Here is a 127734-nt window from a genome sequence, read left to right on the forward strand (position 1 = left end):
TTTATTTTGAGCACTCGTTTTGAGAAAATAATAATAAATAGTTAAAATCGAAAGAGATTAAATTAAAAGAAAGAATAATATAAACAAGAGTTATCTCTAAGTTTATCAATACATTTTTTAAAATAAATTTATGTCTTTGTGTTTATATTTTTAATAAATAGAGTTAAGATAACTCTTAGTTATGTATTAGAAATTAGTTAGCATCATAACGTGATCCTCGTGTAATAAATTTATCGTTAGATTTTAAATAGTCAAATACTATATGGAATAAATTTTCAACCATTAAATTTAATCAAAAACAAATACTGTAACCATTTTTGTATAGTATAATACTACTATAACTTAATTGTAATTTTTTTTAATATAGTTGTTTACTCCTATTTCTTATCGAGCTCTGTGTGATTATGGGATACTTATAATTATTATATTACAATTACTTTTATTATTTCTTTTTAACTGGTCTCAGATATTTGAGTACACTTGTATTAATGCTTATTAGATCAACTCATTTCCTCACACTATATGTATTTTTTCTTGTTGTTCTACAAAATTTATGTAGTTTATAATTCCAAAGCTCAATTTCTCAAGAAACAAAACCTAAAAAATTAAAATAATTTAAAAAATAAAATCAATGTTTAATAATTGTATATTATTTGTTTATATTCGAATCAGCACGAAATAAGAATGGAAATAAATAGCAATTTTATTTTAATAAATGGAAAAAAGTATTAAATGATTATGGTCTTTTTAATTTACGCTTATCATTACGTTAGTACAAAAATAACGTTGATTATACAAAAAGTTAATTTATGTAATTGTAATTTGTCCCAAAAGTATCACATGTTGGATTGTAATTTAAAACTAATTAAACGAGACACATGTGATTGACTTCGCTCTACTATCGACAATATGAAACAATGGAACTATCAAAATAGCAATATTAATTAATTCAATAAAAAATATAATCCATCCATCCACCATTAGGAGTCTCATTTCTATATACACAATTTCTAATTGTTCAGGAGTTAAATGCACGTGTGCATGACTATATTTGTAATTTCGCAGTTTATTTGTTCTTTATCCATAGTTTTTATTTTTTATTTTCTCACTTTCTTTACTACATAGCCCACGTCACACAAGCCAGAATTGTGATCGGGAAGTGGCACATGCAGACTTTGTTGTGATTGGATGTTCTTGTAATATAGACGTGATAAAAAAAAATTATTTTCAATTTTGAACTAAGTACTATCTCAATTATGTATATTAAAAATATTAACACAATCACATAAGTTTATCAATGTAATTTTTTTATTAATCTTATGTATTTGTGATGATATTTTTAATAAACAAGAGTTGAGATAGTCCTTAATTATGTATTACTACAAATTTGTTAGCATTATAACATGACTCTCGTGTAATAAATTTATCATTAGATTTTAGATAGTCAAATACTATATGGAATACATTTTCAACCATTAAATTCAAACAAAAATAAATATTGTAACCATATTTGTATAGTAGTAGTAAATTATACTACTATATCTTAACTGTAAATTTTTTTATAGTTATTTATTTCTACTTTCTTATGGAGGTTTGTGTGAATGTAAGTGATAATTATTTAATCACAGTTACTTTTATTATTTCTTTTTACTGGTCTCAATATTTGAGTACCCTTTTATTAATGCGTGGAAATCAATTCATTCCCTCACTCCACAAATATTATTTCTTCTTGTTGTACCAAATTTAGGTAGTTTATAATTCCAAAGTTCAATTTCTTACGAAACAAAAACTAAAAATTAAAATTATTTGAAAAATAAAATCAGTGTTTAATAGTGTATATTATCTATTTAGACTCGAATCAACACGAAATAAGAACAGAAGTCAATAGCGGTCTTATTTTAATATGTGGAAAAAAGTATTAAATGATTATATTCATTTTGTGTTTATGTGTATCATTACGTTAGTACAAAAACAACGGTGATTATGCAAAAAAGTTAATTTATATAACCGTAATTGGTCCCAAAAGTAGTATAGGTTGGATTGTAATTTGAAATTCATTAGACGAGACACATGTGACTGACCTCGCTCTATTATCAACAATATGAAATAAATTGGAACTATCAAAATAGCAACATTAGTTCACTAAAAATATACCCCCTGTTCACCATTAGGAATCTCATTTCCTAGTAGCACAATTTCTAATTGTTCAAGAGTTGAAATGTGTGTGTGCATGAATATATTTGTAATTTCGTAGTTTGTTTGTTCTTTCTCCTTATACTTTATTTTTAATTTATATTTTTCACTTTTTTTTCTTACCATAGAACTCATGTACGTGGCACATGCATACTTTCTTGTGATGGGAAGTTCTTGTAATTGGAATGTGAAAAAATTTAAAATTTCAATATAAAACTAACAACTATCTCAACTTTGATATTAAAAATATAACTTTGATATTAAAAATATTAACATAATGATATAAGTTTATTAACATAATTTTTTATTGATAAATTTATATTTTTATGTTGAGATAATTCTTAGTTATGTAATAGAAATTAGTTAGCATTATAACGGAACTTTTCATAATAAATTTACGTTAGATTTCAATTAGTAAAATACTATATGGAATATATTTTCAACCATTAAACTCAAACAAAAATAAATATTATAACCATTTTTATATAGTATTGAATTATAGTACTACTGTAACTTAACGGTAATTTTTTTTATAGTTATTTACTTCTATTTCTTTTCGAGGTTGGTGTGACTATGAATTATAATTATTAGATTACAATTAATTTCTCTTTATGTGATACTTGTCTCGAACATATCATAAATCCACTAAACAGCACTCTTATTTGTGTTTTATCTTTCACATATAAAAAATATATATAATATCATGAATTCACTAAAAGTACTTTCTCAGGTCTCATTTTATTATTCTGAGTCATTTACTGTTGCTACTCATTTCACTTTTACTAACCATTTCACTTTTACTAATATAAATAGGCTTTTTGTTTTATTAACTCATTTCAATCACATTTCCTTATAAATTACCCTATTCATCCCTTAAATATAATCATATTAAATATAAAAAAATAAAGATAAAATCTGAACATGGTTTATTAAAATTATACTCAATATAAATACGAATATGAATATGAATATGACATATGATTTCAATTATGTTGACAATAAACCCTACTTAAAAAACAAATTGACAATAAATGAACAATAGTAATATATATGAATATATTTGTGTTATGCAAATTCAGTACGAATACAGTACAAAATCAACATGAATACCATACAACGATATTAAAATAGAAATACGATATAGTAGTCGTAGATACTAATCTACATCGGAATTGTACTCAGTTAGTATATTACATAAAAGTCACATAAAAAATAAAAACAAAAGGAAAAATAAAGAGAAAAGAAGAATCACAAATGGTGGGCTTACACGTGCCCACATGTGAGTGGAGGTTTCACTGTAGTATCTCGACAAAAATTGGTAGCGTAGTGTATTTCATAGATATAGAAATAGACGATGATGCTACTACTATATATTCGCACTCTTTTTCGTTTGGACCCCCAAATCACACATCTCATAATACTGGCATCCAATGCATTCATTTTGCCTTGTTGGATTTTAAAAAATTCTATTTTGTTCTTCAATCAATAAGATTACACCACCTTTCATAATTCAGGACAAAAAATCATATAAACCTTAGAGCATCTACAGTGGTGCGGATGTCCCGGCGGATATTCGGCGGACTTCCCAAAAACACCTCCTGCCACGTCATAAGTAGGGATGTCAATCGGGCCGGTCCACCGAATTTCGGGCCAACCCTACTCGGGTTGCGGGTTAACCGGATTGTAATTTTTCGGGTTATAAAAGTTTAACCATAACCCTAAAAGCTTGGGTTTCGGACTAGCCCAACGGGTTAATCGGGTTGCTACCGATAAAATTAACATATTATCAACCAAATAAATAATAATGAAACTTAGTTATATTTATAAAATATAAATATTTAATTATGATAAATTTGAGATATATACTTAAATTCAAACACAAACATGATCAAATACTAATATTTGAGATTTGTGCAAAAGAAGACATATATTTAAATATTTTAAAGCATGTTTTAAAACACGCATTAAAAATTTAAATATTTTTAATGAATTAGAAGTTTCTAATTTATTTGTTTTTTATTATATTAATAAAATTTTAATATATAATTTGTATATTTAATATAAAATTGAAAATTATTTTTTTTAGTTATCTACTCCCTCTGTTCCATAGTATAGAGTCATTTTGCCATTTTGGTACGTTCCTTAGTAATACAGTCATTTCCCTTTTTAGTAAAAGCCAACACATTTTTCCATACCTACTTTACTCTCTCTTACTTTTTTCTCTCTTCAACTCTCTACCTTTTTCATTTTCCACTTTATTTTCTCTTTACTTAACTCACCTAACACAATTTTTCTTAGTCTCCGTGCCGAAAAGAAACGCTTCAATTACTATGGAACGAATGGAGTATATTATAAAAATAATTAATGAAAGTGTCCAATTCGGGTTTTCGGGCCAGCCCATCGGGTTTTCGGGTCTGACCCTAACGGGTTGCGGGTTAATCGGGTGCAGGATAATCGGGTTGTAGTTTTATCGGGCTAGAAATTTTCAACCCTAACCTTATAAATTTGGTGGGCTATTCGGGCCAACCCACGGGTTGCGGGCTGCATTGACATCCCCAAAGACATCCCGGCGGATATCCACAATAATAAAAATTCACAAATTCACCAAATTAAACAATTGACGGAAATAAACAATTTATGGAATTAAAATTTCGACACGAATACGGACGCAGAAAGTGCAATGATAATTTCATTAAATAAAAACAATAAAAAAAAGTACATTTCAACAAAAAAAAAATTAAACAAATTACATTATAAATATCAACGTGCACCCCTCCGCGCCCATAGCTCTTCAATTATATCGTTCTGGAGTCGAATATGAGTTTATCGTTGGCGCATGTCGGCAAATTCACGGACCCGATCGGCCTCTTCATGGGGTATCCCCATACGTACATTGGCGGTGGCCACGTCGTGGCTTGGACCGACAACATCAATATCATCATTGGTCCAATCAGTCAGCGCTGGACCTTCCTATTTGACAATCATGTTGTGCTGATAATACATGTATACATGACAACAATGATGTTGTCAATACATGTTGTGATTTTTAGAGTGCAATTTAAGTACACAAAACAAGTAATAATTCCCTAAAAATACTACTTATACAAGTATACAGACGTGCAATGCAGTATAAAAGGTGTCGAACCCACAAGGAGGAGATTAATTGCTAAAATTAGTAAACCTAACTAAAAAGCAGTAAAATAGTTTAATTTTGAGTTTTTGATCAAGAGGCGAGTGAATGACGAAACGAGAAGAAAAAATACAAAAGAATCACGATAAAGAGGGAAGACTACTCCTAGCTTGTTTTGCGTTGATTGTTCACATGAATCCTAAAGTCTAATTACTTTCCATTAATTATCGGGATCGTGGTGATTTTACGCTCTCACACAGCTGATCACTGATCATGGAATTTTTACACCTAGGATAAGCCGATCACGTCTCCTAGGCTTTACTCACCAACCCCGCACTCCTACAGTCGCATAGTAAGCTCGGGATTGGCTTCTAAGAACGTTCAACATACAAGATCAACCCCGGACTATCCACTGATCAATTTTAGCCTAGGGTTCCTTATCTATGTTAGCTCCCTACTCCAAGTTAAAGAGACATTGAAGTTAGGGCCATTACCGGATTAAGTTTCCAAGAAAAACCTAACACGGATTGAAAATAAAGACATAGATAAGAACCAAAACATGAAAATATATCAAAACACAATCATGGATTCATATTTACAAGCTTCCCTAACTAACTAGAAGTAATCTCTAAAATCTAGCCACTCATAGTATGCAACAATACAAGAAAACAAGTAAATTCTACCATATGGGCAAGATTAGGGAAGAATTAGCCTCAAGCTGCTTCTTCTTCTTCCTCCCAAAAATGGACTTCAAGTCTCTTTCTCTCTTTAAAAATTGCCTCCAGCCGTCAAAGGATGCATTGGAAGTCATGCCCTAGCTATTTAAATAGTTAGGGATGAAAAAACAGGACTAGTAACAAGCGCCCGGTCGGGTGATCTGCGTAATGCAAAACGCCGGTCGCGCGTTTTATCTGATTCTCGACACAGTCGCGCGTTTAAACGCTGGGTCGCACGTTTTCCACTTCATTACGCAGTCTTCGTAAAACAGTCGTATCTTCTTCTACCGGGCTCCGATTGAGGCGTGTGAGATATCCACGCGAAGCTCTTTCGAAGGTGAATGCAATGGTGGACTTGTAGAAGCATTTTAATTAATTTTGAAGGGCTGATTACTGATCAGATTCGGATCTTTGTTTTCTTCCTCCTCTCTCTCTTATGGATTGGTATTTTGTCATACAATATATCAAAATGAGTTCATTTTTCACCTAAAAATGTGTGTTAAAACAATACAATAAAGGACCACAATTTGATTCACATCAAATACCCCCAAACTTAAGTCTTGCTCGTCCCGAGCAAGTTAAACAAATTAGCACTTTGTAGACATAGATAAGTTTTCTTATCATATCACACATTGACCCACACAAGTCCTCAAAACTTATTGGATGGACCCCACATTCACTCGCAAGTAGGATTTTGGAACACGCAATGTGTACCAATCGGACCAACCAAACCGTCATAACTAGATCATCAAAAGGAGTTCTTTCGGCTATTCTATTTTTTAAGGTACTTAAGGTGTTTCCCCCAAAATTAAACAAAACTTACCACAAACAAATCATTGTGATGCACATATCAAAGGACTTTGATCATTGGTTGTAATGGGGCTTTTGGTCTAGGTGGGATCGTATTTGGCTAAGTGACTCACCACCAAGTTTATAGCACTAGCACATCCATCACACATCTCACATCTGAAATACAAAAAAAATACACACCCCCAAACTTGAGATTTTTCATTATCTCAAAACTAACAAACGAACACATTTATTCTATTTTTATTTATTTTTACTTCACTTTTCTTTTCTTTTTTTTAGCCTTGGCTTTTTTCAGTAATAAAAGGCTGCCTTGTATTCTTATTCACAATTTTTTTTCTTTTTCTTTTTTAATTTACAACATCATAATTTACCAGCTAATGGCTCAAACACAAGCCTTTTCTTGTCACACAACAAACCCTCCCAAGATGTGCTAGCACTTTAACCCTGGTGTCTGGGACCGAGAATTAAGGGCTAACAAAGGATAAATAACATTATGGCTCATTTAGTGACTTAAAATTTTCAACAAATAATAAGGCCTCAAAGCTCAAAATTGGCTTACTAGGGGTTTATGAAGGGTAAGGCATGTGATAATATCGATGTGATGTTTAACGTCCTATTGCCTAATCATTTTCATGCGTCAAGAATAACAAGTTCACAATTCATCAAGTTTAAGTCTAGAAGATCAACCTTAAAACCATTTTTTCATCATTTTTCAAAACCGGAATTATCCTTTCTCCTTAGCTCAAGAAATCGGACTACTAAGGACACTACATTCACTTGATTGAAATAAGGAAGTTATAGCTCCCAAGCGGTTAATAAATGAAAGAAAGGTTCCGCGGCGCAACTCTTAAGAGAAACTAAGTCCACACCAACAAATCCTAAAGGAAACGATGTGCCTAGTGACATTCGAAGGAAGAAAATCAAGCATACTTATACACAAATATAAGAAGAATCTAAGCAAAAGTCAACACTAATCAAGCAAGCATGCGAGCACCCCCCTAAACTTAAATCATTCATTGTCCTCAATGTGCATACTCATGAAACGCAAAGGACAAAAAATAGTAAAGAAATGGGTACGAAGTGTCCCTCAAATCATGTTAAGTCGGGGTGGGCGGGTCGGGTAATTCTTTCCTTCGGCTCGGCTCCTCATAAGTAGCTCGTCCTTATTCCTACAAAACAAAACTAGAAAAAGAACTATTTACAATACCCGGTTCAAGATAAAAAACGAGAGAAAGAACCGAGTTAAGAAAACCCTCGCGATCAAGATAAAAACTAAACAAAACAAACCTAAAACAATCTCACCACAAACCATTGGTTGTCTCTCAACAAGCGCCTTTCTTTAACGTCTTTGCTAGACATTCTTACCAACTTTATGAGTTTTCACCCGTGGGATTACCAAACTTCCCAGATCCCTCCTTCTAAGAAGTTGAATCCCCATCATAGACACAAAGAAGGGATTCGAGACCACCAACCCCCAATGTTGGAATTTTATCTTCAGTTTCTTCTTCTTGCGAGTTGGGGGTGGTGTGGATGGCCGGTGATCTTGGATGCTATGGAATGTCAACAAGTCAAGTTCTTGGCAAGACTCATGCTCAACAAATGGAGGCTCTATACTCTCTGCAGCTCACGTCCCATCCTCCTTTACTGCTTTCACAATCGATGTGACTCCTCTTATTTTTCTTCACAAACTTGTTGAATAGGTGGATCATCTAGCGTCTCGATGCACTTAGTAGGGTAGACTGCATCTTCAGTCGGGAGAGAGGTCGCTACAGGATGCTTGAGAGTCTCTTCTATCAACTCCTCTATTTTAACACATAATTCGGCACATGTGAGATCCTGATCATCTTTAAATGCCTTATCTTTAAGAATCGTAAATCTCTCACTTCTTGCATTTTGAATCGCTCAAGGCTTTTTTTTTATTACAAGTTCTTCTCCAAATGTGAAATCGGGATCATTTCGCCTTTTCTCGAGAACAGATATCCTCCTCTGGAGCAGATCAATTGGATTAAATGAGAACTCCTCATCTTCTTCTTGGCCATAACCGAAGTGTGAGCTCGAATGGGCTTGTTGCACTCCACAGACATCACATTCAGATGTCTCTCACATCTCACACTTTCATATATAGATGCCTACAAAAATAGAACATCTCTGCAAACTAGAACACAATCCAGACAGAAAATATCAAGCACAACACAATAATATTATCAAAGCAAGTAAGGGGTTAAGTTGGCACGATGTCACCCCTCTATCGGAAGCGAGAACCTCGACAACTCCGGGATTAGTCCTAATAATCATGTGTGTGGTAAAGAAGTGTTCTAGCATAAAATCCTAAGAGTGGGAGTCAAGCCATCCGTTGAGAAACGCTCAACCTCTTCAGAACTTGATGACCACTAACCACTCGCTTTGCATAAAAGCTCCGTCCTCCTTCCACAATATAATATCTGCACAAGAAACACACGGATTACGGGCACCCTAAGTAAAACTAGAAAAATTAACTACGCTAACTACCTATAAAACTAAGAAAAATAAAAAGTAAAACACACAAAGTTCAAACAACTAATGCCTCCCCGGCAACGACGCCAAAAACTTGTTGTGATGTTTAGGGTGCAATTTAAGTACACAAAACAAATAATAATTCCCTAAATATACAACTTCTGCAAGTATACAGACGTACAATGCAGTATAAAAGGTGTCGAACCCACAGGAGGAGATTAATTGCTAAAACTAGTAAACCTAACTTAAATACAGTAAAATAGTTTAATTTTGAGTTTTGATCAAGAGGCGAATGAAGGACGAAACGAGAAGGAAAAATACAAGGGAATCACGATAAAGAGGGAAGACTACTCCTAGCTTGTTTCATGTTGCTTGTTCACATGAATCCTAAAATCTAATTACTTTCCATTATTTATCGGGATCGTGTTGATTTTACGCTCTCACGCAGCTGATCACTGATCGTGGAATTTTACACCTAGGATAAGCTGATCACTTCTCCTAGGCTCTACTCACCAACCCATCACTCCTACAGTCGCATAGTAAGCTCAAGATTGGATTCTAAGAACGTTCAACACACAAGATCCACCCCGGACTATCCTCTGATCAGTTTTAGCCTAGGGTTCCTTATCTATGTTAGCTCCCTACTCCTAGTTAAAGAGACAATGAAGTTAAGGCCATTACCGGTTTAGGTTTCCTAGAAAAACCCAACACGGATTGAAAATAAAGACATAGATAAGAACCAAAACATGGACTCCAAGCCTCTTTCTCTTTCTAAAAATCGCCTCCAGCAGCCAAAAGATGCATTGGAACTCGTGCCCTAGCTATTTAAATAGTTACTGAAGAAAAAAAGGCCTTGTGACAAACGTCCGGTCGGGCGATTTGCGCAGTGCAAAACGCCCGGTCGTGCATTTTGTCTGATTCTCGACACAGTCGCGCGTTTTGCACTGCATTGCGCAGTCTTCGTAAAACAGCCGTATCATCTTCTACCGGGCTCCGATTGAGGCGTGTGAGGTATCAACGCGAAACTCTTTCGAAGGTGAATGCAATGGTGGACTTGTAGAAGAATTTTGAATTAATCTTAAAGGGCTGATTACTGACCAGATTCAGACCTTTGTTTTCTTCATCCTCTCTCTCTCTTATGGATTGGTATTTTGTCCTACAATATATCAAAATGAGTTTATTTTTCACCTAAAGATGTTTGTTAAAACAATACAATAAAGGACTAAAATTTGATTCACATTAATATACCACAACTGGGATGGACCCTTCACTGCCACCCATCGAGCCTGGAGCACACCAAATGCTCGCTCCATATCCTTGCGCGCTGGCTCTAACGTCCCACAAAATGTATCTTCTTTTTGTTTGTTGCGCACTGATCGTCTTCACAAAGACGAGCCATATAAGGTATATCCCATTCGCCAAATAATAGCCCATATTGTGCTAGTTGCCGTTGGCGACAAAACTGACGGCCAGACCAACGCCCATGCACTGCTCGTTGAAAATGGACGACGACTGGAGGACGTTGATGTCGTTATTCGAGCTGGCTACTCAAAAATATGCATGCCAAATCCACAGCCGGTAATCAGCTACCGCTTCAAGGTCATCGTGGGATTCTTGCCTTTGAAACCGGTAGTGTACACCACTTTTCAGGCGACGGGGCAGTTCTTCCACTCCCAATGCGCATCCATCAGAGCCTAGCAATCTTCGGGGGTAGGCTTCCGAAGATACCTATCCCCGAATATCTCCCTAACGCTCTCAAAAAAATACCGCAGACATTCGCGGGCAGTCGTCTCACCGATGTGGAGGTACTCATCGAACATGTCGGCCGCGCCTCCGTGCCAGCTGTCTATTTGCGGTAGTGCACTTCTGTATGGGCGTGTGGCCAGGTTTACCAACCGCATCCTTCCTGATCCTGAAATACTCGTATCGACGCTCTAAAGTGCCCACGATACGCAGAAATATCATATGATGCATCCTAAAAGGTCGCCGGAACATGTTCTCCTCAAACCGCGGCTCCGGAGCGAAGTAGTCCTCATACAACCGTCTGTGTGCAGCGATGTGGTCCCGGGGTACTATAGGCACTTCTAAGAATGACACTTCTTCACTTAAAGCACATTTGGGTAAATGCAATAAAGTTTCAACTACAGGTCCTAGGCAACACAGTTGGTGTTACAATCTGGCCAAAGCTCATCCCTTAGTAATTGGAATTTTGAGCAAGAAGAGGTTAGGAAAGCTTTAGCTTATATGATCATTGTGGATGAGTTGCCTTTTAAGTTTGTTGAAGGGGAGGATTTTAAATACTGTTGTTTGAAGTCATGTCCTCAGTCTAAGATTCCATCTAGATGGTCAGTTTCACGTGATTGTTTTAAGTTCTATGAAGATGAAAAGAAATTGCTCATGACATTGCTTAAATCGGCCAACCAAAGAGTGTGTCTTACCACAGATACATGGACTTCTTGACAAAAAGTGAACTACATGTGTTTGACTGCTTACTATATTGATAATGATTGGAAATTGAACAAAAAAATTATTATTTTTTGTCCAATTTCTAGTTATAAAGGTATAGATATTGGTTTGGAAATTGAGAAATGCTTGCATGATTGGGGAATCAATAGGGTGTTCACCATTACTTTTGATAATGTTTCTTCGAATAATGTTGCATTGTTTTATTTAAGAACTTTTAGGCAATAAGGAGGGGGGGAAGTGTTGGAAATTGTGACTATATTCATATGAGGTGCATTGCTCATATATTCAATTTAGTGGTGTAAAAAGGCTTGAAAGAGATTGGGCCTTCGGTGAAGAAAATCAGAAATGTTGTTCGGTTTATTAGGCACTCATCTACTAGGCTAGCAAAATTTAAGGAGTGTTGTGAACTAGAAAAAAATATCTAGTAAGACCATGTTGTGCTTAGATGTTGCTACTTGATGGAACTCAACATTCTTCATGTTGGAAGCTGCAACAACATTTGAGCAAGCTTTCTATAGGTACGAGTTGATATACTCTACATATAAAAAAAGATCTTGAAGTTAACACAAGGACCTTGAAGTTGATAATGATGAGGATGAGGATGATGATGAGGATGTGGATGGAGATAGAGTTCAGGGGGTGCCAAAAGAGGAAGATTGGAGAAAAGCAAAATTAATGTTGAATTTCTTGAGGATTTTTTATGAGGCAACTAGTAAGATTTTCGGATCTTTATATGTTACCACTAATTTATTTCTTCATGAGATTTACAAAGTGCATCCATTGTTGAAGGCTTTCATAAAGGGTGATGATTTTGAATTGAATATCATGGCAAAGAAAATGAAAGAAAAATTTGACAAATATTGGGGGAATCCTAGGAAGCTGAATAAGCTCATTTTCATGGCTGTTGTTGTTGATCCTCGATACAAGTTGAAGTTGATGAAACTTGTGTTGGCACATATGTACGATGATGAGTTGGCTAACTCATTTGGAAATGAAGTTGAGGTTGAATTAGTTAAACATGTGTGATGATTACAAACAACCAATCTCCAACAAAATGTAGGACATGCAGAATTGAATTTGTCAAATGCTACACGGGATGATAATGATGTATTGAAGAATGCTATGAAAATGGTGGGTTCCGTGTATGAGACTTTTCACCAAAGGCATGATGATGTCAATGATGTATAGAAATATCTCAAGGAGGATATTGAGAGTGGTGGGCCAAATTTTGACCTTTTGGATTGGTGGAAAAATAATGAATATAAATATCTTGTACTCTCCCAAGCTACCTGTGATATTCTAGCAGTTCCTATCTCCATTGTAGCATCTAAGCCATCTTTTAGCACCGGAGGCCGAGTTCTTGATCCATTTAGGAGCTCTTTAAGTCCTAAAGTTATCGAGTATCTTGTTTGTGGTCAAAATTGGTTTCACAAGTCTTCCAAATTTAGTGTTGAAGAAATTTTTGAAGATGTCCAAAAGATAGAAGAAGGTAGTTTTATGCATTTTAGTTTTTTGTTATTGATTATTTCATTTATAGTAGTACTTATATAACTCTTTTTGTGTAGGTATTGCATTGATGTGTACTCAAGATTCAACAAATTAATCAATCTCCATTATTTGTTGAAACTTGGACAATATTGAAGACTTGTCATGGAACTTCATTTTGGATTTATTTTGGTATAATATGCTACTGAAGACATTTTGGTTGATGGTTTTTTTTTTATTTTTTTATTGTGGAATGTGGAATGTGGATTGCATTTTGTATTTGTTGGTTGATGCCTTGATGGATTATGGATATTATCAAGTTGTTATGGTTTGTAATGGCTGAAATTTTCTGTGCTATGCTATTTTTTAAAGTTGTAATGGTTTGTATCAAGTTGTTATGGATATTTATGTGTTGTGTTATGGTTTGTAATGGTTTGTATCAAGTTATGGACATTTCTGTGCTGTTTTTTTTTTCTCCAGATTTTCGGTTTTATTATTCGGTTTTTTCGGTTTTATGATTTTCGGTTTTTAGGTTTTTTATGTAATTTCAATTTTTCGGTTTAATTCAGTTTTTTAAGTTCGGTTTTTGGTTTGTCGGTTTCGGTTCGATTTTAGTTTTTGCCTGAATTCGGTTTTTCAGGGTCAGTTCGGTTTGGGCGAAAAAATTAACCAAAACCCGAATGCACACCCCTAATTACAAATTTGCATTTTGAGTTGAGAGCCATTAAACTGAATTATGACGTTAAGTGTTTTTGTATCTTTGGTTATACTATTGAATTGGACCTAAAATATCATCAATATCGTAAATAGGATTGAATTCGATGATTAGATCATCCACATCCATGCTCTCATGGATGTGAGCCGGGACCCACTTTTATTCATTTTTTACTCCTTGCTCTTCCGCAAGAGCACAACACCCACATCCATGCTCTTCTGCAAGAGCATGCTCAATGGTCCAACATTTCTATTATTCAATTTAAATATTTCAATTACTAAAAACATTTTCACAATATTAAAATGCATTAAAAATATCCGAACTACTATTACAAATTGCAAAAAAATAAAAATTACATACTTATAATCCTAAAAATAAAAAATTACATACTTAAAATCCTAAAAATAAAAAATTACATAACTAAAAATTTAAAATCCTACAAATTAAAAATTAATCCCTTCGTCCCAAAATATTAGACTCATTTCTTTTGGCACAAGAATTTAGGTGGTGGTGTTTAGTGGTGTAAGTGGAGTTGGTAATAGAGTAGATTTTTACCATAAATAGAAATGACTCAAGTATGTTGGACACCCCAAAGTGGTATACGAGTCTAATATCTTGGGACAGAGGGAGTACATAATTAAATCCTAAAAAATACATCCGTGGAAATTTATAGAAGACTAATCCGATAGCGATATATTCCCAATTGTTGTCGGAGAGCTCGTATCATTGCAATATGTGAATCAAGTTGATCGGGTCTCATCCGAGATGTATCGGCCATATTGGCTTGAGCCAAAATGGCCCACAACGAGTTGGTGGGGGCGGGAGGTGGCACAAAGGGAGCAAGAGCGGGAGCTTGTGTTGCGGCTGGGGTCGCGGCGTGACGGCGGTTGGTCGTAGCCTGTTTCCTTGCTGGCGGCCGGCTTTGGGAATTGCTCGGGCCGACGTCGGGATTATCCAAGTGAGCTCCGGCAAGTTGGCTAGCCACCTCATCCTCACGGGCGTCAGATAGGGATACCGACCTCGACTGTTTGCTGGAGGGGCTGGAGGAGGATGCGACGCCTCCCTTATACTTCGGATGATTATGCACCTATAGCCAAGCGTTGAGATGCATGAATGGTTTGTACTGAATTGATTGGTAGGTCGACATGGCGGCCGTGATGATGTCGACCTCGCTCGTGCCGCTCCCTACTGACCGTTGTTCCCGGAGGTAATACCCCTGAAACTTTTGAATTTCATCGTTGGCTCTTCTGATGACATTGCGCACCATATGCTCATTGCGCTCGATGGTTCCATCCAGTCGGTCGGCATTGTATCGGCAAGAGACGCGCCACCAAAACCCGTCCCCGGTTTGGTTCGTGCCAGTTTCCGCATCTTCGGAGATTACCAAATAGACTTTGAATAACTTCTCCATCTCCCCCAAAGTGTACGGGTGCGAACGTTGGGGTCACCGGTACTGCCACGAGTACGAACACGGACACTACGAGGAGGAGCGTCGGAACTGCCCTCCGGTGGGGTGCTCCCTCCCGTACCAGTTTCGGGAGCCCAACCGTATTGCCTTTCGACATCTTGCTCGTCCACCGGGTAAGGCCGGTAGCCACCCGGAATATGTGAACCTTGGGTTTGAGGAGGGGGCGAGAGATCTATATCCGGATTAGCGAATGGCAATGAGCCGAACCATTCGTGGTTCCTCCGTGGGAGTCGGAGGTGTGATCGTCGGAGCCGAATATTTTTTGCAAGAGTGAAAGAGTGAGAATTTAGATGAGAATTGATGAGAAAATTTAGAGAGAATTGTTTTGTGTAGTGTGGTGTAAAAAATATTGTGTGGAAATAAGGGTATTTATAGATGAAAATGTGAATTTTGGGATAAAAATAATGAAAATTAAATTAGAAAGTGGAGAAAAAACGGATACTCCCTCCGTCCACAAAAATAGATCACTTTTGCCATTTTGGGACGTCCACAAAAAATAGATCACTTTCTAAAAATGGAAAGTTTATCTCTCATACTTTTTTCACTTTTTCTTCCTTCTCTCTTATTTTACCTACTTTTTCTCTCTATCTCTCTTACTTTATCTACTTTTTCTCCTCCTCTCTCTTACTTTACCATTTCTACATTAAAACTAATGCCGAACAACAATAGATCTATTGTTTGTGGACGGAAGGAGTATATTTTATTGGGAAGTGGGAAAATAATTTTTTTTTTTTTAAAACCAATTTTTTTAATATATTTCAAAAAAAATTTAAAAGTAAAAGAAAAAATGTCAATGGCAAGAGCACACTGGCTAGCACAGCACGACGCCTACTCGATGCAAAGAGCACCGATGCAGGTGCTCTTAAAATAGAATTTTGAGATTTCTGCAAACTTTAAAACATTGTACAATACCTAAACAATTCATTACAGAGCATCATTGCTACAGTTATTCCCAACCAAGAAGTTTAGCTCTTCGTTCCCACAAGGCTGTTATCTTCTTCTCCCGAGTAAGTAGCAGGGCAGCTAGTTCGCGGGCTCCCACAAACGCAGAGCGATAACACCACAGCAAGAATCACCAAAGTCCATTTCACTGTTCTCCCTCCACAGCAGCACTACCAGTGGTGAGTTACTGCTCTTTACGCTTTCTTTAATATTGCGAATTTGCGATGCAGTCGGGTAGTTGATTATAGGTGCTCTTAACTAAATATATAAAGCTCAACTTATGCATAAATGCGAAACTGATTCAAAACAAATAATTCTCGAATTGGATGACCAAGTAGTTTAGTCCAAAAAAGCACAACAAAATTAACAAATCAATGTCTCAATAAACAAAATCATGAGAAAAACACACAAGGAAACAAGGCTCAAAATGACTAATTCATGTGGTTGCCGAAAGAATCATAGCTATTAGAAGGCTCGAACTCGTGGCGTGGTCCGTCGCCTGGCCGAGCCAACCCTTGGCCCATGCTGTAAGGATTACTGGCAGGGTGAGGGGGCATCATCTCATGGAGAGAGTGATCACCTCTGAAATCCCAGGAAGGGTATCGACCGATCGGGTCCACCTCGGCTGCACCATTGGTGGCAAGAAAGCTGCTAACTCCATGATCCAAGGCTTGGCTTCTCGAGCCCCATGGCTCGTTTGACAGAAGAGAGAGAGCACTGGTGGAGTCGGAGATCCCGCTGAAACAGTCCTCTGCGGATGCGTAACTAGACCTTGTTGTGGAGCCTTGAAGGAGAGAAGCTGCTTGTGAGCTCATCTGCCACGGAAGCTGGAAGTTTCCTATGCTCGTGGATGAGTCCGGCCACGGATCTCTCCCACCGAATGCTGAGTAGGTGCCCAAGTCCGTCTCCAGACCTCCGGTTAACACTGAAGGAGAGAGGCTTGCATAGTGCGACGATAGTAAAGGGCCCGGAGGTGGCTTCCTCCTGCGTTCGTTGTGGCCAGCAAGGCGCCTCCGGCAACTCCTTTTCCCTTGGTCGAATTCGGGCAGTTGATGGAACCTGAGAAAGCACAAAAAAAATGTTTAGTATAGGGTGTTTAATATCTACTCAATGTAAGGCCAGAGACTAGTTCACATTGAAGCTTATAACTAACACTAACAACAAATCCAAACCAAAATAGTTATACATAGAACTACATAATTTCCATTTCAAGATTCCATTTTTTTTAGTCCTCCTATGAATCCACATAATAAAAACCAAAGTCCCACAAAATCATAGCCAATAATGCCCAGACAAAGAAAATGAAGATGGAGAGCCACATCACAACAAAAATAACATGAGTCCTAAAGCAAATGATGCACAATCACAATCACAATCACATCCCCAACTCCTTCAAAAGCAGCAAACAGAATCAATTATTAGAACAGACCACATAATCTTATCTCTGACAAAAGCAAGATTATGCATTACATGTGTCTCTCACACACCACATAATCAAAAAAATTGAATCTTGAAAAAAAGACAAAACATCTGAAACCTGCTGCACTGCTGGCAAAACCTTTGCTCAAGGCCAGCAACAATCACCATTGGCGACTTTGAGTGCATACCACAAACTTTATGCCTGCAATAATAAGCCTTAGAACCACTCAGATCTACTAAACACCCCTCCACCTGGCACCTAGGCGGCTGCACCACCGCAGTCCTCCCCTTCTTGGCCGGGGAGCCATTGATGGAAGAAGAAGAAGAGGAAGATGAACCCTTTTCCATTTTCTTGAAGGCTACACCTCTATCATCATATATCATGCATCAAGATGAATAAAGATTGGATTTTTATTTATTGGGAAAACAGTTGAGGAGGAATTGGAAAAGGGGTCAGGAAAACAGTAGTTTTCTTGGAAATATTAAAAACAGAACTTTTGATTTTTCTTGAAATGGGAGTGTGTGTGTGGAGTCATGTAGGTGGTGGCAGCTTGGAGAGTGTGAAACAGAGAAGCAGTGTTTCTGTTTCTCTTTCTCTCTCAGCCTCTGCAGAAAATAATTGAGAAGAAAAGAACTAAGAGAGTTTCATGGGGTTTTTGATTGGTTTTTAGACTTCTCTTTTATGAACAATTACTCATCTGTCGTTTTTTCCTTGTAGGCTTTATTCTGCTATCCCTCTCTCTCTATTTAAAGACTACATTCAACCAGCTCTTTCTTCTCTGTAATCTGTTGTATCTGAGGTATACCTTAAAGCTTCATTTATTGTTATGGGTGAGTTCTTACTCATTTCAGTAGTGGGGGCACTGAGCAAACCAGGATGATATATCTCTCTCTCTGTGCGTTTGAATCCCTGACATCTATAGTATATATACAGGCACTTTCCTATAACTAATTAATTAAGCTCTTCATATTTGAACCAGCACAAATTTTAAGAAATATAACTGAATGAGAATTAAAAAAGTTAATGACATTTGAGTTCTACATTTATATATTAGTTTTATAGTAATAAAATATGAGTGAGCATGGATTATGGAATGTGAGGCCCACTACTAAAAATAATAATAGTGAAAGGTGGTAAATTTTTAGGGACGGATGAAAATAAAAATAAGTGATAAATTTTCACGGACGGAGAGAGTATTTGATTATATGTGCATACATGTTTGGCTTGTGTTTGTTAAGTAGATTTGAATTTAGAATAAAGTAGACATAAAAGTGTTTTTATTTGTAATAGTTGGTCATTTTAACTGGGACAAACTAAAAAAGAAGAAAAGTGTATCATCTTTGATGAGACGGAGGTAGTAAGTAAAAATGGTTACAATACGGAGGTAGTTAGTAAAAATGGTTACAATATTTATATTTGTTTGAATTTTAATGGTTGAATATATTTCATATAGTATTTGACTAGTATTTAAAATCTAACGATAAATTTATTACACGGCGGTTGCGTTATAATGCTAACTAATTTTTAATACATAATTAAGAAATATCAGCACAAAGATATATGTTTATCGATAAAAAAACTGCATTGATAAACTTATATCATTGTGTTAATATTTTTAATACAGTTTAAATACTTTTTAGTTCTATATTGAAAATTAGTTATTTTTTTATCCCATCCCTATTACAAGAACATCCAACCACAACAAAGTCCGCATGTGCCACATCCCGACCACAGTTCGGCTCGTGTGATGTGGGCTCTATAGTAAAAAAAGTGAAAAATAAAAAATAAAAACTAAGGAGAAAGGTCAAACAAACTACGAAATTACAAATATACTCATACGCACACACATTTCAACTGCTGAACAATTAGAAATTGTGTCAGAGTGAAATGAGACTCCTAATGGTGGACAAAGGGAGTAAGTATATTTTTATTGAATTAATATTGCTATTTTAATATTTCCAATTTATTTCCTATTGCTGATAATAGAGCAAAGTCAGTCACATGTGTCTCATCTAATAAACTTGAAATTACGATCCAACCTGTAATACTCTAAGAATCAATTACGGTTACATAACTTAACTTTTTTCATAATCACCGTTATTTTTTGTACTTACGTAATGATACACATAAATACAAAGCGAGCATAAATACTCCCTTCGTCAAAAGATTATGCACTTTGTGTTTGGCACAGATTTTAATGCAAAATTGGTAAAGTAAGAGAGAGGTAGGGAGAAAAATAATTAAAGTATTGTTAGAAGAGAATGAATCCCACGTTATTAGAGAGAAAAAAGTTTCCAAAATTAGAAAGTGCATATTTTTGTGGAACGGACTAAAATGGAAAGAATGCATATTCTTGTGGGACGGAGGGAGTATTTAATATTTTTTCCACTTATTAAAATAAGATCGCTAATGACTTCCATTCTTAATTCGTGCTGATTCGAATCCAAATATATAATACTCCCTCTACCCTATAAAAATAATGAAACTTTACTTTTTCGTTAGTCTCATATAATTAGTACTATCACATTTTCATTTATAGAAAGTTCTCCCGAACTCATTACTTATATGCATCAATATATTTACAACTTATAACACTATGGGCCCACAATTAAACACTAATAATAATGTGGGTCCCACCGACCAATAAGTAATACTATTAGGACCAATTACGGTTCCATAAGTCAACTTTTTGCATAATCACCGCTATTTTTTGTACTAACGTAATGATATGCGTAAATACGAAAACAAACATAAACATTTAATACTTCTTTTCACTTATTAAAATAAGATCGCTAATGACTTCCATTCTTATTCCGTGTTGGTTCGAATCTAAACATATAATACTCCCTCCGTCCTATAAAAACAAGGACACTTTCCTTTTTCGTCAGTCTCATAAAAATAGCACTATCACATTTTCATTTATAGAAAGTTCTCCCAAACTCATTACTCGTATGTATCAATTTATTTAAAACTTATAACACTAGGGCCCACAATTAAACACTAATAATAATGTGGGTCCCACAATACATGTAATACTTTTAAGACCAATTACGGTTACAACTTTTTGCATAATCACCGTTATTTTTTGTACTAACGTAATGATATGCGTAAATACAAAAACGAACATAAACATTTAATACTTCTTTCCACTTATTAAAATAAGATCGCTAATGACTTCCATTCTTATTTCGTGTTGATTTGAATTTAAACATATAATACTCCCTCCATCCAATAAAACTAAGGGCACTTTTTATTTTCGTCATTCCCATAAAAATACACCACATTTCCATTTATAGAAAGTTCTCCCAAACTCATTTACTCATATACATCAATCTATTTACAACTTATACTACTAGAGCCAACAATTAAACAATAATAATAATAATAATGTGGATCTCACCATCCACTAAGACTATTTTAACTATTCTTTTTTTCTTCTCTCTTACCTTACTAATTATACATTAATTTCCATACCATTGTATATGTCCTTATTTTTTAAGATAAAAAAAGTACTCCTAGTAAAAATAAAAACAAAAAAGGACAGTTGAGATGACAAAAGTGAACACTTGATGAGATGCATATTTTCATTAGTTTGAATTATGGTTTTATAAACTCTACTCGAACGCTCTTTATTATTGCATGGTGATAACTAATTCATTTTGCAATTATCAAATGGAATACTAAGAAATGGAATCATTTCACAGCAAAATATGTGTATTATATGTATATAAATTTATTTATTCATATATGGGGGGACAATTGGGCCTTCTAAACATGGCAAGTTGAAAGAAGATTTAAAAATCTAAGTTGCACTCTATTGGAGTTGGTCATGTAGCAATCATTAATCAAGATCCTTCTTTATATTTCTTGGGTACAAATCCCTTTTGAAGTCTCAAAATGTTGCCCATATTAGAAAAGAAATTTCTTATACTAATAGTTAAGCTGATTGATAAAGTAAGCAATGGGAGAATTTATTTGGTCTGCAGCATTTGGATACCTTAAAAGAAGAGAAAGTAATTTATTATTCTTAAAAACTTTTTTTCTTAGATAATCTGTGGTTTCAGATTCTAGATGCCGGAAAGATCAGAATGTGGCAAATTCAGCCTTGCTAAATTAAAGGAGCTAAAAAGAGAAACAAATTATTACTGTACATAGTAAATAATTTGCATAGACTGTAGGAAAAAATATTAATTACTGTCAGATATAATTGATGTGGCCTTTAATGTTAAAAAATTATACTGAAACCTCACTAGAACAACTGAGCTTCTCAAATATAATTATAGTCAATAATTTAATAATATAGAGCTAAGAAATAATACTAATATATTTTTCCATCGTAAATTAGATAATAATATTCCACGAAATTATACTTTAAATAGTATCCATGTTTTCGAACTTACACGACTAAATTTGCATTTGACCATGTAACTAGACCAAAATGTACCTAAAATAGCAAACATTGTAGAAATAATTGTTAAATATAAATTCCTGCGGTCTCACAAGAGTATGCATTCTTTCATTTTTAATCCGTTCCACAAGAATATGCATTTTCTAATTTTAGAATTTTTAAGTGAAACTCAATCTCTACTAACAATACATAAATTACTTTTTCTTTTTATCTCTCTCTTACTTTATTAATTGTGCATTAAAATGTCCAACTAAAAATGCATATTCTTGTTGGTCGACGGAGGAGTATGTATTATGTTTATGTTATTAAAAAGTAATTTTCCACTTATATTATTGTCTGAGATTGGAGAGATATTGGATTCTTGTTTGATGCTACTCGTTTAAAGATTTTCTAGCATTTTAGGAGAAAGCAAAGCGCTCAGTTTCAATTTAAAATAAAGAAATTGAGGAATACTTATCCATTTATTATTTGCATATTTTTGGCCTATAGAGATGTGGCATCAAGTGTCATTGTTGAAGGCTGTCTGGACAGATGTGTTATTTTTTCATGACTGTGAATTTGTATTAGTTTGTTGTTAATGATAGTATATGGAAAATATTTGACATATGATTGTCCATCTAAATGTAGCATAGCACAATCTTAGGAGGCATGATGGATTTTCAAGCAATTAATAACCTAGGAAAATAGGGTCCCTCAATTATTAAATTTTCTTGTTATAAAGATGTGAGTCATGTGACCATATGACAGAGAGAGCTCCAAGTCCAAAGATGCCAAGTATTTATATCAATGTTCTAAAACATACAACATTGATGTTCTTGAACATGTATTTTCATTCAAATTCTATTAATTCTACAACATATAATATTGATGGGTTTGAAGATATATTTTTATTCAAATTCTCAAGATCCATACTTCCAAAATGAATGTATAGGTTGAGTATAAAAAATTTAAAAAGTGAGTATGAAAAAATTGTAGAAAACTTATTAGGGATTGCCATTTAATTTTACACCATAAACAATATTATGTTATCATTGAGCCTTTTCCACCATAATAATCATACCAATCAAAATCAATTCCCATCTTTGACAATTCTATTATTGTTAGAAGAGGAAAAAATTATTAAAATATTGTTAATTTTAATGTGGAAGAATAAGAGAAGGAAAAAAATAGAAAAGAGAGTGGAGAAAAAAAATAAAAAATGGTGAGTTATACTATAAAAATAGAAAAAAGTATTGGTAAGTAACTCCATCTATCTAATAAAAATATTTATTAAAGCATTTAAAATATAAATATATTTTAAAAGTATTGTGACGTCCAAGATTGGGAGCTGAGTCCATAGAGAATTTCAGGCCATAATAAGATCTTAAGTAGCTGAAATGTTTTGGATTGAGTTGAAATTTGAATTCAAATGCACTCACAATATTTCATCTCATATCTCAACAATGCAAACCTCCCAAACCAATTAATCTTTCACAAATCCAAGAATCAGAAAACTATCTTTACAACTTGATAAATTAGTCAATCTCCCTAGATGCAACCCTAGACTTATTTAGTTTACCAATAGATTTCAAATTCTAACAATTCATGACAAAATAAATAAAAAATAAAACATCTTTAGAAACTGCCCTAAAAATGAGTTATTCAAGTGCATATTAAAGCTTCACTATATCCATCACCAAGCATCAGCTCTGCTCATATGTCTAAACCAGCAAACAAACAAGCATAGAACGTGGCAAACTGAGCGACGAATTTCGAATTTTACCTCAATCGTGATCCTCTCGTCCACTTGTTCTTCGTTGTCTGAAAACACAAGCCATCTCCTGTGTCTCCATCACATACCTGACTGATATTTAAGCTGAAACCGCGGATATAATAGTATCATGAGAGCAAGATTAAATCAAAATGGGATCAAATATAAACACAAAAATTGTTATCTCTTTTGCATTAACAAAAACAATTAATTCCAAGGCATTAGCAAAACACATGAACTCAAAAACAGATATTGGGAAGGCCCTGTGATCCGAGAAAGAAGGCTTCATTCCACCTCTCGATATGCCAATACAAAATTTATTTGCATTCGACACCAACTTCAGCAGCCCGTCTAGGCTTGTTCTTCCTTCTGCTCCCGTGTTGTCTATAGCCAACGGGCTTGATTAGGACAGTAGCATTACTTTTGGCTTCCTCCTCCTTTACTAATTCGTCGCTTTCTTTAGTCTGTGAGGGCCTCTTCCTCTTCCTGCCATTCTCTACAGCAGCTTGGTTCTTGCTGCTTTTGCTCAACGCAAAATTTTTCGCCTCCTCACCATCTTCGTCTTCTTCCTCAATCTTCTCAACTTCGTCCACCTCCTCAAAGTCGTCTTTCATTGGTTTTTGCGGCCTCCCTCTTCTCCTCACAGGCAGCTTCTCATCCTCACCGCTGCCAGTGTCATCACGAGCAGCAAGCGCGGATTGTTTCTTCCCTTTTCCTCTCCCTCTACCCATTCTTGAAATCAGCAATTCGAGCAAAATTACGATAGTTCTGCAATGGATAAATTGGATACACATGACTTCAAAAGCACACCTTTTCAAAGAAAACTAGATAAAGCAATCCAAGAAACAATCAAGAAAGTAAACAATTTTGCAGAGAAGTAAAGCAACAAAACAAATCTAGAGCTAGGTAAATTCAAATTAAATCTTTTCTATATTATCCACTGAGAAATTCAAGAAACCAGACCCATTAAACTTGTTTACAGATTTAGCATACATCACATATATCTACTAAGCACAAAATACAGCAAACAACAAAATGAGCTTCAAATCCCAGAAAAGTTTAAGCTTGCAAATAACCTTAGTAATCCAATAAAAGCAAATCTAATTCATTTATATAGTATAACTTGGAAGCTCAAGAAACCACTTTTTTCTTGAAAACTAAAGAGCAAAAATAGACACTGGATCATTGTATACAGAAGCAACAGACTATGATCAAAATCAGTACTTTACATTAAAAATAAAGAGACTTACATACCAAATGAAGCTGTCTCAATAAGCAAGAATACCCATCTGCAACCTAAATAAACGAAACCTTTTTCAAGAAAAACAAACTGCACCAATTAGAAACCCAATAAAAAGACAAGATTTTGAACCTGCATGAATAGTTTCAACGGTAAAAGGGAAACAAAAAGATGAAGTCTTGGTATGCTGTGAGTGAGAATTAGATGAAAAACTGATCTGAAACAGGGAGAGAGAGAAAGCCCAGATCAAATAAACAGCAGAAACCGATTAGAGATTCACAAAATGGACTCAGATTTGGAAAAAAGATTGGATTTTTTTTATCCAGATTTCAAAGGCTGAAGGTAGCAGCCAACAAGCTAAGGGAGGCCAAGACTCAGCTGAGAGAGAGAGAAAGGAAGTGAAGAAAATTAAGTGGGAAGTAGGGAAAACATCAAAAGATATTTATTTAATTTGATGGGCTGTTTGGGAGGTTTTGGTAAATTATAATTGAAGGTCAAATAACTATTGCAGACAAAAAATTTGAAAAAACTACATATCTACCCTCTCTTATATCCAAAAAGAGAAAATTTCAGAGAAAAAAATTACTGTATAATGACTTAGTAGTGTAAAAGATTGCGCAATTTTTTAAAAATGAGAAAATTGAATGGCCATTATTTGTTATATCTCCTCTCCTGTACCACAAAATGTAAACATAGTCCACTTGTTATCTATACAGTTTTTAATTTAGAGACAGATCTATTAAAATATGTAGTACAATATTCTATTCAAAAAAACCTAAAGCATGTAAATATTTCACAAGTTGGGAATTCTCTCCCTCAAAAAAATTATACATATACATAAAAATTATAGCACTTAAAATTCTAATGAATACTTATTAAATGAACCCATTTATTTTGGTTTAAACTTTAAAGTGCTGAATTGTTGAATAAACATTTGAATTTGCCCTTAGTTTTCGTCTGATTTTATGTTTTTTTAGAATTTGTTAGAACTAGAAGAGGGCATATACATGTGTGATCAATGTTTTAAAAACCGGATCGGCCAGTGAACCGGAGAGGCTACTGGTTCACGGTTCAATCGGTCCAACCGGTTCAATCACTGGTCGAACCGTTTTACTGTTACAAATTATATATAATATATAAAATATATTCAATTTCAATGAATGATAAAATTTATTAAATTTTTTATCCATAATTATTAAATGTACAAATTACAAGTTATTATGGATAAAATTTTTAATATTTTAGATATAAAAAAAAAATAATTCATAATAATTCAAAAAAATTATATGACAAAATATATAAATAAATATGAATGTTTAATTAGTTTTGATGAAAATATACTATATAGTAAATAATTTATTATAAACCTTAGGTATAACTACTTATATTTACATAAGTATCTATATTATACAAATAATAGTTAATTTTAGTAAAAAAGAGTGAATTTTAGATGATAAATATATTATCATATTAATACCTATTCACTATAATATAAATTTAAACTTGAATGATTAGTTTGAGTAAATAAAAAAATGTTTTAATATAATAATAACTAATGTTCATGTTATTAACAAGAAATGCTTGTGGTGGAGTGGTAATGGACTTATTTTACAAGAGATCATGAGTTCGATCCCCACCAAAAGCACTTATTTTACAAAAATTTTAAACAATGAAGAAAACCGGTTTCCGGTTCCCGGTTCGACTGGCCGGTTCCGGCGGTTCGCGGCGGCTCAACATGCTGGCGGTTTTATAGAGAGAACCAGACCGGACCACTCACCGGTTCGCGGCCGAACCGATCGAACCGGCCGGTCCGGTCCGGTTTTTAAAACACTGTGTGTGATAGATGTTTAATACTTTCACAAGTTAGGTAAACATGTAAATAGTAGAGTATTTAATACGTGTGACGTGTGGGTGCAACCGTGTCTGTGATTATGTGAGTGGCGTGTGTTTTAATTTGTGATTCTGATTTCTGCATGTGACAGTAATCAAATTGCTAATTAGAGAAAGATTTGAAATTTGGAAAAATATTCGTGGTTTCACATCAATAGCAAATATTGACCAGATTTGAACGTTGATTCCGAATCCACTCGCCATATAATGAATAAATAGTGGAGTATAAATAACTCCAAACCTACTATTATATCATAAAAACTCATACTCCCTCCCTCCGTCCACTATCTAAAGAGTGACTAACCTAAGGAGTATAATCGAGTGCCATAAGACTTGTCTATCTTTAACTAATTGGTCGTGGGACCGATTTCTGCATTTTAGTATAGAACAACTTTAAATCGTTGGGTAGTTGTCACACCCTTCAATGTGATTATAAATGAGCACAGAGAATAATTATGGAGTGGGTGTAACCGTGTCTGTGATTAATAACGAAAAGAATATGCAGAGTAACTAATACTCCCTCCGTCACAAGTAGGGGTGGCCAATCGTGCGTGTTGTGTCGTTATCGTGTCGACACGATAACAACAAACACGAACACGACCCATTAAGAAAACTCTAAACACGAACACGAACACGACCTGCTACCCTCAGACACGAACACGACACGAATCCATTAAACGAACCACTGCGGGTCAACACGACACGATAACAACACATATATGACACGGCACAATAACGACACTGTAATAATAATAATATTATAATATATTAATATTATTTCTAATATTAAATTTTAATTTTAAAATTTTAAATTTTAAAATAAATAAAATAATAAAATACTACAATATATTAATGTTATTTCTTAACATGTAACACGAACACGACACGAAGTTTAATTGTCGTTATCGTGTCGACACGATAAGGACACGAACCCAATAAGCTTTGACACATACCCATTAATTTCGTGCGGGTTCGTGTCGTGTTATCGTGTCGTGCCAACAATTGTCAGTTTTTGGCCACGTAATTTAAGAAATTGATGTATTAAATTTTAAAATGGAGAGGATAAAGTAAGAAGGAGAATAAAATAAGAGAGATGAAGAGAACAGATAAAGTTTTTGCCTAAAAAAGAGACTGAATTGCCTTGAAATAAACAAAATAAATAAATAAATAAATACAACTAGACTTACTTGGTACGGAGGAATTTTAATATAAAATTAATAAAATATTACTACTTAAAGAGGAACTCATCATAAATAAAATGTGATTAATTTTTTTTACAATAAAAAATGAAAAAAATGAATTATCGAGTGTGGCTGAAGGAAACACTATAAAATTGTTTTATTAACATAAATTTATAGGTATTTATCTCGCCTCACATTCCCGCAGCCTCACGCAAGAATCTCCTATTATTTCAAAATAAAGAATCAACAAAATCTTAGCATGTAATAGTAGTAGTAAATTGGTAGGATCACAAGATTAAGAGGGGCACGGCCACAATAAACATAGTAATACAAAATAATTTAAAATATTGTAGCATTAAAGTAGAATTTAATAATTCTTTTTGTTTTTATTTGGGTAGTACCCATATTTTTCTATCAAATGGAAATAATCTATGACCATCACAGCTGACAGATATATTCCTTACTTGGTAGCTGATTTTTTAGATATCTTAAAGAAGGCTGTTTCTAGGTTAGAATTTACTTTCGATATTTAAACTCATTATGTGTGCATCCACACTGGATGTCATAACAGATTACTGAGCCCATTCATAAAATTGAGTTTTCAGCCCAAACTAATTGATGGGCCAATTATTTATTAGTGTTGAGCCGATTTGTTATGAAATATTGGAAGACATTTGCAAACTTTTCCTTCTCTTTTGGTGCTGTTGTTTTAAACAATGTTGATACAAGATATTTACATGCAAAAAAAGTTGAACCCATCCAATATCTAAATAGTCTGATAAAAAAAATATCGTTACGATTCAACCCATAGAGTATGCATTACTTTCTCTTTCCTAACTCCCAATCTACTAAAATCTACTCCATCATCCGTCCTCAAAAAAAGACTAATTTACCATTTTGGACTGCCTCCAAATTAAATCAAATCGGAATATAAATTTTTTTAACCAATTATACACCATTGATAATAATACGAACCTCATAATCCACTGACACTACTTCCTCACCATTAATAATATGGACTCCACTATCCACTAACACTCATATCAATATTTTTTTCCTCTCTCTTTCTTACTTTTTTTCATCTCTCTTACTTTAACAACTAGTGTTATCACCCGTGCTATACACATGATATAAGATTTTCAAATAGAAGATAAATTGTAAGCCAAGCGATTACAAAGAAATGATACTCTTTCCGTCTCATAAAAATATGGGCAATGAATATGGCACGAAAGTTAAGATAAAATTGGTAAAGTAAGAGACATGAGGAGAATGATATGGTAAAGTAAGAGAGATGAGGAGAATGATAGTTAAAGTAGTGTCAATGGATGGTGAGACTTACATTATTAAATTGATATAACTTTCCAAAAAAAGAATGCACATATTTTTATGGGACGAACAAAAATAAAAAGTGCACATATATTTATGAGACGGAAGGAGTATAAAATAATATAATTATAAAATCGTTAAGGGTTTCTAAGTTTTTAATAAAAAAAACATAAATATTAATAAATTGAAAGTCCAATTAGATAGTAAGAACAATTAGTCATACATAAATTTTGAAAAAATTCTTTGTAAACAACATTAATAGTAGAATAACAACCGCTATCAACACCATCTCTACAAACTAAAATCTTCACGCCTTCACGACTTGTAAGTTTTCATACAACAACATACAATTATCCATGACTGAAGACAGACTTCTTTAGAAACAATACAACATGTGAAACTGATTCACCTTGACTTTTATTAATGGTCATTTTATAAGACACGCCCAAAGGAAATTGTCGTCATCCGAATTTGAATGATAACTTTGAACCAGATAGTATTAAAGTCATTCGGGGAATCAACACTTTATGACCATCCAATATTAAAATCAATAATTTAAATGATAATGACCAAAAAATTGACAATAAATACAATAACAAAATATTTATTTTTTACTATATTAACACAAATTAATTTAAATCAAATTATTGATAAAAGAGTATTTAATAAATACGTAAGATATACTACCTATGTCCCATAATAAGAGTCACATTTTGCCATTTTTATTCATTCCACAATAAAAGTCAAATTTAACTTTTACCATAAATAGTAAATAGGCCCCACATTCCACCAACTTGTGCAATTTCGTCACAATTACTACTATTATATTTTTTTTCTAAAATTTTGTATAACCATAATTTTTCAAATGTCAATTATCATATTTGTTAAATTAGGAAAATAAAATGTTAAATGTGATCCGTTAAACAATAGAGAAAATACGAAGCAAATATGTTAAATATCAAAGTCGAAAGATCAGGAGTAAGTAATATTGCTTCTATTCCACTAAGTTGATCATTCTTTTTTAATAAAAAACAAAATGTTATGTCCATTTACCTACTTTACTTAAAGTCAAGAATCATTTTTTTATCCCTAAATATACTCTTACTTATTTATTTATCTACTTTACTTAAAAGTCAAAAACCATTTTTATCTAAATATAAACGAAAAGTAGCATTCCCTCGTTCCTCTATTGTAGAGGCGTTTCTTTTCGGCACATGATTTAAAAAAAGTTGTATCGTGTTAAGTAAATGACGAATAAAGTAGAAAAGGAAAAATGTAGAGTGATGAAGAGAGAATAAAGTAAAAGAGAGTAAAATAAGAAAAAAGCAAAATTGTTGCGTTTTGCCAAAAAAGAAACGACTCAGTTACAGTGAAACAATCGTAAGAAAATACTCCTTCCGTTCCACAGTAATAGAGTCATTTTGCCATTTTGGTACATTCTATAGTAATATGACTGGGCTCGGTATCTTGCCTTCGGGCATGTCCAATCTCGTAGGGTCTCGTACCCTGTGTCTTATCCAGCGTCCTTCGGGGCGTTGAAGAGTGGAAACGAGGCTCCAAAAAAATCCTACGACACGGGCTTCCTTAGTGGGATGTACCGATTAGGGTTTCTGGAGTAAGGGGCCGTTTGCGGTGGGCCCGTGCCACTATAAATATTGTTTACCCATACTTTAGTTTAAGGAGGCACCTTGGTCTAATGGCAAAGGGTGCCGCCTTACCCGTCCATGAGGTCAGTGGTTCGAGCCTCAATGGAGAAAACTTGTGGAAATTTATTTCCATGAGGCTCCGCCTCTTGTGCTTGCGCATGGACATGTTTATCGCGGGCCTTTGGGCTCGTGTCTCTCGGACCTTCGGGCTTGTGTGCGGCCTCGTGTCGCCTCCTTGGACCTTCGGGCTCATTGTGTCTTTCACCGGGCCTTCGGGCCCCTGGTGTCCTTCCTTAGGGCCTTCGTGCCCTTCGGTGCTATCCCTTAGGGCCTCCATGCCTTTCAGTGTCTAATCCCTTAGGCCCCGTGTCCTTTGGTGTCTCTCTCGGCCTTGTGCCGTGGATATGGCTTGAACAGGGGTGCCCTTCAGGGTATCTCTCGAGCATCCCTCTCCAAAGGGGTCCTTAAACGTGTAGGGACAAGCGGTACCCATCCCGTAGGTCCAGGCCGGAATTGATCCCTGGAATGCAACGAGCCTCGGCTCGGAATCGTGCCTTCGAGCATGTCGTATCCCGTAGGGTCTCGTGCCCTACGGTGTCTTATCCAGTGTCCTCCGGGGCGTTGAAGAGTGGAAACGAGGCTCGCCAAAAAATCCTACGACACGGGCTTCCTTAGTGGGCCTGTACCAATTAGGGTTTCTGGAGTAAGGGGCCGTTTATGGTGGGCCCGTGCCACTATAAATATTGTTTACCCATACTACAGTTTTGAGGAGGTACCTTGGTCTGATGGCAAAGGGCGCTGACTCACCCGTCCATGAGGTCAGTGGTTCGATCCTCAATGGAGACAACTTGTGGAAATTAATTCCTATGAGGCTTCTCTCGAAAAGTATTTAGTGCCCATTTCGGCCAACTCTCCATCATCTTTCTTTGGCTGAGTGGCATGTATTTCCACGGTGCTCGTTTTTCCAATTATGAAGCGTGGCTGAGTGATCCAACCCACATTGGGCCGAGTGCTCAGGTGGTTTGGCCAATAGTGGGCCAAGAAATATTGAATGGTGATGTGGGCGGGGGTTTCCGAGGAATACAAATAACCTCTGGTTTTTTTTCAGATTTGGCGAGCATCTGGAATAACTAGTGAATTACAACTCTATTGTACCGCAATCGGTGCATTGGTCTTTGCAGCGTTAATGCTTTTTGCTGGTTGGTTTCATTATCATAAAGCGGCCCCAAAATTGGCTTGGTTTCAAGATGTAGAATCTATGTTGAATCACCATTTAGTGGGGCTACTAGGACTTGGGTCTCTTTCTTGGGCGGGGCATCAAAAAACCATGAATTCGATTTATCTCAAATTTCTCCATGAGATTTTCTATTAAAGTATTGTTTAATGTTGAAAGAGAAAGGTTTTTGTAGATTGTTTTACGATATGATCCATTTAAGAAGGGATCATATACTCTTGATAAGTATTCGTTTGTAGAATCCTCATTACATAATCGAGTTCTTGTTTCCAGTACCCTCAAAGAAAAAGCTTCGCCTCTTGCGCTTGCCCAGGGGCGTGCGTCGCAGGCCCTCGGGCTCGTGTCTCGGCCTTGCGCCCCTCCTCCTGAGCCTTCGGGCTCGTGGCGATGTCCCAGGCCTTCGGGCTTTCGGGTTGGCCTCGTGCCGTCTCCTTGGGCCCATGGTGTCTCTCACCGGGCCTTCGGGCCCCTGGTGTCTCTCGGCCTTGTGTCGTCCTCCCTTAGGGCCCCATGCCCTTCGGAGCAATCCCCTAAGGCCTCCGTGCCCTTCGGTGTCTCTCTGGGCACTTCGGTGCCGTGTCTGTCCCGTGGATACTTGCTCGCACCCTCATGGTGCAGCCATGTGCCGAGCCCTTGCGGCTCGTCTTCGGCCTTGTGCTGAGCATTCCGATTCCTCGCTCGTGCCCTTGTGGTGCGAGAGTCAGGCCCTTGTGTTCTAGGCCCGAGCTTAATCCAGCAAAAATTCCTCAAATGAGTAGAGACAAGCCGGAGGGGTAAAACTTCCCAAACGAGTGTGGCATGTGGTGGGCGACCCCGTATGTCCAAGCCGGAGGGGGTTTCTGGAGCATGCCCGTCGATAATTCGACGATGTATCAGTTCACCTTCGGCCTTTTGCCGAGCATTCCGATTCCTTGCTCGTGCCCTTGTGGTGCGAGAGCCAGGCCCTTGTGGTCTAGGCCCGAGCATAATCCAGCAAAAATACCTCAAATGCGTAGGTCCAAGCCGGAGGGGAAGAACTTGTAATTAGAGTAAGGGCACGCGGCGGTTAATACCCCGTAGAATGATGCCGAAGAGGGTTCCGGGAGTGTGTGCGTGTGTTGTGTGTCCCGACGACGAGCCTCGGCTCGGTATCTTGCCTTCGGGCATGTCCAATCCCGTAGGGTCTCGTACCCTACGGTGTCTTATCCAGCGTCCTTTGGGGCGTTGAAGAGTGGAAACGAGGCTCCCAAAAAATCCTACGACACGGGCTTCCTTAGTAGGCCTGTACCGATTAGGGTTTCTGGAGTAAGGGGCCGTTCGCGGTGGGCCCATGACACTATAAATATTGTTTACCCATACTTTAGTTTAGAGGAGGTACCTTGGTCTGATGGCAAAGGGCGCTGACTCACTCGTCCATGAGGTCAGTGGTTTGGTCCTCAATGGAGACAAATGGTGAAAATTAATTTCCATGAGGCTTTGCCTCTTGCGCTTGCGCATGGGCATGCATCGCGGGCCCTCGGGCTCGTGTCTCAGCCTTGCGCCCCTCCGCCTGAGCCTTCGGGCTCGTGGCGATGTCCCAGGCCTTCGGGCTTGCGGGTTGGCCTCGTGCCGTCTCCCTGGGCCTTCGGGCCCATGGTGTCTCTCACTGGGCCTTCTAGCCCATGGTGTCTCTCGACCTTGTGTCGTCCTCCCTTAGGGCCCCGTGCCCTTCGGTGCTATCCCTTTGGGCCTTTGTGCCCTTCGGTGTCTCTCTCGGCACTTTGGTGCCGTGTCTGTCCCATGGATACTTGCTCGCACCCTCGTGGTGCAGCCATGTGCCGAGCCCTTGCGGCTCGTCTTCGGCCTTGTGCCGAGCATTCAGATTCCTCGCTCGTGCCCTTGTGGTGCGAGAGCCAGGCCCTTGTGGTCTAGAACCGAGCTTAATCCAAAGTACTGTGAAAAATAAAAAGAATATGAAATTTGTAAAAGAAAAATGAAATTGGCGGTGACACACTATTCAAAGATTGTCATTATCATGCACATTGCTCAAGGATCCTATCACATCAGCAAGTCAATTTATTAAGTCCATTCCAAAATCATGTTGTAGTAGTACTACTTAGTTATTATTTAACTATAATATTTATTACATACTCCTAAAAAATAAATTTTGTAAACTATGAGTAAAACCTTTTTAGTTTGATAGTTTAAAATTTCATTAAAATTGTAGGAAAAAATAATTCATTCATTACTCCGACTATGTGTAAATATAAATATTATTGTAGTATTATGATAATATTCTCAAACTCCATATTATTAATTTTTAAAAATATTTCACACTTTTAAATACTACTCCCTCCACTTTTTTAAGTATTTATTTTTGGTACGGAGATTAAGAATAGTGTATTCAATAAGTGGTGAATAAAGTGAGGAAGAATAAAGTAAAACAGGTAAATATAGAAAATAAGAATCGAAAATAAGAGAAAAACTGAAATAACTCAATTAATTTAAAAAATTTTAAAATAAAAAATTGACTCTATTATAATTAATATTATGGGACGAATGGTGGAGGACTACATCACATTTGGTTGATTCACATATAATCATTAGTAAAGTGGCTTGTAATTCAATATTTAAATAGTACTGAGTTTTTCAATTATTGAATATTGATACTTAAAGTTTGCACATTTAAAAAATATTGCATTTTCAATTACCAAACTTTGTGAATATTGATATATACAAGTCTGTCTATTTTTTTTGAGAATGATGGAATAATATTTACTTATTCTTCTAAGTATAAATTTGTCCTTCACCAAAACAAGGAGTGTCGCACCACTTGTGCGAACGCGGCCTCCCTTTTCATGCCATCCCCGATGATGAATCCATGTTTTTCTTCAGTCTCTCCCAAACTAAAGTCCCTCCGGGATGAGGATTCACATAGCACCTCACAAACCTCTCCTCCGAGTATTTCAAGAAACTCCTTAAACTCGACTCCGCCTTCACTGACCCTTCATCTTTCAACCATTTATGCATCAAAAGCCTAAGCTTCAACCTCTTAGTAGTATAAGTCAAGAGTATGGGATGAGCAAGCACAACACTCACCGGATAGCCCAATTCTCGTACAATAACATCGATCTTCCTCTCTATTACATCCTTAGACATGTTGAGAACTCTAGGATCTGATCTCAGCATTGCTAATGCATTCTCTTCACTCAATCCACTATTCACTATACAATCAAACCTCTCTTGTAGCTCTTCTCCCTTCCCCATCAACAACCTAAGAATCCTCTCCATTTCACACGATTTCTCAACAAAGCCGAGTGTTTCAAGAAACCTAGCCTTCACCCCTCTCCCTCTGGCAGCCCGGCTTGGCTGCTGCAGCCGTTCAACTCTCACTCCACGTATCCATTTCCTTAAGACATAAGGGTCCTCCTCCACCATCTTGCAAATCCGGCTTACTCCACAGTTCAATAGATGGACTAAGCTACCGACCTTTTTGAGCTGGCACGTGCCTAGAAGTAGCGGATACAGACTAAACATCCTAACTATATCACGAAAAGGCATGTTTATCCCAACTAGAAACTGATAGCTCCGAAGCAAGTTTCTAGTGAAGCCCACGACTGATACTTTTGGGAAGTGATGGAAAACTGCTTGTGCACCACTCGGTGTCGTTCCAAACTTCAACAAGAGAGCAAATAAGCACAAGCTACAACGGCCAGAGCACTCGAGCAGAAGACCAGGATGGTTCTTGATCACTTGCCCTATCTGCTCATCTCTCAACCCCAACTCACCTAATAAACACATCACCTCAACCATACATTTCCAATCACAATAATCACATCCCCTTACATGCTTCTCAAGCCAGCCCAAATCAAGCCCTAATTTCTTTACTTTTTCCAAGAAATCATGAAATTCTTGATTATCACTACCAATTAAGAGATGGGGGCTGCAAGAAATAATCTCAACAACAAGAGAATGTCTCAACCCCCAATTCTCAAAAGATGTGATTTTTGACTGCAAAACCCCATCATCATAACTGAAAACTTCCTTGGCCTCCATGTAAATCTTCCCAATCCTACTCTTCTCAATTCCATAGTTACACAGCACATAATAGTTATGCAACAACAATTCATCATCACTCAGAGAAACTGACACACGAGGAAGAAACGATGCATAATCACTAGGGCACAAACCAATGCTTTCAAAGAAGGCCTCAAATTCATTAACGGGATGGTACCTGAGATATCGTGTGACCAAACGGCGAAAATCGCAGTCGTTTTCACCATCGCCATTGATGAGCACTGCTTTCAATAACCTATCGAGAAAATTGGGGGAATTTCTGCTCAAATTCTCGGCATCCAAAAAGGGAAGATTCCTAGTTTCGTAGAAGTAGTCTAGCAAAGCAGCCTGAGCTTCTCTCCTCGCTTGAAGATGTCTCTTTTCGTGAAAATCGACTTGTAATGTGGAAAACCGAGGGAATTGGGATATGGGGCGATGTCCATTTGCGTAAAGACTGGATTTTGATGATGTGGGGCTGCTTCCAATGCACAGACGAGAAACGAGGGTGAAGATATGAAGCTTTTCGAGTCTCTGCAGACTGATCATTGAGGAGTGAAAGAAGAGAGAGAGACGAGCGCATGATAATTGATAGCTTTGGAGAGAATTCAGAAAAAAGGAAGGTACTTTCTCCCCAAGTAAGGTTTAAGAAAGGGTAAGCACATTGCAAGAAACCAAGAAGATCATTTTCAATATTTCCCATAAATTTGTATCCGCTCAATAATAAGCCAAGATCATTTTAATTAGGGATATTGACCCTTAATATTGCTTAATTTTTAAAAAGATAGATTTTCCCCGAAGTTTATAAATTGGCAAATAATATGATGAAAAAAAAAATATATATGATGAATTTTTATCTGAGTTTATTATTTCTTATGAGTAAAAAAATTTCGGCTATATTAATGGATTGAAGAACAATTTTGGATAGTGTGCTTCAACAAAATTATCCTCAACGATTGAAGAATTTAAAGCTTTTGAAGTTGTTTTCGAGAAATTACAAAAAAAAATCTTTATCATAATACTATTTGTTGGTGGAAAATAACAAATTCAAGTAAAGTTCGCAATATTATTTGTCAAGTTGAAAGTTGACGGGAATAATCCAAATTTTAAAAAGTTTACGGGCCAATATCTCTTTTAAATATTGTGTGACACAAAAATAATGTATACTCAAGTCCACAATTTCTTTAATTATAAGCACCAAATTAGAATTAGCCTAATACAAAATGAGAATTATTTTGAGACTAAAAGATATAAAAGGCTCAGTCATTGACCAATTTTATGGAAGAGCACAACTTATACAAATGTTACTTGACCATAACAAGCCTCCATAATCCAAGACTTTTTCTAGTAAATCATCTCAAGTCGACCAGCTCCTCAAAATATCAATTCACTACTCAAACTTGTTATTTGCAATGGATTTAACACTGGTAAATTTTTTGAAGCTTTCAACTTAATGAAAGTTTCTTGAAAAGAGATTTATTCAACTATGTAACAAGTGAGCTACGTTTAAATAAAACAAAAACAAAACATTTGATTCCATAGTAAGAAACTGATATGTTGTTAAGGCTAGTTTATCTTGATTGGGAAACCATTGTCAATTTCAGACCCTTCTGAAACCTCTGGATCTTCTACTAGTGTTGTAGATGATTTGCTGTTGGATTTTTCGATGAGGCTTTCCGCAGTCTTCTGCTGTTGATCGAGCATCATCTTCAGCTTCTTGCCTTGCTCTTCAATGCTATGCTGCAAATTTCTTTGAATCTGCATTTGCAACAAAATCACATCATATCATCAGCTCAATGCATTATGTGTATGCCGAGAGAGAGACAGCGAGCTACCTCTAGTTGCTCGTGTAGGCGCATCTGGACGTCAAGCTGCAGCTGCAGCGCCTCTTTGATTTGCATCCCACTGTGACCAAAGTTTTTAGTATATAATGCAGAGGCGGTCGTAGAAAAAAAATTGATTTACGGATAATTTTTTAAATTATGAGTTTGAGATTTTAAAAGGACAGTGGTTCGTTGGCTATTCACTATTGTACGATTATTCACACAAAATATGTCGGCAATTGAGATGTAACTAATCTTACGTCTCAATGTCGATTTGAGCTACGTTGTTTGCAATATTAGTCCTTTTGTCTGGTCTTCCTGTACCATCCGATGATTCTGGCACGTATTTCACATTCCGATATTTCTAGAATTGGAAAGAAAAATAAGAGAAAAGGAAGCTTATAATGTTAGAAAAAAATGAGACATGAATGAAATTAAGAAAAAGATATAAGTGCACCTGCAGATGGCTTTTGACATGAAAAATGGTGAGCCCCTCTGTGTCCATAAGCTGCAGTATAGCCTTCGGCCTCGCCTCTAAAGAGATGTCACAAAATCAGCATGTGTTACGATTCTTGTCTTATCAAAACCCACAATCGAGTTAAGAATATGAAGTGATCTCAGATCAGACAAGAGATGGGGAGGGTTGAAAGAGACTAACTGTCAGCACCACCAAGTCGATTTACACAATCAACGAATCGTTCATGTAGATCTTGACTCCACCTAATCCTCATCTTGCTCGATGCCACAGCGTTAGGAGTTGCTGCAGGTTGCTGTCCGAACGGATTCATGTTGGCAAAGTGAGACATGGCAACATTCTCTGAGGCCTAGAGAGGTCGGGCCGGGGGTGAATAAATGATCATCATCAAGTGGCAAAAAATGATGTTGAATCTTGAAAAACTTACATGAACACGATGAATTGGGTTGAAAGGGGGAGACTGCCTTATCGTGTTCGTGTCATCAACCTCGCCTAGTAGCTTCTCCTCAATGAACAAGAGGTGTTCATTTTGGGAAAGGTCGTTAGCCCTAAAAACTGTTGGCATTTGAGTTTGTGGAATGATGCTCCTCCCAAATTGATCGTAGTTGGCTGCGTTTTCTTGAAGATCGTACCGTGATAAGCCCATGTGGGCCTCGGTCGCGTAGAAAGCAGCAGCAGTTGAACCTATCCTGCTGATCATGGCATCAACAGGCCACAAATTGGCTTGCTGCTGCTGAGAGAACTCTGGCACCTCAGAAGCAAAAGCAGTGGCGAATCCAGAATTTTGATTCAATCTTTCCATCTGAGCATGGAAACTGTTTGATCTTTTCACACAAGACTTAGTGAAGAGAATATGCTTCGCTTGTTATTCTTCGATTCCCTCGAAGCTATAGTGCCCGGCCGATCAAGAAGAAGCAATGCTTCTTTTCTTTACCACATAGTATCTCTCAATATATATATGCATGTATTTCTTTCCTTTTGTGTTTTGGAATCTTTCGTTGTTTCCTCTTTTTCTTGTTTGAAATGTAGTGTTTGTTAGTTGATGTGAATGTTTCAACAGCTGAATTTTGAGGGTTTTAAAATTCATAACAATAGGATAGGATTGGAACAATAAGTTTTTGACAATAACTAAGACAAGGAAAAGTGTAAAACAAACAGATATCATCTTGTTCACAAATAAACTAATACCAAAATTGTCCCTTTCTATCAAGACATGTTAGCATTCCTCATCCACACCCTACAAACAAAAATTATATATAGATTCTGAAAATTTAATAAATGGAGATAGTTGAACCAGTTCAAGAATCTGCAACAAATATTGCTAATTATATCACACAATTTATTTCTACGGGAAATGAATCAATGATATGCTATATACATAGCTTATATGAGCATCATCATTGTTGGACGAACTTTTAATTTAATTTTATTTGTTTAGTTTGTGTCAATTACATTAAAAATTGTTCTTGAAAATTTTAATTTTATAAAATTCATAATTAAAATCAAAGCTCGATTTTTCATTTTATTTATTTATTTGAAGTTGTAAAGAAAACAAATAAATTGATTTTATGTATTTTGTAAAATTAAAAAATTGAATAACATATTTTAATAATAACATTAAACTAAATACTATATGAAATAAAATAAATAATGTTAAACGGTGAAGGTACTCAAGTAATGTATGTAGCATATTACTTTCCTATTTCTACATATTAAATATTTAGAAGTTTGATATTTATCTTTTAAATTTCTAGTTTAATATTTTGCCAATGTCTGTATAATTAACGCGGCGCAAATATATAGCTAGACGGTTTCAATATTGTATGTGGAGATTCGAGCAACAAATCTTAATTAGCTGTCTTAATCAAGATTAGGATAATTACAAAATGTAAGAACAATTAAAATGTCCACAAATAAACCGTGTACACGATAGCACATAACGTATATTTCAATGTAATGGTCGACTGTTAACAGCCTATACAATTATGACAAATGACAATTACGTTTTATTTGATTTTTATGATGGTTAAAAAATTGCCATAAGATATTATAGTTTAGGTGGGGTGCGGCGAATGGACTTTTAGATAGTGTGAATAAAATAGAAAACAATATTGTGGTATTTCCGTATAAATCAACCACTTGATCATAACTATAAATACTTAAAAATATAAAAATCTGGACCTGATATTTAATTGTCAACCAAAGTTCATAACGTGCTAGATGAAACATGTTGCCAAAAAAATATAAAAGTATTGTTGGAATTAAACAAATGTCTTTTAGGCTTTCCCAAAGGGCATGGTATATTATACTAGTATACACAAAGACAATAAAAAAATTGATACTGGCAATGAGATTTTATTTTTTCTTTTTTTCTTCTTGAGATAATATTGGCATTGAGAAAGAAATACAAGAATAAAAAAAATACAACTATTTTTCACCGATTATGACTTCAAGAAATTAATGGATAATAATTAATACTAGTACTACCATCACCAAGTCTGCATCGTATATTGTCCTTACTATTCGATCATGAATACACATCTATCTATATAAATATATAAAAATAAAATAAGTTTATTGCTAGATTGTCCCTAAACTACAAGGAAAAGATTATTTGATAACCGATTTCCTATGAATATACTCCATGTAGATATATTTAACAAGGGGTGAGTCGATACGATATATCGTATCGAAAACGTTGTATCGTGTATCGTATCGAAAATATCGATATGAAAGAATTTCATATCGTTATCGTATCGAAAGTTTCGATATATCAAATTTTGATATATCGAACTTTCGATATAAAAAAATTTCATATCGTTATCGTATCGATATTTCGATATATCGTACCGAAATTCGATATATCGTTAAATATCGATATATATCGAAAATAAAATATCGATATATCGAAAATTTTCAATATATATCGTATTTTCGATATAAAACGATATATCGCGATAGGGTCCTATTCTAATGCTTATAGCACCCTAATCCAAAATCAAGACTAAATCTCCACCCTTGGATTTTAAAATGAGTGGATGAGATTAAAGCTCACAAAATCTCAATAAATAGTAGACAAAATATCAACAAAAGGGTAATATCGTCATTATGTTATCATATGATAATTTTCGTGAGTGTTTTTTTATATCAACAACAAATATCAACAATATGACATTAGAATATCAACACAAGGACAAGAAAATATCAACACATTTTTATTGAGATTGGACATGCATAATATTGAGATTTTGCCTACAATATATTGAGATTTTTTGTTGTATTTGTTGAAAATAGCTGCTTATCAACATGTACGAAAATTGAAATATAATTTATCAAATTTCATCACCCGAACATCGTCGGAACATATGCAATTGAGATCTCGTTGGAATCCTTATTAAATTATCTTTAATTTGATATATTTTTTGCTTAAAAATAATTTAAATTGAGAGAGTTACGTAAATTTAAAGATTTGAGATGGTTTTGAGGAGAGAGAAAGTAGTTAGTTATAATTACTACATATAGGATTTGACATTAATACCCTTTTAATTTAATTAATAATTATTTAAATTTAAAATATATTACCCTTGACATTATATTAACCACGAGATCTTCTAATCTAATGGTTGAAAATTGGTCTCAATTTGGGATTGGTAATTAGTTAGCAATTGATTACATCTCTATCGCGATATAAGGAAATTCATGTCGTTATCGTATCGAAAACTTACGATACAATATCGTATCGTATCGTATCGAAAATTACGATATATCGAAAATTCGATAATTTTTTGATATCTTTCAATACGATACGAGCGATATATCATTTTTTCGATATTTTTCCCCAGCCCTAGTTGTGAATATGATTTACATTTTGATACAATAAAGGATGGAAGAAAGTGCAAAAAACATTCTTACTTTTTTTTATTTCTAACAAAAGGAACCAAATGGTATGGCCGAATTAGATACTCTTATTCTAATTATAGAAGTTATTGGAGTATTACTTTTATTCTACTAATTGGATTTCTTATCTGTTAACTCAATGAGAAAGATTCAATGCAATAGTATCAATTATTATTAATTTTTTATCGACCCACTTGGAAAAAGAACTTATAAATAAGGCAACTTGCTCATCTTTAATTTTTAGCCGAGATATAATGATAGATGTTAAGGTGTCACCACCTTTTAAAATAATATTATACCATCATTCTTAACTAATCATTTATGTATGTGGACGAATAATAAGCTGGTACATGGCAAAGAAAAAAAAAACCTAAAAATGACAGCCAGCAATATGGTATACACTATACAATAATTTTTCTTGGCCAGCAATATCCGACACACTATACAGTGCAGCATTTATAATATTGACGTGTAGCGTTTATAATATTGTTGTATATGTGGTGTCACAGTGTCACTTTAAGAGGTGTTGTCATTTTAACACAAATCTATAATAATATGTTGATATGTGATGCGAAATTAGTTACAAATTTAAATAAAAAGTATTTCCTTAGATTTAACGTGTAAATCCTGATAAAATGACAGCCATTAAAGATTTTATGTACAATGTGGTTTTTCTCTACGTTCGATTTATATATTCCTATTTGTCATGGTGTATTTAATTTTGGTGGATATTAAATTTGTTAGAAAAATGCTATAACAATTAACTTAATATAATTTTTGTTCATATTAGTTAAAATTTGTGAAAAAACTAAAATACAACAAATTGGTGTTGTCAAAGCACAATAACCGTATGTGTAGATCTTAAAATTATTTTATAGTTTTCTCTTATCATGGTAGCAACTAAGTAAGCTTCAGGTGGTGGAACTTTGGTACACGCCAAAATTTAAATGATTTACCCAAAATACCACTAAATACAGAAGTCCAAGGACTCCAGATTCAACTAATTGAAATAAACATATTTGTTTCTCAAAAGAACCAAAAATTGCAAAGTGAATGACTAGTACAAAAAATAAAGTAATTTATGATGTGTGTAAAATAAGAATTTGATGAATAATACTCTCACCGTACTTTTGTAGTAGAGATATTTTTTTTAGCACGAGTATGAAAATTGTGTTGAGTGGGTTAAAGAAAGAGAGGTTAAAATAGAGAGATGAAGAGAGGATAAAGTAAGAGTGTGATGTCTTTCTTTTTAATATTTAAAAGAGAATTGACTTAATGGGACAACTAAAAAGGAAATACTCACGATTCAGCTACCTAAAAATAGAGATAGTAATAAATAATAGTAGTAAAAAATGAGAGTTTTTTTGGGCCGCAAAGTGTGTGTTAAATAAAAATAAAGTGTACAAGTAAAAATTCAAAAACCACGTAAAATAGAAAAAGAAATTGTAAAATGTAGAACAAATATATAAGACAACATTTAGAGCACTAACAAGTCAAAGGCCATTCCAACTATGGAAATCAGACTCAAACCCAAAATAATACTCCCTCCATCTAAAAAAAATCGAATTATTGGTGTATGACACGAGTTTTAATGTAGAATTGGTAAAGTAAGAGAGAAGGGAAAAAAATAAGAGAGAATGAGAAAAAGTGAGAAGTAGTATTAGTGGAATGATGTTTAGGTAGTGGCGGATCCATAAATTTATATTCGGAGGTACGAGTAGTCGAATAGGAGTAGTCGAATAGGAATAGGGGTACATTTATACATAATAGTACTAAATAAATTTTTTTTTTGGAGGGGGGGGGGGGTTTCATTTGAACCCCCTGGTTACCACCTCCCTCCGCCGCTGTGTATAGAGTTATTATTTATTGAAAACTTTCCATAAATGAATGTGCTCTATTTTTTTGGACGGTCAAAAATAATAAATATGCTCTATTTTTTATAGACGGATGGAGTATTTCATATTCACGTACTTTTTGCACTACTTTTTGATCTTATCTACATATGTATTTAAATTACATATTAATACCACGACACTTTATCAATAATTCATAGTACTATAAAGTAAATGAATTTATATATAATGAACTTGATTGAATTTTTAACAAATTATATATAAAATAAATAACTAATAAAAAAAATTTATAACATAAAATTAATTTTAATATATTTATCATTTCGTTTTCATTTACAATTAATGACTTTTGAACTAGATAAATTTTAATTGACTTTTAAATAAAATTTCAGCCCAGCCCCTTAAAATTTGAATATTATTTAGAAAGGACACTAGAAATTAGGGACAAAAAGTATAGTTAACCCAAAAATGAATTACCAAAACCAAAAGGCATAAACCCCTTTTCGTACTCATCTTTCGAAAATACTTCGAATGTGGTAACAACTATATTGAAACCATGCACATGGTCTCAAATAAAGACGATGTAATCCATGTGAATCGTTCTTTACAAAATCTTTCTAACACGAACACGAAAATTACAGCTTTTAATTAGTGTCAAAATACCTAATACATCCACGTCATATCTTCATCGAATTACTCAATAAATTTCCTCACAATCAATGATTGATCATACTATGAGTAATTTAGGGTTTCCTAAATTCCCATGATTGCCACACTTACCCGAAAAGTAACATTAAACCCTAGGCCAACAAAAGAGTTGGCAGCTCATTCCATAAAAAAGTTGAATATTTTGATTTCTCACATTCTTGATTTTTAATTTGCGTAAATTCTTGGAAATCATTAACTTGTTCATTATAAGCTGCATGATCATGCATGTGGGTGATTTATTATATGAAACTGTTTAGACATACCAGATTATTGTGCATCGGGATAATTAATTGTTGGTAGATATATATTTCAAATTCGAAATAGACATTTGTTTTTTCTATTTAATGTAATAAATCAAACTACCAAAAGCAGGTTAGAGGAAACTTGATCTAAATAATCTTTTATTTTTTTTTATATAGAAGTAAAATGCTCAAAATAACGAGGAGTGAGCAAAAGTTCAGCATATTGACTAACAAAGCTCTGCAATAAAACAAATACACACACAAGAGCCAAAGCCAAAACACCCCACAAGCTCCCAATATCTTCTTAGACCGAGGGCACCCCGACAAACTAAAAGCACAGAGGAAGAGGAGGAAAAAAATAAAGCAACCAAGCGACAGCAGGAGGAAAAAACAAATGATCTTTATATTAATATACCATACTACTCTGACCCACAGAAATAGGTCATTTGGAGATGTCACAAGTTTTATACGTAATTAGTAAAGTAACAGAGAATGAGAAAAAAATAGCTAAAATAGTGTAGTGGAGGGTGAAATCCATAAGTGATAAAGTAAAAGCAAAGGAGAAAAATTCCCATAAATGTATATAACTATTTCTATAAGACAGGAGAAAAAAATGAAAAAAATGAGTCTATATCTATAGAATGGAAGGAGTATTAATTTACGAAATAATCAAACTCAAATACTCAAATATAAAATCAATCATTAGTTTTAAATTGCAAATTAAATGTTACTATAATTATCTCAAACCATATTTGAATCTAGTGAACCATGACTAGTATTTATAAAATCACACTAAGCACAAAAACAAAAATTAATAATGGAACACAAAAAAGTGAGATAGAAAATAATAATTGTCATAAAAAACTACATAGGCCAATCTTTTCTTGAAATAAAAAGCATCAATAATCTTTTGACAGCTGTTTAGATGAAAAACACAATCAAGATTTTGGTACATGCATAAGTAATTCATAGAACCATCACATTAAAACTCAAGAACTAGAGCCATGGACCTAGTAGAACTATATATATAGTAGACTTGCCAAATAATTGGGCAGAATTTTAATTCCTATATCGAAAATTTTAAACATTTTGTTAGTTAACTATTTTATATGGCATAGATGAATATTAGTTTGGTATAGTTTTTTATGTGTATAGTTTGGTATAGTTTTTTATGTGTATATACAAATAATATTTTGTCCACGAAATATTCATGTTGCAGTATTCCTGCATAATTACACAAAATAAAAACATGATGCATTCAAATCTTCTGCTCCTCACCTACTGTTTACCACTTCTTTTCATTTCTTTTTAAAATTCCAAATCGTAAGCAAATTATTTTCACCTAATGAGGGTTCGCCTTCGGCTCCTTGTTTTGAAATCTTGCTTAAAATGTGATAAAACTAAAAAAAAAAAGTTATCAGAACATAAAATTGAAAATAAGGATCCAAACTATCATTAGGTAGACAAAAACTATAAGATTAGAGACGACTTTTTAAAGCAGACAGAAACTACAAGATTAAAGTCAGATTTTAAAAATATAAATGATATATTTAGTAACACAAGTTAACGTTCTTAATTGCAGTGCAGTTTTATGTAATGCGTACGCTAGTGAAATCTGATTGTTTTTTCACCTCCACGTTGCAAATCAACCTTTTTTGCAAGCTTTGGAAAATTTAAATACTTTGAAGATTTTGTTTGTATGATTAATATCAAAATTAGATGCAATTATATGATTTGTTACTCGAATAAACGTAAAAAATTACGAAAACAGAATGCTCTCCCCGTTTCCAAAAATTTGTTATTTATTTCCATTTTCGTCCATCCCAAAAATTTGTCACCTTTCACTTTTATTATTTTTTGGTAGTTTACCTCACATTCTACTTATTCGTTATCACTCACATTTTTCATAAAATTAATTTATGAAAATAAGACTCACATTACATTAACCTTTTCAACTCATTTTGTTACATTTTTTAAAATTAATATCAAGTCAAATAGTGAAAAATTATTATATTTCGACAGGTGATACAAACCGCTCCAACAACCACTAAATCAAGAAGCAATACACAAAGAATAAGTCACGCTTCACAATGTGCAAAAATTGTTGCAAACTTTATTCAAATGACCTACTAACTAGTAACAATTGGGATCAAGACTCCTTTATAAAATCCACCACATCAAAACACAAGAGAAACAAAACCACTAACAAAATGGCTGCCTTCTCCACCTTAAAAAATTCAAACCCCCTTCATATTTTCTCCATGAAACCATCATCACCACCACCAATATCAAAGCTCAAAACCCTCTTCCAAACCTTCATCTTCTCCCACATGTACCGCGCCGCACATGCCCTTTCAAAGGCAAAATCGCTTCTCCTTGAGCACGTGCGGGACATGCAATTCCTACACCTTGCGGATCAGTTCAGGAGGAGTAGGAATTGCAAGAAAAAGCTATTTTTCGGCTCGTTTAGGCTCCATTATAATTGGTGCCCGTCACACGTGATGCCACTAGTTCAAGAAGGCTACCGCAACTCCCAAATCTACTATGATGCTAGTTGTAACGTCGTGGTGCCAACTAGCACCACCATGACCAAGGCGACGTTGGCCATCCCTGATGGGACTACGTCGTCTTTGTACTATCGAGAGCCAGAAGGGCTCTCGAGGTACTTGGAGTGGCTTGAGGAGGAGAAGGGGAATCAAGAATCAGGCTTTAATGAGATTGATAAACTTGCTGATTTGTTCATTGCGGATTGTCATGAGAAATTCAGGCTTGAGAAACAAGAATCTTATAGAATATTTCAGGAGATGATGGCTAGAAGTGTATGAAAATAATTATGTTTATTTAAATTTTAATTGATGTCCCATAAAATTTACCTTTTACTTGTTTTACTCCTTTCTCTTTGGATTCTTTTGTTTATTGTAAGGCTTAGTTGGCCATTTTTTTCTTCTCTTCTCTTAGGTTTCTGCAAATTCAGGGAAGAACCTTGATTTATTATAAAGTTTGCGTGTTAAGAAATAAAAAATTATGAATAATAAGATGAAATATATTGAAAGAATACAATATAGTGCTAGAGTATAGTAGATGATAATAGTAGAATAAAGGATGAACATACATAATTGTATCAACGTTTTTAACTTAAAAGGTAAACATTTAATTTCGTCTCATCATTTTATCGTTTTTTGCGAAAATACTTAACCCAAGATATGATTGCAAAAAATACCAAATGTTTCAATTTTGAATATCTCCGGTCTAGTTTTTTGTTGGTTAAAATGTTGTTGTTTTGTTTCAGTGAGTTATAACTTTTATCATGTTTTGCTACTGTTCAGTCTTTTATTAAAGCATTTCACTTTATTGTAAAAACATATATTATGTATGAAAATGAAAAAAAAGTTAGTATATATAGATTTTGCATTATTTGAAAATCCACACTAATTCCGTAGTATAATTGTGCACTGATATATCACATACTATAATTGTGTTGGACTTCGAGCATATAATATTGAGATTATAAATTATGAATTGAACATCCCATGATTGACCATGCTACAATGTTTGGTAGCAAACAAACAAAAATGAAGATGAAGTTATGATAGTGAAGTCATGCGTGCAAAACTTTCTCAATTTTAATCCTTTTCAATTATTGTTTATTTCAAAATCTATTCATGGAGATATTCAAGCAGTACTTGAAATCCATATATATGTATGTGTTAGGCTGAGATTCATGTCTCAACTAAAAAATAATAATATTTCACCAATACAGATGGATCGACATGTGATCTTATGAAATTATGTGGTTTTATTTGTTTTCTCTTTATCATTATATAATATAATATGACCTTATTTCGATCAATATCCATTTATACACCATTATACATTATTTAATATTCCAAAAAAAAGAATTCATAGGGTTGAACACAATGAAGAAGCATGTTAATCAAATTGTCATATACGAAATTTCTGTCAGTGAGGCCGAAGGTCACACCAAGGGTGAGGGACCTATGGAAAATAGAGGGGATGATGTCGAAGATGGCGCAACATGCGACCTATGTCCCGATAGAGAAGATAATCATGGTCGTGACATATGTAACCCCACTGCTTAAAATGAAAATCTTCCCACTAAATATGCCTATAATCATACAAATCAACTAAGATACACTCATACATAAACATACCACACGATGACATCAAAGATTGTGGATTTAAGCATTTAAGAGATCATAATCGGAGAGACTATTGTAGGGTTTGAAGCCAAGGTGGGGCCCAAATGTAATAGAGTTTTATGGCCCAACTGTACATATTAACGGCGGGCCAATCGGTCTACCCCGCCGGACCCCCTACATTCGTTTCTTATAATACCACATAACAGTCTTATCAATGTTCATGTGTGAACATATGTAAAGTATATCACACAGACTAAGTTCAATGGTTTTTCATCAAATAATGCTTGCCCTTTCCCCTCAAATCACATGGAGTAGTTAGCCATGATCTTAATAAAGAAATATTCTATAAATATAGCCATACACTAAAAACAAATTCAAACACGATCACATTAGTAAACAAGTACTACGTAGTAAAGAACAAGAGAACTAAATCACATGTTGAGTAAAATAAACAAGTTTAGGCAAATACATATACTAGACTTTTTTCCAATTGTATACTATTTGTATGCATCAGCATCATGGCTTCATATGATATGATCATCCTAGCTTGGGAGACTTTAATTCTGAGTGGGATTTGGAAGGCTTGGCGGCTTGGCCTTCAAGCTTTGCTCCATAGCTTGATTGGACTTGTGTTTTGGACAAAGTGATGAAGGCATTGCTTTTCTTGCCTTTGTATTTATCACTACAAATGTAGTAGGAGATGTAATCATATCTTCAGTATCTGTAGGTTGATGGAATGTAGGAGAGAAAACTAACCAAAATAGGAGCAAAGCCAGAAACAGAGAGAGGGATGATGACTTCAGTTTCATCTTCGTATGTAATATATGGACTCTACAAACTTATATATAGAGGGAGAGTGGTGTATGCTTGCTTGTAGTGGCAGATTTTGTAATAAAATGGAAATGGTTAGTTGTGCCACTTATACATGTCCAACATAAAATTAATAGACTGAACAACATCTCTAAAATCGCATGCCTTCAAATAAGTGTGACATTTATTACGGAACAGAGTTTTCAAATTTCAATCTAATTTTTGAAATAACATAAATCCAAAATCCAAAATTTTACTACCAAAAACAGCATGGAATTGAAATTTTTTTTAAAAAAAAAAAAAAAAAGGTTAACTCAAAATTATAATATTGAGCTACTAAATAAAGTTTTGTAGCCCAAATACTATTTAATAGAGTGGTCATGAATTAGGACCAATTATTTTTTGTTAACTCATCAACAGTGGCAATGAACAGTTCCATCCTTCCACCAATTCAATTCAACATTCAATTTCCGATTGCATTCCCTCTCGTGAGAGAGGTTTACGTTCGACAAAATCTGTCTCGTAGAAGACGTTCCTCAATCTCCCAAGGCAATCTCTCGCCCCAATCTGGGCAATTTCCAGTTTCATTGACTTGGATTTTCTATGGAATATGGACTCATAGACAGCAGCGGTGACTCTAATCCCTCCCTTTTCCCTTTTCAATTACTTCCTGCGTTGTCCCTCACATCAAATTTTCTGTTATATTGGTCGAATTGCGTTTCTTCGAGGATTGGACGTGTTTTTTTTTGTTTTTTTTTTCTCTCTTAGGTGTTTTTTGTTGAACTTGTAGGGATTGCAAAGGAATGTATGTGAATAATTTAGGGATTTTGTGGTTTTAGAGGTGGGCTCGTGAAATTGGGGTTGGAAATTTGCTGAATTTTGTTTCTTAACCTCTATATGAAGTTATGTTATGCGGATTGTGATTCTTTTCCGTATTTCAGTTTCCATGAATTGAGATTTCTCCATTTTAATCTGTTTCAAAATTCAAAATTCAGTTTAACTGCTTGAGTAGCCTGTCAATATAATTATTTCATATTTGAGACTGTTGCTATTTGCTTGCTTGAACTTTGTCCAAGTACTTTCAAGATCATGAGTTTGGGTTGATTATTTGCACGATTCCTGGATTACCTATAATTAAATAAAGTTAGTTAAAACTAATGTAGGGGGTCGTGTGGCAGGGAACGGAAGATCATTTCTACCATCAGCCCCATTTCAAAGCATTCAAATGGATATGGAATACGAAATACATAATCTGGAACAGATTGCATACGATGCTGTTTTACGAGCTTTCAAAGCACAATCTGATGCACTAACATGGGTATATTCTGCTACTACATGTTTATCTATTACTATAAGTTATGTCTTTCCTATGTTTGAAAAAACTGTCTCATCTGATTGGATTTGGCTGTTTCTTGATATGTTTGTTGCTCAGGAGAAAGAGGGTCTTATAACAGAATTGAGGAAGGAACTCAGGGTGTCAGATGATGAGCATCGAGAACTTCTTAGTCAGGTCAATGGTGATGACCTCATTTGCAGGATCAGAGAGTGGAGGGAGGCAGGTGGTAGCCGAAATATAGCCCCCAATGTCGCCCAGCATATAAACAACCAGTTACCGAGTCCTACAATTTCAGCTTCTCGTAAAAGGCAAAAAACTTCCAATTTTCATGCACATTCTCAGTCTTTACTTTCTCAGCCAGTGGCTGGTAGCACCCTGCCTTTAAATTCAGTTGTGAAACGGGGACCTTCTTCAGGGATTGGTGGGAGAAGGACAAATGCTGTATGTTAGCCTTTAAAATAAGGATTAGTTAGGTTACATTTATTTAAAATTCTCTATTAATTTTACGTATCTTTTCCATAGGGTCAGCTAGCTTTAACTTCAAGAAAACCCATGCAATATCAGTATGGTGATCATGTTGCTTCTGGGGCTCCTATGGATGATCCTTCTGAAAGCATCCAGGAGTCCTTAATCGGTAGGCGGGTGATGATAAGATGGCCTGCAGACAGTAACTTTTATGAGGCTGTCATATCTGAATACAATCCTGTAGATGTATGTTCAGTTCCTCTTTGTCCCTCTTCTTGGCCTATTGGAGTGGAAAATCTCTTTTTGTCTTCTTTTGGTGTACATAGGGATTTTCTATAGTTGGAAACACACCAGAGCAAATTTCCAAGTGTATCCTCCATGTCACGCATGAGAAGTACCAAAGCGAGGGTGGGGAGTTTGGCCAAATCCTTAAATATATTTTCACAAAAGAGGGTTGAGAACCGATACGGAAACAACATAGAACATCTAGCCCTCAAAAATTTCTAATGTCATTGGTGCAAATTGATTTTTATAGCCCCTCCTTTTCATCTCCTTAATTTTTGGAATTTTCTACCTCTTAAATGCAATAACCTACATTTGTTGGAATCTAGTATGCTATATAATGAATTTTTTCATGTGAAAGGAAAACCAATTTCAATATTTGAGAGTCTTTATTGACAGTGCTTGCTTTCCTCTATTGGCAAGGAATATGAATCACCTTAGAAACTGCTGGGTTGAAAATAGTGTCAAGATTAGTCTTATCTTGTGGGCTTATATGTAATTTTCCCCTCCAATTGTTTTGATGCCTTCCTGTAATATGCTATATTGTGCATTTATGTCATATGTCCGTGTTGTTGGTATTTTAGGAAAAACTGTGCTTCACATTTTATGATATCGGGCCATTCCTTTAACCTCCAAAGAAACCATAAATCTTATGATAAGATACATATCAATTATCCTGACAAAGTAATTCTAACTTCCTGATGTTTTCAGGGCCGTCATTCTCTGGTGTATGATAGCAATCTGCCCAGTGAGACAGTGGAATGGGTTAACATAAAAGAGGTAGCTCTCTCTTGCTTCTGGTAGCCCAAATATGATGATAGTTATGTCAAGACATTATTTTGATACTTCGTCCACAAATAATCACACGGGTGGACACCACGGGTTTTAATGAGAAAATTGGTAAAATAAGAGAGAATGAGAAAATGTGGGGTATTGGGTAAAGTAGAAGCGAGAATGTGAAAAAATGAGTGAAGTAGGAGAGAGAAGAAGAAAAGGTGAACAAAATAGGGGAGAGGAAAAAAGAAAAGGTGGATATATGGTAGGTATAAGTTGTAAATAAGTAGGCATATAATGGTAAAAATTTGAGAGAAACTTCCCAGTTTCGGATGGGACTATTTTTTTGTGGACGGACCGAAATGGAAAGATGGGACTATTTTTCTTGGACGGAGGGAGTATCTTTTATTTGCTTCTACTCTTGAAATCCTTCCATGAGTGCCTAATAGCTTGTTATATGGATCAGAGAGTGGGAAAATAAAAGGTTCTCGTGTTGCCTGAGATATGTTTTTGTTATATTTATAAATGCTTCCTGATACTCAACTCAGCCGGAATCCATGTCTTTGGTCCTGGATTCCTGGAAACACAAACTTTTAAGGACAGATAAGATTAGACGGTTGAGGGCCTAACTTAGCACGTACGAGCACCTTTGATTCTAGTTCCCTGCCTGATTGTTTGTGGCTAATTGTGCTCTTTTCTTACTAGTTTGGACCTACCTGAACCTGACTAAATTAACATAAACGCAGGTTCCCCCTGAGGATATTTGGTGGGTGGGCGAGGATCCTGTAGTATCTCGACTAGGCGAGGCAGGTGGACCTATCTCTGGAAGAGGGAGAACATCCTCAATGAACCCCCATGCCAATGAAATGCAGCCTTCACGAAATGGGGTTTTGAAAGACGATTCTGAGGAAATTGAGATATTGCATACTGATACATTAATTAAAAAGGTATTCCATATAATGATGACCCTTTGGGAATCATGTCGGCCTTTGCAAGTCTACGGAACTGTTAGCTGTTGTTATGGCAGGTGGAGATGGTGCTTGAAGCAAGTCATCCAGATGCATTAGAGATTGACAAGGCTAAGAAAATGCTCAAGGTTTACATTGATTTGATTAAAGAATTATCAAGTTACCGTGTCAATTCTTTCGCAGTAACACTCCTGTTATAAAATTGGTGATGCAGGAGCATGAACAAACGTTGGTTCAAGTAATACAAAAACTTGTTGATGCCTGTGATAGTGGTAAGAAGATCATTTTTAAGCTAGTTTTTTAGTGTTTTGTTTACTATGCATTTCTGCTTTTGGCCGGCTACGACTTAGCCTCTGAGGGGGACATGAAAATAACATCCTTGTTTACATTCTTACTAGCTAGCCCGTCTAAATTCTTCATTGCGTTTCAATTTTGATCAGATGAAGAGCAACAGCAACAGACTAACAATTATCGTGACCCTGGCAATGATCTCGAGATTGCAGGAAGGGCTGGAAGTTAGGATTTGGCTAGAGGTTCAAAGTGGTGCAGAATTCCTACAAAGGATGCTAATGGAGTAATGGTTGTCTATAGTTTAACCCTAAACTGCCTTGTGTTTTGTAGCCTTTTTAGATACATGTGATTAATTTAACTTGGTGCTGTGATTAGTTTGCCTGATGGGTAAATAAATTTAGGGTATATTAGCAATTGTTTTAGTGTTCACAATCCATTTCTGCATTTTTCATTGATTTGGATGTTGTAAGTTAGATTCTTTATTCATGTAGTACATCAAAAAATTGTGATTGACAAATATGTCTGTTGCAATTTATGATTAGTTCATTTTTATGTTTTACTATACAGGTTCATTTTGTATACTAGTATAATAGCAGTTTGTATTCTTACAAAATTTGTTAATTCTTCTTATCTTTTTTGTTTGATTATTTAGGAAAGTATAACGATATAATAAAGGTGTGTGGCTTACATATTGATTGCCGTGATGCCAAAAGAAATATCACCGGCCAAGTCCAATGGGATAGCTTAATAAAGAAATGTGGTCAAATCTAGCATGATTGGGGAATAGTATTTTTTTTGCTTTAGTTATTTTACTTTTTAGAGCATCCTTAACCCCGTCCCGGATTTGGGCCGCAAGTCCCCTCCACGTCATCATTTTCTCAAATTAGGAGTTCTAGGCCATAACTCCATTAACCCCGCAGGCCACAACTCGGGCCACAACTATTCATTTGCACTATTCACAACTACAACATATTTTAATCGTAAAATAAAATACGTTGAACAATTAAAACCCGGAAAATTCATTGTTCAGTCGAAAAATAGGAAATTAAAAATCCGAGGAAAAAATTTTACAAATCCTAGAAAAAAAAAATTATTAAGACCTAGAAAATAAAAATTACATCCTATAAAAAATATTAAAATAATTTAGAGGATAGAAATGGAGAAATTGGTGGAAGAATGTTGAAGAAATAGATATAATAAAATGGCAAAAATATCAATAAAAGAAAAAAAAATTTGGGGGTTTGCAGCCCGTCCCGATGCATATAACCCTGAGCCGGGACGACCCCGGGAGCGGCCCAGGGACGAAACTGCGGCCCCGGGACCGTCCCGGGCCGTGACTCTCCCCTCTCCAACGCTGAAATCAGGCCAGGACTCGCGAGTTGCGGCCCAGCCCAGTAGCATTAAGGATGCTCTTAGAGATAACTTTAGTTGGGAGTGTATTTTCTAAATTTTGTACTATTCAATTGTTAAAAAAGGAATTTATCTGCCATATATTTTGATATAATAGTTTTTGCACAATAATTCATACAAAAATATTAAAATACTATACTAACTTACTAATGAAATAAGAACAAAAAAGGAAAAAAAATTATTATGGTAAAGACTTGAGTGAGCATTATCTATAGTCACCTTTCTACTTCAATCCACGTTCGCTTTAGTTTTTTATTTTATTTATTTCGTTTTAATTTTAATACCTTTTAAACATTTATTGGTATTTTGGTAGCGGCAGAAGTTACGACTTGTTTTCCTCGAGTTACAAAAATTGAATATTACTTACTTCCTCTGTCCCATATTTATAGTCACATTTTGTCATAAAAGTTCATCTCACATTTATAGTCACATTTAGAATTGTTCATATTTGGACATAAAATTTTACCCCATTATTCACTAAAATTACACTCAAATGTCATTATCTACATTAAAATAAATCAAAACAAAAATAAAAAACCAAATAGTCAAAGAGGGATCCACCTTCAACCAACTCACTTCATTTATTACACACTCCATCATCTCATTCCACCATCTTATTTCATTTATTACACACTCCACCTCTCACTTCATTAATTACACACTCCACTAATTCCTTAAAATCATTTTTTACACTTCACCTCTCACTTCATTAATTACACACTCCACTAATTTCTTAAAATCCTTCCTATAACTAAATGTACTATAAATCTGGGACAGGGAGTATTTGATATGCGACAAAAGGTGAGGGACAAATGAGCGCCTAATGTATTTTCTCTCTCTGTTTCCACATCTCCCCTCTCCACGTATTTATCTGTTAATTCCTTCCCTCTTCCACCATTTTTCCATCTCTCCACGCATCTCCTCTCCCCACGTATTTCTCTGTTAATTCCTCCCTCTTCTACCATTTTTGCATCTCTCCGCGCTTTTTTACCATCATATGACTGAATGAGTAAAATCAATAATTTTAATATTTTGATAAAGCACAGTCCGTCGTCCTACAAGAATTTATTGATTTTGTACACTGTATCCTCTTCTGATTTGCAAATCAAAGGCCTATGCAAACAAATTGTAAATCAGAAGTTAACCTTTTTATCTCAACCCCAAATCCAACTTTGCATATTGAATCTAGACTCAATTTCTCCACCAAAAATCCAATCTTGCATATCAAATCAACTTTCATTCTCATCAAAAGCTCCATCAAGAAAGCAATTTTTTCACAACAAAAGCTAGAATTCTACCATTTCTGCTTCCTTGGGGATAAATATATGTTGGGTCTAATTTCCCCAAGAAATTATGTACTTAGAAACCGACGAGTAATATATGTTGGGTTTAATTTCCCCTTGAAATTGCGGCTCCAACAATCAAATTATATCTCTTAGTCGACGAGGTAAGTTGAATGTTTAAATTAAGAATGGGGTAAGAGGCTGTGAATCTGCTTCATATTGAATTTGAGAAACCAAAAATTAGTGTAAAAGAAAGGGCCTGAGGATAGCGTGATTGGAGAAAATTAAGAATCGGCAAGAGGGGGTTGTTGTAATCTGTTGATATTAAATTTTAGAAACCAAAAAATGGTGAAAGAGAGAGGGATTAACAATGAAATACGTGGAGATGAGAGAGAGATTATGAAGTTGAGTTTATCAATTGAGAAAAAGATTAATGGAGTAAACGGATGAAGAGAGATTAATGAATGGAGCAGACGGATAGGTGATGTATAGGTGAGGAAAAAGAAATTTCGCAAGGACCGTAAAAAAAATAGTGAGAGTAGAAGCGCTCATTTGTCCCTCACATTTTGTCCCTCGGCATATCAAATTAAATCTCTATAACTTAGAAAGAGTTTTGTTATGACAGAATAGAGCAATTGTGATTCTATCCCAATTAGGAAACCTAATCATATACAGATTCAAGACATACTAACAAGTTTTATGTTCGGATTGTCGACTGCAACAGAAGTAGACATATTAACAAGTTTTATGTTCGGATTGTCGACTGCAACAGAAGTTTGATATTGTCCGCTTTTGAGTCAAGTCCGCGACGAATTTGTTTTTGGGTCATTCCCTAAAGGCCTCAAATAAATTGGTGTTGGATAGGAATTAAATACACCTTCCAACTTCTCTCAAACTTCCGATATTGGATGAGTTTATACTAAACAAATTTCCCTTTCAAACCAGATCACATCGGGAATAGACAGATCAGACGCAGTCGACACGTCGAGACATTACGGGCCCGACTGGAACTTGAGTCATCATGGGCTCAACCCGACCAATCTAGAAGTATGAAACTATGGATTCAAAATAGATATAAAACGCAGTTGTGTATTGGTCTTGGAAAGATTTCACTTAAACCATCACTAACTTTGCCCTACTTTTCCATTTCACTAAATACAAACGCACTAATTAAACAACCAAGAATCCTTACGCTACCTACCAATATCGTGCATCTTCCTTCATTTCCTTCCACATTACTATAACTTCCTCGACCTTTTCTTGGGCTGTTTCGAAGCCGCCTCTGGCTCAGTCTCCCGACTGCGTTTCCCGCCAGCCGAAGGTGGTGGCACAGCCCCTCTCTTCGGTGGCCGTCCCACATTCCTCTTTCCCGGGCTGCCCTTCTCCTTCTCCTTCTCCCTCGTCTCCGTAACTCTCCTAGTGCCCGCCGGCTCCTTCTTTTCACCTCTCTTTGCACTCTCATTTTTCTTGCCAGTCACACTCTCGCTAGTCAACGGCGTGTTCTTCAATGCATCAACCAACACGCCTTTTTTTGGCGACGAGCCTTGCTTCATCCTACTCAAGAAGTTGGCTGCACCGCGTTTCTTCGAGTCCGACATCGAGTGGCTCTTCTTGCTGTCGCCCTTTACCTCCAATTGCGAGGACGACGAACCTCCTCCTTTCCCCTGCTGCTGCTTCACTGACTCAGCCGGGGAGGTTTTGCTGGCTTGATTCTTGCCATTCTTCTTAGAGTTGGCTGACGACGCTGCAGGAAATCGATCCCTTGTTCGTTTCTTGGTGATTTTAGGCTCCTCAGCATCACCAGACCATTGCTGTTCGGTGTCCTCCTCAGTCGGCTGTTTCTTCTTGTCCGTCCCTGAAGATGACGCGGTTGCCTTGGTAATCGAGCTGCGTTTCCGGCAGACGATCAAGGAGCCGGATATTCTTGGCTTCAACGTCAACGAGGGAGGAGGCGAGGCCTTGGCATCTTCTTTCTTGGGCATTGAGAGAGACTGCAAAGAAACCTGCTTCACAGATGAAGAATCAGACTTAGCGTGTTTGTGAGAGATCTCATTGGAGATGAGACGTCGGATCTCTATGGCTGCGCTCGACTCTGATGAGTTCTTGCTGAAGAACACAAGGGCGTTGTTAACGAGCAGCAAGAGATCGCGGTAGAACTTGGTGGCGGAAGCAGTGTACAAGCCTTCCGTCAATCTGGTTTCAATTGTTTCTAGATCCATGTGCTGGAGAATCAGCTTCTCATATTTTGATGTTTCCTGCCACAATGGGAAACAAGTCAGTTCCAAAAGAAGCAACTAAAATATTGTTTAACTGATGGTGGACTATATAAGCTTTAATTAGCATTGAAAGTTAAGTTAAGTGGAGAAAAGTACTCTCTTCTTCATCCTAATATGTGTCCCACTCTGACTCGACATGTGTTTCAAAAAATATAAAAAAAAGGTGAATGAAAAAATAGTGGTACGTGGATCCTCTTTTTATATAATGTGACTAGAATTGAGTTAAATGAAATATGAGAGCCTTGCCGAAAGTAATAAAAATGAAGTGAGATAATTAATAATGGACATACTAAAATGGAGTAGAAAACTGGAACACATAATGGGAGACGAAGAGTATAACTAAAATAATTTTTAATTAAAAGTAGGAGTAATAAATATTACAATCTGTCCAAATTTTACTATCAACTAAAATTAGTCTCGTTATCTACTTTCTTTTTATCTATTTTTAAAAAATTATTTTAATAAATTTCTCTAACGAGATGAGACACTAATCAAGTAATCATATTATAATTACTGTACATTTTTTTCCTCTAAAAGAGAAAAAAGAGTGAGTAATACTAATATAAGAGTAAAAATACTCATTTTTATAAATAAAATAAAGGTAGCAATGATTTGTCGGACTTGAAAATTGACTGGTCAGCCAGAAAGCAGATATAGATAATGATATATTTAGATTTATTTACGTATTCATATTTGAATAAAAAGAATAAAAATCAAATGCATGAGATTGTAGTAGTAGGCTAGGAGTATATAGTTACTCTCTTTAAGAAAAAAGAACCAATATTTAAGAAAAACGAATCCTTAAATTACGTAAAGAATTAAGCGACCAATAAATCAAATGAGGATAATTAAAATTGAATAAATTAAAATAAATAATGACCTGGCTCCGGAGGCGGCGGTCGAAGATGGAGCCGATCTTGGGCGCGCGAATCGCTTGTAGAAAGTCAAGCAACGGCTGCGATTCGGCGGCCAATTCTTTGACGCCACCAGATTGATCCTCGTGTTCACGCTCATCGCCACTGCTGCTCCCGCGCCGCACCTTATCACTCCCCTCCTCCTCCTCCTTCCTCGATCTACTTGCCGAGCTCTGCACGTCCGAGTTCTCCTTCATCGCCTCCGACTCAGCCGATCTAGCCACCGCTTCGGTCTTCACCTTCCGGTCTGGCTCCTCTATACTGTTCGAGCTCCCGTTGCACGAATCCTCCCTCACAGATTTGTCTGGTTTCATCCCCGCCGGTTCGCCGCTCGTCTCTCCGGTTCGATCGTTCCTCGCCTCCTCTCCTCCGGCTCCAGCCGGTTCCGAAGCCGACTCGCCGGCTATTAATTTCTCCGCTCCCGGATCTGTCGAGTTCGATTCATTCACCGACAGCTGATCCTTCTCCAATTCTCCGCCGGCCGCCTCCGCTTCACAATCTCTCTTCTCCTCGACATTATTTTCTAGATCCGCCTCGCGCTTCTCACTCCTGACGCGTTTTCCCCTCTCCTCCTCCATCCTTTTCATCTTCAACTCGAGTGACCTGCATAAATCTGATCAGATCAGGAAACACGAAAATCGCCTCGCCTCGTCGAAACAAAAAATTTGCCGCGACGTTGAGATCTCTCAACAATTGATTCAATCGTGTATGCGGAAATCGTAAAGGAGTACTCGATGTTGAGATCGTAACGTTGCACTTCTCGGCGGAGCTCGGCGACGCGCAATTTCCTGAGCTCGTCCAGCAACGGCGCGGATTCGTCGGCGTTGGATTTGTCATTGGTGATGACGAACCGGCGCTTTAGGTCGAGATACTTTGACCTGCAGCCGTGCGCGGTGAGGCAGAGGTTAGGGTCCGATGTCCTCTTCTGAAGTTCGGAAGATATGGAATCCCAGGCGGCGGTGCCGTGGCGGTTGACAGCGAACGCGAGGAGGAGCTCCTCCCAAGTTCCCCAGGCGGCGGGGGAAACGTGGTCGTTTGTGTCAGGCGCGAGGCCGTCCGGTTTGGTCATGAGAGATAGTGGGGTTGGTTGGGTGTGGTAGGCTACTGTGCGGTGCGTAACACAGAGTTTCAATGTCGTGTTTCTCGTACTTATATAAATTTATTTCATCATTGGAATTATGGAAAATATAGATATTTCGATTTTTTAGATAAAATAGTGTCAAAACATAATTTAAAATTGAGTTATAATATTATTTTAATTAGATAGGATTAGTTATGATTAATTATAACTCATTTAGAATTGAATTATGAGATTGAATCTAAAAAACTAAATACACTATATATTTAATCACTTAATCACTGTACACATTATGAAACATTTTATTTGGCTATCACATCTTAAGTCCATCAGTCATTTACTTGACCTCTAGCTTCAATTTTAAAAAATAGAAAAAATAGATAGAAAAAAAAATTTATACTGTAGAATATAAGTTTATGTAATTTTATAATTTTTAATTAAATATTAATGGATTGAGGTAATAAAATACTAGATTCATTACTAAAAATAACATATGAAAAGTATGGATAAACTAGTGACTATTATTGGGGACAAATGGACTATGCGCCGAATATATAGTGTTTCAACTTTCTCTCTCGTTCTGGGTATATTAATAATAATCTTGGATGTAACACTGTCAGCCTCTTTCCGCTCAATGGATTTTATCTTTTAATTTTTAGTTTTGGAGGTATGGTTGGATTTGTTTAGGGGTTGTTAATTGGGCCTTTCCATGTTCAATTTCGTGTTATTGGATTCGTCGATAATTCTAATGTTTGGGTGTTATTAATTAGTACACGGTATGTTTTAATTATTTTTTAATACGCGAATTGTCTGTGGGTTTATTATGGAGTAATAAAGATAAGATATGGCAAGATAAAAGAGAAAAATATTAAGATAAGCTTTTATATTTTGTGTTTGAATATAATTTAAAATAGAATATAAACAAGTAAGTGTGATTAAATAAATGACTTTGTCATTTTAGTTTTGTCCTATGAACTTAATCTATTTTTTATTTTTAAAAATCTTTTCACCAAAACTCCAAAAATAAAGTCACACATTGAATCAATCAAATTAAAATTGTAAAAAAAGGAATCAAAAATATTACTCCCTCTGTTTCACAGTAATAGAGGCGTTTTGTTTTGAGCTCTCGTTTTGAAAAATTGATAATAAATAATTAAAGTGGAGAAAGAATAAAGTAAGAGAGAAAATAATATAGTGAAGAGTCTTATCTATAATATTCTCTATTTTACTTTACTCTTTCTCCACTTTAACTATTCATTATTATTTTTTCAAAATGAGTGCTCAAAACGAAACGCCTCTTACTATAGAATGGAGGAAGTATTAAATTTGTCGAATCTAAATGGGTCAGGCTCAAAATTCATTACGTTTATGACCTCGATTCACAAAGACGTCGCACACACAATTGTACAAACTACAGAAGCCCAACTAATAGATATTGCAAACCCACAAAAACTGCAAATTTATGGAAACAAATGATTACAGAGATGGAACAAACTCAACATAAAAAAGTACTCCCTCCATCCCCTAAAATTCGTCACTATTTGACCCGGCATGGATTTTAAGAAATGTAATTGAAAGTGGATTGAAAAAGTTAGTGGCATGTAGGTCCTATTTTTATATATTAATTTTAAAATAAAATGTGAGGGAGAACGAGTTAGTGAAATATGGGATCTACTACCACAAATAATAAAAGTAAAAGGTGACAAATTTTTAGAGACAGACGAAAAAAGAAATAGGTGACCAATTTTCATGGAGGGAGGGAGTACTTCATATTTTCAAATGAAAGTTTAGGGACCAAACAAAAAAAGTGGAAGTATAGAATGTTCAAATAGTAAGGATATTTTATTAGACTAAACTAAAAGGTGTTAAAATAACTCCACAGCCCTACTTGTTGAATCATACACTACTGTCTCATTTTCTTCGTTCCTCAACAGGGAGCAATTATACTAAATCAAGTACTTTTGTATGTACACGTGTTTAGTTTACCTGCGTGATTGCAACCTAACTGGATAAAGACAATGATAAATTTCACTACAATGACATATCAAACTTCATCACCCATATATAAACATCTGAGCAATAAACATTGAATCCACTACAAAGTGGTACAGATACAAGAGTACAATTAACCACACTCCTGAGCAACTGATAGAAAAATGGAGAAGATTAAACCATCTAAAGCTTGGAGCATAAATGATACAAATACCAATTTCCATAGCTCCAATCAACCATCAATCTTCACTACCAGAGCTGGCGTCATCACTGCTAAAATCTTCACCGCTGTCATCTTCAATATCAAGCTGCACGTGCCGTACCTGAATAGGCTCCGGAGCTTTCACCAGACCAGGAGGAGGGCCAGGCCTCGGCTGTTCCTCGACTCTTGGTGGAAGAGGGAGAGCATCCAATTGGGGCAATGGGTCACCAGGCTTCCACCCGGGGGGTGGAGGAGGTAGCGCTGATAGATCAATAGGCAATTCCACAGGCATACCAGGTTTCCATCCCGGTGGCACAACTAGAGTAGAAGGGTTCAAGCCTTGGATTGCTGATAAGCTTGCCAGTGGGTTGCTTTCCGCAGGTGGTGCAGCAGAGGTTTCAATGAGTGCTTCGATGATTTTCTCTTTACCTTCTTCTGCTTTGGGCAACCCAATGTCCAGATCAGCGAAGTTATATAACTGTGATGCGCGCATCTGCTCATCTTGTGGCGCGGGAGGGAGTGCTCCACGGAGAGGACCTTGCCCAGCACCGAATTCTGGAGGTGCAAAGGTAGTGTAGCTAATTTTATGTGCATAGGAGAGTATATCTGATAGTTTGAGCTGAGTCTCAACTGTAGTTTTGGAGGAATTGTCTGCATCATCCACTGACTTGGTTCTTTTAGGGCGACGGTAGTCGGAATAATCATCAACAAGCATGTCAAGAACATGTTCGGTGTCCTTAAGTTTGTTAGCAAATGCAAGAAGAGAAGCATCTTTGGACCTGATGTCGCGGGTGAGCTTCTGTTTAGCATCTTGAAGATCAAGTATCTCCTGGAGTTCAGCAACGGCTTCAAAGAGCTGAGTCTGAAGGGTTGTGAATTGGGCGATGATATCTTTGGCAGAAGAGGGAACAGAGTCTGCCTGGGCAGGTGTTGAGGACTGTGCTTGTGGAGACAGGAAAGAAGGCAGGGAACCTCGAAATGCACTGATCCAATGTGGGCGATTGGGTGAGACTTCAAACAGTTTAGAAGCAAGAGATGCCATTTGAAGGAGAAGAGATTGAGCTCTGGGGAGAGGTGGTAAGAGAGGGAGCAGAGTTGATGATACACCAGGAGTTGTTAACTGATTCAGTGGCTGGTGGGACTGTTGAGTTTGTGAGTTTTGAGACGAGAATTTAGGTGGGTTGGGGTTCTGAAGAGACGGAGAGTTGGGGTTTGGCAGGCCTAACCTGGCTGGGGACTGCACAATCTGGTGGGGAATACTTTGTAGCATTTTCGAATGTTTTTCCGTTACAAGAACTCCTATAAACAAGACAACAGTAAGTGCATGTTTCTAATATGGCCAAAAGGAAGAAGATAGAAAAAATCAATATTACACAAATTAATGTTCTCTTGAACTCCATCGGAAACATTAACTCAATCATGTTATCAAACATTACCTACCAAGGAATTAAATAAACAGGATATCCAAATTCAGCATATATCAACCCCCTTCATATTCATCACATATCAAAAAAAGATGACAATTCATATTTGGCACATAAGTACTTAATAAAGAAATGCATGACAATTGTAGTTCTAAATGCAATCACATAATCTTAATTTAAGAAATCAAGTTCTAAGGTAGAATACAACCTCGTGCGTCAAAAAGGTCTCGATCAGGTATACATCCTACTCCTGCATCCTAGGGTTTAGTGTATATTACCCATCTTCCTTGGACAAGCCCTTTAATTATCTCCCTTTAGTATAAATCTTATGTCACATTCCATACAGAAGTACTTACTCATTTTAATTCTTTCGTAATACGTTTAAGTTCAAACTACATAAAAGCCTAGTACCAAAAACAATCAAATATTTAAACTACATATGTTGCTAGCAAAATTTAATTTACTTTATGAATGATGTATCATTGTAACACATGTAGAAGAAAATGAAGAACATGAAAGTATGTAGCTTTCCACATCGCATAATAGCTCCTGTTTGTACTGAATATGTATCACGTAAGAGAAGATAGAAATAATAGACATATACCAACAACCACATAGACATGTACAGAGCATAAGAAGCTTTAACATACTTTAATGAGCTTTTATTTAAGAACAATTAGCATGGGCATGGGTAACCGAACCAACGTGTCAGTTAACCGACCAAGGGAAGTTGCCGAACCAAGAAGGTTTCGGTTAGTCCACTAACCAATCGGTTCTCGGTTCTCGGTTCCTCTAATTGTAACTGAAATCCCTGCAAAAAGAAAGTTCGATCGCTTGCTGGATTACACAATCTGATTTTACTTCTCTAGAGCTCGGAATGCTACTATACAGTCTATAAAATCTGAATTCATTGCAATGTGCATCAAATAGTAATTTTTGGACATAGTATATCTTAATGGTGTGAAAATTTGGGTTAAATTTCTATGTTATGCAACCAAATAGTAGTTTTGCATCAGCATTCAACAGATTCAACACTCAACAGATTGCATCGTCTCACGTCTGAGTCGCTCTGTGTTGTTCAAATTAAAGTTGCGAGATAGAGAAAACTGGAAAAGAGAAAAGGGAAGAGACTGTACCGTTGAGGACTAGACTCCGACTATCCGACAGGACGACGCAGGCGAGGCGGTGGCGAAGAGAAAGAGAAGAGAATCAATGAAGGATTTGATCAGATTCAGAAGAGGTGAATTTAGGGATTTAGTGCGGTCTCGGGTTCTTCATATAGAAGCATTTGATTTAGGGATCAATACAGAAATAGAGTTAATCAAATTAAAATGGAGAACAAATAGTAAATTAAAAATTAATTGATTTTTTAGTTAATCGATTACAGCAACTGTTACTCCCTCCGTTCCCCGAATAAGAGTTACTAATTTTCCTTTTGGTCGATCCCCAATTAAAAGTAGCACTTTATTTTTACCATAAATGGTAAGTAGGTTCAATGTTCCACTAACTCGTTTCACTCACATTTTATTATAAAACCAATTTTCAAAAAGTGGGTCTCACATTCCACTAATTTTTTTAACCAACTTTTTTTTACATTGTTTAAAACTCGTGCCCAGTTAAAGTGTTAGTCCTAATTGGGGACGGAGGGAGTATTTGATGTAATCACGTCGCACATCCCCTAAATGTGATTATCGATTATCCATTTACTATTTACCATTGACCTTAATTGATTCAATGAACGATTAATCGATAACTATTTACCATGACTAAGCATAACATAGAAAATGACTACATATTCCTTTGTCAACTTGTTAGAAAATATAATCAATTAGGCTATGCATATGAAAGTTTTACGAGACTACAAGAAATGACACAATATTTAGTGCCCAGCTGACGAAGTAAAAAGGATTTAAAAAAAAAAAGTGATTGATATATTGTCAGTAAAAAATAAGTTTCATATTATTAAAAAAAGAAAAAAATTTCTTAATCATAAGGGACAAGCCAAATAAAAATAAATTCTTTTTTAAAAGACGGAGGTAGTACATCGTGGGCTAAAATAAAAATAATTTCTATTTAAAAGACGGAGGTAGTACATCATAGGAGTGCATCAGTACGGTATAATATAGAGTACTAAAATTATCTTATCAGATTTAGTATTGATAAAAACCATACTTTCATCTTAACAAAATTTTCTATATGACCAATTCCAATATCAATATTTTACACATTTTTGATATATTGTATAGAAATTTGGTACTCCCTTCGTCCCGGAGAAGTTGGCACACTTTCCTTTTTAGTTTGTCCCATAAAAGATGTCACATTTTCCTTTTTGGAAAAAGTTATCTCTCACATGAATATAAAAATTATATTTTCTCTCTCCATTTACATACAAAACAAAACCTCCTAAAATTCCATGTCATTTTCAAACTATGCCAACTTCTCTGGGACGGAGGGAGTAGTATATTAAAATTTTACAACATACCACCATTAGTATTATATTATAACTATATTTGATATGTAAAAATATATTTGATATTTATTATATATTCCCTTTTTACTGTATATATGGATCTCAGTATAGATATTTATATAGATAATATAGTAAATTCTGGTATATGCTAGCAACGTTACTAAAATTCATATCGTTATCTTACTGAAATTTTTTAGTAAAATATTATACTCCATTTTATCACAAATCGTGATACTTTACTGAAAATTATGGTATACCAAAAATTTAGTATTTTTGTTCGTTACGATAATTCCGATATATTTTTATTTCAATAATTTTTCCTACCCCAAATTCGAATTTCATGAAAAAGTCATAGAACTCTTTCATTAACTTTTTTAGAATTTCTTAAAGAATGTATATTTCGTACAACTTGAATGGTAATTATGCGCATAATAAAACCAGAATTACATCTTCATCCAATCCAATACACCTCACAATTCGGTTCCAGCGCATAAGCGAAATTGATATATTTAGGACTAAAATGAACTTAATCCAGTATTTATATGTTAATTAGTGTTTAAATTATTAATTAAATTAAAATCATTTGGATAGTTATTAATTAGATTAAAATCATTTGATAGTCATTCTTAAAGCCTAAAAGGTATCATCACTTTAAAGCTAATAATAGATGGCTTTTTAATTTATATGTTTATTATGCACATGAATCATCTCAAAGGGTTTACAAGAGTTAATTTTGAGTTATTTTTTGAAGAGCTTTTTGGCCCGATTAGCCGAACAGGTAAACCCAAAATCCTGAAAGGTTAGGGTTGTACTTAAATTTTAAGCCTTGAAAATGTACAACACGAATAGCCCAACAACCCGACTGGATTGGCATGATTGACTTCTCTACACGTCACAGTTGAAGAAACCTTAAGAAAAGCACACCAAAAATTGTACATCCTGATGAATAAAAAACAAGCATCTCTCTCTCTGGCTCTCTCAACACAAACGGGCAAGATAAAGCAAGCCTCTATGGGTTATTTGAATATCAAAACTAAAAATCAAGTCTTTTTAATGTCGCCCTGCTAAATAAAGCTCTCTCCTCAATGCTTTGGGGCTCTTGGAATATCAAGATCCCGGAAGACGGGGCTGTCGACTCCAACTCCCATCGCGTTAAGTCCATTGTCGACATAGACAACAGCTCCAGTGATGGCCGATGCCAGAGGAGAAGACAGAAAAGCAGCAGTGTTTCCCACCTCATCTGTCCAATTCAAACGTCAAGCATAGCATTAAATACAAGAATTAGACACCATCTCACAAGTCCTATAGCTCGCCTCCCGTTTCTAGGGACAAGGAGGATTTCAAACACATGCTATTTTCTAAAACAAAATGAGTTGCAGAAGAAAGTAACTGTTTCTAGGGACAAGGAGGATTTCAAACACATGCTATTTTCTAAAACAAAATGAGTTGCAGAAGAAAGTAACTCACCGGCAGTAAGCTCCTTCTGCAAGGGCGCGTTCTCTAATGAGTAGTTGATCATCATGTCAATAAAGCCGATGGCTTTTGCAGCCCTGCTTCCTAACGGGCCTGAAACATGTCAACGTGTAACTATTGATTGTACGAACAGACTGAGAGAGTCCCAACAATGTTACAAAATAAAAAACAGTTGCTTCAATACCTGCGGATATGGTGTTGACTCTCACGCCGTGTTTTCGCCCAGCTTCAAAAGCAAGTACCTAAAACGAAGCGTATAGTTGTCACAACATCATGGTGGTGTGAGAAGAGATGAATAAGGGAAGACTAAGAAGTCGGAGAACTAACTTGTGTGTCACTCTCAAGAGCAGCCTTTGCAGAGCTCATGCCACCACCATATCTGCAAGAAAGGAACGATGTTATACAATGAAAGGAAGTAGTTTAGACTAATATCACACTGGAGAAATCAAGGGCATCCGTACCCTGGTATTATCCTCTCGGATGCAATGTAAGTCAAAGAAATCGTGGCACCACCTGCCAACAGGTTAAAAATCAGTAACAGTAATGAAATGAGTCAAATCAATCTGCAAAAATGATGCACATACCTGGATTGATGATGGGCAGAAAATGTTTGAGAAGGGAAACAAAGGAATAGCTCGATGCAGATATGGCTGCAAGATAACCGTTTCTTGATGTTTCAAGAAGAGGCTTAGTAACCTACACGACATTTTAGGATAAACAGTAATTTCAAGCAACTAAAAAATTACTCCCTCCGTCCCCGAAAGGTATGATCATTTGGTTCGGCATGGGTTTTAATGCATAATTGGTAAAATATGAAAGAGATAGAAAGAAAAAGTTTTTAAAGTATTGTTAGTGAAGAATGGGTCCCACCTCATTAGAAATAAAGGAGTTTCCAAAATTAGAAAGGGACGGACTAAAAAGGAAATAATTCATAGTTCATATAGGAGTACTTTTCAGGGACGGAGGGAGAGTAAGTAAAAGACAGAAAATGGAGGGCAAATGAGATCATTACCTCCGGGCCGTTGGCAAGTGAATGCACAAGAATATCAATGGACCCAAAATCCTGTTTCACTGATTCAGCAACTTCCTGCAAGACAATACCGATCAAGTGGACTAATTATTTAACAACACAACGAATAGGACAAAAAAGTTCAGGTTCAGCTTCTAATGCCATTTTCTGCTTTAGGCAAGAAAGCATAAATAAAAAGGACATTCTTTATGGGGAAAATGAAGATGAAGAAAGTGCAATGGGGCTAAGACCTTCACAGTCCAATTAGAAGAGCCAGCGTAGCGCTTATTTGTTTTGATCTGCACCGTGGTAAAAATAAATTAGTAGACGTGAGAAATTCAACATGTTTAGTATCATGGATAAAATTCTTCTCACGTCTTCTGGAACATCCTCAGGAGAGTCAAAAACTGCATCCAATGGGTAGACTTTAGTAATTTCCATCAAAGAACCATCCGGCAGCCTAAAATAAAATGTCCCAAGACTGTCAATAGACAACCTTAAGGAAGATTAAGTATATTTCTCAACAGACACAAGAGGTCATTTCTTACAAGCGTGACTCATCAAACTTTCCTCGTCGTAGACTGGTCTCAAAGATATTTAGGGCCTAACATTGTTGGTGTTCATTAGTAATAAACAATAATTTCAGAAGTAAAGACGACGCTGAAACACTAAGTTCTTGTACTTACTGGAACCCATGTCCCAACAAGAATTTCAGCACCTGCAGCAGCAAGAGATTTTGCAATCGCCCATCCATACCCATTATCATCAGCTATACCGGCAATAAATGCCCTCTTACCTGCATATGATACGACGTTTGTTACTTGTTAGTGACTAACCTAATTCACTAGCCTAAATAATTCGTATTCGTATTGGAAACGAAGAGAGTCCATCAATATGAGACCCCAACATAGGGATCATGAAAAGAAACATTCGATGTAAAATAGAGATAAGGTCCAACCTCTCAGATCAATGGGCAATCCCGGCAAAGTTTGTTTATCACCTCCAGCAGCCATTGCTTTTACAGCATGCCTTTCGGACTTCGAAGCATTGCTGTGGCAGTTCTTATAGAAGGTCTGTGTGGCAGATAAAAACGTTGAACTCCTAAGCTTTGTCCAAGACGCTCCTTTGGTTTCATTGCCAAAGCATGCTATGCTCGATCTAGAACTCTGGTGGGAAGCAGAAATGCAGGGTTTTGCAACCACAAGTTGCGTGATACGAGTTGCTGCCGCAGCCATGTCCTTCTAAGTTAGAGGATGCTGAAATGGTTTTCACAGATTCAGCTTTACTTTACCTTACATTTTCCCAAAGAAGTTACATCAACATGAACATCAGCAACAAAAGCTAGCATTTTATAATTTTGAGAAATACACAATTATTTAGTCTATCAATTTCCTTATTTTCCACAAACAATATCAACATCAAAACCAAACTGAAAGTAGCCTTTTCAATGTTATCAAATTGGAAATTTGATTAGCAATACAGCCATAGCTAATTTTCGGACAGGAATAACAACATCTCAAAGCATTTTATACCCTTGAAAAAATCCCAAATCAAATTAGTCTACTAATGTCTTCACTTTCCACAAAATGAAACGAAACCTAACCCTTCAATTGAAGCTTCTTAAACAAATTAAATCCTTCATTCATGCATCGATCAATCAGTAAGACAAAAAATCCACAGATTTAACAACCAAATCACAACATACATTTCCACTAAACTCAACAAAAAACCTGTGTTCCTCAGTCAACATCCAACACTAGGCAGAAATAAAAACCCAGAGCTCACAAGAAATGGAAGAAACGAGAGATTATACACAAAAAGACAGGGAAAAGAAAAACAAACTCCGAGAAATGCAGATTACACGGTGTGAAAAGGCAGATCAAGTTTACACAGTCGAACCAACATTCTACCAGCCCAGTTTCTTATTACCTCTCTTGTAATGCTGTGGGAGAGAAAAAAATCCTTTCTTGCGCTGCGCAATGTGGTGAATGTGTTGTGCAGAGAAGGTGTATGTAAATATGACTGAGGGTTCGATGAAAACTATGCAAGTGTAGTTGAGGCTGTTGAGAAGCTTTGATAGTGCCGTTGAGTGAGCTGTTTCATTTCGGCAGATGCAGACCGCCCGAATTTACCATTTTGCCCTTGCTACAGAGAATAATACTAATTGATCAAATTAATGTTAGAATCATTATTGCGGCAAAAAATAAATTCTGAGATAACACACGTACTACCTAGTATCGCAATATAATTTCCGCGTTGTTATTAGAGCATCCGCAATGGTCGGCTAGCAACCGGCTAGCCGATTCATCGCGCTAGCCGAACCATTGCAATCGGCGAGGACGAAATTGGCGAGCGGATCGGTGTGGGCTGGCCGATCGGCCAGCGCCGATTTTTGATTTTTTTTTTATTTTTAAATCATATATAAACGCGATTTTCGTTTCATTTTCATTTGGACCACTTGTGTTAACGAGTTTTCTCTCTCTCTAACTTTCTGTACAAGAGCATCATCGAGCGATGAGTAACGCGGGTGGTAGCGGTAGTGGTAGTGGTGGGGATCCTGAGGAGTACGAACGGAGGATGAACGAGGCTATGGATGCCTACATGAACCGCGTGATGGAGCGGTACATGCGTATGGTGGAACAGCAGGCGATACCTCGCCCTCCACGAGTTGTCCACCACCGAGCAGTGATTGATCGGGATCACGTAGCTGCACATCAGCGGCTGTACGACGACTACTTTGCAGAGAACCCGCGGTTTCCCGCCAACATGTTCCGGCGGCGTTTTAGAATGCGCAGGGAGTTGTTTATGCGCATCGTTGGCGCATTAGAGCGTCGATATCTGTGTTTCCGCTTCAGGCACGATGCGGCTGGCAGACCCGGCCATACCCCTATTCAAAAGTGCACGGCGGCAATCAGGCAGTTGGCCTACGGAGGCGCGGCAGACATGTGGGATGAGTACCTCCACATCGGTGAGTCGTCAGCCCTGAAATGTCTGAAGGAGTTCTGTGGGGGCATGATCAGCATTTACGGTGAGCAGTACCTTCGAAGCCCTACTCCCGAAGATTGTCAGAATTTGATGCAGATGCACGGGGAGAAGCATGGGTTCCCCGGGATGTTAGGCAGCATAGATTGTATGCATTAGGAGTGGAAGAACTGTCCGACTTCCTGGAAGGGGGCCTACACGACCGGCTACAAGTCAAAGAACCCCACGATAATCCTCGAGGCCGTAGCTGATTACCGGCTGTGGATCTGGCATGCGTATTTTGGGGTAGTCGGGTCGAACAACGACCTCAACGTCCTGAACTCGTCTCCCCTCTTCAACGAGAAGTGCCAGGGCGTCGGTCCAGCCGTCTCTTTTGTGGCCAACGGCAACCGGCATGATATGGGCTACTACTTGGCGGATGGGATATACCCTCGGTGGCCGGTCTTTGTGAAGACGATCCGACAAACAAGTGATGAAAAGAAGGCCTACTTTGCGCAACGACAGGAGTCGGCGCGCAAAGACGTGGAGCGCGCATTTGGTGTGCTCCAGTCTCGATGGGCGGCAATTAAGGGTCCAACGCGTTTGTGGGATGTCGGATGCGTTTCCGAGATAATGTACGCCTGCATTATCCCGCACAACATGATCGTCGAAGACGAATGCGTACAACTAACTAGTTGGGTCAGTGACGATGAAGCCGGTCCAAGCCACGGAACGGCCACCCCTAGTGTACGACAGGGGGTACCTCTCGATGAAGCCGGCCGCCTCAAGGAATTTGCCAACATGCGCCAAGTGGATGCTCATATTCAACTCCAAAAGGATATAATTGAAGAGTTGTGGGAACGGAGGATTGCACGGCGATAGTTTTTTTTCTTTATTATGCATGTAATTTTTTTTTATCTATGTAACTTTTTTAAATGCAATTAATGAATTTTCCCGTATATGTGTCGTAAATTTAATTCCGTATTTTAATCGTAATTTTAATTCCGTAAATGTAGTATATTTTGAATTGTTTTTATTGCGGCTGTCCTAAATCTGATGTGGCGGGTGGTTTTTTTAGTGTTGCTGACGTGGCAGGGGAGAGAATGGCTGGCCTATGGCTGGCCTAAGCACCATTGCGGATGCTCTTAATCAGAATTATTCCCAATAGTAGAATTATTAGGAGTTTAATTATTTTTTTTTTCCATGAGACATTAATCCGTTATTATTCGAACAATATTTGACTTCTTACTTATTTGATAATAATACTATTATATTAAATATTTATTATTGTACACTAAAATTTATAAAAAAACACAATAAATAATAAACTAAAATTATAAAAACAATCAAAATAAAACATAAATTACAATAATTGAAATATGAAATTGAAAAAGAAGAAGGATTATATGAGAAGAAAAGATGAGATTTTTTGTGTGCAAAGCTATAGCAAATATGTTGTCTATTTATAAAAATGAAAAATTATAAAATTTGATATAATTTTTAAAATTTATTAATATTATACTTTAAAATATTACTACTACCAAGGTTAAGAGAAGAGAGAGGAACTTTTTATATAATTTTCTTGCTTTTAATTACTTGATGGCTAGACGGTGGGCCAAAAGTGACCGATAAACATAGTCTTAGGATTTCTTAATTTATTTTATATTTAAAGAGAATTGATGAGCATGGTAATTAATTTCTTAATTGATGACCTTCGACCTTTTAAAATTAATTAGGGATTCTTAATTTATTTCTTTATTGAATTCTTTAACTAATTCCTTATTTAATGTATAAATGATGCATAAGTATGTTTTTAATTTTAAGTATTTGTTCTCTCTCCGTTTAAAAGAAGATGATTCATTTCTTAGATAACACGAAATTTTATGCAACCTTATTTTGTGTGCTAAGCGAAGAGTATAAAGTAAGAGAGATAGAATAAAGTACAGATAAAGACATTTATATTTCTAGTAATGAGCACGGGCGGATCTAGGGGGGCAGGAGGGGGCGGTCGCCCCCTCCATGCGACTATTTTCTCCTTATCAGGATGTAAAATTACCTTGTCCACCCCCTCCATTTGCCTCCGGCGTCGCCCCGAACAACGAAAAATAATCATGTTCGCACTAAATCAAATCAAGCTAATACTATATATTCCGTCTCCTCTGTTTCCGAATCCTGAATCCGCCACTAGTATTGAGTCATTTTTAGTTGAGACAGATAAAAAATGAAAATAAGTCATCTTCAGTGTGATAAAGAAAATAATTTTTAATGTTATAATAAGGTGGTTTCGTGCGAAATAGTTTTTTCAATTTTAAATGGATAATTTTAAAAAGTGTAAGTTATACGTTCTGACCTGAGAAGAAGCCTGAGCAGAGGACGTAGTTGTGATTTGAGATTTAAAAAGAAAAAAGAAAAAGAAAACAGAGGAAAATGATAGTGTGGGAAGAGGCCTCACTCTCTTATTGAAGAAAAAAAATTCGACAACATAAAATTCCAAAATTATAAAAAATTGAAGCCTTGTTTAATTGAGGATCTGGGCCGGACAAACAATGAGCCCATTCCATAAAAAAGGCCCATTTAAAACTTCCGTATGCACGCACGCAACTTGTAATGGGTGAATCGGAGAGCACGTGACATCGCAACGGTCATCGATTTTTCCTCATCACATAAAATGAAGTGACGCTCTGTGATTCCGTCCATCCCTTTCTCTATAGCTTCAATTAAAACCCTAGCTTCACTGTTTCAGTGGAGCTCGACAATCAATTACTGCGTTCTAATCTTTCTTCTCTTTATCCACTCTATCTCGCAATTCACCTCTCAGAACTTCACATTCTCGCGAATTAACTGAATTATTGGTTTCTGGAGCATCTTGTTTCAGTTGTTTTCGTGGTTCATTCGGTGTGATTTTGATCTCTGAGCTATGGATACTCGCAAAAGAGGCAGAGCTGAATTTGCCAACGGCGGTTTTAAGAAATCTAAGCCAGGTATTAGCGCTTGAATCTCGAAAAAAAATGTCTATTTCTCTTTTCCTACCTGGATTTTTAGATTTTTAGTATTTTTATTGTTTGGAAGAGGGGGAAATTCGTGATTTCCCGCGTGGCTGTGGAGGAAATATGTGAAGAAGGAATTTCTAGATCTGTTTAGATGTGAATGATTATTCAGTTGAGAAATCAATGAGATCTACCGGTTAAATTATTTAAAATTTGTACACATTTAATGTGGAAGATTTTAAAGCAAATTGATATTATGGATTGTATTTATTATCTCATGTAGTATGTAGTTTTAGATACTGCTCAAGTGACATACCAAAACATCAAATGAAAAATGTTAGAAAACTGAGAAAAAGTAATTAATGTCTTGCAACAGAAATGGACTCCTTATCAAGTGGTATAGGAAGCAAATTGAAGCCATGCACGAAATTTTTCAGGTTCAAATCTCAACTCACTAAATGAATATTTGAAATTCTAATATCCAACAACAGGCTGTAATGCGGTGCCGAGGGTATTTCATGTAATACTGGAAATCTTCGTAATAATGAAGATGTTGAATAATCAATTTCTTTCTTGATACAGATTTTACCATTTCACAGTAATGATATCATTATCCAGATTTGATGTGGATGGACGCTTGAGATAACTACTTAACAGTTTTTTTGCATCCATTAACTCTTTGATGAACTGTTGCTTTTTTATCTCAAATTTTGTTACTAGTTTTATGCATCACCCAATTTGATTTCTGCCTATCTAAATTCGACACATCTAGCAATTGGAAATTGGGGAAGTGCATTGATTCATTGGCTTAGTTGAGTTACTACTTCTTTAAGTATGTTGTTGCCATTTCAATCTCCACTTATTTGGTTTCTGTTGGAGATTCTGATTCAACCTGAATTATGTTCGAGGCTGTGTTGTTGTTTTATTGATTGAAATGTTTAGTTGGAAGCTATAATCTTTGGCTTTAGGATTTCGTGTTTGTGTGGCAAGAATAAATGGAAACATATGATCTGTAGAAATTAGAATCTAGAGTTTTGTGGTACTTGTGTACTGAAATTCGGGGGAACTTACCACTTGCTTGTTTGTTGATTTCTTTTGATCATGTCTTGTGCTTTTAACCTGCATATGGTAAATATGCTATCATGATGCTTCTACTATCTTCCTTTGTCTCTTAGTGCGACAAGAATATTTTCCAACGCATAACATGGAAAATTTATATAGTCTCTACTCTCTAGTGACCTACATCCTATAAGTTGATTATGATTTATATACTGTATTTGATCAAGTTCATTCAAAGGGAAATTAGGAAGAGAAGCACTTGCAAAGAAATGAAACTTAAGCAGGGCTTTCAAGACTTTATTTTATGAAATGCTTATAGCTAGCTAATTTTTCCTTTCATGTCCCTTTCCAATGATTCTTTGATTGTCTCTGTATTATGTCTTATTCTGTAATTCATCCATAAGAGATAAATTTTGGCAATCGATTTGGTAATCTGCTTGAGAAGCACAAGTATGTTAGTGGTACAGTTGATGGGAGTTCTTCCATCTAGTGTATTAGATAAATGCTAATTAAGATCCAATCTCTGTATTTCTTTTGTTTGCAGCGTTGCCGGTTGTCCCTTTGGTGAGAACTGCCACTTTCTCCACCATGTTCCTGGTGGCTACAATGCTGTTGCCCAGATGATGAACCTGGCTCCTGCTCCCACCCCACGACCAGTAGGTGGCCCCCCACTGCCTGCCCACCAGAATGGTTATGGCTCTCCGGCTGCTGTCAAAACCAAAATATGCAACAAATACAAGACTGCAGAGGGTTGCAAATTCGGCGACAAATGCAACTTTGCCCATGGGGAATGGGAGCTCGGAAAACCAATTGTGCCATCTCACTCCCATGACAATCCCCACCTTGCCGCTGGACCTATGCCCGGCAGGTTCAGTGCCCGGCCGGAGCTGCACGCTCCTGGACCCACAGCAAATTTTGGTTTAACAGCCACAACCAAAATTAGCGTAGATGCTTCCCTAGCTGGTGCTGTAATCGGGAAAGGAGGAGTGAACTCGAAGCAGATATGCAGGCAAACGGGGACCAAACTATCTATTAGAGACCACGAAGCGAATCCCAATCTCAAAAACATCGAGCTCGAGGGCACGTTCGAGCAAATCCAGCAAGCGAGTGCGATGGTGAGGGAGCTTATCGTCAGCATTGGTCCCGGCGGCGGGGCAGGTGAGCCGGGGAGAGGCGCGTTGGCGGCCTCCACTGGCAGGGGCGGAAACTTCAAGACGAAGCTCTGCGAGAACTTTGGGAAAGGGTCGTGCACCTTCGGAGATAGGTGCCATTTCGCACATGGCGAAGCAGAGCTAAGGAAAACAGGATAAGATCCCATCATTTTGTTATGTGAGGTTTGTGTTTTACTTTATTTTAGAGTAATAGAACTAATGAATTGAATCTTGTAGCAGCTACGTAGGTGATTTAAGACAAAAGTGTAGCATAAGTCGCAGGTTTTATTTTACTACTACTATAAATTAAGCTTATTATACTCCATCTTATGCTCAATTTCCTATCTACTACTCGGTTTATGATTTTTTATTAACAGTATCCTTTTTATCTTTATTTTGTATATTTGCTAGCCGGAGGTGCAGCTATAGCTACGAATTGCTATTGCGCATTGATTTAATTATATTGTGAATCAAATTATATTCAGCAAGACTTTTCGAAAAAGAATATCAAGTATACATTCCAATCTATGCAGCATTTATAATGCATGAAAATTAATCATTTTTCATGTATACAACATGTATAGCTATTTCATTCATATTTAAAAAGTGGATCAAATTTTCATACATAAGCCTTCTTGAGAACTTTATAACTTTCACTAAAAGCAGTCAAAAACTGCACATTCCAGCAATCCAAAACAAGTACTACAAAACCTCAACCACAGTCCATCCGAAAAACAAGTCGATTCTAATCTATCTCAGCCATAGCACGTTCACATTAAAACAAAGGGAAAATAGAAACCAAAGACCAAGTATAGCTTAGGAATAACATCAATGGATAAGCCCACTTTACAGCAGCATTCAACACCAATTGCCTGACTACGATCACCTCCGCACTGGTGGTGCAGAACCTCTACCTGGAGGTGCTCCTCGACCAGCAGCCTGAGCCTGCCAATGGGAATTTCAAGAATCAGGGGGATCCAAATCCGAGACTATTTACAATGAGTGAATTAAATTGGAAAGACCATGACACCCTCATCATTGCAAAAAGGTATAAATGGTATGGGTGAATTAAACAGTATTCCATTTACAAGCATAAAGAAAGTGCATACCCTAGCTCGCATTGCAACAGCACGTCCACGTCCTACTCCAAGTGATGAACCCTTGCCCTTTATAATTGGAAAGCAACAGAGGATCAGCAACATCAAGAATACAAAAGTCAACTCGAAGAAAAATATAGAGGTGCAAGAGATAGAGTACCTTGATTCTAGATTCCAAACGCTTGAACATGGGAGCGTTCTTAAGCATATCTGGGATGACCATGAACCTGTAACAATCCACAATTAGTCATCTTTAAACTTATTTGGCACAAATACATACAGGATCCACAATAGAAAATGGATCCCCACTTGACTTTGCTGCCTCTAATGAAAACATGCTCGAGTTGCGAGACCTTTCCATCCTACAATAGGTTGAACAACAGCAATTTCAGATAAGTGAAAAGAATTTAGTCACTGCAACAGCAAATATGAAAGCATCTACATACTAAGGAGATAATCACAAAAACCACCCTAGAGGTGATGAATGCGCTAGATTTTGTATTGCATTTTTAATGATATCTAAGGTTATGAAAACTGCTCGATTATTAGTAACCAGGCCCAAATTTGTTGGCATCTATAATCACACTAGTATTTGGGTATTTTGATATCCTAACATCAATCACTTGATATGTATTCAGCATGATCCATTTCTGAAGATATATTGAAAGGATTATGAACTACATCTTCATGTAGAAATTACACCTTACTGTAACAATCACATAAATCGAATTATAAATAAGCAACTTCAACTTTTTGTGAAGGAAAAAAGGTCTAACCTAATTACAGAATTGCCACTACCAGTTCACACCTAGGGTTTATAATCTAACTTGGGTTTAACAAGCGCAAGTATCAAATACACAGAATTACATGAAATAGAAAGAATAAAATTGAGAAATTAGGAGAAATTAGAGACCTTGGCAGTGTAAGTGATGTTTTCAAGTTGGCAATTCCAGTTATCCTCGCACTCGATCATACTTCCGCGGTAGAGCTCGCCGCTCTTGAGCTCCACGGTGACCACATGCCCAGACGCCTCGTGCAGCAGCTTCACCGGAATCCCTAAGCTCCGACTCATTTCTCTTCTTCTACTTTTCTAGGTATGTATCTATAAAAATTACTAACAATTATTCTTATTATTCCAACAAATTGCAGCTAAAACCCTAAGAATTCGAGACTGGTAAGGAGCGGGTGACGATGACTGAGAAGCCCAGATCTATCCGTGCGCTTATATTGGTCTGTTGAGAGAAGGGCTCACCGCTCACTTGTAAATTAATCCCTCCTATAATACTCACACTTTTTTCTTTTAAATTGAATAATTAATATAATTAAATTAATATTTTATGTATAATAAGAGTAATGCAATGTTAATCAATTCTAGTAATATCTAAACTAAATATCCTATTTCTTACTGAAAAGTGCAAATATTTTAGAACTAAGTCAAAAAGAAAAGTGGAAGTAATATGAGATGGTTAGTAAGAAATTATTGTTCGTAATAATGGTACTTACACTCCAGTGTAGGAGATGTATTAATAGTATTAGCAAAGTTCGAATTTTACTTTTTTTAGTTTTACTAAAAGTATCTATTCCATATGTTAGGAGTTTGAATAGTTTTAATTTTTTTACTTCAAATTTTAAGGAGTATTTGTCTTTTTTAAATTATATAGTAGAAGATGATCTATTCAGATATTTTAGGTGATCCTTATCAAATTGTGTAATAATAGAACATTTGTTTTATACACTATTTAGATCCTTTTGGTATGATTAAATGGAATGAAAGTATTAATGAAATAACATTTGTTTTGCATTTTCATTTTATTCTTTTATTCCATATGCCAAACAAATGAATAAATATAATAGAGATAAGATTAACATTCTATTCCATTATTATAGTCAATCTGACAAGAAAGATCTTAAATGTTTATTTTATTTACAAGGATATAAGAAAAAAACATGATTCATTTGTCCTATATTTATTGTTCACTTTTGTTATTTTTATACGTCCCTTATTTATGATCTTAATAATATTTTATTATAAAATTAAATATAAAAATGAGACTAATATTCCATTAATTTTTTTAATCCACCATTTTTACATGTGCTAAAAAGAACGTGAACAATAAATAGATGACGAAATGAAATAAATACATATCAATAATTACATATGTGCCGATTATTTATTACGCTAATTTTCATTCATATATAATTATGAGACAAACTTTAAAATTATCAGTGTTACTAGTACTTAATACTAAAGGGTCTATTCAGTTAGTACATGGTCTATTTGTTAGACTCTAGTGACAGCGGGCTCATAAATTGAGGCCTGGTTGCGATTTTTCATAGGTACAATTCGCCCCGTGTGTTATTGGGAAAAGAGGCGAAGTGCAGCCACTTGGTGCACCACTAGAGCCACACCTAGAGGGCGGTTTGGTGCGTCCCGACCTCGCATACCTCACGGTGGACCACAGGATTATTAAAATTGATTTTCTAAAAAGATTTAGTACTGAAATCAGTTTCATACAAATATACATATAGATACTTACGCCGTCCCTAATAGGTATGAACATTTGATTCAGTACAAGTTTTAACGTATAATTGATAAAGTAAGAGAGATAAATAGTATTGTAACCGTATAAGTAACGCTAGTGGAGAATGTGTTCCACATCATTAATAGTGTAGTAAATGGTTATAAGTTGTAAATAAAATGATATGTAAGATTAGAAAGTTCATACTTTTTAGAGACGGACTAATAAAAAAATAGTTCATACTTTTAGAGACGGAAGAAGTATATTCAGAATAAATATTAAATCAAAGGAGTATCTATATATATAAAAGGGAACTTCATAAAATAAGTAGTAGTACTAGTATTTTTTTAGAGCAATCCATCAAATAAATACCTTTGCTCGATTGTTATACAAATCCAACCATATTCAGTCATCAGCATAATTTGTTCCCAAATATATAACAAATCAAGAATCTAAACTCCCCTATCGTCAATAATCCTCCATTCCAAAATCTGAAGTCCAGTCACATTTTACATAGCAAGAGAGAATTAGACAAAACAAGACAAAAAAAAAAACCTCTGCTTTCACTATAAGAGCATCTCCAATGGTACATGGGCCAGTAATCGGCCAGCCACTCTCTCTCCCTGCCACGTCAGCAGCACTAAAAATCCACCTGCCACATTAGATTTAGGTCAGCCATAGGCCAGCCGCAATAAAAATAATTCAAAAAATACTACATTTACGGAATTAAAATCACAATACGAAATTAAATTTACGACATATATACGGAAAAAATTCGTTAATTTTATTTAAATAAAAAAAATACATTAACTAAAAATCAAAAAAATTACATAATAAAAAAAAATCTGGGCTTCCACACACGAGCCACCGCCCCACTATACTTCTCACTAATTTATTAAAAAAATACATTAAAAAATGTTAGTATGCCTTGAATCTGTTATAGTTTGCCGCTAGCCAAACTGGGGTCTCGCTGCCCGGTCAGCGAGTCAGGGGGTCAAGGGGGGCGACGCCCCCTTGCCATGGGAGTTTGGGGGCGCGGAGAGGCCCCCGGCCGAACGGTATGACATGTTTCTGTTTTAGTTCTTAATTTTGTATTGGGCCTAGTTGTTGTTGTCCATCGTTAGATGTTGCTCTTGTACAGAAATTTAGAGAGAGAGAAAATCGCGTTTATATAGGTTTTTTTTTTTTAAAAAAAAAAAAACGAAAATCGGCGCTGGCCGGCATTGTGGCGTGCCGATCGGCCAGCGCCGAGCGACCGGCCAACCCACGCCGAAAGTTTAGCCGATTTTCCGCTGGCCGACTCCAATGGTTCGGCTAGCCGATCGGCCAACGCGACGAATCGGCTAGCCGGTCGCTAGCCGACCATTGGAGATGCTCTAAAATTTGCCCCAATATCCCATCACAGTTGAATTAACAACAATGAATTTTCAAGCCAAGTTCTCCCAAATCATGACAAGATCAGTTAATTGTGTTTGTACAACCATATAAGAAATTCAAGAACATGCATGTCAACTGTTAGAAAATTACATATATAAAATGGACGAGATAACTCAGCTGGATCAGGAAGGTAAGTGATAGTGAGGCCGATGAGATGTGCACGCTTTTACCTACTGCTGTTTTGGTTGTCTACTCGACGCTTCACGCCCTCCTGTCGGAGCGATTCTAGCAGGGGTCGACTTTTCAGCTTTCGAGAACTGAATCAAGACCTGCATGAGGATTGTCACGATAGCCAAACAAATCGCTGAAAAGGTGATGCCTTTCCACGACGAGAAGATTGAGGACCGCTGGAAAACTTTCCATGCTCCCAAAATGAGCAGTATGGCCCAAGAACAGACCACCTGTCATTGCAAGAGACGAGAACAGGTTACAGCTGCTCGATAGAGGGTTAGAGTGTGGAATAGAATACTATCAAGTAATTACCAAAAGGGACTTCACCGGACGCCCAATGTCTTGCTGTCTTTCACCAAAGGAGCCCTCAGCTATGTGCTTGTCCAATAACTTATCCTGTTAAGAGGATAAGAATATGACATTGATCAATTTTCTCGATAAGGTGAACACACTTTAAGAAAATGGAAAATACCAAATAGCGATTTAGTAAAAGTGAAACACCTTGGCTACAAAGGCATCTTTACACCATTGAGCAACTGCTTCATCTGTTTCTGGCAAATCCTTCATCAAGTGTCGCTTGAGGTGCACATGAACCTTAATAATACCGTAATAACATAAATATTGGGAAAGCACAAAAAGCGGGTTCAATTAAAATCCACAGAAGTAGCAGCAAGCTCTGTATTCTGTAATTACTAGAAACACCATTTTGCACACTGAACCAGTAGTTGCATAAATCGGGTCAAATTTGCATAATATTTCCAACCACACATCAACAAGTTCTAGGTAATAAGATTTACAGGCTTACCACCGAAGATTGTCCTTTAAAAAGTCTGAGCATGGTTGGTTGAGGAGATGCTTTGGGAATAGCAACCGTCACATCATATATAGCAGGAACAAATGAACGCATATGACTTACTGCTGTTACAAAACCCTGAAAGACGGCCAAAATGAAACAATGCTGAACATATGGGACTTTGAGGAACAAAGACAAAAACAGCAATGAAGTCAGAAAATCTCAAGATTCCACAGCCTTTAGACTAAAAAGGCAGTATCCTCGGCTTAGTTAAATAGGAGTAATACTTCAAGTGAAGTAGCAACACACTGAAAGAAGGGGTGCTAAATTTCAGAAAGAAGCCAGAAATTAATACCAAATTCAATGTTCCATAAAGTATGGATTATCTTAACTGATGCGGTCACATCAATTTATCAGGGTATAACTTTAAGTGTATGGTTTCGTCTAAATACTTAATACTATCTGTTTCCCCAATATTTCAAACATACTTGGAAACAAGAGCTATCCGTAATACAGCAATCTTGAAAAGCAATGCTGAAATGAGAAAGTGTGCCACATTAAATTTACAAAAACGACCAAACTGGCCTATATATTTAATGAGATGCATTTTGACAAACCATGAGAACTTCTAGAAAATGTGAAGCCTCCATTTCAGGAAATATGTTAAATAACTAGAATCTCTGGAAATAACTTGGCTACAACTCCAATTAGTTAAGAACTTAAAAGAAGATCACTATAAAATTAGAAGAATTCAAGTTTCTAGGTTCTAAAATGTGAAATAAGCATGTTGGTCAGAATTAGGCTTAAGCATTGCAAAATGGAAATATAATGCATCTTAAAAGAGGGTTAAGTTGTAACCTTCGTTCGAGGAATCAATACATTCTTTGGAACTGGCAGCCCTGTTGAGATTGCGTATTCTTGAGCAGCTAAAAGTTTTGCCTGTGTGAAGCGAGTCCCCTCAACAAAAAGTGCCAGCCAAAATGGCAGAGGAAAATCCCTTAGCCGTTTAAGTCCTGACTGCAGCAAATTTTAACTACCATCAATTAGGCAATCAAGTAAGGTAGAAACAGAAGAGAAAGAAACAATACACACATAAGAAAAAAAGTAAAATGGAATATGAAAGATTGAAAACTCATTACCAAGTATTCAACCACTCAACAGTACCTTTAAGGTGCTTTCATCCTTTGCCCAGCTTCTTTCAAGAAAGAGATATTCAGAGAACCACATAGACCATCCAATGACCTGCTCAGAAAAAAATTACATTGTATCTTTGAGCAAGCCTTGTTGCACGCTCCAAAGAAAAAGTATAACAGAAAGGATACAAGGAGCAAAATAGATAAACAAGAACTTCTTAATGGACACGGCAGGGAGATGGTTTTAGTCATATTTGACTGGCCACACTTGTTGTGTGTACTTCGACCATTACAGTACTACGAAAGAGAACATAATTTATTACTCCCCCCATCCCACAAAAATATGGACTTTTGGGACGGCATGAAAATTAATGCACAATTGGTAAAGTAAGAGGGAGATAGAAAGAAAAAGTAATTATAGTATTGTTAGTGGAGAATGGGGCCCACCTTATTAGAGAGAAAGAAGTTACCAAAAATAGAAGGGGATATTTTTATGGGACATCCCAAAATGGAAAATGTCCTTATTTTTATGGGACGAGGGGACTGGGGAGTATATAATATCGGTGCAAATTCCAGCACTTCTTGGTGTAGTTTTTGGCCCTGAGTAATAAACTCCAGATATAGTGCCCGTACGACCTTCATCTCATATATTTTAGTTTTATTTATTCAAAGAAAGGCTCCCTATTTACTTGCTGTCAGTCGTTCTATAAAAAGTCTTTAGCTTTTTGCATGTAGAATCATTTCATCAATGAATAAACTTCATCAAAATAGTCTGTCATACGACTCATATACAGTCTTATTAAAAGCGGTCCCAGGCGTGGGGCTGCTCGAAGCTCTGCTGTAATTGCCCCAACCACTGTGGGGCGAGCAACATTCATGGGGCGCCGGGGCGGCTGGGGCGAGAGAGGGGTGACGATGGGGCGATTTAAAATGAGAAGGGAAGAAGATGAACAATCTCCTTAATATTTAAATAGAGACAACTTTTTAGGTAGTTTAAATGTAAGATGCAGGTTGCAGGTCTCTATAATAATTACTCTTATAGACATTCTCTTTCTCTGTCATAGGCACTTTCTTTTTAATTAATAATTCTTTTTTTTTCTCTTTCTCTCTAAGAGGGTCTCATTTACTGAATACGCACATATGCAAGCTCTCTCTCTCTCATAGACACTTTTCCATACGCTGCAGACACTTTTACTGTTAATATTATAAACAGAAAATTATACTATACGGCTTTCTTTTTGCTTTTTGCTTTTTTTTTTTCCTCTCAGGCACTTTTCCATAGGCATGCTATATACATATATATTATATGTACTTAAATAGAAAAACACATTACCCATTATATTCATTATATTAGGAGCATCCACCTATGTATCTAAAGTACTCCGATTAAAAAAATACAGTAGTATATATTCACAAAATGCAGTGGTGGATCAATACAAAATAATAGTGCAGTGTGTTATGCAAATTTTGAACTATAAATGCACCCCAATTCGTGGTGGCGGTGGGGCGCACGCCCTGTCCCCCCGGTGCACCCCGCACCACTAACAACACTGCTCATATAATGATCAGAAGACACAAAACAATATTGAAAACTAACTTCAAGTGAAAGCTATGGGATTAATGTCATAAGACGGTTATCATTAGGCACTTACAGGAAGGAGCTTTGATGATTTCTTCATAACAGCCAGAGTGCTACCAAGGCAACCTGAACGCTATCAAAAGATATCCAAATTTCGGTAACTAATAGCGCCGTAATAAAGATGACACCAAAGAACCAGATGTGATCAAACATATGTCAAAACTCTCAACCTTGCACTTTCTATGTTCAGCAATTACATATGACACAGGAATGTTTCTTGAGGGTACCAATATTCCAATAATAAAAAATGACTGTCTCAGAATCTATATATCTGATTCATGGCGCATGCACCAGAATAGGTAAAACCGTAAAAGCATCTCTAGTATGCATTATTATCTCCAACTAGGTGAAATCCTTGTTGCCACTCAATTTGAAATAGCTAGAAATTTGAGCCAAATACCAACTTCCAACAGTGTACCTGTGCTAAATTAATCTATGATTATACTTTAATTGCTGATAAGACGAAATGTATTCATTATATATGTGGATATGATGCATCAATATCAAATAAGTGGGTCCATTTTTCTGCATTACATAATCATGATATTCATTATTCAATGCGCATGGGAAAAATAGACATAGTTCTCATACTGAATTGGCAGATCCATATAATCATTGTTTAGAAGGCAGATGGCAAACCTGAGCCAAAACCCATCCAACAAGCCAATCAATGTCACTCCTGTGGTTACACATGACGAGTGCATGTTCTTTACCTGGAAATTACCAATATAACATGATATAAGTGACTCAAGTAATATCAAGGTATAAAGATTAAGTACGAAGAACTAAGTGGGCTTACCCATTAACTTGAAGGTTTCAGAATCAGTGTACAGTTCAATCTGAAACCAAATTAGTAAAGGGATGTGAGGCAGACAGGTGGTTCAAATGAAAACAAACAGTTTTAATGACCGTTCATGCATAAACACAAAAGCCTGTTAAAAGAAAATATTTTGGGCGTTGAGATTTGGGTGGTATAGTGTAGGGCTATAGGCACAAGAAACTTCCCATGTAAAGGATTAAAACTGGCTATGATCATCACTAGCATAATTTTTACCTAAGAATCTCAAGAACAACATCACATGCTCAATGAGACTACATCCAAAAAGTTAGACTCTAGAGAGCTAAATCTGTTGTTAGAGTATTGTTGGCTCAAAAGACTGTCTTCCATCGCCCCTAGCAACTACAAATTGTACTGAAGATTGTCATCAAACTAGCAAGTAAACGCAGTAACACGACAACTCAATCAATAAGTTACATCAACTGATATGCACTTCCACTGCAGATAGCAACCTATGCTGGAGCTAATAAGCTAAGTTGAGTATTACTGGTGGATTATATATCCATTTCTACAGAGGATTTTCACCTTGAGACCAGCCCACCAATCGATCAGCCACACAAGCTCGAGCCATAGTAGCTCTGCAACCTGCCGGTTTATCCTCCGGTAAGTGCTCTTCGAAATAGGCCTTATTAGCACATAGCACACTGCCTGGAAAAACAGACACTGAAAGTAATTAAAAGGGGAAACACATATACACACAGTCACACACTAAGGGAAATTTACTCAGCTTAGACCACAGTCAGCTAAAGGTTAATTTATAAAGCAAATAAAACTGCACAATCGTGGATTTGGCTATCGCTGGCTCAAAACTGCACAAATAAAACCAGCTGAAAACTGCACAAAACTCAAATTCGACTTGGCTCTCATTGGCTGAAAAGTGTGGTAAAGTACAAAATCCCAAAGAAGCAAGCCTCAATGAATCATATTGATACAAAGTTGAAACTGTGAAGCACCTGGATTAGGTTAACGGCGAGTCCAGAACAGAAGAATAGAACGCCCAACGGCAAAACAACAATAGCAGCTGGGATAGCCATACACGAGAATCAGAAGCCTCTCTCTCCGATTTGGGAGCGAAGGAAGAGGGCACAACTACCGCAATAAATATAGGGCATAAAATTGGGGGAAATGATAGATTAGAAGCTGGATTTCATTTCATCACAAAACTGTGTAAAATTAAATCGCTGATAAATGCCTTTTCGTTGGAGGGGTATTTTAATTAATTTGTAATATTTGTGCTATTCTTAATTTATTTTGTGATTATAATTAGAATAAATGTATTTTGTCAACAAAAGTATTTGATACACACTAAACCATATAACATTAAATCTTTATAATTATCCATACTGAACCATATATCGATCCATAATAAATTTGTATTATAATGATCCATATTGATTTTATATTGAATATACATAGTTATCTACGCGCAATTGTATACTGATCAATATATAGTAATATTACCTACTGTATTTTGTACTAGTATATTTTGTATGTATAAATTTTTTTCTTAATTCTAGTTTCATTTACAAAAGAAATTGACAATCTCATCACTAGACTTAGGGCCCGTTTTTTAGCCTTGATGGGAATAAGGTGGCTACGACTTGGGCCTTGATTATTTCATGGACAATAGTGTTTAGTGAAGTAATTAAACTTAAGTTTTGTAACTTAGGACTAAATTGGTCTTTTTCCACTCCCTTGTTTTATACAGCGTTTCTCTAGCTGGTTTCATATTTACTGACAAATATGCCCCTACTATTTACATGGAGAATACCAAATATGCCCATGGAAGCTCAATCGATGCGCCAACTTCCCGTTCAGATTCACTCTATAAATAACGAGACGCACCTCCTCCCGCCATCAGACCTAGAACTCCCGCGAAAAAAAGAACCCTTCATCGACATCGATTCACTCAAGTAATTTTCCTTCGCTCATTGTCGATCACGTTCTGAGTTTGTTATTTGAGTGCCATCTAATTTATTTTTTTACATATTCATGTAGATGTCAGGATCCTCTCGTACCTATGTGAGTCAGCAAGTTCCATCTGGAAGCAAAGGTTGTGTATGATATATGAGCAATTTTGTTTAATTTTATATGTGAATGAGTACTTATCTATTACAGATGTAATGTAATGCAGAGAGAACTCGTCGTGCGTGGAGCGACAAAGAGGAAATGTTCTTGATTGGGATAATGAAGGAGTTGGTAGCTACTGGCTGGAAGGCCGATAACGGCTTCAAATCTGGGTATCTGCAGAGAGCGGAAGAGGCAATGCGCCGAGAGTTTCCGGGGACTGATTTGAAGGCCAACCCTCATATCCAATCGAGAATTCACACCTGGAAGAAGAGTTTCTATGCTCTGTCAAAAATATTAGATCGAAGTGGTGTGGGATTCAATGTTCACGGTGACTATAAGATCGACGTAAGCGACGATCAATGGAGCCAAATTGTTAAGGTACTTGTAGACTCCATACATATCTCTTGAACTATATACTATCACAGTTTCGCGATTGTAACTAACATCATTAATACAGGCTACCGGGGCTGCCCATGGACTACGTACTAAGTCGTGGCCATATTACGAGGACTGGAAGTGGATCTTTGGTAAGGATAGGGCAAGTGGGATAACAGCTGAAGACATGCTTGATGCTTACAACGGACTCGATCCGATTGAGCAAGTGGCAACTAATGGAACTGGCCTCGATTACGACTTTGGTCTCCATGACTTCCTTGGAGGTGATGCAGGGCTGAACAGGGACTCCCCTCCTGTGATGAGTGACAATGGATTCTCTCGTGGGCGTGAGGCACCTCCTGTGATGACTGATAGTGGATTCTCTCGTGCGCGTGAGACACCACCAACTGAAACCTCGAGCAAGAAGCGCAAAAAGCACGATGCTTTGGAGGGACTTGTGGATGTCATTGGAAAAATGCATGAAGCCACCAATGCTCGACTTGAGTATCTGGGGACCAGGATTGGTTATGAATTCGACCTCACAAAGGCACGTAAGGATGTTTTCGAGCTTGTTGGTAATATCAATGGAATAAACCTTGCCCAAGTCTTTGATGCTTCTGACTTCATTCTGGAAAAAGTTCAGCGCTTGGACTTCTTCATGAGTCTCCCAGAGGTGGCAAGGCATGCGTATGTCCTTCGCGCATTGGAGAAGTGTTCTGCTAACTGATCGAGAATGTGTGTGGGGCAGATGACAATGAAGCTAGTGTTGGTATGGGCTATTAGGATCACTCTGTTTTTTGCTATGTAATTATAAGTATGGTGTGGGTCTAAGTTAGTATGGTTTGCTAAGCTAGTGGCTATTTTGCTAATGTAAATAGATGCATATCTATGAACCAGTATGACTATTTTGTTGGTATGGATTGCTAGGTTGATGGTTATTTTGATATCTACAAAAGCGTATGGAAGTAATGAAGGTGTGATGCTAAATAGTTTATATAACCACTACTTGTTTGATCCACAAAATTTATAAAATATTTTGATGATATTCTGTTGTAGCATAGTGTTTGTCCTCCATGAGGTCCATCCATCCACAACAATTTCAAAACTTGCCAATAACTGCGCGGCCATATTACATTAATGACATGAGACCAATTCGATTGCACATTCTCATATTACATTAATAACATGAGACCAATACATATGAAAACACTACACTATATTATCATATAGTAGTCATCGCCCATGGTCATTTTCTGTTATGACTCATTGCTAGTGCTTGATACCCCACAAAAAACAAAAAGAGCGAGACGTTAGCGTTATATGCATCATATAGCTTTTATCTATTCAAATGTTAATGGTCACATAAAACTGCACATCATCCCTATCCACCAACTGGAATGATAGTCGATCTCCTTCAACTAAGGCATTGCCTTGCATAAAGCACTTCCACCCATGTTCAACCCAAAGCTTGCCTTTGCCGGTACCTAAATGCATCTCCCAAGTGTTGTCAAAGGTGGTGAAGTAGGCGCGTTGATCTTGCATAGAGGCGGCAGGGATGTATGCATTCCAGAATTGAAGAGGCAGTTCCTAGATCATAAAAAAAAATTCATATAATGTATTCTAACAAGGAAGCTTATACGAGGAGTACAATATGGTGTTAAATTTCAATACTCACGAAGCAGCCCGCAATATTTTTCGGAGTCAGTACCAAATTGAAAGTGGGGTACACGCCTTCAGCGGGCGGCATCACCTCTGCTTCGTATTCATCCTCGGACTCTGCATCGGACTCACTTTCAGAGGGAGAGTAATCGTCAGACGATTGTATATCGGGGGAGTAGTAATCTTCGTCGCTTGGAATCTCTCCATGAGCTACACATATGGACGGGGCAAAAACTATGTTAATTCAATGAGTGGTGCTAAATTTTAAAAATATTATTATTAAAGAATGTAATTTTCAAATAATATGGCTCTAAAATATGTTAATTCATTGAACTTTACAACGAATAAACACTGAAATATGAAAAAATTCTAGCTTATATTAATATTTTAAGACTTTTCCCATAGCCAAGTCAAAATGCTAGCATTATTCTAATTAAAGATATTAGTAAATGCTTAATGCTAACAATGATAAAGCATAAGGCATTACTCCAATAAATACACGCATTACCAAATTTCTTTATTTTATTAAATACAATGTTGATACCTTTGCAGAATTTTAAATATAAGTAATATTATATCATTTTTTTCGGTTCTTCCACAAAATACACCGCCATTGTTGTTTCTATCTTAGACTTTATATTAGTTTGAACAAATCATTACCTCTTAAGTCTTTTTTCGGTGGGCAACCACTGCCAAAATCAAATCGCTTCACATGGAATGTCCTCCACCAAGCCATGTGAACATGAGCACGTCCAGATTCACGATCTCGTTGGCTTGAACAAAGCTACTCCATCCAATCCTGAAAAAGAAGCCATTTGCAACTCTCAGCAGAGTTACACCCCACACTCTCCCATTGGGCATCATAAGAACACATTGATGTGGCAGGTCAGCCCCATGCCGACCAACAAATTCAGGTGGGAGGCACTGCAGGTGAAAAAAAAATAATAGTATCATTTTGCTTCTATTTTTGACACAAGAATCGAATATATATCAAAGAATAAAACTATGAATCTTACAATTCCGTTGTTGTGGAGGCCCTCGGAGTAGCACTTGAAGAAACCTGGGAGCCTTGCATATTCACCATCATTCAGAGGGGGAGCTGCCATTATGTGATGAGTTCTATAACCATCGTAGAGCTATTTATTGATTAGGATTATAAGAGAAAGAGAAGAGGGAGCTCCACCTAAATTGCAATAAATTCTCAACTTACCCAAATCTAGTGCGGGATTACTGTAAAGTTGACTCCGAAAACGGTGCGCAATGAAGAAGTGCTCTGCAGAATGGTTGATGGGGGTAGATGGGGTAGTTCGATGTCAATCCTCTGAGATAATCAATGAAGATGAGAGATATGAGTCAGGTTTATCTTATGCTTAATTAAAGCTAACCATTAATTGCTGAGTGAGGAGTGGGTAGTTGTGTGATGTAATCTACTACACCTTTCTTTTTAAGATGAGTATTATAAAAAGGCTTGTAGGCAACTCATTCTACTCCATATATCTCTAACTTTCCGAAAATGGCTATGAACATACCTCTGCAAGATGTCTTTTTTTATCAAGGCAATTGGAATCCACGTATGGATACTCTGATGTTGTCAACTATCATACATTTTCGCGACAACGCATGCTGGGAAGGTAGTAATATACCCCCATGGGTCTTGAACGAGTGTGGGCTGGCTATACAGGGTGAGTTCGGGATCGAACTCACAATCTCTGAACTGACTGACCGGCTACGCCATCTGCAATCTCGACACCACACCTTCAAAGAGGTGGTACACACTACAGGGGCATCTTGGATTCAACGTCAAAACTTTGTCGCTGCAGCTGATTGTGTGTGGGATGAAATATTGAAGGTAATAACTGCTTCTACTACATTGTATGGCATATAACTCATTTCATATAACTTATATTTATTTTGTAGAAGAACACCTTTGCTGCGGCATACTATCACAGAGACGAGCCTGAATTCAATCTCCTAGCTTCTTTATTTGCTCTTGATGATGTAAAGCTTGAAGATGTGCAGCTTGATGACACTCCTACAGTCATTGTAATTTCCGACTCAAGCGGAGGTGGAAACCCCATCCCAGTGAAATGTGTGACGCCGTCAGAAGATGAAGATGAGGTCAACTCTCCGGCTATTGGGGCAGAGTCCAAAGTCCGACGTAAGCTATTTGTCCATGATGAAAGCTCAACTGATTGTCAATCGTCAACTGTGAAGGACCAGTGTCATGTGGTTCCACTTATGGGTGCCGGATTCCAGTCAAAAATGAAAAATAAACCACCACGTCCCACTCAGCCGACTTGCCCACACGTGCTGAATGGTTCCCCTTTTGCGAGTTCATGTGCCTCGTGTAGCCCTCTCCCTGCCAGCCGACGTACTGCTCCGTAGGAAGTTGTCTAGATTATGCTTGCAAGTATCTACAAGTGCTTTGTTTATAGTAGGCTAACCTTTATCTTATATTAGATATTTGATGCCCATCGTCTCCCCTTTTTGTTTTTTGAATGTGTTCTGGGAGGCTTTTTGTTTTGAAGATGTAAAGTGGTGTGTTTTATCAAACACATCAACTGATATTTAAATGGGCTTTAATATTCAAAATATATTATAACTATTTTGGGTTGATGAAGGTGTATATGAAACTACACTATATCAGTCTGTGTTGGAGCAAAATATATACTCATTCACACAAATTCATATGCATAGGGTAGAGTTTTAGTAACATAGAGTGCTCATGATTCATAATCCTTGTTCATACATTCAAAAACATCCCATACATATTACATAGTGTTAGGAAGAGTTGAACCACTTCAACTTGACTCAAAAGGTGAAACTTCTGCTTGTCTTCGTTGATGATGCATCAGAGCGGAGCACCGGTGTACTGAAATTTGCATAGTTCATATTAGGTGCTTGCTAAGGCCAAAACTGACCACAACACAAGTAATCAAACATAAGAATTTTGTCATAAAAAAACATACCACATTCCACATCGATTGTGCTAAGGCATCTCGATGAGTATTCCACTCTGTTGTAGGCTCAACTGTGTCAACAAACTCATTTTCAACAGCCTCGGCTTCTAAATCATTGTCAATATGACCTCCATCCATTGCCAATTCGATTGGATCGGATAACATTGCGCCTCGCACATAGTTGTGAAGTAGAAAGCAAGCCATAATAAGCCTAATCTGCACCTTCCCCGGGTAAAAGGCTGCACTCCTCAAGATTCCCCAACGCATTTTAAGTACAGCGAACGCACGCTCGATGACATTTCGTGCACGCGTGTGTCTCATATTGAAAATTTCGCGTGGACTCTGAGGAGCCTCAGTAGCGGGCCCCCATTCTTTTAGATGGTAGCGGACACCTTTGAAGGGAGTTAGGAAACCATCACTATTTGCATAACCATTGTCGCATAGATAGTAATTACCTGCAATCGAATAATCAACTTTGATCAATAGTAATAGATAGCTGAGAATCAAGTATAACGGTTCCTAAATCACACCTCGAGGAACCTTCAATCCATTGGGGCGATTCACAGCATCGCGGAGGACCCGAGCATCCCCTGAAGATCCCTCCCAACCCGGTAGCACATACACGAACTTCATATCCCGGTCACAAACGGCTAAGGTGTTGGTGCAAATTTGACCTTTTCGTGAACGATACCGAGGTTTATCAGTCTGGGGCACGTGTAAGCTGATATAAGTCCCATCTAGAGCTCCAAGGCACCCCTGCATCAATAACAAATTTGTTTAAAAGCTAGAACTACATTATATTGAACCTCTTTGGGCTGTAAAAGCTAACACCTTGAACCACTTCCATCTGTTGTCGGTGCAATCATCTGTTATCGGTTCCGGTATAGCAAGCAGAGAGGCTTGCAACCTAATCACAGCTCGTAGGACACGATGAACATAGCGAGAAACCGTGTATCCAGAACGCAGGAAATCAAATTTGACAACGCGATTCTTTTTATGGTGTGCCAAGATAGATAGAAACAACGCGACCTGCTCCTCAACCTTCACAAACCTGCCGTCTGTTAGATCACCAGTTTGTCTGAATATGCGACATAGCCTTCCGAAAGCGTTCCGATCCATACGCAAGTTTTCTAAACATGCCACATCGGATACATTGACCAAGCGATTAATATGCCTCACTTGGTCTGGTATCCTTTTGATACGACCATAAATAGCTCGTACAGATCTTTGGTTCAGCCTCCGACGGTTCTGTTGTAGATATATGAGAATCATTGCAATAACATCAAGTTGATGGCTATGCATAACCTCCTCCATCAGTTGAATTACAAGTGCCGTCGTCGAAACTGGAGATGCCATTATCGAAGAACAGGGAAATCTACAAAAGACACCGCTACTGCTTATTTTGCAATTCACAACCACGATAATACATATGATGTAAAAGTCACTGATTTTGGCTTTGCCTAAAATGTGTATGCATATCTTCTACAATTCACTAGTAAATAATTCATATTCACAAAATGAAACACAGCGAAACAAGTGAGCTGCAAGAATCGTTCAAAATCTAATTTGCAAAAAGTTCACCGATCTAGAACCCACGGAAGAAAAAATTGAAGGGGCGATCTGAAAGACCACACAATCAACCATAAATAATTCATATTAACAAAATGAAACACGGCGAGACAAGTGAGCTACAAGAATCGTTCAAAATCAAATTTGCAAAAACTGCACCGATCTCGAACCGATGGAAGAAGCAAGTCCAGATTCGATCTGAAAGGCCACATAATCAAATGTTTCAATTGTATAAAACTTACCTCCACAAAATGAAATCCTTTCGCAAAGTTTGGAGCGCTGCAATGAGGTGTCGAGGGTAGATGAGGAAGATGAATTATAGTCCTTCCACACTCCCCCAAATTGGAAAATAAACCCACAAGATTTTCTGGATTGTTTAACAATGGAATTCTACCTAAAACAGTAAAAAAGGACGGGTCGAAGACCCAAATCCCGGGTCGAATGGAAAAACGATCAATGGTACAAAACAGAGAGAAAAAGGTGGACTACTTTCATTTTCTTGTATTATCAAGGCTAAAAAACTGGCCCTTATAATACAATAGATTGGTAGTGTTTTCAGGAGTTATGAATCACTTGACACGAATCACTTGACACTACGTCTTCACTTAATGTTGTTAACAAGCAAACACAAATAGCGGGGTAAGAGGAAAAAATGCCTCAATCCCATTTCCAGCCCACAACCCCCCAAAAAAATCAAATTAAATTTAAAAAAATGCATGTAAATATTGATTAAAAAACATAAAACATAATTAACTCACGTCAATATAAGGATCAATTGTCTTGAGAAAGGCAACCCCATTTGCAAAACCAGCAACAATAAGCTAAAATGGCATGAACTCAGTACTCTTTGTTTTGATAACTTTAAACTGCATCATAAGTCACTATCATCAATTTGACTTAATTTTTAAAGTAAAATAATAACTTGAAGGTGATAACTATTTATCAGATTGAAAAGAGGGAAGCATACATAATAATCCCAAAAAGATTGCAGATGATTCCGACAAACATAGAGCTTTTCTCAATAGTATGGATAGCAAGAATAGTGACGCCAACAAGCTCGGCGAAAATGCATGTGAATATAATCAATTATTCAAGTTAAATATTGGAGTAATTAATTATTTAATTAGATGATGAAACTAATGATAAAAACAATTGAACAATTAAGTGGTTACCCGGTAATTGTTATTGGAAGAGCTTATGAAGAAAATAGAGAGGAAAATGATCTCCACGAATAGACCGAATGAATATATTGTGATAACGAGAGTGCTGTATGGAGGCTAAGTAGCATGCAATTCATCATGGCTGCTAAGTATGGATATGGTGGGAATTCTTTGGTGCTCTTTTTATTGCGTATTCTCGCAAAGATTGGTCTGCAATTTTCAAGATATGAGACAAAGTGATAGATAGAATGATAATGCAATAATAACTACTCCATCTTTAGGCTGTTAAATTTCCTAATCTTATATCAACACAAATAATGTCAACACAATGTCTCATTTATTGGTTGACAATTTTATAAATGAGCTCACATTTGTGTAGAGTACATTTTTACAAACAAGCTAACATTCGTATATTTAATCCCGATTTGACATTTTTATGAGAAAAGTTGACATTCATATGTTTTAATCTCGATGGTCCATTCTCTAGATTAAATAATTCATTTTAGGTATTGTTCCACTAAAATAGTGGTAATGACTATATATATATATAGGAAATAGAGATAGAAGAGTGTGCTAAACCGGTGAGACGAAGAATAACCCAGAAAGGATGTTACCTATAAAGAAATTTGATTACAATAATTAATCAGCAAATGATGGGCATTTTAAGTAAATAAAATAAAATTGGGTTGTTCTGGACATGGGGGCACAAAGCTATAACGAGTTATATGCACTAGACATGAACGACGACAAGCTCACAATGCATAATCATGTAAACAAATGAAAACTATATCATAAATTTATTACTACAACTCTATGCCATGCAGTCCCATCATAGTTTAAGGAACTCAATTATGTTAACTAAAAAAATAGCAACTATTTCTTTATTCATTTGAGTATTGTATCAAATTTATTTCCTTCTTAGTTTTTTCAGTCAACCATTCAGCCATATTGTTGGGTCTTTTTTAGATTATATTTATGCTTCCAGCCTCCAGGCCTATTAGGTTTAATTTTTGCGAAAACATAGTACTCCATAAAACACAAAATAATCAATAGTGCCACATAAAAATAAAAAGAAAGGCAGAATATAGGTAAAAAAACAATCAAAAGGCAATAGACAACTTAAAAAGTGAAATATGTGAAATATACTGCATAATGGAATCTATAAATATATAAAAGGGGAGTTTTGGAGATATTTATAAAATTGTCATTATGAATATTATAGTAAAATAAAATAAAATAAAGACTTCATAATCATAAATCATTAGTAATTATATGTAATTGCTATGTAGTTGGTTTATTGGAGTAGTGAAGTACATGAAATCTTCCTATAAGTATTTTCTTTCATGTAATGTTGACGAAAAAGAAGAAACTACATTGAATGTAGTGCAATCGATTTGGTAGCTCAATATCATTCGGGCGAGAAGGTTAGGTTTTTGCCTCTTTGTCGATGTAAAATTATTTCCAGTTCATTCTCCGAGTTTGATAGTTATCGACAGTTGATGGAAGTGCTCATGCTTTGATTACTTTCCTCATTGTTTTCCTCTTCTTTGCTCTTCTTTGGTGAGCAGCCTCAAGATCACACATTAATGAGGATGAATTTCTTATGCACATTTCTCTGACTTGGTGTCTCCATAAATAAATTGGAATAGATTGTTTGGTATATGGACATGGAAAATTTCTAAAAAAACCAATTCTTTCTTTCTTGATATGTGTATGGGGGCTCCGGGGAGAGAGCGGGTAGGGAAAAAGGAGATAATAAGCTGAGGCGGCGATTGACGACTACAGATGGAGATTTTTTTACCGGTAGATAAGAAAAAGTATGAGAAGTGATTTATTCCGATGGATAAGAGCATCTCCAAGGGCAATTGAAAACATATTTTCCGGTATGGTTAAGGCTTCAATAATAAATATTTGTTGAAATTGCAATATACAATGTATAGTTGATTTTAATTTGAAATTCTTACATGTAGTGGAGGTATATTGGCTGATGGAGAAGATGGTGCCAATGTAGGACAAGGAAAGTGCTGGAGACGACCGGTGAAGATCAAGGGTACTGGAGATAGGTGGAGTCGGCCAGAGGAGGTTGGGGAAAAAGATAAGATTGAGGTGTATTGAATGAGAAGAGAAGTCGGAGGTGGACATTTTAAGCCTAAATTGTTTATTAGTAATGGACTTTCCAATTAGTTGGTCCAATTATTTATAAGTGAAAAGTTTACACATTATTTTTTTATGAAACATAATAGATGTAACAAGCGCTTGAGGATTTATATGATAGGATTTATATGATGTATTGGATTAATGTAATAAATTTACTTGTTTAATTTAATAAATTATATTTTTGAATTTGATGAAATACGAATGTAGTTTATATTTTATTTATTTATTTAATATATAGTTCGTTATTGTAATTTTTCTATGATGATTACATATTGTATATTAGGAGTACTAATTTCATATCGAGGGTGTTTTAGTATTGAATTGCACTATGCATTGCTAAAATGGAATATCTTTTTGTAGTAAGTAGGTAGTAGTATATATCAAAATATTTATGTTTAATATGCGTCTTTGTTGTTTTAATATTACTATAATTTTAAATATTATAATCATGCTCTGAACTTAAACTCTGCATAATTGGGTTTAAAATTTTACTTATATTACTCTAAATCGAAATTATAATTATAATTGTGATTTAGTTTATTATATTTTTATTTTATTTTCACACTTATTATTATTATTATTATTATTATTATTATTATTATTATTATTATTATTATTATTATTATTATTATTATTATTATTATTATTATTATACCGACATTTCTATTTAGTTAGATTGTTTAGTATCAAACATATAAATTCTAAATTACAAAAATATAATAATATATATTTTAAAAAAATTTATTTGATGGGGGAGATACTAGTATATATAATCATTAACTTGTAAAAATGTGATACTAGAAAACTCGAATGGAGTATTAACAAAAACTAAAGGGTCCAACTATTTTTTCTGAAACAGGCAATCAAAATACTGCAAGAGATATACTCCCTCCGTCCCATAAAGATTGTCTCAGTTCATTTTTTACACTCGTTTTGCAAAAATAATAATAAATAGATAAAGTTGAAAGAGAGTAAAATAAGAGAAAGAATAACGTAGGTAAGACTATTCTCTACATTATTCTTTCTTTTACTTTACTCACTCTCTACTTTAACTATTTATTATTATTTTTGTAAAACGAGTGTGAAAAAGGAAATGGGACAATCTTTCTGGGACGGAGGGAGTATAATAATAATAATAATAATAATAATAATAATAATAATAATAATAATAATAATAATAATAAAAGAATTAATAAAATAATAGAAATTCTGAAAATTACATTATTGACTCGGAGAGACTGCTTCCTTATTTACAATCATCTCATATTTTAACTAAAACCAATATCTAACTATTTTTTATTTATAAAATTGAGAAAAAGGATTTAAATTAATCCAAAAATAAATAAAATTTATTCATAAAACCTAAATAAAATGGTTTTGGATACCATTAGAATATCAGAATAAATAAGATACTTATACTTCCTCTTCCTCCGTCTGCACACTTCCATTTCTGCACTCATTTTATAAATAATAATAAATAGTTAAGTGGAGAAATTCTCTACATTATTCTCTTTCTTACTTTACCATTTCTCACTTTTACTATTTATTACTCCCTCCATCCCATAAAAGTTGAGACAAAACTTTTAGGTACGAAGAGTAAGAATTTATATTAAAGAAATAGGAGAGATGAAAAAAGTAGGAATAGAGAGAGTAAAGTAAATGATGGAATAAAGTAAGAGTGATTGGATGTTTTGTCTTTTGTTAAAAAAGGAAATGACTCAATTTTTATGGGACGAACTAAAAAAGAATACGACTCAACTTTTATGGGACGGAGGGAGTATCATTTTTATAAAATGAGTGCAGAAACGGAAGTGTGACTCTTATGGGATGGGAGGGAGTATATTACTATATTTTACTGAAAAGAAGAATATCTAGCAACAGGGAAGAAGAATCACATGGTAGTGGAAGACTATATCTGCAATTCACTTCCTCTCTAACCCTCGCTCCTCTCTCCTTCCCCTCCACCATGACCATGAATCTCTCCTCCTCCACCTCCTTATCTTCCGCCACGCGGATGTGGAACGCTACGCTCTACGGCGGGTCCCACCCCCATCCCCAATTCACTCTCTCGCTTCCCACCCACAAGCTGCACAAGGCGATCATCTGCTCCGCCGCTGCGAAGAGCGTCTCTGCCGTGATTGACCAAGGACTCGGTGAGTCTCGATTGGAATTGACCCGAATTGCAGATCTCAGTCACGTCTCCGGCGTGCTAGGCTGCCAATGGGGGGACGAGGGCAAAGGAAAGCTCGTTGATATTCTCGCTCAGCACTTCGACATCGTTGCTCGCTGTCAGGTCTGTAGTTGTGCGCGCATTTTACTTTTAGGTTCAATTTTGCTCCGCTTTTCTAGTTTTTTCTTCGAATTTAGGGCTTTTCGGTATGTGGAGTTAGTTTCGTTTGTTCCTGTATTGATTATTGCTATTTTCGCTACTTGGAATTGTAATTTTGTTTGTCTCTCACCAGCTAACAAAAAATAATGTTTGATTGCTGCATTGATTTGATTGTAATTTTATGCGAATGTAGTGTATCTCACCGTTTACATATGTAGTTGATGATTACATATTAGTAAATGAAATCAGAGGAAAATGCAAAAGCTGTGTTTTTGATAATATGCTAATAATTTAGTCCAGTGGAGTTAAGTTTGGCTACCTTATAGTTCGTGCTTCTGGTTTAGAGTTTCCTTTTATGTCAAGTTTTTGGTTTCTCATGGAAAATTATGCGAATTAAATAGTTGTTCTGTGTGAGGAAACGCGTCGTTGATATAGTGATCAGCTGCATATTACTATTTAGCATGTTATGCAAATGCATTAAAAGGTCTATTTACGATTTTAGGTGCACAATAGGACTACTCGACAGTGTCTTTCCATTTATTGCAGATGATATATAATGTTGGCGTAGTTTTTATTTGAATATATAGTGTTTTGAGTCGCATTAAAAGAAGATTGTGGTTTCATTTTTGTGACCTGCTTTTTCTTAATTCTTCAACGCTATTTACTGTTAGGGTGGAGCTAATGCCGGCCACACAATTTACAATTCAGAGGGCAAAAAGTTTGCACTTCATCTCGTTCCCTCTGGAATTCTTAATGAAGAAACAGTCTGTGTGATTGGTAATGGAGTTGTGGTGCATCTGCCAGGGTTCTTTAAGGAAGTGGATGGGCTTGAAGCCAATGGAGTCTCTTGCAAAGGAAGAATACTTGTGTCTGACCGTGCTCACCTGCTGTTTGATTTTCATCAAGTTGTGGACGGGCTTAGGGAAGCCGAACTTGCTAAGTCATTTATTGGCACCACCAGGAGAGGCATTGGCCCTTGCTATTCAAGCAAGGTTATTCGGAATGGCTTAAGAGTAAGTGACTTGAGGCATATGGATACATTTCCTCAGAAGCTAGATATTCTATTATCTGACGCTGCTTCAAGATTCAAGGGTTTTTACTATACCCCTGAAATGCTCAGGGAACAAGTTGAACAATATAAGAGGTTTGCTGAGAGGTTGGAACCTTACATTACTGATACTGTGCATTTCATGAACGATGCCATATCTCGGAAACAGAAGATTTTGGTAGAAGGTGGTCAGGCAACCATGCTGGATATAGATTTTGGAACTTACCCTTTCGTAACTTCTTCTAGTCCATCTGCTGGAGGAATCTGCACCGGTCTCGGTATTGCTCCTAGAGTCCTTGGTGATCTTATAGGCGTGGTAAGCTTTTCTCGTATGAATTTGTCATAATTGTAGAATTACCTTGTTCATGTTCAGTATTTGTACTCTGAATCGCTGTATGAATTCTGTTTGACAATGGTGCAGGTGAAAGCATACACAACACGAGTTGGATCAGGTCCTTTCCCAACAGAAATACTGGGTAAAGGCGGCGATCTTCTTAGGTTTGCTGGACAGGAGTTTGGCACCACTACTGGCCGCCCTCGTCGTTGTGGCTGGCTGGACATAGTTGCACTGAAATATTGTTCTCAGATAAATGGGTTTTCGTCTCTGAACCTCACCAAACTCGATGTATTGTCTGATCTACCCGAAATCCAGTTGGGTATTTCTTACAAGCTACCTGATGGCTCAATAGTCAATTCATTCCCCGGAGATCTTCGTCTTCTGGAGCAGATCCAAGTAAGCCCTCATCTTATTATCTTCGGAATAAGTCACGCTTCTAGAGACATTTTTACTTCTCTCTCATATTACTACTTTTGTATTTCCCTTTTCTTAGTCGGTAATTTCCTCACCTTGGTTGTCTCTTTCTAGGTCGAATACGAGGTTATGCCTGGCTGGCAGGTCGATATTTCTTCCATCAGAGAGTACTCGCAGCTACCAAAGGCAGCTCGTGACTACGTAGAGAGGATAGAAGAGCTCGTAGGTGTACCCGTTCACTACATAGGCGTCGGACCAGGCCGGGATGCCCTCATATACAAGTAAAGTCTTTTCCTTGTGAAGAGTAATCTCTCCCTTGGAAATTTCTGCCACCCTGATTGAGGGCTGATTCTCTGAGTTGTTTCATAAAAATCTTAAAAATGTTTGATTTGCTGACGTGAAATTTGTGTAGATTTCTCCTCAAATTTGTAGTTTGTATCGTCACATCCTAAGCTCCGTAATTAAAGACAGTTTTCAATCAGCCTTTGATTGGAAATTAATTAGAAATCAACATAAAGATGCAAATTTGTAAAATATTGACTTATGTCCAAGAGACCAAGAACTTCCAATGTACTTACTATGGTAAAAAATAAAAAATGTTACCTAGCTAATATTTGTCTCATACTATAAAAATATAATGTTGAGTCTCGATTATTGATTTGACATGTAGCCAATTGTAAAATTGGCTCATTTTGACCAATTAGAACGAATGGAATTACGAAAAATATTGAAACCATTTGCTTGCAAAATGACCAAAAATTTCAATGCTGAATATATTTTTATAATTTATCAGTATGGGTTAGGCCCCATGGTTTAAAATTACCTTATTTTCTAAAATCAATTATTTCATGAGACGTTGTTTTACCTTTGTAGATCTCAGTAATCAATAAGGGTGAGGCTTACATAGAGTGATTATCCATAAATCACTCGATCTTCCAAGCTATATTAACAAAAATTAATAAATAAATTTTGCTAATTTACTAAAATATAATGAGAACTAACTAAAGTAATTGGTATTTTTAGGGCTCGTTTGATAAGAAAGATGAGATATAACAAGATTTGTTAAATAAGATAAGAAATGCGGGCTTCGTGTCAAGATAAGCTCAGATGAAGGTTTTTTCGTTTGTTGTTTGGTAGGCAAGAAATTATCTTGATTTTGTATTGATAAATCATAATAAATGAGGTAGAAATGCTATGCGACCAAATTTGTGAGATACATATCTTTGTATTTTAAGGAAAAATTTGCAGGCTCGGATGGGCCATAGAGAAAACCACGGGCTGACATAATAGGTTAACTATGATATCAAACATTTAGAAATAGTCATATAAGTATCTATATCTAGGCATTACTAACTTATCAAACGGGCCATCCAATCTTTTTCGAACTTTGATGATTATTTTATGTACTAGTAACTTATATGCGTGACTATGATCAATTTTACCCCGTTTTATTAAATTTATTCAAGTTTTTTCTATTTATAAATTTTATCCTAAGTTTTTGAACTTACATCAATTTTATCAACCTGACTTGTTTCTAAAAGTTAAAAATTAAAGTGATGTATTCATAGCATAATGCATTACTTTTTCTTTTGAACAAAATAAACTGAAGTTTTCAACAGAAATCACAGGATCCGCGCTGAATCTCATTCGGATCATGATTTCGGTAAAGATCTCATCTTTTAATCATTTTGTAGTGTTTACCTGTGCTGGGCGGTCATGACGGTTTCTGACAGAAAAACCCAGATGAAAATTTTGGGTTTATGCCGGTTGATTTTGATCCTTATTTTTGGAGCTGTTTTCTTGCTGTTATTGTTTAGGGCCAATACAATTGCAGATTTAATCACCATATATTCAGCTAATGAGAGTTTAGGATGGAATTGTAACCATAGTTTCAATTCTAGCAAGAATTCGAAGCTTCCTCGGCAGAATGAGTTGTCTATTTCACTACAGAAGCGTAATCAGATGTTGCCTAGGAACTCAGATTTATACCCTAAGTTAGTTCACAATCACATAGTCATTGTGTTGTATGTGCATAACCGGCCTCAATATCTTCGTGTAGCCGTAGACAGCCTGTCGAAAGTCGAGGGGATTGGTGAGACTCTCCTCGTTGTTAGCCATGATGGTTACTTTGATGAGATGAACAAGGTTGTGGAGGGCATCATGTTTTGCCAAGTGAAACAGATCTTTGCCCCTTTTTCGCCTCATGTGTTCCCCGAGGGATTCCCGGGTGTTTCATCGAGTGATTGTAGGGATAAGGACGATGCAGTGGCGAAGAAATGCGTGGGGACCCCGGATCAGTATGGATACCATAGGTTGCCTAAGATAGTGTCGTTGAAGCATCACTGGTGGTGGATGATGAACACGGTGTGGGATGGTTTAGAGGAAACGAGGCAGCATTCGGGGCATATCCTTTTCATAGAGGAGGATCACTTCATTTTTCCCAATGCATACCGCAACTTGCAGCTTCTTGTGAAGCTGAAGCCTAAGACGTGCCCAGATTGCTATGCTGCGAATCTGGCTCCGTCTGAGGTGAAGTCGAAGGGGGAAGGGTGGGGGAGTTTAATAGCCGAGAGGATGGGGAACGTGGGTTACTCTTTTAACAGGACAGTGTGGCGGATGATTCATAGGAAGGCTGTGGAGTTTTGCTCGTTTGATGATTATAACTGGGATATTACAATGTGGGCTACTGTTTATCCTTCGTTTGGGAGCCCTGTCTACTCGTTGAGGGCACCTAGGACGAGCGCTGTTCACTTTGGGAAATGCGGTTTGCATCAAGGTCAGAGCGATAATGCGGCCTGTATTGATAATGGTGTATTGAGTTTTGATGTCGAAGAAACTGATACAGTTGCTAATATCAAATTGGATTGGGGGCTGCATGTGTACAAGCATCAACCCAGCTATCAACCCGGGTTTAGAGGATGGGGAGGCTGGGGAGATAGAAGGGACCGTCAACTATGTTTGGAATTCGCCAAACTGTATTGGACTTCAAAGGGCGTTATGGTGTGATTGGCTGTCGTTTCCTCCACAACCGGCTACATTTGAACCTTAACACGATGCTGTATTCTTTATGGAATCGATGAGGATTCCATACTCTTCTCGAGCATATCGTTTGAATGCTCCTATATTTGCAAGAGATGGCAAGAGCAGAGATGAGCTCTCTCATGTAAGTAACTTAATTCTACATGCCAAGTGTGTTTTGAATAAAACTTTTATCTTTTGCAATATTTGTTGTATTGTTTGTAATGCTCTAATTTTAATCAAGCAACATGCAAATTTTGAATCCTATTTTTTCATACTAAAAAGCAAGAGAAAACACTAATCCATTTTTTGCAAATCACAAATGGTTAATCTAAAAATGGTATGCATCCTATCTTTGGCTTCCAAACTATCATAGAAAAAAATCAGATTAAGAATTTCAAACATCCAAATTCCAGAAAACAATGATCACCTCATCCTTGACCCCATAATTCACAAAAAATTGCTATCTTTGATCACACATAGGCTCAGTCTCACACCATTATTTGGGCTATAAGCCCTCAAATATTTTGTAATCTATGATTATCAATTTTTCTAATTTGAAATAGTTATTGAATTATTCAATGGAAAAGGTGAAAAAGTGGGAGCGAGACAAATGTTTTTCAAGATTGTGGTTTTGAAGGTTTGATCTCTATTTCAGCTGGCATAGTTATATCAATTTCCCATCCAATATTTATCTATGTGTATGTGCAGATTAAATTGATTTACTTTCTTGTTTTGAATTACTCAGATGCTATTTGAATCTTGAATTTCCGAATCCTAATCCTAATCCTAATCCATAACAGTTTTATGGTGAGCATTGAGAATTAATTCTGATTAATTTCTTGTGATTTGATGATGTACATTGTCTCAATTTTATTGGATTTATATGAAAAACTGCAGATTTAAGGAGGAATAAAATGGGGGTTACATTAATGGAGTTTGGGAATCATATGAGGAAAGGTGTGATGTATCCAATTAGAGGGTGTTTGCATCATCCATTTCTTGTGTTTATTGTGTGTGGGATGATATTCATTTCAAGGGCATTTCCTTTAATGACGCCCTTGTTGCTTTCGGTCTCTCCGGTTGTAGTCTGCGTGGCCGTGTTGCTCGGAACCCTATTGTATTATGGGCAGAAGAGCATACACGAGACTGAGAAAGAAATGAAGTCCAAATACGAGGGCGTAAATCACAAATTTATCAATGATAATAATGCTAGTGTTGTTGAGAAGGATGAGAAGCATTTTATTGAGAAATGTGGTGAGAGTGTTGAGAGGAAGTTGAGCGTGGATTCGAGTTTGTTAGGGCGTAACCTAGGTGAGATTCGTGTAGGCGGAGACGGATTGAGTAAGGGGGTTAGTGTAGGCGTAGATGGATCAAGTGAGATTGAGTCGGAGAGTAGCGAGAGTGGGGAGGAGAGCGAGGGGTTCGGCGATCATCGGGTTCACACGGGGAAGGGTGAGGGGTCGAGTGAGGAGAAGGAGAGGGAGGGAGAGGGGACTGGTGATGGTGATGGGGAAGTGATGGCTGATCACTATGCTATAATCTCTAAAGTGATGGGTGAGCTACTAGAATCAGAGTCGGACCACGAGAAATCTGAGGGGGATTCGTGCGATTCCGAGGGAGGGAACGTAGAGGATCACCGCGAGGATGACGAAGAAGGAGAGGGAAAAGGTTCGGCCTCGGGGTCCGAGAGCTTGTCTCCGGATGATGCCTCGATCGATGGCACAATACCAACGAGGCTCCACGAGCTCCACCCCTTTTTGGACGAGGACGCTCCGCAGCCTGCTCAGATGTCTCATGCCAAGTCCGAGACGTCCCTAAACGAGCGATCTCCGGGATCAAGCATCAGCAGCATTGAGTCGGCTGATGAGACTGATGTTCAAGAATCGGAGGCTGTAGATGATGAAGACGATGATGACAACACAGAGGATCACACCAAGTCTGTCATCACTTGGACAGAGGAGGATCAGAAGAATCTGATGGAAGTTGGAAATTCGGAAATCGAAAGGAATCAACGGCTGGAGAGGATTTTAACGAGGAGAAGGAATCGGAGCATGATCCCGGAGATAAACTTTATGGAGTTAGAAAACTCCGATTTTCAGTTCCAAGTCGCTCCTATTTCCACAGCAAGACGGAATCCGTTTGATCTGCCTGAGGACTCAGTCCCCGGCTCGGCTCCTTCAGTTTTATCACAACGAAGCAAGAATCCTTTCGAGTTACCGGATGACTTGATTGAAGAGGATCTGAAAGAAATGGGGGACGAGTCTCGAGTAGAGATTAAGCCTTCACTAACTCGAAAACCCTTCCTTAGAAGGCGCGACAATTTCTCTGCAATGCCCTCGATCTTTTCCCCGAATAGGCTAGAGAGGCGTCCGGTGAAGATAAGGCCCTTCTTCGTTGCAGAAAGGGCGATTGCAGATGAGGCGGGCTACTCACCGTATAAACGGCAAGCAAGCAGGAAGAGCTCTAGTTCGGAGGAAACAGAATCGGTTGGGTCGGTCGAGTATATTGAAGACGAGGCAGAAGAAGATCCGGAATATGATCATGAACCGGATGATGATCATGAGAGTGCTGATATGAGGGGGGCAGTGGACGATGTTCCGAACAGGTGGCCTGTGTACGACACCGACACCGACACAGGCCCAACTGCCGCGGCTCGACTGGAAGTAGGGCATTCAGATGATGAAGGAATGCAGGTAACTGATACATTAATGCCCTTTTTCTTGTAATGTCTACTTCTCATTTTAACCAATGACTAAACAATGTAGTTAGATAGCTCTACACTAGAGCTACTACTGTAGAATTTATCATCCACTTCAACTTGTTATGATATCATTAATAGTTTAATATGTAGGAAATTGACAATCATGAGAAAAATCAGAACAATTGAAAGTTTGGTGTTATAATTTTTAGTCCAGGGTATAAAACATACCTATAATCTGAATGAAAGTTCGTGTATTTAGAAGCAATTAGCCATTGACTAATAAATCTGAGCTCGGTAATGCAGGTGCGAGATACTCAGTCTGCTCATTAAGAAATACGCGTTGACATCTATGGATTCATGAGGGGCGAGCGTACAGGCAAAATACAAGATTAATCTCTAGGCAAGGAGTTGAGGATAAACGAACAACGCAGCATTGCTGCTGAAAACTGTTGTGAGAAAGGCTAAAAGACAGAATGATTTTGGCTTGATTTCTTGAGTTTTCATATTGTATTTGTACGCAGTTGTTCGAATGCATGTTAAGAATTAGAATGCGCTGTCGAGTCGTTTGAAATGGTAATAGTCTCGCCTACGTGTGGCGTGGTATTTTCTACTTTGTGCGCCGTTGGCGCATACATGAAAATGCACGTAATACGCACAGAGTGTATTTTATTATGCAATATATAATTAAAGTAAATATAATTGGATCGAATTCGATATATTTTGAAAATAGGAGATGTGATCGACATGGCCCTTGTCTGCAACTGATGATGATCTACTGTTGTCTGAAGTGAATTGGAAGGTTCGAGAGATCGGAGAGTGTGACTGCTGAGAGTTATGGGCAGAAGGGTGGAGAATTCTTGGTTGAATCCGAGGAAGGAAGCTTGAAAAGATGGGAGGCAAAGTGATTTCAAAGATCCCTCGAATGGGAAATCATCAAGAGTGTTGTTAGTGAAGAATCTGTTCTGGTAAGATAGAGATGAAGATAAAAAGCAGCAGCATCAGTGGTTAAACTCTCTTCCATTTTTGGAATGTAGGGATTATCTTCGAACAAATTTATCGAAACGCGCGCTCACACACAGAGGCGAAAGTAAAGTTGGAGAGAAATGTGCCGTGCGATATGGCTTTATTATTGTTGTTATGTGCGGGTGTCGTGCGCTTGAGGAATAAAACATGAAATTCAAATAGGATAAAAAATATTTACAATGAAAGGATCATCTATGCAAAGTTGGAAAAAAAAAGGAATTGGAAGAGCATGTTTTTCTGTTTTTCAATTTGAGAATGTAAAAAAAGTACCTAATTGTTGGTATATGTTTTCTAGTAGTACTATTTATATATTTACTGAAAATAACTATTTTCCACTTTTGTCACAAATTTTGGATTCTTTATTTTCAATAAGGTTACAAAAAAGAATGAAATAGTAACGTTTTTTCGTATATTAAAAACTAAATTCAAAATGCCAAAACTTGGGGTTGAAAATGAAGGAAGCATGAACTTATGGATAAACCAATCACCAAAAACAAAATTCCAAAAAAAATAAAAAAATCAGAATGCTTCTCTATGGTGGCGCAAGATGCTCAATGAAATGCCCGAGAAAAGCTCCCATCTTCCATCACCACATCACCGCAGGAAACACCATAGCCGTCTCAATCGTGGCCGCCACCGCGGCGCTGGTATTGTCTGCAGGCGCCATTGAGGTGGCGGCGCCAGCAGAAGAGACGCTTTCCAACGTGCCGCAGACGCTGTCAAGTGTCTGCGGCCCCGATCAAAAGGATTGCAAAAAAAGATATAAGATACAAAAGCCCAAATCGAAGAAAGCGGAGGCTTGCACGAATAAGTGCACCTCCACTTGCATTCGAGGCGGTTTAGGGTCCCCCGGAGAAGGCCCCTTAAATATCCGGAGGTATGACTTATATGCATTATGTACACTTACTATAGTTTTGATATAAATAAATGTGATTTTCAATATGTGCAGACCACTGGTTGTTTTCAAGGATGGTTTTCGAAGTCGAAAATATTGGTAAGCCTCTACTAAATTCATCTCAATTTAATTACTCCTTCCATTTATTTTAACACTATATATTTCATTCACTAAAAATTACTAGTATGCATGTTTTTCTCTACACTCTACTAGTAGTATAATTTGACTCCCTCATTTTATTTAATGCTTCTATGATTTTGTACAGTTTGTCAGAATGCTCTGACATTTGTAACTTGATTGGAGATGGAGATGATGGCCCCTGATTCATTCATTTTCTTTTATTTTCAAGAATACAATTGTTCAAAACTAGATCAATCAGTGTTTTATTTTTTACCCATGTAAATCCATATATGTAAATTGAGCTTATGTATTCAAAGATATCACGTACAAGAATATTCTAAAGACTAATTATGAAGTCACTTAATTCTTAATAACTCTGTATAATTTGAACTGATGTAATGGTAAAACTGAAAACATCCTAGTAATAAGTGAAAAAAATGCTCAATCATTAATCCTCTAGCAATCATAAAAAGCAAACACTCCTAATTAATAGTACTAATTTTTTAATGACAGTTCTAGTGGTAGCAAGGATATTATTCATATTGTATTCCTTCCATATCAAACCACACATTTTTCTCTTTGCTTGACGATACCAAATTCTTATCGACTTAGAACATATGCTTTCATTATTACCAATTTGCTATGCATCAAATACTTGCGTTTCCGATTCAAATACTACTTTATCATAATAGAATATAATAATATCTACTATGCTTTCTCAATCCAGATACCTTATAGACGCCTACAGATACTATTACCAATACTTATATCAAATTAATTAGTGAAATTTATTGTTTTAAAATGAATATTAAACCTTATATTTATACTATTATTTATGTTTAATATATTTTGCTTAATAATATAGTAATTCATAAATTTTGGTAGTACTCATTTTGAAAAAATCAAACTTTAGTAACCAATTCGATTAAGAAGGACCCAGCCAATAATTGATCACATAACAATGCCACATAAAATTAGTCTTGTCTCATGAGTTTTTTCCGCCTACGAATTAATCTTTGTTCAATTACGAAGACTTAGCCAAATAATCGATCGAATAACAATGCCACGTGTCACGTGAAACTAGTCCGGTCCGATGAGTTTTTTCGCCTACAAATTAGTCTCTGATAGTCTCGAACAATTTGCATTATGAATCTCTGATGCTTCAAAAGAGAGACAGAAAATCTAATAATAATGCTTGCAAAATCCAGTTAGATTGGCTACAAAGGTGGTCCTATTTTCCCTGTATATTGATGGCAAGCATGTGCTATTATTGCTATATAAAATGCACAGAATCACATACAACATGTGGTTTGTGCACAGACAACAAGCACCTGTCTATTCACTTTTATTTCAAGAATCCATCCCATGCAAAATTGACTCTACTTACACACACTAGTTGGCTCTGCACATGAAGATTCCATAGTAGCCTATCATCATGCAGGCTAACAAGGTCTGAGGTTTAAGTCCATCGTGATGTAATTTTCAAATTTACCTAAATCCCGAAGATCGTTACCAAAGATGAGAAGAAAGTGCATGTCGAAGGAAAGTTCGAATTTTCTATCATATCCCAACAACAGGGGGAATCAATATTCGTGTTTCTCCACGCGAGAATCCAACATATGAATCATGAAATCACGGGGGGTGAAAATAGTTTGTTAGCTATTTGCGTACGCTTGTTTATAAAGCCGTACGCCCTTAAACTACTAGGTAAGTTTGTGGATGAAAGTAAGGTAAATGAAATATCTTTAGAATAGAGAGGTTGATGTTAGCTTTCCACTTTGAAGCCATTACTGCCGGTCGTGGATGGCCCAGCCGCGTAGAAGTTCAGACCCCTTGTCCTGCCAGGCGCGCCACCCTTGATTGACGATAAATCCAGCACAGACATGCTGCTAGCCGGTTTCTCTTGGTGCGAAGTATTGCAGTTTATGAGGATCTTCTGGTCGATTTTTGAGACGGTGTGTTCCACAGGCACGTGGACCATCTCTGGAGCTGAAAAACGAGCGTACTGATTTCAATATTACGAGCAATAGATTTCAATTTTTGATGGAATTAAAAACTCGCCTGAGATATTGGTAGCTTTGGCACTCCCATCACTGAGCCCTAATAATTTCTGCAAGATTTGTGAGATTCAGTTTCAGAATTATGTTGAAAATTTGAACAAACATATACAGAGAAATAATAAGATTTCAATCACTTTGAGATTCTCGTAGCACGTCTCCAGATCATCATTAATTAAGGTATGATCGAAGAGCCCGGGCGAGGTTCCCTGATCAATCTCTGCCTTAGCATTCCGTAGACGTTTTTGGATCTGCTCTTCTGTCTCAGTCCCCCTTTATAATAAAACACGAACTTCATGTCAATAACACGACAATTGAGCATAGAAAGGTAACAAGACTTGTCTACCTAGCACGAAGGCGTTTCTCAAGCTCCTCAAACGAAGGAGGGCAGATAAAGATAAATATGGCCTCGAGAGAGCTATCCCTTACTGATCTAGCCCCTTGAACATCAATGTCAAGAATGCATCTCTACACAAAATCATGAATCATACATTCAAATTTGAACTAAATGCTCATCATTTCTCATCAATGAAACAACAATTTGATACCTTTCCTTGGTCGGTAACCACCTCAACCGACTCTACACTCGTCCCATAGAGGTTCCCGTGAACCGCTGCAAACTCTAAGAATTTGCCATCCTGTATATCTTTCTCCATCACAGCACGTTCAGTGAAATGATAGTGGACGCCATTCTGCTCGTTGCTTCTTGGAGCTCGGGTGGTGTGGCTCACTGAGAACCCGAACATCGTTGGGAAGTCCTCCATCAGTTTGGCAATAAGGGTGCCTTTACCAACCCCCGAAGGACCACTTATGACAACGGGTATTCGAGCCTCGCCCACCACACCTTTACTCCAAGCAACCACTTCACAACCTAGTCTAGCTCTCTGCTCTCTCACAAACACAGTGTTAACCTAAAAAAAGTCGAATAAGAGGCATCAAAAACTAGACACAACATGTATACATACACTAAACATCATCAGCTTCTCACAAGTGATGCAATAAAAGGGAGACAGACCTCAAGAAACCAAAAGCAATCATCTGAGGTCGAGTTACCCTTAACGACCAAAATCCGATCTTCATCCAAAACTATAGCCGAGTGACCCTTTGACAGCGTAGGTCTCGTCCCAAACACAGTTGGGATCACCCTACAACACAATTCAAGATTCAAAGCTATGTCACAGTGTTCAAATTCAAGATAACTGCACCAACATCAGAATCCTCAAGAGACCATTACCATTCGCTGGTGGATTTCTCGAAAATCCGAACTCCAATGGAGGAATCAGATCCATTTCCCATGGCACCAATGACAAACTGAATAAAAATCAAGCAAAGAATAAAAGGACCATCACCAAACAAGGACACTTGAAGCATAGCATTTCATTCAAGATAGGGAATCATCATACTGTTCTATTGCAGCCCATGTTGATGATTGTTTCGCAGCCCTTAGATTTCAAGAGAAGACCATTTGAAAAATCATCAGAAATGAAAGCTGGAGCTTCCCCCTGATCATACATAACACACACATAATTAAGCCCATTTTCACAAAATCAAATTATCCCCAAATTGTTAAATCATGAATATGAACTCTCACCATTGATAAAGGCAATCCAACCAATCAACAGATAATCTGTTGCAAGAGAAAACATAAGAAGACATGAGTACATCCACTGCTCACAGCTCTCATGCTCACCAAAATGCATAAAACCTCATCACACACACACATATATATACACGATTGATTAAACTGAAAAAGGACAAAAAATACTAAATCAAAGTCTCAAATAACAGAAGCCCGAATTGCCAGCCACATAATTTGAGCAATCAAAACAATATCTCATCACATTCAGCTACAAAACCTCAAGTGAAAATACATAGCTCAAAGAAATTGCAGAAAATCATTTTTTTGCCAGAAAAAAAAAACATTGAAAATTAAAATTTGCCACCTCAAATCCACCCGAAAAGCACTGGATCAGAAGTGGTAATGCAATGAGGCGTCGAAGCTTCTATTGTATTTCAATCTCTTTTTTCCTTTCCCAATTGATTTATAGGGTCAATCAAAGACGTGATTTTTAAGGCAGGGGAGACTTGGGATTGAGAAAGTTTGTAGAGGTTGCAAGAAATTTTGAGAGGGACTCCCATTTTGGAAAGCAAATGCTATTCCTATTTGTAATAATAATGAAGAGTGGCATAGAGAGGTGGATTTGCAGTCGTATTCACAGCAATTTGAGGGCGATCTAACTCTTCTCTATCTAGATTCATTCTCTTTCTAGAATTCCTCCCTCTCTTTTCTTGCTTTTTTATTCTTTTTTTCGACAAGTTGGCTAGAAACGACGGCTTCCTCTGTAGAAAGTAATAAACATTGCATAAAATCAGAAATATTTACTGTATTTTATTTTGGAGTTTAGACTATCTTCGATTAGATGTTAGTACTACCAATTTATTTTATTGTTAGTGAAAAATGAAAAATATTGAAAATGTCTGTTACTCTTTACTATATTACACAAATGTTACTATTTATCAATCCTAAAGCTTTAGGATTTGAATCTCGAACCAAAGTATTACCAAATCTACACTGATCTGTAGACTTTTTGTAACTATCTTTGTTTGTTTCGTTACAAAACGCCTTTGTAAAACATTTGATTGAATAAAAAACACTATAATTTGATTGGGTCGAATAGATTTGATTGTAGGACGAAAAACATTTTCTATATTTTCCATGAAAAAATGTAGATTGTAGGACAAAAAACACTGTCTATTTTCTATGAGAAATTGAAATAATTTCTCAAATATAAGAATATACTCCCTCTGTATTAAAAAAATAGAAATATTTGAAACGACACGGATTTTAAAACACAATTGATAAAGTAAATGAGAATAATTGGTAAAGTAAGAGAGATGAAAGGAAAAATGAGTAAAGTAAAAAAGACGAAGAGAAAAAGTAGCGAAAGTGGAGCTAGTGAATTGTGCGATCATGTTCTAAAATATAAAGATTCTAAAATTTATTTCTATTTTAAGGGAAGGATCCAAAATGGAAATAGTTGTTATTTTCATAAAATGGAGGGAGTATTAGTTAAGGCTACAAATCGAACCTTTCTAAAGTTTAGGTTATAAATTGTAACTCTTTCACTCATTATTAATGGGCAGCCTAAGGGCACCCGCATCGCTGTCTCGATGCGGGTTCGGTCTCGTCTCGGCGAGACGAGACCGCATCGAGACAGTGATGCGGCACTCCCGTCCCGTCGCGTCTTGTAGCCCTTCTTGGAGATGAAGCTGGTGAGCTCTGGCGCGAGGCCCGTGAGTGGACGTCATCGTGCTGACGCAATAAATAATTTTTTTTTAAAAGCGATTTTCTGGAAAAAAAATTAAAAAATAAATTTTTAAATGGTAAAAAAAATTATTTTTTTTCCCTTTTTTATTTTATAAATACTCCCATTACCTCTTTCATTTTACACACAAACACACATCTCTCATCTTTTTTTCTTCTCATCACTAACATATCATCTCTCTTTCCTCTCCAATTTTTTGCAGAAATGTCCGGTGACGGAAGCTTCGACAGCGAGGGCGGCTTCGACTTGAAACCCGGTGCACCGCCACCGCCTTCGGGGGATGATTCGCCGGCGGAGTAGTTTTTATAATTTAAGTGTGCAGTTTTTAATTTCTAGTATTTTAAATTATGTCTTTTTTATTTTTTTAAAAAATTTTAATTATGTGTTTTTTTAGGATTTTAAATTGTAATTTTCTTTTATTTCATGAAGTGTGTTTTTATTAATTGAATTGGTTGAAAATAAAAATAAAAAATGAAATTGAATGAATAGTTAAGAGATGAGATGATTAAGAGATGGAGGGTTGTTGTCTCTTAGAGCATCAGCAGCGGCGGACGTCCGCCGGGCGTCTGACCGGCGTGCCCGACGTCCATCGCGGACGTCCGCCATTACGCGTGAAGACGAACGACGCGGATGTCCTTTGCGGACACGGGAGATCCGCGGCATCCCCGGGACGTCCGTCGCGACGGCGGGTGGACGTCCGCCATTGTGGCAAATCGACAGATGTCCCGACACGATTCTTTTTTTTTATAAACTCTATATATACTGCTCGTTGCAAACTCTAAATATATGGCTCGTTACAAACTCTGGATATACGACTCGTTGCAAACTCTATATATACGATTTTTTAAAAAACTCTAATGCATGTATTATCGTTGAAAATGAAGGCCTAAAACAAAAATCATATCATATCGTTGAAAATGAAGACCACCGTTGGCTAGCGGCAAACTATATAGATTCAACGCATATGTATGCTTTTAAAAAAAATAAAATCGTTGCATTTTCTTCGTATTTGTGCCGAAATTTTAATACCATATATTGTTTATTAATTTCGTAAATTGTTTAATTTGGTGAATTTGTGAATTTTTTTTATTGCGGGAAGTCCGCGCGGGAAGGCTATGGGATGTCCGTTACTGTTCAGTAGGAAGTCCTTATGACGTGGCAGTGCTGAGAAGGCTATGAGAGGTCCTTATGACGTAGCAGGAGGTGTTTTTGGGAAGTTCGTCAGAAAGGCTTTGAGAAGTTCATCTCCACTGGGGATGCTCTTAGTTAAAAGATGGGGTAAAAAGTGCAATGGGGCCTAAATTGAGACAGTAATGTGGATGACCTAAATTGTTATTCTTAATTATCATTATTTTAAAGAATTTATATTTCCTGATTGGCGCCAATAAGTGCGGTCAAAGAAAAGTGGCATGCATATGACCGTAAAGCAAGGGTTGGCCCACTTTAACTGGACAAACTATTGCCGATTACACATTGACTTAGTCCATGTGAAGTGACATCCTCTTTTAAATAAAAAATTAGATTAAATAAACTACTTATAGAAATATCTTAACCTGCATTCTCAAGATACCTCAAAAGTGATTGGTATCTCTAACTATAAGTTCTCTTTGGTAATTTAATTAGATTTTGTAGCCGATTGTAAATCTAACACCTTGCAGAAAGGAGTTTTTCTTTTGAAAAAGAAATCATGGAAAGTCGAGGAATAAATACGACGTAATATGCACTCCATTGACTTTGGTTGACTAATAAATTATGAAATGAATACAAGTGGCATAGAGATTAGGTACGATTGGAGATATTTTTTTAAATTAGCAATGGTATTTAATGTTGCAGGATGGTAGGAAAGGATCTAGAAAGTTTAAGATAAAAAACAAATAGTCCTATTTGTGGTAGCTTGGCCCGTTTGACATATATTTGGTCTGTCCAATTAAATTCAAATAAACACATAGAATTAAAATAATAATAAAAAAAATAGAAAAAAAATAATTATAGTATTATTAATGAAAAATGAGGTTTATTTTATTAGAGAGAAGGAAGTTATCAAAGTAGAAAAGAATATTTTTATTGGACTTTTCAATATGAAAAATATTTTTATTTTTATGGGAACGGATGGATGGAGTGAAATAATTTTACAACAAATAGTTTTTGTTCATATATCATGTATAATTTGAATGCAACTTAGACTAGTTTATTAACAAAGAAGTAGAAATTGAAAGACGGCAACAAAACTTAAATCTTAGAATTGTGTACTAGTGGAAATTTTAAGATGAATTGGAGGTTAATGTATATCTAATTCGATAATGATTACTCTGAAGTAGTACTACTACTAATAAAGTGTCGGCTCGAAACTTCTAAGAAGGTGAGGTGAGGTGAGGTGAGGTCAACAATATATATCAGTCACATTAATTCATTGAATTGAGACACAATTTTATCCTTATTTTGTGCTCGAGTCCAACTGGTTATGTGATTTCAATTATCACATCCCAAATTCATATTGCCCATCATAAGATTATGGATATAGTCCAAATAATGACAATTATAGAAAACACAAACTATATACATGAACTGAGAACATCTCCATATGGAGTACATTTTATCATTTAAAGATCTTACAAATTTTATTCATTGAGGTATTTTAAAGATCACGTATCGATAAAAGTTCATGTCCACTGTTCCCTCTGTTCTACAAGAGTATGCATTCACTTTTAGTTAGACACGAGTTTTAATGCACAACTGATAAAGTAAGAGAAAAAAAATAGAAAAAAAATAAAAATAAAATAGGAATATTATTAGTGGAGAATTTGTATCACCTTAGTAAGGAAAAAGTTTCCAAATATAGAAAATGTATACTCTTGTGAAAAGACTAAATGAAAGAATGCATATTTCTATGGGACACAAATATTGGGTTAGGGCTCCCAACTTGTGGAAAAAAGACCCATATATTATTGATTCATTTATTTACTTAAATAGGACAATGGGAACTTATAAATACCTACCAAGAGTGTAGGAGCCGCCACAATTGAGAGAAGAGAGAGAGAAAAACGTGTAGAAGGGAAAAAATGGGAAAATAGTGTTCTCCAAGTTTCTGCACTGCGCATTCTCGAGTTTTGTCTTGATCGGAGGTTCAAACGTTGTCCCATCAACTGAAATTTTATCTAGAGGTACAAGACTCGTGGTTCTTCATTCTGACAGAAGGAATTTAAATTTCAACGGTTAGATCTTTAGTTACAAATTTCTGAACGTGACTGTAGTTTCTTAAGATGTTTATTTCATCTATTTTGAAGTATTGATTATCTAGTGCCTTTGTTATGTTGTTAAGGATTAGAAATCATTGTAAACTTCTTGGTTGTATTCTCTCCTTGGTGATAGTGGATTTGGTACACCAGTGGGTCTCGCGGTTTTTATCTCTTCACATTGAAGAGAGTTTTCCACGTAAAATCTTGGTGTTGATATTTTCATTATCGTTTCTCATTATCATATTATTGATTTGTCCACATTAGGTGCTATTATATTGTGCTCCTATCATATTCTTGCAATTGGGGAGGTTTATTTATCCGTTACGCCTCATAATTAGGTCATTCCTCCCAACAACAAAGTGTATTTTACTAAGCGAAAATTATTTAATACTAATTCGTTGGAAATAAGACAAAGTAGACCTCAGCTTGCTGATCACATCAAGAGAATTCGGACGGTAATTCCAGATATGTTGATATTTTTAATGTTCATAGGTCTCATATTCTCAATTCTTATGTTTTTCCAAATAATAAATGGAATGAAAGACTATCAGAAAATGTAATCGTACAAAATGGCCCCTTGAACGAACGGTGAACATCGATGGTCATCGCCTTTTCTACCGACGATGTGGCATCTGACTACACCAGTAAAATAAGTATTCCTTCCGTCCGCTAATAAGAGTTTCGTTTTTTCATTTTAGTCCGTCCGCGAATAAGAGTCCCGGTTCACTCCATAAATGGTAATAGGGTCTCACCTTCCACTAACTCATTCCACTCACATTTCATTTAAAACTAATATATACAACTATACAAGTGAGACCCCTATTCCACTAACTTTTTTCCACCCACTTTTCTTAAAATTTCTTAAAACTTATGCTGCCCATGAATGGGACTCCTAATGACCGACGGAGGGAGTAATCTTTAAAACCTTGTATTGAGTATGAGAAAGGAATGTAATAAAGATAGGAACGAAATGACAATTCTTTGGCATTTTCATTCCAAACTCTCCTTTATTCCTTTGCATTCTAAGGATTTCATTCCATTATACCATGAAAGGGATAAAAACCAAGTCACAGAAAAAATTGACATCAAACCATGCTTCGGAAAGTAGAACACAAGTCACTTGAATTGAGAACGTTCACAATATGAATCCCCACCTACCAAACCCTTGTTCTTCGCTGCCTCCTCCCTCTTTCGTTGTGTGTGGCTGTCCCCCTTCCATCCTTGCGGCTGTGAACTTCTCTCCGGCGGTTTCGCGGCCGGCCAGACCGTCCTCGGCCTCCCCTCCATCGTTGGAGAGGAGAGGTTTTGTTGCTTAGCATCTCTCCTTCAGGCGATTCCTCTACCCAAAACGGCGGTGGAATCGTGAGCGGCTAAGGTGGTTTCTTCCCAGATTTGAAGCCCTTCCTTGCGCCATAGTTGCAGCTCTTTCTCAGAGATCCCTCGCAGGAACAGCCCGGGATTCAGATTGAGGAAGGCCGGCTGCTTTGTGGTTGAAGCAAAGAAGGCTGATTTTCGAAGAAGTTCATCTAGTTAAGTTCTCTTCTTCTCCCTTCTCTCTCCCTTGGCTGGTTTGTTTTTTGTGTGGGAGTTGTTGTTTTTCTTTTGTTTGCGGGTGTTCTTTGGGTTTTTTTTTTCCCGCTGTCCTCGTGCTTTTTGCTGCTGGAGTTCGTCGCTTTTGCAGGAAATTGGCGGTGTATCTCCTGTTTCCTCTCGGTTTTCCGGCTAACTCTAAACGAAGCTCTTGCTGGATTGGCGCTGCCTTGCTGGAATCAAGGAGTCACAAGTCTCACCAGCCATCTTGAGAATTGAAAAGTCTCTTGCCTTACCAACCATTTCGTGTATCGAACAACCCTTCGCGCCATCCCTAGAATCTCATTTATTATTTCCTAGTCCCAAGTTTTCAAATTTGAATTTGGCGGCTAGTGGGGGTTGGTGAGTTGGAATCAAGGAGTCACAAGTCACAAGTCTCACCAACCATCTTGAGAATCGGGTTTGGGCTTCGGGTCTGGACTGGGCCTTCATTCCGAACTGGGTTCGGGCTGTGTGGGCCTTGGGCCGGGTCAATCTCTCAAAGTTGGGCTCCGGGTTTGGGCCGGATCTAGGGTTTGCTCCGAGTTGGGCCTGTTGGGTTTGGGTTTTGGGTCTGGGCCGGGTCTTTATCTTGATTCGGGTCTGGGCGGGCCTTGGGCCAGGTCAAATAGTTAAAGTTGGGTTCGGGTTTGGGCCGGATCTTGTGTTTGCTCTGGGTCGGGCCTGTCGGGTTTGGGCTTAGGGTCTGGGCCGGGTCTTTAATTTGATCCGGGTCTGGGCCGTTGGGTTCGGGCTTGGAGGTCTTTGGGCCGGGTTTTTCTTGGCAGAGTTGGGCTTTGGGTTTGGGCCAGATCTTGGGCTTGTTGCTGGGCCAATCCTACACCCCAGGTTGCTCTTTCTACCTTTGTCTTTTCTTTATTTTCTAACATGTCTTGTGTAGGCTTGAGTTGAGCGTTGTTTCCTACCACATGGAGATTGGTTCGACGGCAAAGGATGGACCTGGACCGTCGACCCCGATTGAGCAACGAACTGAAGTTCTTACCTCTACCAACAATCCTCCGGAAAATCAAAGAGATCACATGCTAAATATTTCGGAAGTGCCTTGGGATGAGGTGCGTTACAAGAACAAAGAAGCAGAGCGTGAGAAGGAAAGAAGCAAAGCCTTTACTCGCCAAAGGCTTCTTAACCAACTTGCGACGATCAATGGCAAAGCTCCGGATATTGGAGATCTCTGCAAGAAATTCAACATCCCTGTTCGTGTCCATGGCGAGAATTGTGATGTGCACGACAAGTCGAACGATGATCTTCGAGAGGAGATTTGAGGCAAAGCTTGAAGCGGAACGGAACAATGCATTGATTGCCTCCAAACAAGCCATGAAACAAATGGCAGAACCATTTGTCCGCACCCTCGTTAGTGCCGAAGGTATCACTACTAACTCAAAGTCCATTGCTATTACTAATGAGGACCTCGTGCCTATTAGCAAAGGCTGGGGTCCGTCCCTCTGTGGAATGTTCGCAGGTAGGTTCTCTGGAAAAGAAGCCGTCTTTGCCATGATCAATAGGTGGAAAGTCCCGGTGAAAGTGACATTCCATAGAAAGGGGTGGATGATCTTTAGCTTCCATTTTGCTAAGGATATGGAACAAGTGCTGAACCTTGGACCCCAAGCCATCTTTGGCAACCCGCTGATCATGGGGCCTACTACGGAGGACTTCGACTTTAACAAAAAACTGAACGTCGATATCCCGGTGTGGATCAGAATCCCCGATCTCCCCCTAACACTATGGAGTAGATCGGCCATTGAGAAAATTGCGACCACAGTGGGCACGCCGATCATGGTGGACGAGGATACAATCCTCAAATTTACACTTGATGGCCCTAGAGTCCAAATCATCGTCAACATCCTTGAAGAGACGCGCAAGGGAGTGGAAATCAATATGCCGGATGGTAGCACCTTCGTGCAAGAGATTGTATACGAACATCTCCCGAATTACTGTCGTACTTGCCATGCCTTCGGGTATTTTGGCGAGGGGTGCCCCGGACCAGAGGAAAGGGAAAAGGAGAGGATCCACAGGGCCAAGCTGAACCGACCTCCTCCCCACCGGGCAACTACCCGCGAACCATCCCGCGACCCTGGCCCGCGAAAAGGAAGGGGCTCCTCTAGAGGCCGCAGCCAACCCCGCAACGCAGAAGCTACGAATCCTAATACGGGGACTAGGATGCCAGCAAGGAAATTTAAAGGGAAGAGTGTTGTGCAACAAAATGCAACAGCCGCGGTTGAGACTTCAAATAAATTAGAAGGCCTTGAGATTGAAGAGCCGACTGAACAGGGATCAGGGGCCCCTTCTTTCCCGGCTCAGGAAAGGAATTCATCCTTAGACATTCAAAGCAATGAGGTCAGCTATCCTATCGATATTAGAGGTGAAGCTTACAGGAATGTTATCAAGAATGCCACAATGACTAACGGCGCAGAGACTCAAGCCAATGCAAATGTGGCGCCATCCAGCATCCCCGATAATGTTCGAGTGGAGGACTCGGAGATTGAAGAGCCAGACTTTGAAGCTGTCCCTCTTTTCACCGACACCATTGAAAACACTCCGAGCCATTACCAGCCTGGAGAGCTCGAGAACCAGGGTATGGACCCTACCGCTTTTCCCCCACTCCTTGAAGCCAACTCAGGGCTTAAGGGTCGGAAGGCGAACTTGGTTGGAGTACAGGACACGGCTGTTGCTGGGTCAGGTCGACCCCCGAAGGATATCGGTGCTCGAAGATCAAAATCCAAAGGACCCATCTAGAGCCACAAGCTGCGGACGGTCCAAGAAAAAAGACAAGAATGGAGAAAAAGTTCGGGATGTCACTCGGTCAAGAAGCCGAGGACCTGGAGCAACCGAATCTATCTCTATAGTGATATTGATATGATGAACACTGAGCGAGACATAGCCGCTGATCACCGTCGCAAGACGTGTCAAGATCAAGAGCCCGCACTTCTCAATGATTATTACAACATGGAACGTCAGGGGCCTACAACAACCCTGCAGACAACCTGCTGTAGCGGACTTCATTCGATCTAATAGCGTTGATTATATGGGTCTCATTGAGACAAAGCTCAAAATCAATGAGAAAGGGGATTTCATAGCCTTGTTTATGGCTAGGTTCTTTCCTTCGTGGAAATTCGTCTATGTCATGGCCTCTGATCGCGATAAAGCCTGCCGAATGCTGCTCCTTTGGAACCCGCAAACGGTTGACTTGGACGTGAAGAAAATTGAAGAACAAGCCATCCATTCCCATATCAGGTGCATGCGTTCTAGAAACTCCTTTCTTTTTTCTCTTGTGTATGGCCTACACTCACCCGGTACCCGCCAGGGTCTATGGGACTCGATGGTGGACTTCAGATTGAAGGGGGGACCCTACATCGTAAGTGGCAACTTTAATGCGGTCATGCACGTGGATGAACGGCGTGGCAAGAGAAATCCAGAAAATAAAGAAATGGATGGCCCTCTTAGAGCTTGCACGAGACTTGGATTACAAGACACCCCCGCCTCGGGATGCTGATTCACGTGGACAAATGGGAATGTATTCAGTGAAATCGACCGAACAATGGTCAACCAGGAATGGATGGATGCGGGCTACATGGTGGAAACAACGTTCATGCCTGCGGGATTCCAAACCGATCACTCACCGGAAAAATCAAAAATTTTCAGTGATGTTAAATCCTACCCTAAACCCTTCAAATTATTCAATTATTGGATGACCCATGCAGGGTTCAAGCCACTTCTCGAGGAAAAGTGGAGGAGGCCAGTCGTTGGGTCAAAGCTGTATACTCTCTTCCAGAGATGTAAGGGGTTCAAGCAGGACCTTCGGGAGTTCAATTTCAAGCACTATAGCAAGATATCCGAGCGAGCAAAACAAGCTGCCAAGGAGTTGGAACCTGCTCAACTTGCTATTGATCAAGACACGGAAAACCAGATTCTCAGGGAGCAGCTTAGGGGCCTCAAACAAAAAGCGGAGCAGCTTGCCACAGCAAAAACAAAGTTCCTTAGCCAAAAAGCAGGGAAAATGAATCTCATCCATAGCGATAAGAACACTGCCTTTTTTCAGTCTATGGTTAAGACTAACAACACTAGGAATACCATCTCCTTTCTTTGTAGGGACGACGGTTCAATAATGGACGACCAAGATGACATTATTGAGGCGTTTGTGGGCTTTTATCTGAGTCTCTTCGGGACAGAGAAAGCTTCTCAACCGGCAAGCCGGGAGGTCCTTCACAATGACCCTCTTTTGAATGAAGAAGAGATGGAAGGGCTGATCCGTGAAGTCTCGGCTCAGGAGATAAAAGATGCCCTCTTCAGAATCGACGAAGGCAAGGCCCCGGGGCTTGACGAGTTCTCCTCGGCTTTCTTCAAGAAGAATTGGGATATGGTTGGAGCCGATTTCGTGGAGGCTGTTAGGGAGTTCTTTCACATAGGGCAACTCCTCAAAAGTCTCAACACAACCATCATTGCCCTGATCCCAAAGACCTGTTGGGGTTTGTATACTAAAAGATGCTTCGAGCGTACATGCCTTTGTACAGTCAGCTTGTGCATGTATACGAGAAACGTCACGTCCACTTGTTTACCTATTTATGAGAATAAATAATATAATATAATGGTTTATTATTGAAATATAATAAACAGTCTAAGGCTTTTTACTAAGAAGGTCAAGTAGGGAAATTCGATGAATCTCCTCATGAGTTTTCCAGTAGGGGACTTGGCCAGATCTAGTAAGAAGAAAAACGTATTCACAACCTAGATAGACTTTGGCTACCTATTGGTACGGTTGCGGTGTTTGTGATAATTCTCTCTTACCTAAGAAGAGATTAGTAACACCGGTGTGGTAAAACACTGAAAGGATCTAATCCGAAATGTATTTTTTATTGCTATCTACTGGAAGAATATATTTCAGAAAGTTTAGTATTTTCTAGTCTATGATATTAATATCAATATTGTTTATTCAATCAAACGCCACTTTGACTTATCAATATGTGAGAGTTTGTACGTAACTCAAGTTCATGATATCTTGGGTGGTAGTAATTGAATAACATGAAGGTATTGGAATATTATTTCATAGAATTCGCGTGCCCAGTGTGGTATGATTAAATCTCTAAAAGGGTGATCCCCAATGAGGTGTTTGAAAGAGGAATTTATTATTCAGAAATCTGCGCAGTTGGAATTTATTCCACGAATAATAAATAAAGTTTCAAACTAGAAAAACTCTTTGGAGAATTAATTTAATTCTAGTCATATAGCAGACAAAAGAATTAAATTGACGGATCAAGATAATCTTAAACGCGGGAAATATTATAAAATAAAATGGACCCAAGTTATTTGTAATTTGGTGATTTAAGTGGGAGTGCAATATTATTCTTTAGTGGAATAAAATAATATTCCATTGATAATATATTAAATCATGGGTCTTTTGATTTAATTAGTAATTTATCTAATGGGTGAGCCCAACACTTAAGTCATTCCATGGATCCCCTTACTAGCCCAATAAGGTCCACTATAAATAATGAATGAAAGGGAAACCCTAGCACACAATCCAAGACAACACAAAACCCTAACCCTAGTGCCTAGAAATCGGCGCCTCCTTCCTCTTCCACTTGGTCTCGATTTTCGAGCCATAGTAGTGGGAGAATTATGGTTTTGATTATTGTTCTTGATCTATCCTAATTCATAGGATTAGATCTAGACAATTTGGTGTTTGTATTGGGTTTCCCTAGATCCATTCAAAGTTATTTAATTGATAATCTAAGATCCGCCCACACGGATGGAGAATCAAGGACAAGG

At 36.9% G+C, this 127734-nt stretch overlaps 16 protein-coding genes, 2 long non-coding RNA genes and 2 pseudogenes across 31 annotated transcripts; 9 read left to right on the plus strand and 11 right to left on the minus strand.

Annotated features, from left to right (window-relative positions):
- Window positions 1–10898: 10898 nt before the first annotated feature.
- Window positions 10899–12834, plus strand: LOC148931120 (zinc finger BED domain-containing protein RICESLEEPER 2-like; annotated as a pseudogene).
- A 332-nt stretch (window positions 12835–13166) lies between these two features.
- Window positions 13167–13676, plus strand: LOC125214950 (uncharacterized). The gene is made up of 2 exons (XR_007175187.2): window positions 13167–13297; window positions 13374–13676. It is a non-coding gene; the product is annotated as an uncharacterized LOC125214950 (long non-coding RNA).
- A 2689-nt stretch (window positions 13677–16365) lies between these two features.
- On the minus strand, window positions 16366–18734 carry LOC125214948 (squamosa promoter-binding-like protein 17). Its single transcript, XM_048116203.2, has 2 exons — window positions 17956–18734; window positions 16366–17477 (listed from the first exon to the last, which is right to left on the minus strand). The coding sequence occupies exons 1-2, from the start codon at window positions 18219–18221 to the stop codon at window positions 16850–16852; spliced, it is 894 nt and encodes a 297-aa protein (XP_047972160.1). The 5' UTR covers window positions 18222–18734; the 3' UTR covers window positions 16366–16849.
- Window positions 18735–24138: 5404 nt separating this feature from the next.
- Window positions 24139–25663, minus strand: LOC125214949 (uncharacterized). 3 transcript variants are annotated; one of them, XM_048116205.2, is made up of 3 exons: window positions 25369–25663; window positions 25247–25292; window positions 24139–24764 (listed from the first exon to the last, which is right to left on the minus strand). In XM_048116205.2, the coding sequence occupies exon 3, from the start codon at window positions 24725–24727 to the stop codon at window positions 24314–24316; it is 414 nt and encodes a 137-aa protein (XP_047972162.1). In that variant the 5' UTR covers window positions 24728–24764; window positions 25247–25292; window positions 25369–25663; the 3' UTR covers window positions 24139–24313. The 3 variants fall into 3 exon arrangements, with proteins under 3 accessions (XP_047972162.1, XP_047972161.1, XP_088924773.1); XM_048116204.2 differs by having other exon boundaries at window positions 25251–25292; window positions 25369–25662; XM_089068647.1 differs by having other exon boundaries at window positions 25251–25662.
- A 9492-nt stretch (window positions 25664–35155) lies between these two features.
- Window positions 35156–37144, minus strand: LOC125212133 (transcription termination factor MTEF18, mitochondrial-like). The gene has a single exon (XM_089067722.1). It carries the CDS (start codon window positions 37071–37073, stop codon window positions 35328–35330), a length of 1746 nt encoding a protein of 581 aa, XP_088923848.1. The 5' UTR covers window positions 37074–37144; the 3' UTR covers window positions 35156–35327.
- Window positions 37145–37886: 742 nt separating this feature from the next.
- On the minus strand, window positions 37887–39799 carry LOC125212134 (protein PHR1-LIKE 1-like). The gene is made up of 6 exons (XM_048112211.2): window positions 39250–39799; window positions 39006–39171; window positions 38805–38881; window positions 38608–38711; window positions 38360–38429; window positions 37887–38282 (listed from the first exon to the last, which is right to left on the minus strand). Exons 1-6 carry the CDS (start codon window positions 39622–39624, stop codon window positions 38091–38093), a joined length of 984 nt encoding a protein of 327 aa, XP_047968168.1. The 5' UTR covers window positions 39625–39799; the 3' UTR covers window positions 37887–38090.
- Window positions 39800–47732: 7933 nt separating this feature from the next.
- LOC125212135 (uncharacterized) lies at window positions 47733–48560 on the plus strand. Its single transcript, XM_048112213.2, has one exon. It carries the CDS (start codon window positions 47733–47735, stop codon window positions 48345–48347), a length of 615 nt encoding a protein of 204 aa, XP_047968170.2. The 3' UTR covers window positions 48348–48560.
- Window positions 48561–50009: 1449 nt separating this feature from the next.
- Window positions 50010–50486, minus strand: LOC125210952 (uncharacterized). Its single transcript, XR_007174438.2, has 2 exons — window positions 50439–50486; window positions 50010–50364 (listed from the first exon to the last, which is right to left on the minus strand). It is a non-coding gene; the product is annotated as an uncharacterized LOC125210952 (long non-coding RNA).
- Window positions 50487–50886: 400 nt separating this feature from the next.
- On the plus strand, window positions 50887–55174 carry LOC125216833 (protein EMSY-LIKE 1-like). Of its 3 annotated transcripts, none has more exons than XM_048118609.2 (9): window positions 50887–51123; window positions 51656–51810; window positions 51925–52269; window positions 52351–52539; window positions 53287–53355; window positions 54096–54296; window positions 54377–54445; window positions 54532–54589; window positions 54758–55174. In XM_048118609.2, the coding sequence occupies exons 1-9, from the start codon at window positions 51096–51098 to the stop codon at window positions 54835–54837; spliced, it is 1194 nt and encodes a 397-aa protein (XP_047974566.1). In that variant the 5' UTR covers window positions 50887–51095; the 3' UTR covers window positions 54838–55174. The 3 variants fall into 3 exon arrangements, with proteins under 3 accessions (XP_047974566.1, XP_047974568.1, XP_047974567.1); XM_048118611.2 differs by having other exon boundaries at window positions 54821–55174; XM_048118610.2 differs by having other exon boundaries at window positions 50888–51123; window positions 51671–51810.
- Window positions 55175–58370: 3196 nt separating this feature from the next.
- LOC125213965 (uncharacterized) lies at window positions 58371–61615 on the minus strand. 2 transcript variants are annotated; one of them, XM_048114789.2, is made up of 3 exons: window positions 61223–61615; window positions 60458–61094; window positions 58371–59556 (listed from the first exon to the last, which is right to left on the minus strand). In XM_048114789.2, exons 1-3 carry the CDS (start codon window positions 61558–61560, stop codon window positions 58540–58542), a joined length of 1992 nt encoding a protein of 663 aa, XP_047970746.1. In that variant the 5' UTR covers window positions 61561–61615; the 3' UTR covers window positions 58371–58539. The 2 variants fall into 2 exon arrangements, with proteins under 2 accessions (XP_047970746.1, XP_047970747.1); XM_048114790.1 differs by having other exon boundaries at window positions 61242–61367.
- A 1996-nt stretch (window positions 61616–63611) lies between these two features.
- LOC125215638 (hydroxyproline-rich glycoprotein family protein) lies at window positions 63612–66485 on the minus strand. 5 transcript variants are annotated; one of them, XM_048117120.2, is made up of 3 exons: window positions 66324–66485; window positions 65954–65998; window positions 63612–65062 (listed from the first exon to the last, which is right to left on the minus strand). In XM_048117120.2, the coding sequence occupies exon 3, from the start codon at window positions 65031–65033 to the stop codon at window positions 63801–63803; it is 1233 nt and encodes a 410-aa protein (XP_047973077.1). In that variant the 5' UTR covers window positions 65034–65062; window positions 65954–65998; window positions 66324–66485; the 3' UTR covers window positions 63612–63800. The 5 variants fall into 5 exon arrangements, with proteins under 5 accessions (XP_047973077.1, XP_047973075.1, XP_047973074.1 ...); XM_048117118.2 differs by having other exon boundaries at window positions 65909–65998; XM_048117117.2 differs by having other exon boundaries at window positions 65893–65998.
- A 2018-nt stretch (window positions 66486–68503) lies between these two features.
- Window positions 68504–72223, minus strand: LOC125210931 (enoyl-[acyl-carrier-protein] reductase [NADH] 1, chloroplastic-like). The gene is made up of 13 exons (XM_048110570.2): window positions 72069–72223; window positions 71098–71395; window positions 70826–70935; window positions 70688–70743; window positions 70515–70599; window positions 70391–70438; window positions 70143–70217; window positions 69715–69826; window positions 69592–69643; window positions 69458–69509; window positions 69315–69372; window positions 69125–69223; window positions 68504–68897 (listed from the first exon to the last, which is right to left on the minus strand). Exons 2-13 carry the CDS (start codon window positions 71372–71374, stop codon window positions 68740–68742), a joined length of 1182 nt encoding a protein of 393 aa, XP_047966527.1. The 5' UTR covers window positions 71375–71395; window positions 72069–72223; the 3' UTR covers window positions 68504–68739.
- A 3500-nt stretch (window positions 72224–75723) lies between these two features.
- On the plus strand, window positions 75724–78622 carry LOC125213593 (zinc finger CCCH domain-containing protein 14-like). The gene is made up of 3 exons (XM_048114227.2): window positions 75724–76081; window positions 76464–76524; window positions 77691–78622. The coding sequence occupies exons 1-3, from the start codon at window positions 76018–76020 to the stop codon at window positions 78454–78456; spliced, it is 891 nt and encodes a 296-aa protein (XP_047970184.1). The 5' UTR covers window positions 75724–76017; the 3' UTR covers window positions 78457–78622.
- Window positions 78623–78913: 291 nt separating this feature from the next.
- Window positions 78914–80643, minus strand: LOC125213594 (small nuclear ribonucleoprotein SmD3b-like). Its single transcript, XM_048114229.2, has 5 exons — window positions 80308–80643; window positions 79704–79756; window positions 79555–79621; window positions 79407–79463; window positions 78914–79242 (listed from the first exon to the last, which is right to left on the minus strand). Exons 1-5 carry the CDS (start codon window positions 80464–80466, stop codon window positions 79180–79182), a joined length of 399 nt encoding a protein of 132 aa, XP_047970186.2. The 5' UTR covers window positions 80467–80643; the 3' UTR covers window positions 78914–79179.
- Window positions 80644–83337: 2694 nt separating this feature from the next.
- Window positions 83338–89092, minus strand: LOC125210432 (1-acyl-sn-glycerol-3-phosphate acyltransferase 2-like). 2 transcript variants are annotated; one of them, XM_089068449.1, is made up of 11 exons: window positions 88878–89091; window positions 88450–88572; window positions 87886–87925; window positions 87726–87799; window positions 87100–87159; window positions 85479–85556; window positions 85173–85331; window positions 84327–84452; window positions 84023–84115; window positions 83834–83917; window positions 83338–83751 (listed from the first exon to the last, which is right to left on the minus strand). In XM_089068449.1, the coding sequence occupies exons 1-11, from the start codon at window positions 88956–88958 to the stop codon at window positions 83521–83523; spliced, it is 1149 nt and encodes a 382-aa protein (XP_088924575.1). In that variant the 5' UTR covers window positions 88959–89091; the 3' UTR covers window positions 83338–83520. The 2 variants fall into 2 exon arrangements, with proteins under 2 accessions (XP_088924575.1, XP_088924576.1); XM_089068450.1 differs by lacking the exon at window positions 87100–87159 and having other exon boundaries at window positions 88878–89092.
- Window positions 89093–101737: 12645 nt separating this feature from the next.
- On the plus strand, window positions 101738–104483 carry LOC125215190 (adenylosuccinate synthetase, chloroplastic-like). The gene is made up of 4 exons (XM_048116534.2): window positions 101738–102167; window positions 102875–103567; window positions 103673–103984; window positions 104117–104483. The coding sequence occupies exons 1-4, from the start codon at window positions 101841–101843 to the stop codon at window positions 104285–104287; spliced, it is 1503 nt and encodes a 500-aa protein (XP_047972491.1). The 5' UTR covers window positions 101738–101840; the 3' UTR covers window positions 104288–104483.
- Window positions 104484–105555: 1072 nt separating this feature from the next.
- On the plus strand, window positions 105556–107208 carry LOC148931121 (alpha-1,6-mannosyl-glycoprotein 2-beta-N-acetylglucosaminyltransferase pseudogene; annotated as a pseudogene).
- On the plus strand, window positions 107028–110334 carry LOC125213110 (uncharacterized). Of its 4 annotated transcripts, none has more exons than XM_048113473.2 (5): window positions 107028–107165; window positions 107611–107660; window positions 107769–107830; window positions 107921–109716; window positions 110028–110334. In XM_048113473.2, the coding sequence occupies exons 4-5, from the start codon at window positions 107938–107940 to the stop codon at window positions 110052–110054; spliced, it is 1806 nt and encodes a 601-aa protein (XP_047969430.1). In that variant the 5' UTR covers window positions 107028–107165; window positions 107611–107660; window positions 107769–107830; window positions 107921–107937; the 3' UTR covers window positions 110055–110334. The 4 variants fall into 4 exon arrangements, with proteins under 4 accessions (XP_047969430.1, XP_047969431.1, XP_088923507.1 ...); XM_089067381.1 differs by having other exon boundaries at window positions 107037–107165; window positions 107620–107660; XM_048113475.2 differs by lacking the exon at window positions 107611–107660 and having other exon boundaries at window positions 107037–107165.
- An 855-nt stretch (window positions 110335–111189) lies between these two features.
- On the plus strand, window positions 111190–112095 carry LOC125213112 (uncharacterized). The gene is made up of 3 exons (XM_048113478.2): window positions 111190–111624; window positions 111697–111741; window positions 111908–112095. The coding sequence occupies exons 1-3, from the start codon at window positions 111272–111274 to the stop codon at window positions 111963–111965; spliced, it is 456 nt and encodes a 151-aa protein (XP_047969435.1). The 5' UTR covers window positions 111190–111271; the 3' UTR covers window positions 111966–112095.
- A 1201-nt stretch (window positions 112096–113296) lies between these two features.
- LOC125213111 (guanylate kinase 2-like) lies at window positions 113297–116104 on the minus strand. The gene is made up of 10 exons (XM_048113477.2): window positions 115763–116104; window positions 115411–115446; window positions 115223–115321; window positions 115054–115130; window positions 114835–114964; window positions 114368–114730; window positions 114166–114287; window positions 113957–114092; window positions 113824–113872; window positions 113297–113751 (listed from the first exon to the last, which is right to left on the minus strand). The coding sequence occupies exons 2-10, from the start codon at window positions 115411–115413 to the stop codon at window positions 113528–113530; spliced, it is 1203 nt and encodes a 400-aa protein (XP_047969434.1). The 5' UTR covers window positions 115414–115446; window positions 115763–116104; the 3' UTR covers window positions 113297–113527.
- Between the last annotated feature and the right edge of the window lie 11630 nt (window positions 116105–127734).

The sequence above is a fragment of the Salvia hispanica genome, chromosome 3 (genome assembly GCF_029641045.1).
Source record: "Salvia hispanica isolate PSC_SH4W2 chromosome 3, Shi_PSC_v1, whole genome shotgun sequence".
NCBI classification, from domain to species: domain Eukaryota; kingdom Viridiplantae; phylum Streptophyta; class Magnoliopsida; order Lamiales; family Lamiaceae; genus Salvia; species Salvia hispanica.

What these genes read in the sequence shown, in the direction of transcription:
- LOC125213594 (XM_048114229.2), bottom strand. Translation starts at nt 80,466, where the DNA reads ATGAGTCGGAGCTTAGGGATTCCGGTGAAGCTGCTGCACGAGGCGTCT. An exon ending in GTTTGGAATCTAGAATCAAG is followed by an intron (nt 79,464 to 79,554) that starts GTACTCTATCTC and finishes CCAATTATAAAG; the next exon opens with GGCAAGGGTTCATCACTTGG. An exon ending in CTGTTGCAATGCGAGCTAGG is followed by an intron (nt 79,243 to 79,406) that starts GTATGCACTTTC and finishes TCCCATTGGCAG; the next exon opens with GCTCAGGCTGCTGGTCGAGG.
- LOC125213110 (XM_048113473.2), top strand. Translation starts at nt 107,938, where the DNA reads ATGGGGGTTACATTAATGGAGTTTGGGAATCATATGAGGAAAGGTGTG. An exon ending in CAGATGATGAAGGAATGCAG is followed by an intron (nt 109,717 to 110,027) that starts GTAACTGATACA and finishes TCGGTAATGCAG; the next exon opens with GTGCGAGATACTCAGTCTGC.
- LOC125215190 (XM_048116534.2), top strand. Translation starts at nt 101,841, where the DNA reads ATGACCATGAATCTCTCCTCCTCCACCTCCTTATCTTCCGCCACGCGG. An exon ending in TTGGTGATCTTATAGGCGTG is followed by an intron (nt 103,568 to 103,672) that starts GTAAGCTTTTCT and finishes ACAATGGTGCAG; the next exon opens with GTGAAAGCATACACAACACG. An exon ending in GTCTTCTGGAGCAGATCCAA is followed by an intron (nt 103,985 to 104,116) that starts GTAAGCCCTCAT and finishes GTCTCTTTCTAG; the next exon opens with GTCGAATACGAGGTTATGCC.
- LOC125215638 (XM_048117121.2), bottom strand. Translation starts at nt 65,033, where the DNA reads ATGCTACAAAGTATTCCCCACCAGATTGTGCAGTCCCCAGCCAGGTTA.
- LOC125212135 (XM_048112213.2), top strand. Translation starts at nt 47,733, where the DNA reads ATGGCTGCCTTCTCCACCTTAAAAAATTCAAACCCCCTTCATATTTTC.
- LOC125213112 (XM_048113478.2), top strand. Translation starts at nt 111,272, where the DNA reads ATGCTTCTCTATGGTGGCGCAAGATGCTCAATGAAATGCCCGAGAAAA. An exon ending in GGCCCCTTAAATATCCGGAG is followed by an intron (nt 111,625 to 111,696) that starts GTATGACTTATA and finishes CAATATGTGCAG; the next exon opens with ACCACTGGTTGTTTTCAAGG. An exon ending in TTTCGAAGTCGAAAATATTG is followed by an intron (nt 111,742 to 111,907) that starts GTAAGCCTCTAC and finishes GATTTTGTACAG; the next exon opens with TTTGTCAGAATGCTCTGACA.
- LOC125213593 (XM_048114227.2), top strand. Translation starts at nt 76,018, where the DNA reads ATGGATACTCGCAAAAGAGGCAGAGCTGAATTTGCCAACGGCGGTTTT. An exon ending in TTTTAAGAAATCTAAGCCAG is followed by an intron (nt 76,082 to 76,463) that starts GTATTAGCGCTT and finishes GTCTTGCAACAG; the next exon opens with AAATGGACTCCTTATCAAGT. An exon ending in CCATGCACGAAATTTTTCAG is followed by an intron (nt 76,525 to 77,690) that starts GTTCAAATCTCA and finishes TTTTGTTTGCAG; the next exon opens with CGTTGCCGGTTGTCCCTTTG.
- LOC125214949 (XM_048116205.2), bottom strand. Translation starts at nt 24,727, where the DNA reads ATGGGTAGAGGGAGAGGAAAAGGGAAGAAACAATCCGCGCTTGCTGCT.
- LOC125213111 (XM_048113477.2), bottom strand. An exon ending in GAGAAACGCCTTCGTGCTAG is followed by an intron (nt 114,093 to 114,165) that starts GTAGACAAGTCT and finishes TTTATTATAAAG; the next exon opens with GGGGACTGAGACAGAAGAGC. An exon ending in CAAAGCTACCAATATCTCAG is followed by an intron (nt 113,752 to 113,823) that starts GCGAGTTTTTAA and finishes CTCGTTTTTCAG; the next exon opens with CTCCAGAGATGGTCCACGTG.
- LOC125210931 (XM_048110570.2), bottom strand. Translation starts at nt 71,374, where the DNA reads ATGGCTGCGGCAGCAACTCGTATCACGCAACTTGTGGTTGCAAAACCC. An exon ending in TCTGCCCATCATCAATCCAG is followed by an intron (nt 69,644 to 69,714) that starts GTATGTGCATCA and finishes ACCTGTTGGCAG; the next exon opens with GTGGTGCCACGATTTCTTTG. An exon ending in TCCGAGAGGATAATACCAGG is followed by an intron (nt 69,510 to 69,591) that starts GTACGGATGCCC and finishes CCTTTCTTGCAG; the next exon opens with ATATGGTGGTGGCATGAGCT.
- LOC125214948 (XM_048116203.2), bottom strand. Translation starts at nt 18,221, where the DNA reads ATGATATATGATGATAGAGGTGTAGCCTTCAAGAAAATGGAAAAGGGT. An exon ending in TTTTGCCAGCAGTGCAGCAG is followed by an intron (nt 17,478 to 17,955) that starts GTTTCAGATGTT and finishes GTGCTTTCTCAG; the next exon opens with GTTCCATCAACTGCCCGAAT.
- LOC125212134 (XM_048112211.2), bottom strand. Translation starts at nt 39,624, where the DNA reads ATGGAAAGATTGAATCAAAATTCTGGATTCGCCACTGCTTTTGCTTCT. An exon ending in ACCCAATTCATCGTGTTCAT is followed by an intron (nt 39,172 to 39,249) that starts GTAAGTTTTTCA and finishes CGACCTCTCTAG; the next exon opens with GCCTCAGAGAATGTTGCCAT. An exon ending in ATGTCAAAAGCCATCTGCAG is followed by an intron (nt 38,712 to 38,804) that starts GTGCACTTATAT and finishes TTCCAATTCTAG; the next exon opens with AAATATCGGAATGTGAAATA.
- LOC125213965 (XM_048114789.2), bottom strand. Translation starts at nt 61,560, where the DNA reads ATGACCAAACCGGACGGCCTCGCGCCTGACACAAACGACCACGTTTCC. An exon ending in CGTTACGATCTCAACATCGA is followed by an intron (nt 61,095 to 61,222) that starts GTACTCCTTTAC and finishes AGATTTATGCAG; the next exon opens with GTCACTCGAGTTGAAGATGA. An exon ending in ACCGCCGCCTCCGGAGCCAG is followed by an intron (nt 59,557 to 60,457) that starts GTCATTATTTAT and finishes CCATTGTGGCAG; the next exon opens with GAAACATCAAAATATGAGAA.
- LOC125210432 (XM_089068449.1), bottom strand. Translation starts at nt 88,958, where the DNA reads ATGGCTATCCCAGCTGCTATTGTTGTTTTGCCGTTGGGCGTTCTATTC. An exon ending in TATTGATTCCTCGAACGAAG is followed by an intron (nt 84,453 to 85,172) that starts GTTACAACTTAA and finishes GCCGTCTTTCAG; the next exon opens with GGTTTTGTAACAGCAGTAAG. An exon ending in TTAAAGGACAATCTTCGGTG is followed by an intron (nt 84,116 to 84,326) that starts GTAAGCCTGTAA and finishes GGTATTATTAAG; the next exon opens with GTTCATGTGCACCTCAAGCG.
- LOC125212133 (XM_089067722.1), bottom strand. Translation starts at nt 37,073, where the DNA reads ATGATCAGTCTGCAGAGACTCGAAAAGCTTCATATCTTCACCCTCGTT.
- LOC125216833 (XM_048118609.2), top strand. Translation starts at nt 51,096, where the DNA reads ATGGAATATGGACTCATAGACAGCAGCG. An exon ending in CTGAATACAATCCTGTAGAT is followed by an intron (nt 52,540 to 53,286) that starts GTATGTTCAGTT and finishes TGATGTTTTCAG; the next exon opens with GGCCGTCATTCTCTGGTGTA. An exon ending in AATGGGTTAACATAAAAGAG is followed by an intron (nt 53,356 to 54,095) that starts GTAGCTCTCTCT and finishes ACATAAACGCAG; the next exon opens with GTTCCCCCTGAGGATATTTG.